This window comes from Plectropomus leopardus, chromosome 13 (genome assembly GCF_008729295.1).
Source record: "Plectropomus leopardus isolate mb chromosome 13, YSFRI_Pleo_2.0, whole genome shotgun sequence".
In the NCBI taxonomy this organism is placed as follows: Eukaryota; Metazoa; Chordata; class Actinopteri; order Perciformes; family Serranidae; genus Plectropomus; species Plectropomus leopardus.
This window is the reverse complement of record NC_056475.1, coordinates 15,835,704-15,979,882: the sequence shown is the minus strand read 5'-3', so window position 1 is coordinate 15,979,882 and position 144,179 is coordinate 15,835,704. Positions and strand designations below refer to the sequence as shown.

At 39.0% G+C, this 144,179-nt stretch overlaps 6 protein-coding genes and 1 pseudogene across 8 annotated transcripts in view; 5 read left to right on the top strand and 2 right to left on the bottom strand.

Moving 5' to 3' along the window:
* The window catches only part of rad50 (RAD50 homolog, double strand break repair protein), a 24,792-nt gene extending 6,126 nt beyond the window's left edge, over positions 1–18,666 (top strand). The window contains exons 8-28 of the mRNA XM_042499602.1: positions 1,328–1,493; positions 1,605–1,663; positions 2,077–2,211; positions 2,328–2,534; positions 2,788–2,970; positions 3,160–3,317; positions 3,423–3,598; positions 4,749–4,986; positions 7,099–7,288; positions 7,498–7,624; positions 8,640–8,833; positions 9,045–9,155; positions 9,637–9,729; positions 9,932–10,045; positions 10,258–10,385; positions 10,596–10,697; positions 11,144–11,266; positions 16,495–16,580; positions 16,691–16,833; positions 17,072–17,205; positions 17,735–18,666. Coding sequence (XP_042355536.1) covers positions 1,328–1,493; positions 1,605–1,663; positions 2,077–2,211; positions 2,328–2,534; positions 2,788–2,970; positions 3,160–3,317; positions 3,423–3,598; positions 4,749–4,986; positions 7,099–7,288; positions 7,498–7,624; positions 8,640–8,833; positions 9,045–9,155; positions 9,637–9,729; positions 9,932–10,045; positions 10,258–10,385; positions 10,596–10,697; positions 11,144–11,266; positions 16,495–16,580; positions 16,691–16,833; positions 17,072–17,205; positions 17,735–17,921 — 3,054 coding nt within the window. The 3' untranslated portion in view covers positions 17,922–18,666. The remainder of the gene's footprint in view (positions 1–1,327; positions 1,494–1,604; positions 1,664–2,076; positions 2,212–2,327; positions 2,535–2,787; positions 2,971–3,159; positions 3,318–3,422; positions 3,599–4,748; positions 4,987–7,098; positions 7,289–7,497; positions 7,625–8,639; positions 8,834–9,044; positions 9,156–9,636; positions 9,730–9,931; positions 10,046–10,257; positions 10,386–10,595; positions 10,698–11,143; positions 11,267–16,494; positions 16,581–16,690; positions 16,834–17,071; positions 17,206–17,734) is intronic.
* A 17,529-nt stretch (positions 18,667–36,195) lies between these two features.
* Positions 36,196–37,625, bottom strand: pou4f3 (POU class 4 homeobox 3). The gene is made up of 2 exons (XM_042499942.1): positions 37,506–37,625; positions 36,196–37,131 (listed from the first exon to the last, which is right to left on the bottom strand). Exons 1-2 carry the CDS (start codon positions 37,623–37,625, stop codon positions 36,196–36,198), a joined length of 1,056 nt encoding a protein of 351 aa, XP_042355876.1.
* A 4,461-nt stretch (positions 37,626–42,086) lies between these two features.
* rbm27 (RNA binding motif protein 27) lies at positions 42,087–58,515 on the bottom strand. 2 transcript variants are annotated; one of them, XM_042499224.1, is made up of 21 exons: positions 58,353–58,515; positions 56,930–57,048; positions 56,010–56,137; positions 55,703–55,773; positions 55,057–55,268; positions 54,286–54,594; positions 53,406–53,633; positions 52,808–52,990; positions 51,763–51,909; positions 51,361–51,514; positions 50,610–50,763; positions 50,005–50,238; positions 49,769–49,900; positions 49,032–49,157; positions 48,763–48,837; positions 48,417–48,593; positions 48,144–48,248; positions 45,817–46,044; positions 45,631–45,714; positions 45,367–45,486; positions 42,087–44,113 (listed from the first exon to the last, which is right to left on the bottom strand). In XM_042499224.1, exons 1-21 carry the CDS (start codon positions 58,409–58,411, stop codon positions 44,012–44,014), a joined length of 3,147 nt encoding a protein of 1,048 aa, XP_042355158.1. In that variant the 5' UTR covers positions 58,412–58,515; the 3' UTR covers positions 42,087–44,011. The 2 variants fall into 2 exon arrangements, with proteins under 2 accessions (XP_042355158.1, XP_042355159.1); XM_042499225.1 differs by having other exon boundaries at positions 42,087–44,110.
* A 287-nt stretch (positions 58,516–58,802) lies between these two features.
* LOC121952207 (leucine--tRNA ligase, cytoplasmic-like) lies at positions 58,803–86,781 on the top strand. The gene is made up of 32 exons (XM_042498742.1): positions 58,803–58,915; positions 59,305–59,426; positions 59,806–59,893; positions 60,041–60,121; positions 60,370–60,507; positions 60,690–60,851; positions 61,153–61,265; positions 62,010–62,073; positions 62,470–62,558; positions 62,882–63,107; positions 63,413–63,500; positions 64,438–64,514; positions 65,349–65,402; positions 65,556–65,696; positions 66,336–66,413; positions 66,600–66,685; positions 67,479–67,544; positions 67,745–67,827; positions 69,407–69,545; positions 70,059–70,271; positions 71,924–71,981; positions 72,371–72,434; positions 74,320–74,503; positions 75,657–75,747; positions 75,997–76,137; positions 77,575–77,715; positions 79,759–79,869; positions 81,272–81,382; positions 82,300–82,404; positions 83,790–83,885; positions 84,189–84,321; positions 86,348–86,781. Exons 1-32 carry the CDS (start codon positions 58,910–58,912, stop codon positions 86,551–86,553), a joined length of 3,555 nt encoding a protein of 1,184 aa, XP_042354676.1. The 5' UTR covers positions 58,803–58,909; the 3' UTR covers positions 86,554–86,781.
* A 9-nt stretch (positions 86,782–86,790) lies between these two features.
* Positions 86,791–94,658, top strand: plac8l1 (PLAC8 like 1). Of its 2 annotated transcripts, XM_042498744.1 has the most exons (5): positions 86,791–89,675; positions 90,129–90,332; positions 90,905–91,137; positions 91,336–91,472; positions 92,416–94,658. In XM_042498744.1, exons 2-5 carry the CDS (start codon positions 90,307–90,309, stop codon positions 92,545–92,547), a joined length of 528 nt encoding a protein of 175 aa, XP_042354678.1. In that variant the 5' UTR covers positions 86,791–89,675; positions 90,129–90,306; the 3' UTR covers positions 92,548–94,658. The 2 variants fall into 2 exon arrangements, with proteins under 2 accessions (XP_042354678.1, XP_042354677.1); XM_042498743.1 differs by lacking the exon at positions 86,791–89,675 and having other exon boundaries at positions 89,918–90,332.
* Positions 94,659–115,611: 20,953 nt separating this feature from the next.
* LOC121952098 lies at positions 115,612–116,841 on the top strand (annotated as a pseudogene).
* Positions 116,842–137,289: 20,448 nt separating this feature from the next.
* The window catches only part of LOC121953056 (glutaredoxin domain-containing cysteine-rich protein 2), an 8,628-nt gene continuing 1,738 nt past the window's right edge, over positions 137,290–144,179 (top strand). The window contains exons 1-4 of the mRNA XM_042499986.1: positions 137,290–137,767; positions 138,237–138,420; positions 140,274–140,383; positions 142,028–142,252. Coding sequence (XP_042355920.1) covers positions 137,711–137,767; positions 138,237–138,420; positions 140,274–140,383; positions 142,028–142,252 — 576 coding nt within the window. The 5' untranslated portion in view covers positions 137,290–137,710. The remainder of the gene's footprint in view (positions 137,768–138,236; positions 138,421–140,273; positions 140,384–142,027; positions 142,253–144,179) is intronic.

Here is a 144,179-nt window from a genome sequence, read left to right as displayed (position 1 = left end):
CTTAACAAATACTGCAGATGGTGAATTAGGTTGTTGTAATGCTGTAATGACAAGCTGGTTCATTACTGGCTTGAATTTGTATGAATTTCTTTTATGACTGTTGGTTGTTTCTGCTCTGCTGCCTTACAGGAGCCAGAAATCCATTTCTTCCATCTGTTTGGTGCCTCTTAGTAGTGTCTGTGTTTGAGGAGGATTTGTTTTTGTTTGAGAGCATGAAAGCGCCAGCAATTGGGTGCCCTTATGTGTCGGTTTGTGTATTTTGTGAGTGACAGAGATGAATAGGCAGTGTAATAGCATGAGTCCATTTTGTGTTTATCAGAATTATGACCACAGTTAGCATTTGCTCTCTGTTGCAGAGTGGTCATAGTAATTTGTTTCTTTCCCTGGAGATCAAATAGATTTCAGTCTTGTTTATTTTTTTCCCCCAAGGTTATATTTTATCATTTTTTGGCTTTATTGGATAGTTGTAATTGAAGAGAGGGGCAGAGAGGAAACAGAGAGAGAGAACATGTACATGTAATAAAGGTTGAATTGAACTGCTGTTTCGATTTTAGGGTTCCTGTGGATCCTTAGAAAGTCATAAAAAACATTGACTTCACTAATCTAAAAATAAGGCCTTAACTATTATTCTTATTAAGTGTCTTCAATTAATTTCTCAAAAGTCTTAAAAATGGTCAGACATTAGAAGTAGGATTTTTTGCTTCTTTTCTGACATTGCATTTTAAATCTCAAAATAATTGGCAGCATCTAATTTTTTATTTATAAAAATGATTTACCAAAAGCCTCCTGTCAAAGTCTTCATGATTGGTATTAAAGCAGTGGAATAATCCCGCATGCAGAGTGAGACGTACAAAATCCGTAATAAATATCACCAATAAATGCTAGGTATTTCCCAATTCTAACCAGATCTGACATTTTCACTGGACCAGAAATGAAATGTTTTCTGTTACAATAAAAGTTTGTGCAAAATTGTTTTTTTCCAGTTTTGGTAATTTGTAAAATTAGTCTTAAAAAAAGTCTTAAATGTATGATATTTAATTTGCCTAAAGCTGTTGGAACTCTGGATTTGGCTACCAAAGACTCCCAATACTGCTTAAGTACTGTAGATGCACCAATGTAATAAATTGAGGTAATAATGTAATGTATGATATTGTTGCACCTGAACTGGGTGTACGCTGTGTCCTTTATCCAGATCATTTATCAAAGATCCATTTATTGATCCAATCATGGAGGGCCCAGGGCTTAAACCTCTGATCCTGAGAATTTGCTAACTCGTACTCTTTGAGCTTTAGAGCTGCTCTGACCCAGAGAAGTGTGTGTGCTGCAGGTGTTCCAGGGTTCAGATGAGCAGCTGCAGGATATTTACCAAAACCACCAGAGGACAGTGAGGGAAAAGGAGCGGAGGCTGACCGATTGCCAGAAGGACCTGGAGAGAGCTGGTCGGGAGTGTCAGAGACTCAACAGAGTCAAGGCTGATCTCTTGGTAGAACAAGGTACACACATCTGCACACATGTACCGCTCTGTGTACCTGGGTAACTAATACTTCTAAATAAGCTTCCCGAAGACTAAATTAGCTGCCAAAATCCCCCTCTCTTTTCCCCAGGTCGTCTTCAGCTGGAGGCTGACCGCCACACTCAAAACATCAAGAACCGTGACACTCAGGTGAGAAAGAAAAATCAACCTCTAGCACTTATACTTCAGCAGTGAACACACTCTTAGTTGTTGGTTTGGAGGGGATGAGCTTTATTTTTGACAAGATCTAGCTCTTGTTCTTGTGCAGGTTTAATGCACTTATTGTGAAACACTTAAGGACAAAAGTTAACATTAAATTAATGTAATTTAAGAAGCAAGTGAAGTCAATGAAACACAGCCTGACTGTCAGCTCAGTTAATGGTCCTTTCATTTCTCTAACCATGTAAAATAACGACTTTATATTTTTCCATACACAATAACTGGTACTATAAATGTTGAAAATGACACTTAAAAATGAAAGAAAAAAAAATTGTTTTTATTCATCGCATTGACTCTACCTAAAGGATTTGTTTAATATAAGTGCTCAAATATCTCTGTCTTAGGTTCGTTCTTTATCATCCTATCTGGAGATGGAGGGTTACGACCGACCACCCTTCACCACTCTTCAGCTTGAGAGCTTTAATCGTCACGTCACACAGAGACTGGAGCAGGAAAAAGGGACAGTCACTCAGGTTCTGGTATGGAAAGCTATGTTTAATCTCTAAAATCAACAACAAAAACAGTCCCAACGCTTCTCTTCTCCACGCTGTATACAATATTTTATAACACAGACATTATTATTGTGTCCACTCAGGCGGACCTGCAGGAAAAGGAGCAGCAGAAGCAGCAGTCCATTGATGAAATGAGGGATAAGAAAACCGGCCTGGAGAGAACTGTAGAGCTGAAGAGAGACCTGCAGGGAAAGAAGCAGCAAGAACTGAGAAACGTCAAGACGGAGCTGCAGAGGCTGGAGGGTTCCTCTAGCCGACTGCAAGAACTGGAGAATGAGCTGGCTAAAGCGGTGAGTATACACACAATGGCTATGCTAAGGTGGTGTGGATTTCACTAGGCTGTAAGTGTGTATGAAAGCATGTTAGTCTGTTGTTTCGTTTGTTCGTTGTTTTATCGTTTTGTTGAAGTCACTCTCCTTCTCTGTGTTAATGAGTGTCACCTTGTAAGATGCTTTTCTTTCTGGCACAATGAAAGAAAGACCATTTCAATGAAGTTCTTTTGATGATGTGTGTGTGTGTGTGTGTGTGATTTTCTCTCCTCAGGAGCGTGAGCTGCAGAGTGCAGTTCAGAGCTCTAACGTGGAGGAGCTGAAGGCCGAGGTTGTGGAGCTCCAGAGAGAAAGAGCTGAGCTTGACCGCAAACAGAGACAGCTCGACCAAGAGATGGGGATGCTCAACACACACACCACTGCACGCACACAGATGGACATGTTGAATAAAGACAAGGTAATGTGTAACAACTGGAAGCAACATTCTCCCCTCTCTGGTCTCAGACTTCAGCCTTCACACCATGAAAATGTTACAAATTATTCCCCTCTTTATCGCCCCCCCCCCCCCCCCTTCTTTTTTTACTTGTTTCTGTCATCTTTCCTTTGTCTGTTGGCTGTCCTCATCTTTCCTTTTTCATTTCACCAGACGGAGAAGGAAGAGCAGGTGCGTAAGATCAAGTCTCGTCACAGTGAGGATCTGGTGTCATTACTGGGTCACTTTCCCAACAAGAGAGAGCTGGAGGACTGGATCTATTCCAAGTCTAAGGAAATCAACAGTACCAGGGACAGACTTGCCAAACTCAAGTCAGTAAGACTTATGTACATTTAAGCTCAGACGTATTAAAAAGAAAAATAGATTACTTTCTCTGGCACTGACTTTTATTATGTCATAAATGTAATAATTCTCAGTAAGGACCTGGCATCAAGTGAGCAGAATAAAAGCCACATTGCTGCTGAGATACGGAAGAAGGAGCAGCAGTTAGCCAGTGATGAAGAGAAGTTTTTCAATGTGTGTGGAAGTCAGGATCTGGAGCAGGACCTGAGCAAACTTGGAGAAGATCTGGAGAAGGTCTCAAAACAAAGAGGTAAGTGTGAAATAGAGCACTAAAACTGATAGTAGCCTATCATTCATTCCTACATTTACGTGAGATGACATTTTGAGTGTAACCTAAAAAGAAACAATGAGCCAGCCAGGTAAGGCCAGGCTCCCCTAGCTGCACGAGTAGATGTTCGGATGTCACTAGATGATGCGATGAGTCCCAGACATATCCAGAATTGGCATCTTGTTTTAGATTTTAGAGGGTTAGTGTAACCTCATCATGGATAATATAACAAAACCCTCACTGTATCACAGATTAAAGTTTTTATATAAGCCCCTATTAAGGTCTGGCTCCCTCCAAAATCACTCACTAAATGCAGCTTTGTGTGCTATTTTTTTACCACTATTTTATTTTGGTGTCTGGATTGTAAGTATGAGGTAGGAGGGATCAGTCTTTGTGTCATTCTGTGTCCCCTCTCTAAATTTTAGGGGTTTTTTTGTGGGGTGTGAGCGCATCGCAGGCAGAACTCTTCATGTGTTCCACTTTTCCTCAGCAGCAGTTTGTCTCATTTAAGTCGCAGGGTGGATAACTGATCACTCGATACAATCAGAGCTGATCAGATTAGATCGATGGATGAGAGGAGCAGCTGCTGCAGTATGTAAAAGCAAACTTTTAGACCCCGCACATTTAACATTTAAGTTTCACTTTCACTGCGTCTGATATCCTGCTGCTCTGTCTGTGCCTAGAGTACCCTCTGCACTCCAAGAGTTTGGTGCAATGAATAACCAAATGATATATGTATACTTCAGCAGTGCTCCTAATGAACAGTCCAGCTTCAGAAAAATAAAATCAATACATTGCAGCAGGTGCTGTTGCTGTGTCGGGCCGCCACAGATAAACTGATGTGTAGGAAACCCTGCAGTTATATTCATGTGACACTATAGCTTTCAGTGATGACAGTACAGATGTACAGGAATCTAATTTTAACCTTCTAATTTCCTAAGTATCGGTAGTGTTTATCTTTGTGCTTGGTGTAAAACAACCACGGAACAGATAACTGCACTGCGTAACAAAGTACAAGTGGCAGTTGCAGTCATGTATGTGTTCATTTAAACCCCAATGTCCTAGTGATAGAAGTAGCATAAAAGAATATATGATACATTTATTCTCTTTTCTTCCCCTTGTGTTTTTAAAGCCATGCTAGCCGGAGCCACAGCAGTGTACACCCAGTTCATCAGCCAGCTGACAGAGGAGAGAGAGCCCTGCTGCCCTGTGTGTCAGCGGACGTTCACCTCGGAGTCTGATCTGCAGGAAGTTATCAGCGACATGCAGTCCAAACTGCGCCTGGTGCCAGACAAGCTGAAAAACACAGAGCAGGACCTGAAGAGGAAGGAGAGGAAGAGAGATGATATGATGGCTCTCAAACCTGTCAGGTATGGAGAAAGCTGGCTGTTTAGTCGTTGTGTAATAGTGCAACAGGTGTTCTGGACTCTGAGGAAATATAAGAAATTAACAAGATTGCAACAAAAAGCATCCCATTTTTGAGTTTGGCTCTTCGCTCTAATTTTCTTGCAATCTAACTGTCACTTCTCACCATTAATTGATTCATTAGTTAGGGGTGAAATGTCAGAAAATACACAGTTTCGTGGATCCCAAGGTGATGGCTTGGAATTAATTGTTTCGAAGTATTCTGTTAACAGTAGTATGAATATATGAGCAGAGGAGAGAATCAAATCCTCACATCTGAGAAGCTGGAACAAGTGAATGTGGCAGTTTTGCTTCATAAATAAATGAAGTAATTGCAGCATTTTAAAAGCAGCCTTTTATTTAATTTGAAGCCTTTTATGTGCCAAAAAATGAAACACAGGTATCAGATTGGCACCACAACAAGGAATCAGTGGCCTCACATACAGTAGGAGATAAAACCTGCACTCTCTTGTAAAGGCTCAGGCATGTGGAGCGTGCTCACGGTTGCCTTCCTCCTGTTGTGTCTATAAACAAATCTTAAATCAGCTGGAGCATCATCTTCATTAGTGAATATGGTTTTCCATTTAAGAGTTCGCTTCAAGGTGCATGAATTACTCATGATCAAGACAATTTAAGGCAGTAAAGTAACATTGTTAAAAAAAATCCCTGATGGATTCATCCAGTCACCTGATGGTACACTCACAACAGACAGTAGACTCACTTGTCGCACTAAAAATAGATATTCATCTGTGCTCATTCAAGCAGTGTGGCATGTGGAGAAAGGAGGATGATTCTCAACAGCCCACTGGGGCTGTGTACCAAAAGATTGGTGTACAGAATTTAATTCATAATATAAATAAATTACACAAAAAAATGTACAAATATTGAATTTTAAAAGCTGGGTTTGGCATAGGAATAAGTCTGCTACTGCCATTTGGGGAATTCAGAATTTATTTTCATAGTTTTCCTTGTTTCATATCTTACTTACTTACTTAGTGGCGAATTGGGTATCTGTGTTTTCATTCAGTCATATTCCCTCTGATTTGGCTTTATATATTTACGCCATGAGGTATGAAAAATGAAGACTAGACTAATTAGATTGTGAGTTTTTTTTTTTTTAGATTAAGAGTGTTATTGAACTTTTTTGTTTTCCTTTGTCCTCTTCCCATTTGTTTAATTAAGAGTAAAGTGTGTTTTATGACATTTATGCCAGTAGATGGAGCCAGATTCTCATATGATTGAGATTTTATCTCTGGTTCACCTAGCTCTCTTTTCAGGACCTGAGTAGAACTCTACCTTCAAGAGTGAAGAGACCCAGCAGCTGCTCCCTATCTTCATATTTTGCTAGATAATAGAGGAAACCTTATTCTAAGCAAATTTACACAGCATAAATATGGTTTTAATTAATAGACCTTTTGTTAAGTTTAGGGGCTAGGGTTTGAGTATGGTGTATTCAGGTAATCAGTTAGCATGGAGTTCAGGAGTCTAGTAAGCTCAGGTTAAACATATAATTTAGTTTTTTGTTTTTTTTTTTTATTTTTGTTTACCAAAAAAATGTTATCACAAGATGAACTTGTCTTTTTCCTGAGCTTTATCTTGTAGCTGCCATTAGCAGATAAGGATTTCTCTTAGGGTTATCATAGAGATGGTTCAGTGACTAATATGCTGTTTATCTTAAAAAAAGTGAGACATTTGATAATCACCTAGTGATTTAGTGAAGACTTAACCAAAAAATCCCAAAGTTTTTGCACACAGTTTTTTGTTTTTTAAATCAAGGGTTTTACATTAACTGAAGTATTTTAGTCATTAGGTTATAAGTAACCCTTTTTAGCCTTTTTAGTAAGGCTCTGGACATACAATTCGTAAATTATCTTGTTGTGCATATACCTTTGGTGTAACTTATTGGCATATTTCATCCATCCACGGCTTCAGAGAAAAGTGTTGCCTTAGTAACAGCAAATTCAAATAAGAGGGAATGTTGGATAGCAGTATTGAAATAAATGTAACACACTCTTATTCTTTGCTCTATTTTTTTAAGTATATCAGATTGCATATCTTTTCTCTACCATTCCTTCCAGGCAGTCCATTGTTCAGTGTCAGGAAAAGGACTTACCTGAGTTGAGAAACCGCCTGCAGACTGTGAACAGAGAAATTGAGAGGCTGAAGGGCGATGTGGAGGAGCAGGAGACTCTGCTTGGTACCCTGATGTCAGAGGAGGAAACAGCCAAGGCCTGCCTGCAGGATATATCTCTCATGGACAGATACCTGGTACCATTCTCCTGTCCTCCCGCCTTAATTCATTTGCTCTTCCTATTCTTAGCAGGAAAAATGACAACATTGGCATTTGAGTGGTGACACTAAGCAATTTTGGTGATTAAGAAACATCACTATAAGACAAAGCATTCCTGGAAATTGATATACACCTCCCTTCCTCCCCATCTCCCTTCTCACCTTGCTGTATTACTTCTTTTCTTCAGATGGACCTTAAAGAGTTGGAGAGGAAAATAGCACAGCAGGCAGCCAAACTCCAGGGAGTAGACCTGACCAGAACCATCCAGCAAGTCAGCCAGGAGAAACAAGAAACTCAGCACAAGCTAGACACAAGTAAGATCAAATTATACCGCCATACACACTTAGAGGGAAATTCTGTTTGTCTACAGTCTGTCTCATGTTGTAGTTTTTCCACTGCTGTTTTTTGAATCTTCTTTGCTTTAATTGCTGAAATTAAGGGTATCTGGTATCAGAAAGGTAAAAATGTAGTACAGAGGGCAACCACATTAACAAATTAAACAGGTCATATTTAATTAACACACTTCCTAAATTTAAAGTGAGAATGAAGGCAAAAGCACATCCAGTATCCATTATAATCTCCCTTTTCATTTGCTCTCAGATCCTGAAAGACTTTTCCTTGCTGTATTTTTACTGCACAACTGGAACATCTAACAGGATTTAAAACTATTATTTACCTTAGCATATTTGGCAGACTCAGTCAACTGTGTTGCTACTCACTATGCTGAGGTTGGTCTGCAGAAAAAGAATATCATCCTTAGTCTCTGGTTTAAGCTGGATTCTCCCTTCCAGCAAAAGGCATCTCTCTTTACTGGCTGTGCTCAGCGCCATGTTATACCATATATAATAACACTGTACTATACTATAATAGTATATACTATAATACTGCTCATTTGATTAAGTTCAATACTGCACAATCATGGTCATTTTTGATCTCACCAGAAAAAGCATGTTTGTTCTCACCCGCTGTCCACATGCAATTAGTTCACGTTTACCCATGCACATACCCAGGAATTTATTCAGATTTTTTACCTGTTACACTACTTTTTGTGGGGGCGTGCCATGTTGGTATATGGAAAAAAATACTTTCATAGACTTAAAGATTGCTTAAAACAGGTAGATAATCAAAATAGTGGGAGTAAGTATGGCATTTAGGTGGTTTCATCATTAACGCCACAATAAGTTATCAACACTAACGATCACTCGTTGGTCCCCAGCTGTTTATGCATTGATTGTTGACTGGCTGAGTCTGTTGGAAGAGGGAATGGATTTGAAGCAAACAAAAGATTGTTTTGTCTTTGCCTGTTTGTAACTTTGTGTGTCCTTGCAGCCTCCAGCAAGATGGAGCTGAAACGTAAGCTGATCCAGGACCAGCAGGATCAGATTCAGATACTAAAAAGTTCAGTGAATGAGACGAGAGCAGAGAAACTCCAGCTAAGCAGCGATATGCAGAAACAGCAGCAGCTGGAGGAGCAATGTGTTGAGTTCACCACGGAAATACAGGCCTTAACCAGGGACATCAGGGTACATTTTATTGTTTTTGTGTATGTAAGCTACTTCTTGTAAGATGCTGATGTAGAGGCACCTGTGAATAACTGTAGATCACACAAAAATATGCAAGACACAATATTTTTGTACTGCTAACACCTTTCATGTTTTGACGTTTAAGGTCAGCCTGTTACTGAGAATGCAATGCACATTTTGCACATTTTCCTGTTACATTGTGTCCCAACAGGAAGCGAAGGAACAGCTGTCCCCTTTGTCTGCGGCTCTGGAGAAGCTGCAACAGGAGAAGAAGGAGCTGATGGAGCGCAAGAGGCAAAGGCAGGAAGAGGGGCAGGAGAAGGTGGATACATCCTCACTTTTGTCTCTCTGTTACGGTTGTTTTGCTCACATTGGACTGTACAGAGTAGATTATATCCTTCTCTCCTTGTTATGTCTTAATCTTTTGGATTTACTCTCCATTTTTGCTTGAACAGCTGATGATGGGTCTTTTCTGTGCTTTCTGTTATGTTCTGTTTCTATTCGTTTATTCACTGAGTGTATTTAATAGTGCAACATATATATTAAACATCGAGTAAGCCCTATTTTAGAAAGCCTAGAAAGTTCTGAAAGGATCTACTGTTGTGTCTCCATAGCCAAAAAAGATCATAACAACTACCAGAATGTAAACCAAGTCACATTTCCTAATAATCTTGAAATAAGGGGTTAAGAGTGAATTCTGAAATTGTCTCTACAGTAAATTTGGCAATGCAAAAAACAGTAAGGATGGACAGAAAGCAGTTTTGAACTGAATCTTAATCTTGTCACTATTTTCCCTCTGACAGATCAATGCCATCAAAGACAGAGTGAAGGCGATCACTACTTTGGAAAGAGACATCACCAAATACGTTGACGAAGGCAAAGATGACTACAAAGAGGTCAAATGTTTTTCCATATACAAAACATCTGTGTTCCTGATACTTCCATGGATTATTTTGTGATGGACTTTACAGACACATGGTTATCGCATGCCATCCTTATTCACGCTGAAACACCAGCTTTCCTTTTTCTTTGAATGACTTTGATCTAATTGTGTGGGATTATTCATTTCTTTGACTTTATTGACATTGTTTGTTGCAGCAAAAAGAGTCTGAGCTTCAAGAAACCAACACTCAGCTCCATGAGGCTGAGAAGCACAAAGACAAGATAACCAAGGAGATGGGAAACATCCGTCAGGACATAGACACTCAAAAGGTACAGCCTCCCGAATATTCTCTCCATTCTTATTTTTATGTCTCTTTTTTCTTCTTTATAAAAAAAAAGTTGTGGGTTCAATCCACCATCATAGTTAGTGGAAATGAGGCCTTTGTAGGGTCTTAAGTTTCTGGCACAACTACACCTACTCACAATATGCACAGGAAAGAGAAGCTGTCTGAAAGGGTATCTTTTTTTTATTTTTTTCCTAGGTCCAAGAACGCTGGTTGCAGGACAACCTGACCTTGAGGAAACGCGTTGAGGAGTTGAAGGAGCTTGTGTCAAAACGCGAGGCTATCATGAAGGAAATGGGCAACATGCAAGTCTTGCAGCTGCAGCAGTAAGAGCTCTCCACTGTTATCGATCATCTGTAATATCAGCAAATCTGATCAAAGGGAGCCAAGCTGCACAGGGGTTACCTGTTCAAGACATGTCCATTCTCTTTTCTTTGGCAAAGTCACACTTTCAAAGGTTACTCCTGGTCACTTTGGTAGTAAAATTAGAAGTTTGTGACAATGTTTTCACCTCTTTGCTTGATGTGGTTGCCCAGAGAACGACGTGAAGGTGAACGGAAGTTGGAAGAGTTGAAGAAGAACCGCAGTATTGCGCTGGGTCGTCAAAAAGGCTTTGAGGAGGCAATACTGGATTGCAGGTGAGATATGCAGTTCTTGGGTTTATGCAGTACAGAGCATAACCAAATTCAGCTGCCATGTTCTTTATTATACCATTCTAGTATTTAAGGCTGACATATGTTAGTGCACCTATTGTACTGAGAAGATCAGTGATTTCATATTTATTTGATATTTTCATCACTTAATGACTGAACATCTGAAACACAGGAAGTTGTTGGTTATCGAATTCTTTTGCTTCTTTTTTAAAATGATTATTAATAGCGTTATTTCTTTCTCATGGATTAAACTAATTGTTTTCCCACTGCCATTTAGTGTTATTATTGTATATGAATTTTAACTATTATTTGTGGGTAGTACACTTTAACTTGTACAGCACTGTGGTCAACTCTGGTTGTTTTTAAAGAATGCTATATAAATAAAGTTGGTATCATTTATTTGATCTCCTATTTGAATTGGTTGCTTGTAGAAAAGAGCTGCGAGAGGATCAGTATGACAAAGCTGATGAGCGCTACAAAAACAAGATGATCACCATGAGGACAACTGAGCTGGTCATTAAAGACCTGGATCTCTACTACAAAGCCCTTGATCAGTAAGTGTTGCCCAGAGATGTACAAACACACACACACACACACACACACTCGTAGGTACTAATCACAAATTGTGAGCTACTTTGGGATTGCCAGGGAGTATGAGGTGTTAGTTTCAGTAGTGTCATTTATTTATTTATTTACTTACTATTTTTGTATCATCTGAACTAATGAGCACAAATCAATTACTTGAGCAGATTTCTCCCTGAATTTTGATACCTGAGAATGCGAGCTGGAAATGACAGGTCCAGGTTATATACCTGATATTACGATCACAATAATATCTTCTGTTTATTGGGATATTTTCCCACAAATATCAAAAGGCGGTGCTTTTAGAATCAAATGTCAGAGACCTTTACTCAGCCTGGGAAAGTTTATGTCCACGTATACTATGACTCAAACTGAAACACATCTGAAAGATTAATGTCAGTGTGAAACCACAAAAATAAACGTAACCACATGCAAAAGGACAAGAAACAAGACAAGAGTGTAAGCATCATTAACAATACCAGCACAACTTAGTTTATTGTTACTGCGTTCAACCAGTCAGTCCTTGCAATTCACTTGTGTCATCACATACCGCTATCTAGTAACAAGTTAAGGTGTAATGTGTGCGAGCACTGCAATGAAATGCACCTAACATGACGGGCTCTTCAGCGACAGTGGGAAAGACTGCCTGAACTTGAGCCACGATGCGCTGTGTTCAACGCTTCACATTATCATTCTAAGCTTGAATTTAGACCTCCGTAAAGCTGCTCGTCTTGTCAGTGTGTGAAGCTAATGTTATCTCAAGCAGCTTTAGTGCAGAACTACTATGCAGCTGTTATCAGTAAATATAAGGCCACTTTTGAATCTCATGATACAAAATACAATCGCATAATGTCTAGTATACCACCAATGAATACTTAAATATATTGGAGACAAATTGGATTAATGGCAAGTCTTCTTCAATACAGCACGATGATCATATTGTTAATTATGGTCCCGTTTAGTGTGAAATAGATAATAATAAAGGGTATGATTTCGGGTGTTGCTACCTTGTGATTGACAAGTCGCTACTGCGACAGGTTTCCCGGGTTCTCAGTTAGATCCATACCTGGCTCCTCCACAGTTCAAGCCTTTCGTCCAAATATGGTCACTTCTGGCTCCAAAACACCAATATGGCAATGGCCAAAATGCTTAACTTGAGGCTTAAAAATGGTAACCCACAAACCAATGGGTGATGTCGTCGTGGCAACCTCCTCATCTTTTACACAGTGAGTACAGCAAAAGAATAAAATATGAGAACAGAATATGGTCTTAAACTTGAGAAAAGTTAATCTGTCTTTTTTTTATATTCTAAAGGCACTCGGGATTCAAATGTTATGTTGACCATGTTTCTGTTGAATCTAATTCAGAAAAGCTGTAAAATGCTTCCACTATTCCAAATCAATGCTTGACATCAGCATTATGCAAATAAGCACATTACGTCATCTTTTTTACTGACTTCTTAAGCTAGTGCTAGCTACTTTCATTGGAAAAGAGTTGGTGACACTGATCAAAATCACATTCATTTGCCACAAATTAAAGTGAAGCAAAGCTGTGACGACATTTGTGGCAAAGGGAGTACATGACGCAGCACTTTGTGTAGGTGGGCAGTAAGACAGTAAGTAAGTCTTTGCAGTAAGACACGTCAGTAGTCATGAATCTAAACTTTCTCTTATCTTTTCTCATCATAATGCACTGGAAACCGGTGTGGTTAACACCTGAAAAGTTTGCAAAGTGTGTCGCTATAGTATTATATTTTCTATGTGTGAAACAATAAGGTGATTAATCATAGTATTCAATCAGTGTAAAACTGAACATCTTTTTGTTTAGGACTATTGGTCAAATAAAACATCACATTTTAATTCACACTGGGAAATTATGACCATATAATTGAAGTTATATGTTTTCACTATTTTTTTTTTCACCATGTATTGACATTACTAAACACTGATACTGACTTACCGATAAAACAACCAGCTGCTTAATTGATAAAGAAAAGGTTATTGTAATTAAAGCCCTAATACATTTAGTTTTTTATTCTTGATATCAAAAGTAATGGATATTATTTGAACAGAGGAAATAATGATTAATGAGTATTTTTAATAATCACAGGGTATACAATAAATGGCAACCTTTAAAAGAGAATCAGAAAGTTGATCTTTTACTGAAATACAGTTCTTACAAGCTTAAGATGTTATCACACACTATCATGTTTGTTTTCTTGAAATATGACTGCATTACTATCATTGACATCATTGCAATATGGCATCAGGTTTGCATTTTCTTTCATGATATATGTGATAAAATGTGTGAAGAATTGGAAAATTATCAGCAGGGTAGCAAAGCACGACAGTGCACGTCTTAAAATGTGAAGAACTGTGTCATAGAGGTTTTAATTTGAGAACAAAATTGCAATTGGCTTTCTTGCCAAAAACATTTTTTCCCATTCCATCTAAAATCCAATCAAAATTAATATGTGAAGTCATGGCGGCAAACTACTTTTTTTTGTTCTAGGATATATGGATAAGTGTGACAGAGACACTGACTGTGGATGAAAGGCTTAAGTGAGCCCCAGTAAGGAAGTGTGAACTCACAGTCTCAGATACCATCTGAGAAGAGAGCAGAAGCATCATTTACCCATATGTGTGGGTTAAGGCATCACTTTCTGCAGTGATGCAGCGTCTGTTATCAAGATTGAAAGCGAGCCTTAGCATCCTCCAGCAGCAGACTGTACATCCAGGTCACAGTTTCTGTCTGAATACACAGAACATGGTTTCATGGTGAGATGTTTGATTTGGGAGTGAAAAAAAAAGCAACATGAAACTCCCACTCTCACTCACTTTGTGCCTGTCAACTACCTATAGTCTGTGTTTCTTTGTCGTAAAAATGACTTTGATTCAAAACTTATTATGTATTAGGTGTCTGTTTGTTTTATAAAGGAAATTGCACAGTAATCAACATTTGCATTTTAAAAAACACTGTAAATGCTCCAAGGGTTAACTCCACAACTGTTTTGTTACTGCATTTTCAAGTACTTTACTGATATGTATAATAAAGTGCAGTACCAGTTTCACTTGCTCTACAGTTATCTTCTCAACTGTGTGTAACAGCTACAGAATTATGTTCATAATCCAACCAAAATCTTTTCAGATGGACGTCCCTGAAGCGAAGTGTTATAAATGGGGGACCATGACCTAATGTGTATCAGTTAGGAGTCCTTGAGAACTAGTAGTCTAGTTAGTCTGTTTCGGCAGTTACCAAAACTGGTTTTGATCGGGGCGAAAAAAAAACTGTGTGCTGTTTCTGCAGTCTTTCTCCTGTTGCTGGCAGCCTTTTGCGGCACAGTGTACTACATGCAATTCATCGTCAATATAGCACGTCTGCATGGGTTTAATAAATACATATGCGTCTGTATTTTTCACAATATTAAAAAATCGAACCGTTGGGATTTCTTAATGCTTTGTAATACACCACCAAAGCCAACTAGCATCCATTCGGTTTATTTCATTTAAAACTAAAAGAAATGTTGAATGGACTCATTTTAGTGGGATAAGTTTAGTTTGGCACATCAAATGTAGAGCTCTTTGTACGCTCTTTGGTACTGAAACGAAATCAATTTTAAAACTGATGCTCAAGTACATCCAGGAGTATGTCAAAGTATGTCAAAGCTGCCAGGTTGTTGAGTCACAAACGAAGAACAGTCACTGTAGGTGTTTGAACCAAATATTGTGTCTGATGTCTGAATTTTTTGTACTACTTAACTACTGGTAACCCAGACATGACCGTCTTGTTTTCATCTCATATTTTGGGGTAAAAACTGAAATTTGAATCTTTATTCCTCCACCCTAGAGAAGTGCTTCCTTCTTCAGATCATAAATAGCAACGTGCATCTTGCACATACACATCTTGCTATAACCACAGTCTGATCTGCTGGTCACTGAGCGGCAACTAGATATCTTCTGTCGAAATAATGGCAAGGTAAACAGTTGACAAGCAGAAAGAAAACACAAGCCATGATTATGAAAGATATCCACTTAGATTAAGTCAGACCGCTGAAGCCTCATATTAACTTCTGGTAAATTTTGCAATGTATTTTTGCACAGATTTAGGGCTGTGGATTTTGTACATCATGTCTTACACTGGAAGCATCTCAGGAAGGATCTTTCAGAAGCCATTATGATGAGGAGGACCATGCTGTTTAACTCTAATTCAATAATCTAAACAATAGAACAATACAAGTCCAATACTTTTTGACCTGCTATATCTATGCTCTATCTTAAATATAAGATATCTTCTCATGAATAAGTCATGTTATATTTTTGTTTCCTCGAAGTTCAATTCCCTTGCAATAGGAAGTCATAAACCATGACTTCCGTCTGTTACATAAACAGGTTAAACACATGCAAGGTACACAGGGTCAGATAGATTGATAAGGACTGCTCTGCTCCCACTGTCTTTTCTTCCTTTCTTCATGCTTTGTTGATTTTTCTGCCATATACGGGCTTCAAGTCGAAGCGTTGCATTATCATTGTGGTGTTTTCAACCACAGAGTTTTTTGTCAATTTGCTAGATGATAGACAAATTGGTTCTTGGTATGCCGGAAAGCGACATCTAGGTGGCTGTCTTCATATCTTTTATATCTACATGTGTCTTTGGCATTTGTCAAAGTGAGATGGATTTAGTTAAAAAAAAAACAGTGCTGTCGCTGTCATTTTGTTTCTGTTTAGTCAGGCCATGTGTGTAACGGCACATTTGTTGAAGTTTCATAAAGCTTTATGGTGGTTATTTATTTGTTTGTATAGCCTCTCATTTCTTTGCACATTTTTGACTGTGCACCAAGACCTATTAAGCAGCTCACTGTGAATTGTGGGAAGATTAATGGCAGATAAACATTACATAAGCATGTGCAGACATAGGAAATGCTCAGCTGCCATTTTGAGCTCATGCGTTGTGACTATAAACATTTTTTATACTATTAAAACATTTTAACTGTTAGATGTGCAATTCTGTATTTATAAATTGTGATCTTGAGTCCGCTTCTGTCTTGAGTTTTTCACCTTATTGTCAAAACAGAAATGCCACTTGGGTAAAGTGAGATGACCAACAAAACGATGTGTAGTCGATGCCCGTCTTTTGGGAAGGTAAACATCGTATTGAGTCTACTGTTGAGTTAACACCCTTTTTGTCTTTCTGTTTTCCTCAGAACCATCATGAAATTTCACAGCATGAAGATGGATGAGATCAACAAGATTATCAGAGACCTATGGCGCAGCACCTACAGGGGTCAAGGTGCATCTCGCTTTTAAAAAAAGTTACATAAAGTCTTACGTTCATGTAGTATTTTACAGAGTTCTCCCCCTTCACTCCGTGTTTCATGATTCCCTCTTTTCTCCCTACAGACATTGAGTACGTGGAGATCAGGTCTGATGTGGATGAAAACTCATCTGCTGGAGTGAGGCGGAGAGTTTACAACTACAGAGTAGTTATGGTGAAAGGAGACACAGCTCTGGATATGAGAGGACGCTGCAGTGCAGGCCAGAAGGTACCAGAAAAGTTTTGTTTGGTTTGGGGTTCTTTTGTTGTTTTGTATTAGCACATACTGCATACTACATAAACCTTTTTGTGTGTGATAAACAAAAGAAATTCTGAAGTGAATCATTTTGTAAGCAAGTGAAGTACCAAAAAAAGGGGAGTAGAAATCTGAATTTCGTGTGTTTTTTTGCTTAATTATTTTTTGTGGGGTTTTTTTTTTTTTTTTTTTTTTGACTATGTGTGTCTAGGTGTTGGCGTCACTGATCATCCGTCTAGCTCTGGCAGAGACCTTCTGTCTGAACTGTGGGATACTGGCCCTCGATGAGCCCACCACCAACCTGGACCGAGACAACATAGAGTCACTGGCACATGCCCTTGTAGAGTCAGTACACACACACGCACACACACGCACACACACACACACACACACACACACACACACACACACACAATATTTTACCTCAACACTTGCAAGGACCCTCATTGAAATGATACATCGCTTAACCACTAATCTTGACCGACTGTCACGTGCACAAACCGTAACAACAATTCTTACCTGATACCTAAAACTGTCTCTAGCTTTCAGACCAAGTCTGAGTCTTCAGACAGACCTTCTGAGGAAGTGAAGATCAGTCTGAATGTTCTCACTCTCAAGGTGTCAAAAATAGATCTTCAACTCAGGTCAAGTCCTCACACAGATAGAAGTACAAAAAATATACATGCACTGAGTGTGCATCTGGGCTGCACTCATTTTTAAATCCTCTTCAACCACATTTCTAGGTGGTTATTATTGATAGACTGATAAAAGCTCTGCAACAACAAGATGCAAAAGTCTGCTATCATGTGGTTAGTGCATCGTGAACTACATGAAATCATGTACCTCTTTATCTCCTGTTGCTTGCTCTCCCCAGAATCATTAAGAGCCGCTCTCGTCAGCGTAACTTCCAGCTGCTGGTCATCACCCACGATGAGGACTTTGTGGAGCTGCTGGGGCGGTCTAGCTACATCGAGCACTTTTACCGCATTCGTAAGAACCAGGACCAGAACTCAGAGATCACAAAGTGCAGCATCACCTCCCTCTCATCCTATCTTCACTGAGCAGACAAAAGACTCTTTAAACCCTGTCATCTTCTTATGTTGGGCAAAATGAATGTTCAGTTGATTAAGTTTAATAACAGTAATGATACAATATTTCTGTGGTTTGAAGCAAAAATCCACTTTCAAGTCACTCCTTCTATTAACTTCTTGGATTGTTAACCGATGTGCACAACACTTGCACATAGACTCCCTTTATGTATCACCTCAACACAAAGGGCACTCTCTGTTCTGTGTTTTTCTCAGTGCAACTGGAATGAAATTTCTAGAAACTCTGCTCTGGTAGCATACAGTGTTGATATACCTGTTGATGTACCTTTGTTTAAAAGCCTAAACTTCATTTGTGCTCTGCACTTTGTGTCGTCCATTACAACCATTGTTGCCATTGTAACCATTGTGGCAGGCTAACTCCTGCACAACGGATTTGCAGCAAGTCGCAGACTCACTGAGTTGAGGTTTTACAGTAACACAAAACAAGCAATATTCAAATACGCACATAAGCTCTGTGTTAGTTATTCATTTTTACCGCAACTCTTATTTCCCTTTTTCTTTTGTTGCCATTAATTTCAAAATTGTAGAGAGTCGCTGATCAGTGGACAGCCGAGAGGCAAAAAGAAACTGCAAGGAAAAGAGCGTGTTGATCAACATTTCACATCTAACTTGGTGAATTAAGAGTTGATTTTGATCAAGAGAGAGCTGGTGACTGTTGGAACAGTGGACTAACCCATTAAATGAAAAACAAGATGAATAAGATGGTTTTGATGAGGTTTATCTTGTGTCTGTCAAGTTTGACTGAAGTGTGTTTAGGATCTAAACTATCATTTGTTTCAGTTGAAAGAAAGAGAAAAACATTGCTAAGTGTGCGGTTGTAATTTTCTGTTTAGTTAGGGAAAAAGGCCTGAGAGTGGGCCCAACTGAAATCTCAAACTAGTCATTGTGACACGCATTGGCCTCCCTGATGCGTGTTGTCACCATAGCAACAAACAACAGTCGTTACTTTCTTTTTTACTAGTCGAATGACTACGGTACACAGTTCAGTGTCCTTTATCGTCATTCTGTTTCTATGATTTAGACATTCTTGAAGGACAGCGGAAATCAAAATAACTTAAAACAAACAGATATTGACAGCTATAATCTCAGCTCATAGCTTGAACAGCTTCTATGTTATTGACCACAACTCTGATATAAAGTGGTCTTGCACTGGTGTTTGAAGTCTTTACAAAGTGTTCAGTAGCCATCTACTGGCCAGCAGTGGCAACAGAAAAAGATTTGTTCTACTTTTTCAATAATACTTTGCAGTTGTAATTCCATATATGCCACTTTGTGAACTTTATGTTCTCTCATTAAATCTCTTGTGAAGGACAGGGATTGTTATTTATGACTGTGCCTCTTTTCACTGATGTACGTGATTATTTTTTGACAACCAACCCTATAGATTCAGTCTGAAGAAGCAGCACTCAGTTGTGGTGATGTTGCTCATCCACCACATATTAATCAAGCCAATCTTATCTCACACACTGCCGACTCACTACTTTTTTTTTGTAATGAGTGGAAAAAACGTGTCAAAGGCGTGGGCAAAGTGAGTATAAATCTTGTGTCTTGTCTTAGCCAAGACTTCAGAACAAGCTGCAAGCTGACAGTTGAGCAATCAATTTAAAGATTGCTTGATATAGCTTCTTCCAGAGAGACTGTCTCGAGCTGCTATCATGAACATGATGATGCCTCTGTTGGTCTGCACTGTGGCACTGCTGGTTGGTCCAACTGTTACCAATCCCACTACTCACCAGCCTGAAGATAATCTAAACCGCATAATTGAACTGGGTGAAAAATACAATGAAACTCTCACCAGGGTAAGAGCTCGTCTGATAACTACAACGGTTTTACTGTTATTTTTGTAACAATTTACTGGTGCATTGTCTTGTTGAATCCTTGCATGTGTGTTGCCTAAAGTAAAAATTGATCTAATTTTTTCTGTTATGCGCTGCAGGAGTTTTTTGTGGAGGATCTGGAGCATCTGGTTGGGGGATGTGAGGTGAGGAGAGTGTCATCTTTAAATTATTGTTGCTTGTAATAAGTACTGTAGTGTCTGGAAAAACCAATGTAACGGTTGCAGTTAGATAGTAGCACCAGTATTTATTGACTTATGTTTTTATTAGTCTAGCATCTGTTTTCTGATTGGCACCAAGTATGGTGACTGAAGAAACTTACTGCAGTGGAAATAGTAATTGTCATTTTGCATAATCAAAATGAGTTTGTGTGCCTTATTTGTTTTTAAAGCTAGTATGTTCCTGCTTTTGCTCCATACAGGACAAGTTCTTCTGCAAAGCTTATGATATCCTGCACAAGCATGAGCACTTCGGGAAAAGGAATGAGGGGAAAGAGGAGAAGGAGCTTGTGAGAAACCTGAAGATATTTCTCGATCGTGAAAAAGTAAGAATTCCCTCTGACATCACATTTGCAAAATGAGAAAGTCAAATCTGTGTTACAAAGGTTAAGAATACCACAGACAGACAAAGCACTGCCGCGGCAGTGTAGGGTGACATTTGACAAAAAATGAATGATTGTTGTTGTTTCTTGTCTTTCAGTTTAACTGTGCAAAATTACTAAAGGAGGTGACATCTACAGGCGAGAGCAAACCAATACCCAAACTTGTGAATCACCTCATGGCCTATATCAAGCAAAGAAACCTTAGTGGGCCCAAAAAATGTAACACCTGAATGCCTTTCATACCTGCAAGCCTGCTGTCAGTGGACCACTTGAATACTGTGTGTGTTTTTTTTCCTCTAAGTACTTTACATTTTCAAAAGGTTGACATTGATAATGACAAAGAGCAAATTATTTGTGAACATGATTAGATATATTGAATGATTTATGTTATAGTTTATTTTATGGTTTGTTAACAGGCTTCTTTGTTAGCAGTTGTTTTTGTACAAGAGTGACTATACACTTTACAATTATACATTTTGATCTGGAATCATCTACAAACAAATTTATATATGCAGTCCCTCATCATGAGGCACAGGCAGCACTGTAGTGACTTGATAAAGATTCTGGTCTTACACAGCTCCAAGTAGAAAATAAAACATGAATCTTATCATGAGTCAAATCTGAGCACTCTAAAATACACCTGCCTATTTTTTTCTCATTGTATTTAAAATAAGTTAATAATCAAATCTCTTTTTATATATTTGAATGACATATTTATTGTAATAATATCATACAGTGTTGAAATAAGTGTTTACAGAAAAATAAATCTCATTTCCCATGATTGGAGTGTGTATGGAAATGCTTTGTGCTGCATGGCATGTTTATTAGCATTAACATTTATTTTTTTCAATAGCATTAATTTTAATGATGCCGTTCTCTTAACTAGTGATCCTTTTTCATCCAATCCTTCAAACATATACAAATGCCAAAAAAACGTTTTACAATGTGTTGAATTATTTTAAAACTGCCAATTATGAATGTAGCTAAACAATAGCTTAACGTATATCTGTAGTCCAAAGTTCTGTGTCATTTTTGTTGTGTGTACTGAAAATGATTAATTGTTGTATTTGTTTAGTTTTCATTTCTTTAAATACATATTGCATTGACCTCATATACTGTATGACAAATTTACCTAGATATCTGTTGATTTCCAGATGGATTTAACCAATGTGGTTTAATTTGTTTATAAAAACCACTGCAGCATTCAAAAATAGAATTAAATAAATATTTAAAAACGGGCCAAATGACTCTGGCTTTGTAGAGCACTATCTGCTAATGTATCAAAATATTTGATCAATGAAATATTTTCTTGATGTACACCTATTGTATGAACTGACTGAGAACTGCTTGCCTTGGACAGCAATACAAAATGAATACTTAACGGGTCAGAAATTGTGATTAAAGACATTTTTTCCTAGATCTTCTAAAGGGCTTGATGACGCTGGTCAGTTTAAGATATTAAGACCAATGACTTGTGTTTAAAATGGTCCCATTTCCTTTGTAGCTTGTCTTGCTATAACAATAAATAACTTCACTGCCAGTATTTGTAGGTTTGATGTTGTTTCATTCCTTCCCTTTTCCCTCGAGACCTACAGTAGGTTGTAAACTTGCATCTTAAAAATAATCTGCTCATACAATTTGTGATCATGATCCACTTATTTATGTATATCAGCACCTAATGCAAATATTTTTTGTTCCAAATAGACAATTTAAGTGTTTAATAGTTTGATTTCTCACATTTTTGTCCTTGAAGTTTAGGCTAATACCCTCTACCCCTATCCCTATCTGTGTATAAACCATTTATTATAAACCACCTATTATAAACCAGGGGTGTCCAAACCTTTTTGAAAGGGGGCCAGATTAGCTAATATGAAAATACCTGGGAGCCAGTTGCTTCTCACATCATACAGTTTTTTTTTAAATCACATACAGATGACACAAGCACAGCTATTTTATCTCAGACTGAAAAATTTCAAGTTTCCAATGCACCTGAAGGCGTCAGTCCTAGTTATTGACCTCACGCTTCTTTGCCATGAACACGTCTGCTACCTCACAGGAAATATCTGGTGCTAGGTGACAGTTAGTTTGCTTATTTACCATGTATTTATGAAAACATTAGGTTTGATACATAATTCCTACTTGGTGCATGTCTACAAACTGTATGATTGTCGTGCCATCATGAGGTGAATGAAAATAAATGCAAAAAAAATTATGTTTCTTGATTAAACAGTATTGTGTTTATCATATAGTATATTTTGATAGACAAGCTGAGGGCCGCTAAAAAATTGGTCTGAGGGCCACAATGGCCCACGGGGTCGGACTTTGGACGTGACTGTTATAAGCCATGAATTCATTCCATATAAAAATGCGTAAAAGAGATAAATGAGGTTTGATGGACTGATAAGTCTTGTTCTGTGTTCTCTGTCCTCTTGGCTTTCTATCTGATATCTGGGTCTTGGTAATTTTTCAAATTAAAAGCTCTGTTTGGTAACTTTGGTTCCAGGCAAAATAAAGTGAAGCTGCCATGTAGGGAGTTGAAAGTGACTGAGTACACACACAAAGCATGGGCTAGTCTGCTTATTCATGGTATAAAATGAAGTTTGTGTTTCCCTGTATGTCTGGGATAACCAGCAAGAAGTAAAGGTTACTTTGCTAAATCCTGCTCCTTATTGGTATTGTCAACCAAAAAAAAAAGTTTTGTTTTTTTTTTCCCAACCATATAAGCAGACTTATGCCAAATACTTTTAGTTATACTTTCTACCTCTAGTCCTCCTTTTAAACTTGAAACTTCTAGCTAGAAATATGAGGACCTTGAAAAGTTTTAGTGCCATGTAAAGTCATCATGAAGTGACTGTAAACTAACCATAGATATATTAAAATCTACTGTACCTTATTGGAAAACTGAACATCACTCTAAAATTGAATACAATGATATTTTGAATATTCTGTCTGATAAGTAAAAAGTTGAATCATCAGCATATAATGATATTTTAATGATGTGTCTATGTCTCAAAGAGGACAATTGTCAGCATATAATAGTGTTTTATAAGTTTGTCTTCTTGTTGTATTTCCTGTATTTTACTGACTAGTTTTATTTTTTAGCGTTCAGTAAGATTGCATACTAGCACCAATTTCTGAACAGCCATGCTTTCTGTCTCAGTTTTGATTGAATTACTTAGAAATAGAGCATGTTTACCCATTGTATAGGAACCAGTTTACAGCAGAATTATGACTTAAATTAAGTTGACCTGATAAAGTCATATAAAGATATTTAACATTTACTTATTACAATTAGTAATGTCCCCATTAATTGTAGCCTGCAGCAGAGTTGATGACTGTATGTTTATTGTTAAGGTTTAAAAATTAGATTAGTGCAAGGTAAAATCATCCGTCATTGGAAAACATGACATGATTGGACCTTAAATATCTTGACAAACTAACATTTGAATGCCATCGTATACCTTTTGCTGCATATTTATGGTCCACATAGTAATTTCTTGCCACGCTGTATAATTCAAGCATTATTATTTTGAAGAGGCTGTCTCCCTCTTTGTTGATTCATGTTTGTTTTGCTGATGATTTATTAGTCACACTTCCTATTCTTTACAGTCTGCTGTCTATCTCTTTTGTGCATTTTTGTGCACAAAATTAAACAAACATGTATAGTGCTTTGTACCAGTAATTGCATTTCTGTCATTTAAACAGAGCCTCAAAAAAGTTTGAATCCTTTTGTGTGTGTGTGTGTGTGTGTGTGTGTGCTTTGAGAGTTGCATTTTGTCACAAGCTTTCCTGTATGAGATAACTTTCTCATAAACCTTGCTGCTTGCGGCCAACAGTGGAAATAGGTGTTTCATGCTAAAAGAAAGAAAATATATGGGGTTCGTCTTTCAGTTGTTTTCATGTTGGTCAAATTTGCCGGTTTCTTTATAAGCTTATAACGTCATGTCATGAAATTACTGATGAGCACAGCATCTAATTTCGGACTAATTTTTTAGTATGGCAAACGTCTTATAGATCGAGGTCAAGATCTGTTGGTTTTGGTGCAGTTGCTCATCAATCACACCGTAATCAGACACATCTTATCTTCCTGTATAGACAGACATCATAGACGGACGTCATTGTCTTTGAAATGAGTGGTAAAGTGTGGTTAAGACGTGGGCAGAGCAGGTATAAATTCTGTGTTCTCAACTAAGACCTCAGAACAAGCTGAGTGATCAGTTTACAGGCCTTTTGTAATAGCTTCTTTTAGAGCCCAATAACTAACAAACTAGTATGATGAAGATGCTGCTGCTGGTATCTGCCATGGCTCTGCTAGTCAGTCCAGCTGTTACCAAATCTCTTGGTATTCAGGAGAACCTAATCGGGATATATAACCTGGCTAAAAGCTGCAGGGTGTCCCTCACCGAGGTAAGAATCGAGTTAATAAACAGTTTTTTTGCTATGGAATCTTCCCCTCTACACTTATGTAAAATTATGTCATTTAAGTCATTCTAATATGTATTGCAGGAAATCTTGGCAGACGATGTATCACATCTGGCGGAAGGCAGCGACAAATGTGGGGTGAGGAGAGTTCATTTATATGCTGATGAACCAGTTGGTTTTCGAGGCTTGTCCCGGTTGATCATATCGAGACGAGAGTGACAGAGAATTTTAAACACAACGCTGTGCATAGTGTAAAATCTGACAAGTTTATCTATTTAAAAAATAAAGAAATACACCAATTGCTTTGATAAAGGTAAGTTAAAATAACCATCAGTCTTTAAAGTTTAGACTACATTACCTTTTTTAAGACAATCAGTTTACTAGATTTATTTTTAAAGTAGGATTTACTTGTCAGATTTTACATTGCATATACTACGACATGACTACTTGCTAATTTCTTCTGCTTCAAACGCCAACAGCTGTCTGCACTGAGCCTATCCACCATCTCATCTAGTTTCTTTCAGAGTACCACAGGGAGCATATTCGGGTTTCTCATAAGCAATTTAGGTCTCCAATTTTCTGAAAACAGGATATGTTTTTACGCTGACACTCACAAAAGGGAAACTCAATTCAATCATAAACAGGTTATGCATGAGAACAAACTCACATTTGGTTGTATTTCATTTCCAGAGTATTTTTATAGAACCAATCAAAACAAATGAGACACAGATAATTCTTCATACAGTAATTAATGTAGTTTCTGGCCTCAACATGATCTAATTTTAAGAGATAGTCTAAAAACAGTTCCAGAAATATTACAGAGAGCAGATGGTGTCAATTGAAAAAAGCCCACAGAATGTATAGAAAAAAATCAAATCATTTTACACAATTATTCATTTGTGAAGCTGATTTATTTTGTGTATTTATTTTTATTTTAATCTATTAATTGTTTTATAACAGAAGATCTAGAATCTTTTTGGTCTCCTGCATAACATGGTCATAACAGTGATGTACCTCCCCAATACTCAGTTATGCACTATATTCTTTCTTATGTTCTGAACAGGCCAAGTTCTTCTGCAAAGTGCACCATGTCCTGCAAAACCATGGCCAGGACTTCTGTCATGGAAATGCCAAAAAGGAACTTGTGAGAAACCTAAAAATGTATAACAATGACACTAAGGTAAGATTTGGGAGCACTGTATTCTTCAGACAAAAGTGACAGTAAAAAAACATTTATGAAGCCCTAACCTGAATTTTTTTGTCTGTTTTTGTCGTTCAGGTAAATTGTGAAAATATGCTACAGAAGATGACAAGTACTGTTAACAAGGCTGGGTTGTCCAAACTGTTTGAACATCTCAAGCACTGTGTCCAGCATAAAAACACCAGTGAGACCAATTAATAGCCAGCTCTGACCAACACCCAGACTCAACAAAGAAGGGGTATTTGCAAACAAAACTGTTGGCCAAGAAGAAGAAGAATTACAACATGGAAGCTGGTATCTAATACACCTGTTTGTTGCACTTTTTTAAAAAAATTATATTTAATTTAAATTATAAAGCCACGACTGTTAAATGTACTTGAACGGCATATTTATTTTATTTATATCAAACAGTATTGACATACAATTGTAAGGTGTTAATTGAAAAATAAATCCTATTATTCTTGAATGCAGTGTGTGTGGAAATGTCATTTTAATTACAGTTTCCATGTTGCAGGAAAACAAACGCTTCACTTAGCTTAGTCTTGGCAAGGTGCTGGAAACATCAATAAGCGCAAACTGGTAGAAAGTATTTCTGCACACTTACATCTATGCAGTGGTTCAGTTTATTTTGAGCTTTCAGTCTATCAGACTATCAGAGCATACAGCTCTTGTGAAATCTAAGGTCTGATAGATTGAAAGCTCAGAATAGGGTGAACCACTGTATGAATGTCAGTGAGCAGAAATATTTTCTATCGATCACATTTTCCAGAAACACGCCAACTTAAAACTTGTATTCATGTTTAGTACTGTTTTTTAACAAGAATCAAATTTAGGCAGATCATTTCCCAGTATTGTTCTCACACAGGGCTTTAAAGCTACTGACTCACTTCATCGTTTAAAAAAACAACAACTAAAATAAAAATCGTATAAATACAACTAACATTTACCATGTAGATTTCACATTTAAACAATTAATTTGATACATTTTACCTCATTGTATTCTAAATTGCAAAAAAAGGTTCACACTGTCCCAATTTTTATTGAATTTAAAAATAATAGTGCCAAGATGACAATAAAGAGTAAATGCAGTATACAAAAATAAAAAACGTGGGATTTTTTGAGCACTTTCTCTGGGGTCATTCACTTTTAAATAGGACCAGGGGGAACCACTCAATAAAATAAGTATTTATGTGTGTGCAGAAATAGCGATGCAGAACCGTTTAGAAGTTCAAATGATTGCTCAAATATTAATGATTCTGTAAATCATTCAGCCCCCAAAGAACTTTTGAAGAACCCTGTTTTCGTGGAGTGCACTCAACCAATTGGTGCACCCCAGAAATACATTTGTGTAGATGGTCTCTGCCTGGCTGTGGCGAGCTGGTTGCCTGACTGACTGAGACGCTCTCTGAGAGAAACATTTTTCACCACTCTTTTCCCCCTTGCCTTGGACAATGTACCCGTCACTCAGTGACTTGATGCAATGTGAGAGCTGTGGGGAGGCTTGCTCTTGGTGGTAGTTGGGTCTCTGTGTGGCGCTCAGCTGTGTGTATGTGCGCTACTGAACCGTGGCTCCCTCATTACTAAATAAAGAGAATCACTCTCCTTTTCAACTGTGCTTTTTATAGAACTGTTGGAATATTCTTAATACTTTGTATAACCATCCCTCCCATGCTTTTCTTGAAGGACTTCAAAAGAGAAATGAACTCTAAGATCAGTTTAACATTGTGTTATGAAAAGATAATCCTTTATGTGCTGAGTGCCCACCACACTGCATGGTCATTTTCTTGTAGGCCCCAGACTGATGAACAGAGGTGGAAGTAACTCATTACATTTACTCAGGTTACTATAAAAAGTCATATTTTTATGTAATATTGGTGATTTTGCTTGAAGCCTACATATATATATATATATATATATATATATGATATATATATATATATATATATATAGGAAAAAAGTATTATAACAATAACCAATAATTTCCTTGTTTGTCATTTATTTATTTATTTTTTGCAATTTTCAGGTAATATTCTTGTACTTTCTTAAAAACGTATTTCTTGTTAATTTCAGATGGGGGTTTCAAACGTCGCTCGTTGTCCCTCTCTCCCTATGTTTTCCAAAGAAAATCAAACCAATTTGCTCAGGTTTCAAAGGGTTAATGTTGAACCCACCGAGCGCGCCGGTGACATAAATCAAAACACACCTACGAGTCCACGTGACGCAGGTGCTCACATTAGCTTGATTCCGGATAGCATGCTAAAATGCTCACCTAGCCATAGCTTTTGATTTTGCTGAGGAACTTTGAGGATTGAGTTTTTGGGGGCGGGTTTATTGCAGTTTTTCAGATTAAATTCTGATGTGAAAACTTACAGCTCAACATGTTGGAAAACGTAGTGGAGCAAAGAGGCCGAGTGGACTGGTTTTGCTGGGACAGAGACACTGAGTGGACAGGTTACAGTGCCGCTATGCTTCGAGAGTTAACGAGCAGATTGAGGAGGACTAAGTGGTGTACAAAGCTGACAGACTGACCTACAGACCGGTGAGTACAAAAACTCCACGACATCCTCAACAAACACAACAACAAGCGTTGCTACGCAACGTTTCGTGAGCGCTATGATGTAATCTTTGCAGTCTCTCCTTCGCTGTATGTAGCTTGTTTTTGTAGCCGCTGCGCGCTTTACTGTTTACACTTCCCTTGTTGTCTGCTTTGGTGATGATTTTATTCTGATGCTGATTCTATAAGAAGTGCCTGGTTATTTAATTTGTGTGGCTGAATGTTAGTTTGTGCACCCGCTGCTGGTGTTTTTTATGTGAGTTTTGTCTTTTTTCTGTTTTTTTTGTATCTCTATGCTAAAACTTGATGCAGGCTGCAAAGTGTGACAGAAATTCAATTTGCTGTTAGTATGGACATAAATGGTTTTGTTTTTGTAATAGTGTGTAGCCTGCATCCCACCCTCCTTTTTTATATTTTACATATTATTATATTAATTTATATATTTTATATTGTAAGTAACTTTTTACATAAGTACTTCTACTTGTACTTTTACTCTACTTTTACTTACTCTCTCCACTCTCTTCAAACACTTCACTGACATAAAAGTAGTAGTGCAATGATATAAAAATATATCATTACAAGTTATGTAATACATTTAGTCTTCTGTGAAGTATTTCAGGGTTTTTAGTTAGTTTGTTTTTGGATTTTACCTAGTTTGGCCATATTTTTGGGTCATTTCATAGTTACTGTTGTTACTTCTTGTAACCTTTAACTAATATCTTGCTGTTGTTTTTTGTTTTTTTTTTGTTTTTAAAAAGTTACCTAAAGCCTTTTTGCTCAGGTTTCAAAGGGTTAATGGTAACTCAGAATTTCATGAAAAAACATTTCTCTAAACCATTCCTCTATCTTTTGATTTGGTGGCAAACCTGGACCACTATAATTAGTCAGCTTCACTGCTTTTTAAAATTTGAATCATTCAACTTTGTTAATTGAAGTGAACCCACTCTGATCAGTCACTCTTGATTTTGTTGCTTGTTGAATCAGAAGTCATGTGCTCACATGTACTTAAGTCATTTATCTTGGCTGCCATATGTGGAAATGTTTGAAAGTGCAAATTAGCTTAAATCACCTCAAGGCAATATAGCCTGACCCATTATTCAACCATATCATACCAACTTTGTTCTCCTACCTGATCTGCTGTCAACTAAAGGATATTCACTGTGTTTAGTGTCTCACAACAAGAGCTGAACTAACCGGCATCATGCGGACGTGAATCTCTCTAGATGTGTAAGAGGCCGAGTGCATCAGGATCATTGTTTGTATGTAGAGTGGCTTGATAAATATCGTTATGATACATTCTTCCTCTTGATCTGTACATGCACATGAGACATACGCATTCAGCAGCGGCTGCCTCTGCTGCTTCCTTATTGTGTTCCTGGTCGATTAGCCTCGGGGCTGTCTTCAGGGCCTGGGGCCAGTGGGAGCAGGAGGGGGGAGGGCGGGTGGCTGCATCTGCTTGGGGACCTCCTTCAGGGGCCCCACTGTGGCCTGGCTCGGTTTTCATGTCTGTCTTCAAAAGCACAGCCCCGTGGAGAGAGAGGGAGAGAGAGAGGGGAAGACAGTTTGTCGACAGTGGCGCTGCCATTATTATTTTCCCATGTGCCCTCAGTCTGTATGCGGGTCTGAGGTGGAGGAGCATGTCAGCAGTGAGCTGCTTCTCACTTTCTTGTTTACATGTTTTTTCACCCTTAAGGCTATCCAAAATACACAATTCAATCAGTACAATCAAAACATACGCTTCAAGCATTCTTTTCAATCATTGCACTTTTTTTTCAAACTCTGACATAAACTTTATTAGCAGCAGGATTATTCATCAAGAGAATCTTGATCTATAATTAAAGAGAAAACACTTTAACCAAGGCATTAATTATAATATATGCTAATAATAATAATAATAATAATAATAATAATAAGTTATTAATATGCAACTTAAATCCCCCTCCCCTAATGATTCCACAGCCACGGCCTTGGATTTTGAATTTATTTGTGTCTGCAGAAATGTAATAAATTGTCATATTGGCAAATTAAAATACAAATACAATAAAATACAATGTTTCTCCAGCAATTAAAGGAGAGCCTAACAAGATTTTGTCATAAAAAGCAATTCTCAGCATGTTTATTTAAAAAGATGACCCTATCTCTAGTGATTGTGGCCTAATGTTATATTTATATTCAGTTTTTCTTGTGCACAAATTCATATGAACATGGAACCGGAGTGAAGAGCTAATTAAGAATCTGTGTAAATGGATATGACTTTGGATTGGATGATGCCCCTCCTGTGCAGGTGGGCGTAGCCTCCTTGTAACTCCTTTCCTCTCGGCTGTGGGTCCTCTGGGTGCTCCTGCTGTCACAGAAGTTTAGTGTCAGCCGGTCCGGGCCGGCAGGGACGCACTCACCTTGACATGATCAACTTGGAAATGAAGAGGACTAAATCCAAACCGTCAGCATGACAGGCATGTTGACCGTTTGGGATTTAGTCTTTTTCTTTCTTTTTCGTCTTATCTCTTTCTCTCTTCCCATTCACATGTCATTTCTCTCTGGCTTCCCATTCTTTGACCCATCCTCCTCCTCCCTTTTCTCTTTCCATCCATCTTTTCTGTCTTCCTTCCTTTGTTGTTTCTATTTCCTTCCTTCCCTCCCTCTCTGCCCTTTTTGTCTTTATCATTTTCTTCCATCTTCTGTTATCACTCTCCTTCCCTCCCCTGTTCTTAGACTCATGCCTCCCTCTAACAATTCTTTGCTTCCTCTTTCACTCCTCTCCTCTTCCCCATTTCCTCCGTCTCTCTGCACCAGGATTATTATGTTCAGCGGACTGTGTGGTGATTATATGTTCATATACTCTAATCTGACTTTGTGTGCAGACCTGCACCCGACCAGCTAAGTGCTTTGTAGAAAAAAAAAATCACGCCACAGTTAGTTATTTCTGGCTGGGTTAATCTTATTTCTCTGGGCACTTTGATAATGGAGAGGACTTGAATAATGAATAAGGTGTATAATACTGTTCTTCAGGCCCACGGAATGAATTAAGCAAGTGGCTATAAGTGAGTTTCTGTGAGTGTCTCTAATATAATGCCCCTCCTTTGTCCTTTCAATTCCACGCTCTTATTTTGTATTTTTGGAAAAAGAACAAAAATGTACACCTCAGCAGTGAAAAAAAAAACACAGTAAAATCACACCTACTAATGGATGCCAAAATGTAGATTGTACAATTGTGTCTCATTCTTTATTTTAGCTAGAAGATGACTCTCTCTCTGTGCACACATCTCTTCCTGTGTGTGTGTGTGCACATCTCAATAGTCTCTGCATAATGCATGGTGTGTTAGTTAGCAGACAGTTTGACCTCACACACAGACCATGAGACTCTTAATGATTCTGTCGCTTACGTTCAATGCTCTTTCTGCAGAGCTGATGCCCAGCGCAATTTTCAGTACATGATCTTCTGTGAAGAGAGTGTTAATAATCCATTTTTTAGTCTTTTTCATATTTTTTAAAAACTCATAAATCATTGATTTGGTTTATTTTATCAAATGTAAGTAGAGTCGACATGGGCCAACGTTTGGCTTCAAATTCACTTAGTTCAGAATGCAGTGAGGAAAAGTCACAACATTTTTTTTTACTATTTGTTGAAAAGACTCTGTAAGCAATTTCAATGTATTTGAGGCACCGTTTTCATTATATTATTTCTGTTACATTATATGTTGATTATATATTCAGTCAGTTGATTTATGCTGTGAAGTCAGTCCTACAGACTAACATATTGTCGTAAAATTGTCAGACCAACTGTCCAAAACAGCAAAATTTTCAGTTTACATACAGAGAAAAGCTGTAGACTGATGCTTGGAATTGAAAAATGACTCAAAAATGATCAAAATTGTCACTGTTTAACATTTTGTCAATAGACACTTTGTTTAATCAACTAATTGTCTCACCACTTTGTAACACTAATGTGCCAATCTGACCTGTTTGACCTGTAGGGTCATACTATATCTCTACTGCAGGGTGAAGAAGTATTCTGATCCATGTAATACCACTCTGTAAAAACACTCTATTACAAGTAAAAGTCCTGCTGTAAACCTGTACTAAAGTTGCAAAAACGGTTGTATTTATTAACACAATTTTACACCTCTTGTACAGAAGATCTGCAAAGTAAAAATTTTGTCAGCACAAATACACAATTAAGATACCTAGATGGAGTGAATGTAATTAGTTATATTCTACTATATACATCTATATTTACATAAAAAAATGCAATTAACTGATCTACCAAAATAATAAACAAATGAAGGAAACAGGAGCTACAAAATGGACAAGATCTCCTGCTATACCTTTTTAAAAGGTATCCATCACCTTGGACTCAAGTTTCCAGAGAGTAACACAATCTCACTCTGTGTGTGTGCGTGCGTGTGTGTGTGCGTGTGCAAGCAGGTATGCGTGTAGACTTCAGCAGGTTGGTCCCGAGCTGGTTTGGCCTCTGATGATAATAGAAGGTGACTAATAGAGAGCGCAGAGGTAGCTGTCTCCCTGCGCTCTGGTCACATTCTCATTTGTTGCTGCTGGCATTGGATGAATTATTGAGTTTGGGGTGTCTTGGCTCCCACCCCTCCCCTCTCCACATTCCCGCACTCTGCTCCCAAGGATGACAGCCACCCTGTGTGTATGTGTGTGTGAGTGTGTGCGTGTGTGTTAAAGTGAGTGTATATTTGTGTGCATGCATTCTTCAGCAATTAAACAGGGCTTTCATCCTCATTCTGTCAAAAAAGGTCTTCCCTGCATGAAAACATCTCAGGCAAGCACACTGTCTCTGTCTCTCTCACACCCTTCCTCTCTGTCTCTCCAGCTCACACGTATTGTTTTGTGTGTTTCTTTATCTCTCTTTGTAATTTCCACTAAGTCTAAATAGCTACTCTGATAATCTCAAATGCATTCATCCCCCCATTCATAGTCGTTTTGAATCAATTTGCATGAGGTCTGACTCCAAACGAGTTTTTATATTCATGCACAAATTGGCCCCAACACACCTCCATTATTGCATGAGAAAATGCAATATACCTTTCAGCTGCTGCTGAATAATTGAGGTGCCCTCAGTCGCCACATGCCGCCAACTCACAAGCCTTCAGCTCAACTTACCACGTAGAGACTACGTTATGATATCAATACGGGTATTACAAAGATCAATTATTCACACGCGCGAAGCTCCTCTTTATAACCTTTACATTTGCGTCACAAAACGCAAAGATGCGGTGCATTTGAGGGCCTCACCGTTATCATAGGGTTTGATCATATATTTTTTTTAATGACGAAACATCCGCTGAAACATGTGAAATACGTCCAAATAAATGTGACATAGTTTAGAAAGAGGGGGATTATTAACGACAATTAATATTTGCGTTTTATCCTGCCTTCCCTTAAAAAAAAATGCTATTTAACACCATAAATTGGACTGTAATTAATTAGGTCTCGGCATCAAAGAGAATTTTAATATTAGCAACAAACGTTTCTGCCTAATTGCGAAGTATTGATCCCCTGACTGAAAAAAAACCCGCCGACAGTCTCACTGGGAAAATCACACAACCGCAGGTCATGTTGGCTGTGGGAGGATTCCAGTGGGAGCTTTCTATTAGGCCTATTATATGTCGTTTTCTTTTATTTTACCTTTTTTATTAGATATTTGGTTAATATTAGGGGGGGACAATAGATCATTGATATTTCCGGAAAACACACAGAGAATTAATCAAGACTTACGAGCTAAATTTTTCAGTTATACATAAAGTCGGCCTAGAGTAGATTAATTGAAATAAAAAATGCATTAAATGAGCCGTACTTGTTTTCGTCGATAAAACTAGCAATTAGATATAATGATAATATCATTTGGCCTATTTTTTAAAGAATATTAAAACACATGTTAATTTAAGTGTGAGGCTCGCTGCTGAAATAAAATAAAAAATAAACTAAAAAAAAAACAATAAAGGGGAACATACTTACTTAATCAACGACAAAGCAAAAGAAAAAAAACATACTTTCTTTCCTCGGTTAACCTGTTGTGTATCCAGTTCGTCTCTCCCGAGAGTTCCCAGAGTTCCCAGTCAGCCTTCTCCTCCCAACTCCTCCACATTACTTCGTTTTATACCAATATATAATTAATATTGCATCGTCATTACTTAATCATTTCAAACCCCCATACACGACATAACCCGGTGACATGAGGGCATCCATAATTAAAAGCGCGCGCTAATCAGAGGAGGAAGAGTGGGCCATTATCAGCGTGTAGAGGTCGCACGTTCTGCGCTCCGCGGTGTGAAAATTACTGTGAAAATGGAGGCCCTTTATTTTGCTGTGGCGCTTATATCATGTACGACAATACATATTTAATCCCAGCAGAGGTTTGGGGAGTCATAAATAAAACAGTCAAGCGAGTTCCTATAAAACAAACAAAGATTTTATCGCCCATTGGTGCAGCTCAGGAAAGTTCTTACAGTTCATATCCGTTTTAAAAACACCGTTTTAAAAACACTATAATATAGGCTACCTCGTTTATAGGCCTCAAAAATAAAATAATACAACTTAATAAAGCACAAAAATAAAGTCGCTGCTTTGGATTTTTTTTTTTTTTTTTTTTTTTTTAGAAAATAACCAATAATTTATTAAGTTTAAACTTCACACATTTTTTTTCAAGTGAAATCAAGAGTGAGGAAAAAAAAATACTTAAATTAGGTGATACTCTATATACCTGGGCTACATAATAAATATGTAGTTCACCTGTAATGCAAAACATGTTCACAACAAAATACTAAAATATAGCAGCAGCCAAAGCCACACGGATGTGCCTCATATGACGGTGTCATTTTCTTTTCTAAATAATTCAATATAAACAGACTCAGTGTGTCATATCATGTGAAAGAAGTACTGTAATTATTTATATTTGTGCGTAAATGACCATCAAACAGTTCACCAAGAGAGCAGCAAAAAATAAAATAAAAATAAAATAAAATAAAATTAGATCGTGGTTTAAAAATGTGATTTTTTAACCCCTCAACACTGAATTCACATTAGTCTGAATTCATGGACTATAACAATAAGTGAGAATACAGTTATGATGGTGTACTTCTGTGATATGGAGGATAAACTCAACTAACATTTAAAAAAAAACCCCGTTATCCTTCACGAAATCCTCATTTCTTACTTTTTTTTTTTAAAAAACATCTTCAGTCTTCAGTTTAACACCGCTGACAAACACCCATAAATGCAGCCTCTGAACTCCATTTCATGGTTTAAAAAAGTGACTTAATATCCCTGAATGTGACAAACTGTCAGGGTGGATTTGAAAGTTCATATTTAGTGTGTGCAAGATACACGATCAACAACATCAAAAACACCCCCTCCTCCTCACAGATCTGTAACACAATCATTTATGAGTCCCATATTAATGACAAAATCGAAAAAAAGTGCAACAACGAAGAGTGAGTGACACGAAATGAAAAATTAAGTCTTTTGGAGATAATCCCAGACGAGACGTGAAGAGCTGTTGATAAATCCCTGTTAGTTAGGCTACTTAGGCTATTATTAATCACTCGATCAAAAATGTAGTAGGCTATTTTATTCATGATGTGTGAAACTCAGTGCACCGCAGAGTATTTCATTCGTTTCTGTTTTTGCCGCTGGTTGCAAAACCACACTCGAACCACATTCTTTTTCAGGTCCAGTTTTTCGGCGATGGCCGCAATTTTTTCCGAGGAGGGCCGAGGCTGGATGGCAAAGTAAGCCTCCAAAGAGCGCTTCTCCGGCGCGGCGATGGAAGTGCGCTTTCTTTTCCTCTCGTTCCCGTTGAAAAGGTCCGGCTTGCTGCTTTTCTCCCGGTACGCAGCCTCTGCTTCCTCCAGCCAGGCCTGGAGAACCGGCTTGAGCGCAATCATGTTGTTGTGGGACAAAGTGAGGGACTCGAACCTGCAGATTGTGCTCTGGCTCAAAGACCCCACTCCGGGGATCTTAAGGTTGGCCAGCGCCGACCCGACGTCCGCCTGGGTCACCCCAAGTTTGATCCTCCTCTGCTTGAACCGCTCGGCGAAGGCTTCCAGCTCCCTGGGATCAGACTCCACGTCGTTGACGCACGCCATGCCGCCGTGCACCGACAGCGAGTGAGGGTGGGCCATGTTGGCCATCGCCTGGTGCAGCTGCCCCATGGTCTGCAGGTGGTGGTGCGGGTGCTGGTGGTGGTGCGCCGATGTGGTCATCCCGGGAGGCTCCGGAGCACCCATCCCGGTCACGGCCAGGCTGGTGGAGAGGTGGTCCAGGAGGTCCCCGGCCTCCAGGGTCTGTCCCAGGTGGTGGTGATGGTGGTGGGAGGCGATGGTGGAGGGGACGTGGGAGATGGGCACGGTGGTGGAGGAAGAAGAGGAGGCTGAGGTGCAGGGGACACTGCTCATGGTATGGTAAGTCACGTCTGGTTTGAACGGGTGACTCTTGCCGTGAGAGACAATGCTGTCAGCAGCCGCCAGAGCCTCTGCCCGTGCCAGCAGGCTCTCATCAAAGCCTCCGAATATATTGCCCTGCAGCTGCAAGCAAGAGTGCGCATACTGGAGTCAGTGGGGAATTCTGTCAGGCAGCTCTCAGGATCTAAAAAACATTTTCCAAAGGCAAGCAGCGCCGAGGAGAGGAGAGAACCCTCCTCAAAGCGCAGGTCATAAAAATTAATATGAAAGCAAGAGCATTGCTTGAAAAGACATGTGGATGAGAAGGGGGAGGGGAGGGGGGGGGGGGGGGGTGGGGGGGGAGGGAGGGAGGGAGGGGAGGGGGGGCACAGACAGAGGAGAGAGAGAGATAGCGGATAGAACAAAGTCCTGTCAAATCAACTTTACAGACATTTCCAGTGTGATATTTCCCCCCTCCTCTCACTCAGTACAGCCATTCTCCCCCGACCTCAACGTACCTGCGGGGCGGGCAGACAGACTCTGCGCATGCCCTCCGAGCCTGAGTGCAGGCCGGGATACTTGGGCTCGTGCAGAGCCGGGTGCATGGAGAAATGCTGCTTGCCGTTCATGGTCATCATCCTCCTCCCTGCAAGCACCTCACAAGCAGTGTGGCCCCTGACATGAAAGCCCGGGCAGCGGACAGCCACAGAGCTCCTCTGCTCTCCTTCACCAGACTGAGCTGTTAACATCGGCCGCGCCTCCCGGCATCCCTCTCTCACCCCTCTCCCCCCCCCTCCTCTTCTTTCAGTCTCCCTCCTCCTCCTCCCCTCCCACCGGCTCCTCTGCTCAACTTACAAGTTTCAAAATGTTGGCCTCTGTGCGCAAGCGTAAAAAAACCCAAATAACTAATAATATTCAAATAAAACGCTGTTGATTTAGGGTTCCATAGTCATTGAAAACCTGGAATAGTAATTGAATTTCACAATGACATTTTCCAGGCCTGGAAAAGCCATGGAATTAGTCGAAATTCTCGGACGTTTTGGGCAAATCATGGATTTTTCTTGTGTTTAATGATATTGTAACAATAATCCTCCATTTACAACCTACCACGTAATGTAACATAACATTGTTTTTCTGTAGCTGTCGATAGCTCAAATTTGCGTCATCGCGTGACATTTTTGTTTACCATCACCTACATTTCTTCATTTTCTCCTCGTCTCCGCCTCTCCCTTTATGTATACCTGATAGCTGAAATTAGGTTCGAAAAGAATTTGAATCAATTTAAATCTGAATCGGGCTATGGGGTAAGAAAATATGGGTCCTAGAAAATCTATGAAGTCATAGTAACGATTTTAACAATTAACAAGGTCTCCACACATTTCCGTGGACCAAATTTCCAGACTTTTTTCAAAGGCATTTTTGGAAAGTTTTAGTGATAACGATTTTAAGCGCAATCCAAGTCAAACCATTTATCACAGGCGGCCTGTTGCTTCAGCACCACGGACAGCGAAACACGCTGAGGTTAGTTCAGGTGGCACCGGCGCTGTCCGTGGTGCTGACTTTCAGTAAATGTAAAACGCCAAAAAGCCAACAATAATTGATCAATTTTTTTGGTTCTTCATGCTTTGAATTGTATCTAAGACCTGCATGTTTCTGACCAGTTGACCCAAAGGCCTTGGCCTGCTCTCCTCCCATGTAAACGCCCGTCCTCTGGGCTGCTTTACAGCCTTCTCATGTGGCTGCCTGGTTTAAACTCACAGAGCCCGGGCCGAAAGAGGAGCCAGGCGGGCAAAGGCGGACTGATGACACAGCGGGTCCATCCGATCCTGTTAGCCGCCTCTCTGGTTCCCCAGACTCTGAATAATTTAGCTGCGCGGTGGCAGGCATCCATTACCACGTTGGCATGTTCTTATTCATTACACAGATTAAAACAGCCAAGGTCTTTTCTCACCATGCACACCTGTTGCAGGCGCAAGAGCCAAACTTTCAGAGCTGCATGTGGGCTGGTTAGTTGAATGAAGATAGGAGAGAGAAAGGACATGTAACTCGGATTTGTGCATTTTGCAGATGGATATATATATATATATATATTTAGATAGATAGATATATAAACATTCTTGATATTTCATCACAGAGATTATGTACCAGTGGAGAGAGTAATCATATAGCTTTAATAAAATGTATCTTTTATAAGACTATATAAAACATGTAACAAGAGAAAAAAAAAAAAAAAGCAAGTATCCTGTAGGAAAACAGGCAACATGTGAGAAAGCCGCGTGTGTGGAAACCCTTTGAATGTATAAAATGTTTGTCTGAGTAAAAGCCTGAAGTCCCTTTTCTCACCCTCACATCACCCTTTCCCTTTTCTTCCCTCTTAATAGCTGTCATACAGCTGGGGCCATTCATAATTTAGTGGCCATTGTTTACAACTCTGTCACCTCCATGCCTTTTTATATTCTGTAGATTGCTTCTGACATGTTTTATGAAGAGAGCGGTCATGTTGTGGCCAAATGTGACAGCAGCCTATTTTCTTCTCACTCCACATCTGGCCTGCATACAGTACACTCCCCCTAACTACTGTCACAGCATGCATTCATTTACCCGCTGCAGTGTTTAAGTCAAACTTCAGCTAGCTACAATTCAGCAGCTTATTTTAAGGTTTCTCAAATAATTATGATTGAAAATCTGAGTTTGTTTTACAAATTTTAATAACCTTAAAAAGCACTTTTTGTATTTCAAATATCTTGTGTTTGTCATAAATAGTAGCCATTATCGCTCGCTCGCGCTCTCTCTCTCTCCTTCTCTCTCTCGCTATATATATATAAATATACACACACAAGTATTTCAATATTAGAAAAAAATCCTACTATTTATTTGTCAAAATTATTATTATTTTTATTAAACTTTTGTTTTTATACGTATAGGCTTATAACAAATTGTATTGGCAGTAATAGGCCTCCACAGTCTCAGTTATATCAGTGCTGGATCTGTCCCCTCCTGGTCACCAGGCCACTGCGGGTCTGGGATCTGCCCCAAAAAGTGTACCATTCAGGCCCCTGCTTGAAAGCCCTTCCCGCGGGGAGAGCCGGAAGCTCTTGCATTAAACTAAACAGACTCGTAGTGTTCTCACTTGACCTCCTAAAGTAAGAAATGCTCGTGCATTATTCAGGGATATTTTAATATGTTGTAGATGTTGGCTGCTGTAATTAAACCGAGCATCAGAGGTCACAGTCTGTGCTGTGACGTGCTGGGATTTGTTTGGGGGCATATATATCAAAGGGAGCATCTGCGAGCAATAATTGGTTTATTCTTTTTAGTAAGATAGACAGCATGCAAAGTTTTAAACTATGTTGACTATCCTATTAGATTTGCCCTATGAAATGTGATTTTTTTTTTTGTTGTTGTTGCCATAATAGAATTATAATGCCTAAACCCGCAGCAGTAATTATGTTTTACTGGGAATATTTAAAAGCCCTGGATTGATTGTTGGCTACATTGTAATTAAATCATGGGCCAATGGGGCCCTGGAAAACTTTCCTGGGGTGGCCAGATTAGGTCTATGAAAGTCTTGGGGTGGCACACCAAAATAAAAAGCTATTGCTTATTTTAGATACCCCTTTGTTATTGGCCATGCCAGTTTTTCTCTCGCCAAAATTGAGCCTATATTTAGAGCTCCTTCCCAACAAGCTAGCATGACATGGTTTGAATCTATGGAAGGCCTGGGTTGTCCAGTTTTGCAAAAGTTTAAAAAATGAGCACGCCACAGCCTCTTAAGTAATGTTGGCCTCCAGTTTTCAATGATTTAATGGAGGGGGTAGGGCGGCAATTGTATCAGGGTGGCCACGCCCCCCCAACCACATCTTAGGGGCACCACTGACCATCACCACAATACATATTAGCTGGCAAAAGTCCCTTAAAATCATCAAGAATCATCAAAGTAACACTGTTCAGGTTTCCATTGATTGCCTTTTGAAATCAGATGTAGTACCTTTATCTCAGTTGGTACTTGTTAACTTGCCAGGGTTTTAACTTACACCCAAGTAACTTTTAAACTTTTTAATTTCACAATCTGAGCACAGCTTGTTTTTGTCTTTTTTGCTCACATTGTCCGCAACGTTGTTTTATTTTCACCTCGCTGCTCACGGCTAAGTGGCCATGGCAGAAGCTCAAAAATGCACTCTGTTGTTCTGTCATATGACAACAGTAAATTAGGTGGAAGGTATTATATAGGGACACCTCGTCTCAGACTCTGTGGCATCTGCCTAGTTAGTCATGTGATATAACATCAGAAAACGTGCAAAATGAAGGAGACCACACAAGAGTTTACGGTAATATTTTCTGGAATGCTTTTGCTTGCATTTTTTTTCCCCTGCCAATATTTACTTCTTCTTTTTTTTGGTCAATTTTCTTCTTTTGTCTCAAAAATGTTCTTTTCTTTTTCCAGATCCAATTCAAATAGTTTTTTTTTCTTTTCTTCTTTTTTTGATCATCTTTCAAGCACCCATTCCTCCATCTTTATTGGCAAAAGCAAACATGCTGGTAAATTAGAAATCCATTTTTTACAAACAAAATACATGAAGAAAATACATCCACATCCTGCAAATATAAACAGTAACAAATCCAAAACTATTATCCAATAAACATTTTACATTTTTTTTTACACCATTGTGATAGTAGCATACAGAAGATAGTACAAAAAGTGGGAGACCTTCTCTGAATCTTTGCTTACACAAGCAATAACCCTGCCAGTATAGGTGTGTCCTATAGAACTGCCAGTGACCCCATGATAAAAAATATCACATGACCAAAAATCATATTAAAGTATTAAGTGCTAAGAGAAGCGTCAGCTCTCTATCGCACACCTGGACCTAATTTGGATCACCACAGAGGTTTTAATGGGATAATGAGGTCACTGGCAGAAGGCCTCTGAATCATCAGTCAACAGTGAGATATGCAATCCAAACAAGAGCGCTACCGACATTGTAGGTGGGAGGAAATCATGTAGGGCAATGTCTTTCCCACAGTTCTGCACCCATTTCCATGTGGTGCTAGGTAATGTTAAGGAACAAAGGAGACAACTTCTGTTAAAAATTATTTTACCGCCTGTATTCTTATGCAGGGAGACATCTGCCTGTATTTACGTGCGCATCTCTCCCTGCACATTTGTGTGAAGTTGTGAGACTACTACAGTTAACTAATAAGTTAATATATCTCCTCATTTTTGGTGCTTTAATGTGACTGGTTGTGTTATTGGATATGATCAGTTTAGTTGAGTTATGATAAGCATACGTCAAACAACACATTAGTCTGCATGTAAACATAGTTATTCGTTTCAGGGAAGCAACAAAAGTAAAAACTTTCTAAACTGCCAAACATGTATTGTCTTTCATTGAGCACATTTCAATATGAACTTAATGAATTTTATTCCTCCCACCCTGAGGACTCTAAAGTACAGTATTTGCAAAGAAGGCAAAAATGCAAAATAAAACGTCGTTAAAGGTGCACATTGTGGTTGCAATTGTGGAGTGGGGTTAGAGCACTCTGACAATATTCTGATGCAGGCAAAGCTGCACAAATAATATTGTGAGATGCATGACTCCCACTGCCTTTTGACTAAGTATTTTTTTTCCACAGCTTAGAAAGTTTTTTTTTTTTTAAAGAAATGTGCTACTTAGATGACAAATTTAGTGAAATACCATCTGACTGGTTTAACACAAATGAAAAATTCGTGCGAATAAGCAGAGACGCTAAGCACTCTTGCTTGACCTTTTCTACCTGACTCAACCTTGTCATTTGTTTAAAATGACAGAAAAAGAAACAAAACAAAAAAGTACAACAGTAATTTCTCTTTCAAGCATTTACAAAATTTACAAAAGTAAATCACAAATCTTGTAAAAATTCAGCCATGTGCTGATTGTGTAAGGCAAAGAAATTATATATATATATATTAAAATCAACTGTTCAGTATTACATTCAAACACCTGTCTATGGATCTCACATTTTTTTTAAATGGGCGATCTGATCCGTGTCCTGGCAGGCCCTTTGGATGACCAGGACACAGAAAACAAGTGAAAAATGTTACACACTCTTTGAAAATGTAGAACACCATGTTGGGTGTTAATATTTACACAGAGTGGCACCAGACATTTAGTGAGCGACAAAACACAAGCGGGGAAAATTTAATATTTACTACAAGAGTGTATCTGACGTGCATGGACACGGCAATTTGTAAACATAGTTAAGATTTTTCTATTGCACCAGTATCCTTCTGTACCTGCACTGGCTCTAATATGGTTATGGTACACTATCAGCACCTTTGGGTGCTGGGCAGGGGCGGCTCTGTTTATATAGAATACAACGTGCAAACCAGCATGTATTTATGCCAGCACAGTGAGTCACCGTCAAAAATATTTGGATCCTCTAACATTTTTGGGCTTACCCATACCAAAACAAAGTGAGCAAAGTGAAATGGAAAACCATACCATACTATGCCAATATAGGTACGGCACAGTGCATTTATGCAGTGGAAAAATAAATAAATATCTCTCTGGTAGCAACAGAGAAAACGTTCTATAGGTGAAGGAATGGCTGTCTCTGAACTGAGGACAAGATTTTTCAAAAACTGGTGAGAAAAGAGCTTAAATACAGTATGTATAAAAATACCTATTCACAGTAGACACAAATGTTGTGCATTACTGATATTAATCATCTGGTATGCACACTGAAACTTACATAGGTTTTTCTATCTATAAGAACAACTTAACATTTATCTTTCTCAGCAAAAGTGAGATGTTTTAAATAATGTTCAGTCGAGGGATACAAAAACTGTCTGCCCTCTAAACTCCTTGCGATGTACAGTAAAGTAAATGCGTTTTTTTTTTTTTTTACTTTGATTAGAGTCTAAAATTACTTAGTTTGAAAATACTGGAAAGGAAAAAACGGAGTTGTGGTGATTTTATCTGCACATGGGAAAAAGTAACGACTGATTCTGCTGGAGAGCAGATCATGGCGAATCACAATGCCTTCATCGTCTCCAAGAACGGCTCTCATATTCATCATCTTCATCGTCATCTTCTTCCTCCTCCTCTTCTTCTTCCTCACCGGGCAAATAAGAGCTAGCTTCCTTCTGTTTGTATGGGAAAAAAACCCAAATATATTAAGCTTTGAACAAACAAAACCTGATGAAATAATGTGATGGTCCTTTACGTCACATATTTGTTTTACTACTCATCTGCATCATCGTGTCAATGCTACATCACACGGTGTTTACAAAATTTGAACAAAGATCAATTTCAACTTCCATGAATTGCGCAACAAGAGGAAGGTTTTGTTCCATCCGTCCTATATGAGGAGCATGTCTGCAGGTAGAGAATTTAAGTGAAAAATTCCCACATGAACTACATTTCTTGCTGGTTTTGCTAAACTGTCCAGGGCTACATTCAGACTGCAGGGAAATCAGATCCATTTCTCTAATTAGAAATTTAAGACAGGCTGTTCACATTGTTATTTGCAACTGACCAGACCACATTTGAGTGTCCAAACATCACCAAATTATCTGCGTGGGTTGTGTAGGTAACAACATGGGTGTGAGTAATTATGTAGCTACGCCTGTGATGCAGCTTTTCAACGTGGAAGCATGACGAATGCAGGTCCATAATGTCTCCCTCCAAATGACTGTGCCGTCAAGTCGCACGCATGAACTCCTCCGCTGCACCGGACAAACCAGACAGACATGTTGTCCTCCATAGTGATCTGCTAGTAGCATCATGGATTTTGCTTAGCGCTTTGATTTGAGACTCTTTGAAATCTGATTTGTGCGGCATTCTAAAATCAATGCCTGGATGCAATCTAGATATGCGAAAAAAATCGGATTGGGCTGATAGTCTGAACAATGCCTAAGTAATGCATCCGTATCTCTGTGATATCTAAGATACTGGCCTGGGAATGCTATTAATCAACGTGTTCTCCGGTGAACTATTTTGGTCTCTGTCAGAAAAAGTCGTCCCTTCAGGTCATATAACTTCCTCGCACACAAGGACGTCTGCGACCTCAAAAACCCAACCAAAAACATAAAAATATAGTATGAGGATTTCACCTGACAGTAATGCAGTTTTACTCAAAGGGCTAAGATGCTCTTAGTACTGAGAGGCTTGCCCTGATTTTCCATTGGGAGCAGCAGTGAAAAATTTAGAAGGACTGGGAAGAAATGTACAAGTAAAAATCTGTGAATATAACTAAAACTTCCAAAAGTTTCCTTGCTTGGGATTTTAGTTATACTGTCCATGGACTTGCTTTCCTAGTTCCTGGTTGGCTTTATGTTACTAATGATAACACATGAAGCCGTGTTGCAAACTAAGTGTCTGTGTTTGTGCGTCGTACCGTGCTGTCCTCATCTTTAGCCTCTTCCTCCTCTGGCTCTGTTGTAACGGAGGGCGTCTTGGGCTTGTACCAGGAAATCTGCAGCACTCGACCTTTAAACTTAGCTCCCTGGTTAGCTGCCTACAAAACAAAATAGTATAACAACAACAAAATAGTTGCATGTTACGATGATTTTTGTATTTAATTGTAGGTGATGAGAGGGAGGAAAGCAGAGAGAAAGAGAGCAAGAAAAAGGAACAGATGGATTAGTGTCATGTGACTTACATTCTCTGCTTCGCTTCGCGTCTTAAAGGTCATGACGACACTGTTGGCGTCTTGGTCACGGACATCCTCGATCTCACCAAATTTCTATGATTACAAAAGAGTATGAATTTCTGTGTAAATGTTCAACAATCAATTAATTCTCTCTAACAGTTGTCAGTTTTAAAAAAAGGGAAACACAGTCCTCACCACAAAGTGCGGCATTAGCTCTTCCTTTTCTTCCTGCGTGACCCCCAAAATAGCCAGGGCTCTGGGTCTGTGGTCGACCACCATGCGGTTCACCGTCCCGCCTCTAGCCATCATCTCCCGGCTTCGGCCTCTTCCGCGGCCAACATGCATCGCACCGGGCTCCAGCGCCATCTTCCCTCTGCCCCGACCTCGACCCGCTGGGGACCGGATCAGACCCAGTCGAGTTGCCTAAAACAGAAGAGTTCAGGAAGTTTATTGTAAGAAAACAAGCGACTGGCAGCTGCTTTTATAATACAACCAGACATGATGCTATTGTGCTTTTCAGCGTTAAAACAAACAGGCCAGGGAGCTACAGAGTTTAAATTTATCAAAAAAAAAAGAGCTCAGAGCTTGCACCTTCTCTACACTTGATTCTGACCTCCTCCTCTGTCACTCTTCGCCCTTTACCATTAGTTGTCACTCCTCCATTTTTAAAGTGACATCTCCCCGCTTCCTAACCACTCCACAACCTCACAACCACTCTCTCACTTCTTCCTCTAATTGTCATCCCGCGATTTTCTTACAAGGGCCATCGGCTCAAACTTTAATGAGACGCAGCTCCATCAGTGTAGGACCGGGGTCTGATGTGGCTTCGTTAGCAGCTGCTCCTCTGGGCTTGCTTAAGTGGCTTCAGTTTAATGTGCAGAAGGAGGGTTGGGTTTGGATGGATGGAGGAGGGGGGCTATGCATTTTTAAAAACCAGCTAATTTAGGACCCGCAGGGGTAGAGGAGAAAAAAATGCATGCGAGGCATGGTGTTGCTGACAAAAATCTATGTCCTTATTGTGCTGATCTTGTGGCACGGTTGACGTCTTGCCGCCTTGAATGCAGCTTAGAGCCATTATTTTCTTTTCATGGACAAAAAAATGTAATTTTTTGATGAACAGCCTCAGCAAACAGACTCTCAGATCAATGACATGAAATGTAAGAAACAATTATGACCTCGATTGTTGTGGCATCAATAAGAGTATATGCCGATTAACATCCATTTTTGAAGTAAGTCAAACCATATTTCCAAATACCAAAATCTTGACGTCTATCATTAATGTGAAAAACAAGATACCTGCAGATTTTTCCCACCTGCACTGAAACAAAACCTTAAACTTGAATTCAGACAAAGAGAAGCTACGTGATTGCGTATTGTCTTGCATGTTTCCTGTTATAATTTTCACTCTGCCCCTTTATGCCCATTTGTTACTCACATACCAATCATATGTTAATAGCTGCATAATTTAACTCTAAAATTGTCATATTTAATGAGATATCCCTGAAAGCATGATTTCTATCCCCTCTTACAGTTTTAATGCAGCTGTGAAATTTTCTCAGTTTTAGTATTACTTCAAATCACAGTTGCAGCCTATGACTGTTGCTATTGACACTTTATTTTGTAGTAATTTAGAAAAAGAAAAACAATCACAGACTTTTGTTTATCAGCAGTTCAAACCTCAAATGTAACAGCTGTCATGATGACACTGATCAGCTGTGAATAGTAGCAGCTCATAGTCTCATTATGATTACCATTATGACCACAGTTTATGCATTAAATACCATAACAGTCACACAGCAGTTTTAACCATTTACTTCCATCATCTCTTACATCAAATATCAAATCATCAAATATTACAATAACAAAACTGATGAAAACATAAGGATTTATTTGTTATTCCGGTCTGCAGATCAAAATGTGGCTTTTATCTTTTTTAATTGTTGCACTTTCACATTTTGTGCAAAATACTATTTGGATCCTCCCTGTGCATCGTCATCAACTATATAAATAATTGACAAATAATTTGATAATCAAATAATATGGTTTGGTATTTAATGAAAAACTGTCATTCTCTGATGCAATCTTCTTACATATGATTTTTTTTCTGGTTTGAGGATGCCCTCTTGAGCTTTGGGAAACACTGATAGACATGCATTTGCATTTTACAGACCTAACAACAGATTACAAATTAGACAAATTGATTAATCGACAATAAAATAATTGTCAGCTGCAGCAATATTTGGATGTGCATGTTGCTTTCTCTTTTCTGCTTATCTATCATCAAGCAGAGTAGAGAGATATATGAAACTATTATCTTGTTTGCACACTTCCTCTCAGGCATTTCTTGGTATTACATCCTCAAATTCAGCCCTCAAGAAAAGTGCTGATGATGAAAGATACTGTCACTCTCTATCTCTTTGTGTGTGTCATTGTAGATCCGTTTGTGGCAATGTTAGCTATTTTTCAGTTGGCCCATGGTTGCGTACTGTGCGTTTGTGTGTGTGTGTGTATGTATATATTACCTCCACCTGTAACTGTCCCAGTTTTCTCTTTAGGTCTGTTGTATCCTCTCCAGAGCTCATCTTCTTGTGAAAGTCCAGCTCAGCATCCAGCAATTCCTTCTGGGCCTGGTCACACATCATGTAAAATAAGAAAACTCTGTCAGTTTTTAATTTAATTTCTTTTCTGTTCTTAGTGAACAGTTTCAAAATAGATCTACAGTGCCAGGACAGAACTCCACCCGACTGTCCTTGTGTCAAAGATGATGTACACCGTCTGAAAGGACCTAAACTTACATCAGTCTTAGTCTTTGACTGGTTGTGGTTGGGCTTGGCACTAGAGACCAGTGAGGCTGGGTTCATTTCATTCTGCAGCTGTGCAATTTTGTCTGTAAGCTCCTTCAGGGTCTTCATGATGTTTGCCCTCTCCTCGGGTTTCATCCCTCGGTTCTTCTCCAGGCGGTTTATCAAGGCCTGGAAGAAGGAGGATGACAAGCATTGAGAGAGCAGAAGGTGTGGTGGAGGTTAAGTAGAAAGCAAGAGCTAGGCTTAAACAGAGCACAGGAAAAAAAAAGATGAGGAGAAGATCAGCAGTAGTTGCAGAGATGAACAGAAAGGAATGTTTTTTTTAGGCCAGTCTTACCTTTTGACACTCAATCTGTGTCTTCAACATTTCCTGCTTCTTCTTTCTCATGTCCTGCTGAAGTTTCAATGCTTCCTAAATTAAAAAAAAAAGGACATTTAAATTACATTCAGAGAGGTGGAAAACACACAATTCGCTGTTGGTGGACCTTTAATTTCTCAGTGGTGGCCTGCTTCTCACTGCTGACCCCTGAGAGAAACAAATGACTAATTCTAACTCTGCTATTTTTGTACCAGTCAAAATATGTATTAAAAAATAAAGCCCCATGCCTGTTTCTTCTTGAGGACTTCCTGTGCTTCTAGTGCTTTTCCCGTTTTCCCAAGGCTCTTTGAGGATGACTTGAGGGCTGTGGAAGCGTAGGGGCCCTTCTGGGTGTTTGTCAGTGCAGGCGCCACCTTAGTGCCAAAGAGAGAGAGCGAGAGACACATTTAGGTCATCGAAACGAGCCTGTGTACAGCTGCAGGAGACACGCGCAGCAATGCATTGTTAAGTGCCAACAAATGATTATTTATTCTTCTGCACTGCTGCTTTTCTTAAATCCTCTTAAGCTGTGTGAGGCTGGCTGGGCTGCAATCCTTTTGTCTCCCTGAGGTCTCTGAACTCATGGCGGTAACAGAGTTCTCCTGTTTGCAAGAGCACACACCGGCTGGGTGTGTTGATCCCGATATCAGCGTGTCATGAATACTCCACCTACACAGTTCTGCTTTGACAAGTGCAGCAGCTTCTGTCACAGACAGATCTCTCCATCATTTTGAGAGCCTTTAGACTGGATGCACTGACTGACAGTCCTGATAATATTAAACTGAGCACGATAATACATTAGACTAAGATGGTTAACACGGTTAACATTATATCTGCTAAAACATCAGCATGCCAGCAGTCGTTGTGAGCACTTTAGCATGCTGACATTAGAATCCTGCTTCAAGTACCACTGAGCTCAAGTAAAGCCTGACCCAGGGCTGGCATCTCCAGACAGACACACACATGCATAGAGACTAGAACGTACAGTGACAGCGTCTGTGTTTGGGTTCAGGCTGTCCGGCTTGGTTGTGGCTGCGACCCCAGGCGCTGTTGGCAGGCGATGCTTGGGTACAGTCTTGTTCAACACATAGGCTGCTGGATTGTGCTGCTTGATCGCCTGCAGATTTTTTTTAAAAGAAAAGAAAAAAGTCAATCTTATGAAAGGGCTGCATAAGGGTGGCAAAACTACGAGCTCTGTGTGTTGTAGCGCTTTATAGTGACCTTATGCATGTTGCTGTGCTGCGGCCCCTGGTTGGGCGCTACCCCAGCCACCTGGCTCCCTGAGCTCTGCTCCTGCTGCTGAAGCGCTGTGGTGTTGGTGCCGGGCTCGCGGTGCCAGTACACGCGGATGAAGCGGTTGTTGAGGACCGCCTCGATGCTGGATATGGCCCGTCTGGCCTCTTCATTCTTTGTGTACTGGATCAATGCCGCCTCTGGGTCTCCGCCAAACACCACCTGGATTGAGAGAAGAGCGTGCAGATTAGGGATGTGTAAAAAGATGAGACAAATTCTTCTGCAAAGCTGAACTTCATGAACTCGTAGGTGAAGATTGAGCTATTCACATTTGTCCCAAACTCAATATATTAATTTACAAACTTTTTAATAGTCATTTTCCAAGTTTTGTTGACAGTCTGAAGGTGTATGTGGGCCTTATTTAGTAAATGTGACGTCGTTGTTTCGTTGTATGCCTATAATGAAAAATGTATTTTTGCAGACCTTTGCTTCAATTATTTCCAACAATTCTACCATTACTAATCTAAACTTCAACAAAAACAACAGAACTTTGCAGGTTTGTTTCGTGCAAAGCAGTAAATAGTAAAATGTACCTGGATATTGACGATGGTTCCAAACTTGCTGAAGTGCTCGTTGAGCTTGGTGATGTTGTTGAGCTCACGTGGGATCTTGCGCACCTCCAGCTTGGTGTTCACGTAGTGATACCTCTTGGGAAAAGTGTTCTTATGTTGGTTGTTAAAGCCCGGCCTACAACGTAAAAAAGACTGATATTAACATCTGAAGTTTGTGCAAAGAATTTGTTTTACAGAGAAATTCATGGAAAAAGAAGAAAAGCTCATCAACATTTAAATTGGGCAAGATCACTAACAATGATAGGCAGTGAATTAAAACCCAGACTGACAACCTCAGGTTCGAGTTTCCGCTTTTAGACTTAAGTTCCTGAAAGCCACATGCTCAGTTATACTTGAAAAAGAGGAGCATGTGTCAACCTGGTTGACACTCAAGTTGGATTACAAGTAGAGCCTTTGCAATGGAAGCATCCTGGTCATGAGATGAGTCTGCACCTGCTTCCCACAATGGACACAAAAGATAGTCTCCTGACCTATGAGTCAGCTTGGCTTGAAACAAGGCTCCCATTGCAGTGTCCGGAAATGAGGAGGCAGCGATTTGTTTGATCAAATTACCACTGGCCAGTTTGTTTCTTCAAATTTCTTAATGAAACAAGAACTTCTTTTATTGCGATAGTACAGATTTAGTTTTATCTATGTGACAAGACTTCAAAATTGCCTTAAAAACATCTTATTTTGGAGTGAAACTTGTAAAATGTGTCTTTAAAATCCTTACTTCTCCATCCAGGTTTTTTTGGCCGCTGGTCCCTCAGCTGTACTGGGTCCCATGGTTCTCTTCCTGCTGTCCTGCTCCGTGTTGAAACGGGACACGTTACTTCCAGGAGTGCTTGCTGCAGTGGCAGGCTCTGTTTGGATCACTATGTTGGCAGCTAGAAGACAAACACAGACGAGAACAAAAAGAAACAATAATAAACAATAGAAGCGTCTGCATTTTGTCCCCGTCACACAGAATGTTTTCATGTTTGGATCCCGCTCCTAATTAATTTACCATTCAATTATCCTCATCTTTTCTTTTTAATTACAGAAGCAGTCACACTTTTCCAATAAAATCCCATCATTCCATCAGTGCCCAATGCCCAGGACTAGTTTGGGGAAGAAGAAAGTCAATGTTTGCTACCTCTGGAGCCTTGTCCTTCGCTGGAAGTGAGGCCGATAAGGTTGGGGCGCTGGGTCTGCACCCGGGGAATGAACTGACGGTAAGGGTTACGACCTGCTGCAGTCAGGCCTGGCGATTCTGGGTTATAGCCCTCTGGATCGTAGTTATCTAATGTATAGAAATGAACACACAGATAAAACACAAAAATACTAAGGCTTAGAATGAATATAAAACATTTTAAGTCATGAAATATGTGAATATGTGAAAAAAAATAGTACAATGACATCAAACAGTCCTGCATAAATAAATGCTTAAAGTGACTTATGTAGCACACAACAACAATGCAAAAAATGTGACGGGTTTCAATGTGTACTATGGAGTGACAGCAACCTGTGAGAGTCTATTATTATTAGAGGAGAAAATATATACAAATTCAGAAAATAAATTAAATAATACAAAGAAAAAAACTGTAAATTAATAAATAAGATTTAAACATCATAAGGTGATTATTATTATGGTTAGCCACAGCTTACTGTAAAATAAAGGCGACGTTTAACAAAATAGAATTTCCTATGTGATTGTGATTTTAGATGTCTGAGTTGAATTAAGGTCAAACCCTGAGTTTGTAATTAACTAAAAATAGACCCATTAAACTACGCCTTTTTTGTTTAACTTGAATTATTCATCAGCAGGATTAAGGGAAAAGCACTCAACACAATATGATGTAGCAGAGTTAATGTAAATTGTTCTCAGCTATTTTGTCTCTTTGGTTATTGAACAGTGCTACCCTCTGGTCAACAGCTGTTACTGCAGCCTGAATAAACGTGAGCGCATCCACTGTAATGTCACATACAACCAACTTATGATGAGAGAAAACAGAAACATAGGGTACTCAAAAAGTCAACAAAAAGCAACTTAACACTTACTACCTTAGTCATTTCAACATTTACTCTATTAAGTCATATCTACTATAGTTAAACACAAAAGAAAACAGCAGAGATGGAAATAGAGCAGGAAATAAATATAACATTTTCCCAATCTGAATAGGAAAAGCATCACTGCTTACATTCAGACTGGACGTATTGGGGACGAAGAGACACAGATGAGGACGAGGAGGGAGGAGGTGGAAGAGGAGGAGGAGGAAGAGTTGGTGGCAGCCCCACGCCAGGCGGTCCAATAGGAGGAGAAGACGTGATTGCCGTTTGGTGGTTGGGGGTATCAATCCCACTGGTTGCTATCAGTGGGGGTCCTGAGGGAGACAAAAGCCCAAGCTAATGTCTCAGGTGTATCACAGGTATGACTCTTTGGTTTGTGCGCCTAAAACATTTTTCATGCCGCAGAGGTTGCCTTGATGTGACAACGAAGGCAGTTCAATGCAATTATTCAACTTTACAAAAAACAAACAACAAAAAAATATATATTTCGCTGATATATAGCACATCAGAAAATAAACTTTACAGTAAGAACGTGGATAGAAAACATGGAGGAATTTTTTTTTTTTCTAGTGATGCGACCTAGCTGCCGTGATGTGTAGAAATCATAACTCACCAGTCACTTTCATATTTTTACTAGCCACTGGAAATGTTCCTGTACTCATCAAATGGCACAACATATGTGATTTCTAGAAATTGTCAGTTTGTCACCAGTGTGGCTGTGCTACTCACCAGTCATGGGGAAGACACCTGGTGGTGGTGGCTGGCCGTAGGGTGGCATCGCGGGCATCCTAAGGGGAGGAGGTGGCTCAGTGATTGGGGGCATAGGCAGGCCAGCGGGGGGCATAACAGGCGGAGGAGGGAACGGAATCATGTTGGGTAGATTGACATCATCAACGATGAGAGGGTCGTTGCCGTGATCGAAAGGACAAAGGTCACCACGGACACAAAATCCCTTTTCTGTATGTGGAAGGGAAACAGATGTCAAAAATTTGCAAACAAACACCCACGAGCAATCTTCAACGTACTTTTCCCTCAGATTCTCTAGAGTTTATAACCTTCTGTAATCCTTCTAAAGGGTTTGGGCTCTTGGAAGTCAAATTCATTCAGAAAAATACAACAGAAAGGAGAATAAGAACAAAAGAAACGGGCAAGGAGAATAAACAAACAAGATGAAAGCCTGCCCAAGTTCAAAAGCAGCTTAGAAATATAGCATTTACCCCACAGCCTCATTAAGAGATGGGGTCCCTGGTGTCTGTGTTTGAGCACTGTGATAGATAGCAGTGTGCTTCAGGGACAGTGGGTAAGTTTAAACCCTCTTGTGTCTCTGGGGAGAGGTGGGACTGAGCATGCTTGCTTTTCTGCCTTCCACTGGGGAGAAGAGAGGGAGTGCTAAACACTGGTCATTAGCGATGAGACTAAACAAGACAATCGATAACCCTCGTGGGAACATAATGATAGCGTTTAAGCATCAAACATCAATGACTACATCATGTAACAGGGAAAAAGACTCATCAATATGCTCTGGAAGGAACGTTTCAGCCAAGAAGAATAAGAATTGATAGAAAGCATGAACAAAAGGCAAGGAAGAGATGATTCGCCCTGTTCTTACCATCATAGTCCCTGCAGCGCTGTTTAAGCGAAGCGCTTTTGTTGCTGAATGGCTTGCCAACACCATCTTGCCTCTGGGTGCCGTAGTAGCCAGACCAGCTGTCTGTAGTGCTATCGGGCAGGTGAGCCGGTGTTGCTATGGGAACACCTCCAGCTCCTGAGACTCCAGCGGACGATGAGGAGGAAAAGGGGTGCAGAGGTGTGGGCAGGGGTAGGAGAGGCGGCTGGTGCTGCTGCTGTGAGCCGGATGTATTGGAGGAGTTGTAGCACTCTGTATCTTTCCTTTCTAACTCAAACTTTGACTTGAAGTCTGTGAAAGAGAAGCAGAAATAGAGGTTAACAAAGCACGAATAAGCAGTACAGCAGAATCATGGACCACAGCGGTAATATAAATTAAAAACCACTGCTTCTCTCATCATGCCAAACAGATGTAAATTACCGTAACCTCGATGGTGATTAGGCCAATTCCAGGCCGTGTTGTTGAATCCCCACTGATGTGATCGCAAAGCTGTCCACATCCTTAACGATAACAACTCCCAGCAACACTAAATCCACCAGAGAACAATACAAACGGCTACATCCAGGACTCTCTTCAGTCTGCTCTCAAAAAAACTAAGCACCTCCGTGCACCTCACACTCAGGATGTCTCCAGCAGCACATCTGCATCACTAATGCACAGTTCGACTGTGCTCACAGGAGCCTCAGGAACTTCTACACTCCTGGGTCTGCTCCCCTGTGCTGGTTGTCATTGGTTGTGTGGGAACCTTCTCACCTCTGCCGCCTCTGTGCTCCCTGTCCCAGCTCTTTCCTCGGCTGCCACTCCTGCTCCGGCTGCGACTGCGGCTCCGGCTGTAGCTCCTCCCGCGGGGGCTGCCTCTGCGGCGCTCGTGACGCTCTCGCTCGCGGTGGGAGTCGCTGCCGCTTTTCCCGTGCCGATCGAAGTCGCGGCGCTTGCGTTCATCTCGCCTCCTGTCATCGCGGCTCCTGTGTGGTTGAGGAATTAGAGGGAATGTATTTGAGTTATTATCTTTATACCCCTTTAAAATCCAACAAACATACTTAAGAGAGCTGGATTGAATCTTAAACCAGCTTACCCAAATGTGGATCTGAGGTGGGATTATATCAAAGCACACATCACAATTCAACTGTTACTTTAAATTATAACAGTTCTTGTAATGTCCCATCTGTTTTTGTAATAGGTGTGTTATAGACAGGAGACAGGCTACCTGACACCAGGGCCTTCATTAAGCTAAAAGCAGGACGCGTGGGATTTCAGGCTAACCATACAAAAATACCCACATGTTGTATAATTTTTTACTTTTATCAGCAGAAAGAAATTAAGACCCTAAGTATTGGAAATGTCATGAGTATTAAGGCCTTAACTGTGTTTAAACACATCTCAGAAGCCACAGCCATACCTAGACTCGTTGAAGTTCCTCAGAGGACTTCTTCGCCTCCTGTTGTCCCTCTCCTCCTCTGGAGTTTCAGCCTTGAGGAAAAAGAAAAAGTTACTTTACCTAAACTCTTATCTACTTTATGTTTTTAAAACAGAAGCAGATTTATATGTTGAGTCCTATAATAATGAGATATTTATCAAATCCTACTTATCTTCAAAAGTACTTTAATATGCTTTAATATGTGAAAATACTTTTTTTTTTCCACAGGAAAGCGATTCATCTTTAAAGTCTTTCTATAGCCAATACATTTCTCACCAACTCTTCTTACCTCCACAACATCAGATTTGACTGCAGGTGGTTTGACTTCTTCTTTAGGAACTTCTTTAGGAGCAGGATTTCCCAGGTAATTCTTGGTAGTCAGACATTCAAAAAGTTTATCGACGAATCCTGTTGTCTCTGCATAGACAGCATGAATCAAGTTAATAGATTTAATCTTTTGCATGAATTGCGTGCAGTTTAGCCCATCCCCCCCGAACGAGCAAATTCACCCTCAGGAATGAAATTTAAAAGCTGTCCTCCTGAATTACACACAATAAATATTTCTCTGATTCTGGCAGCGCTAAATATAGTCAAATTTTAATTAACGCCAAATAAATAACAACAGAAACAGTACACAGATTTAACAAGAAAAAGTGGCTTGATAAAAATTTCACACAGTAAGAGGAAATGCTATTAAAAAAAGACAGCACATTCAAAGTGAGAATTTGAACCAATTATTTGAATGCAATCTTTAAGTGTTATTGCAAAACTAAGGGCTACAATAGTTGAGCCCTGTGTTGTGATTTCGTACGGGAAGACTTTTAACTTCAATCGGTAGATGTTCTGGAACAAAACCTAAGATGTTGCTGCAAAGGCACAGAACTTAACTAAAGTTTTAAACCCTAATTCTCATTATCTGATAAAGTGATCGCTGAGACGTGTAACCATCACCAACCCAATCAAATTCCGTGACTGTGATTGTACAGACTATCAAAAGAAAAGTGAAACCATTAAATCCTTTCATCGAGTCAAGAAAAGAGAGCACAACACAACTCAAGCTAAGCATGTTGATGCTTCATGTCATACAAACTGTAGACATTAAGAGGGGGGAATAAAATTACTTTCAAATTATTTAACACCCTCTAGTGTCAATATAAAAACAGTGTGTTGCATTCACTCTCTTAAAGAAGCGTTGTGTGGCATTCATACCTTTTTGTAGGAAGACATCAAGCTGATCAGCACAAAGTGCCTTGAGCTCTTTCTCTGGTTTGTCCTTCTTCACAAGAGCCACCACATAGTTGGCTAATGCAGAGGGGTCAGCATCACATCTGTGGGTTAAAATATACGCATTTTCAATTTCAGCTATCCAGATTTTTACTTGACCAGTAATATGCAAAAGAGGAAAACAATGCAGCTTTTACCAAATTATGACACAGAAGTGACAAAAGGGGGAAGGCAGAAAACTGAATTCAAAGTCATAATAAGTCCAACTGCATTAAACTGTATGTCAGCAAGATGTGCGACGCCCAACTGTCCATGCATGCATTTCAAACCAAACCTAAAAACAACAATACAAGCAGGGCAAAGCACTGCTGCAAAACTTCAAAAAATAGCATCCAAACTTTCAAACCAAATGACCCGTCATAATTCTACTGTACAAAATCTTTACATGCAAACAGATCATGCTAAAAGTCGTGTTGGGGCAAACACACAAAGCTCCAGACAAGAAAGCAATCTTTACAGCTCCAAGCTAATATATAACTAACTGGATAACTAACTGGCTCATGTATTGGAAAAAAAAAACTCAAACTCTACTACCTTCACTTCTATTTGACCTTTAAGAACCAATAGGGTCGGAGATTAATGCGCCTGAAAGTAATGTCAGTGAGAATTATTTTTGTAAAGTTGACAAAGTGCAGCAGCTTTGAAAGCCTGGCTTAGTATGCGAGACAGTAGGCAACTGTTCCCACATCATGCATGCAACTGTGCACAACACCATCCAGCAGTAACTCCTCTTTGCATCGACTCCTCGTCAATCGCTCAGTTAAATGAATATAACATAAAACGTTTAATGAACATAAAATCCATCAGAGTGCTTTCTTTGGCAACAAGTGAGTCCTCTTATCAATACGATGTAATTTTACATTTGAAAGACAAGGAGAAAGAGTAAGAGTGCGTGTAACTATGGTAACTCGAAAAGTAAACACTTATTATTCATTAATAAACATATGTATTTCTCAGTAACGTAACGCTGGATGTAGTCAACACTTATTTGAATCTCAGGTAGCAGCATACAAGTTATCTGTTGCAGCTTGATAGCTTGCTACAGAGCTGTGATAAAGTCAGATTATCGCGGGCTAACTTAAGTGCTCAACTAATATAAAATACAAGTGCGACAAACGCTCTACATCGTGCACAGTATGTATTTATTTGGCTTTAGATAATGCGAAGTCCTGCAGTCTCTGTTTGCTGTGAAAATCCAGCTAGCGGCAACGGCGGTTTGCTAACTCGTGCAAGAATTTGCCATTAGATTCTAGCAAGCCCCCCATTGATGGCTGGCTAACCCTCTGGCTAGCAAGCTAACGTAGCTACGTAGCGTGCAAGCTAAATGTCATTTCAATTCAACACTCACATTGGCTCCAAGAGTTTTGCCAGCCACGACTTCAAGGCTTCAACATTCTCTATGATCATCGTGAGAAAGACTATAATACTGTCTATAAAATGAAAGTGCGTTTCGACAACCCTGCTTTCATCGTCTATAAATTTATAAGCTTTAAGGCCTTCTGTCTCTCTTCACTGGCAGGTCGGACAAAAGTGGTTTACGGCATGGCAACACAAATTAAGTTGTCGTAACGCAGGCCTGACGACGGACGTTATGATCATATCGTGTCATTATTTAACTGTTGTTTATTTAATTCACATCAGTGGCCGTGTCGATGCGTATTAAAATATGTAGTGTTTTGAAAAATATATAATAAAAAAAGACCTATTTCGCACACGTTCGCTAACGATACGACTCATAATAAGTTCTCCGGACTACATTTCCCAGATAACAACGCGAGGAGCTGGTTGTAGGTGTCATCAGCCAGACACCGGTGGCGTGGGTTTCCCTTGTCAAACTGGAAACTACTTCTACTGTTTCTCCTGTCTAAACAATAGAATAGCGAATCGCCCATATTTTGAGTCAAAATGACGGTAGGTCCATTGTTCAGTTTATCTTTAGTTTGGAGCGGTTAATGCTGGTTTGTAGGCAATAGTAGCGCTTTGTCTCATTAACTTACTGTAGCTGTTAGCCAAGTTAGCTAACATAAGCTAACGTGTAGTTGTCGAGCCAACTGCAAAGACAGATTTGTGAGAAATTTGACTCAGTAGGACCAGAGATTACAGTTGTGGTCTTGTTAAACATACATTGTTTTTTTCAATTACTTTATCTTGAAAGCGCTAATATTATAGAACACTTAACGATTCAATAAAAGTGGGTTATGTTTTGTTATAAAATAATCAGTATTGAGTTGACTGCAGCTGCTGGCTTTTTTTTTTTTTTTCTCGAGTAAACTCTCGTGTTGCTCGTCATTGTATTTCAGGAGCGGAAAGGAACAGCAAAGTTGGACTATTTGAGAAAGATTGAGACAGAGGTCCAGGAGAAATGGGAGAAGGAGAAGGCATTTGAGCATGATGCACCGACAACAGTTGGAGAAAGCACAAAGTGAGTACCTATCTTGACAAGGGACCATATGCTCTATTCCCGAAGAGTGTTACTCTTTTTCATACACCTGACCCAGGTATGGTTTAATATGCACGTACAAGACCTTTTTTTCTGATGCAACAATGAGCACTCAGTGTTCTTAAATGGTATTGTAGGTATGTTATTGCTGTTGAGGAAAAAAACAAAACAAGCCCTGCAAGTGTTGGTGAAGCTCTGAACTTGTTTGGTGCACTTAACATACTAAGACTGAGCTTTTGACACTGATGTTTGCCACATAATTCTCAGTTTATGCTGCTTTGCTTGGAAAAATGTGCACACACATATAAAATCCTTTTGATCCTAACTACATATTTTCAAATATCATTTTTTTTCCTTGCAGCAAAAACAAGTACTTTGTCACCTTTCCCTACCCTTACATGAATGGCCGACTGCACCTGGGCCACACCTTCAGCTTGTCAAAGTGTGAGGTAAGGTTGCTTACAAATCAGACATAGATGTACACTAAGACAATAACTTTTTCTTTGTGCACTATTAAAAGATGCTTGAGATATTAATATTCAACTTATCATAACTCGTATCTGACTCGCTGCTGATCACTTCTTTTTTTCTTTCAGTTTGCGGTTGGTTACCAGTCTCTGAAAGGAAAAAAATGCCTCTTCCCATTTGGACTGCACTGCACAGGAATGCCAATCAAGGCTAGTGTTTTTTCTTACAGTCCATCACATTAGTCCAAAGGAAAACGGAGGTGAAAGTACTTTTACGTATGATGAGCGTTAGCATTGCTGAACATCATCGTTCCACTTTTTGTTCAACAAACACAAAATGCAAGTTGCCACCAACGGCATTCTGTTGTTAACTTTACACACACACACACACACGCACAAACTGCCGTTTCCTTTTTTTCCTGTATTCATATTGTTTACATCCATATTATCTCCTCCAGGCCTGTGCAGACAAGCTGAAGAGAGAGATGGAGCTGTATGGAAACCCTCCACAGTTTCCAGATGAGGAGGAAGAGGAGAAGGAGAAGCCTAAGACATCTGATGAAATCATCATCAAGGACAAAGCAAAGGGCAAGAAGGTCAGGATCTGAGAGACCAGATTTATGGCATTTTTCACATGGGGATGGAAAAATACAGAATTTAGTGAAAGTTTTTTTCACATCTAAAAGTCATTATTCCGCGTTTTCCTTTGTTAGAGATTTCACAAAAGATGTGCCAATATACATCAATTTCATCCCTCCTCCTTTATATCCTCTGTTAGAGTAAAGCAGCAGCCAAATCCGGAACCGCCACTTTCCAGTGGGACATTATGAAGTCTTTGGGCCTCAGTGACCAGGAGATTGTCAAGTTTGCCAACGCTGAACACTGGCTGGAGTACTTCCCTCCTCTGGCTGTCAGAGATCTCAAAATGATGGGAGTCAAGGTGATAACTAATTGTAATCATGTAACAACTGTTTGTTCTATCTTTTATGATCCTCTATACCGTGATTTATGACAAACATAATTATTTTCAAGGGTAAAATAAAATTTACTTTTGAGGCTCCATGCAAAATATCATGGAGCTAAATGATCTATACATATGTGTTATAAAGTACACACCGGAGTGATATGCTTGTTTGATAACCAGAATTCACCAGAATATATCGTTCCTTTGGATAAATAAACCAGATTATTCATTTGAGTTGATTGAGTCCAGACTCAGATATCATGTCATCACTACACAGGTGGACTGGAGGCGTTCGTTCATCACCACCGATGTGAACCCCTTCTATGACTCCTTCGTCAGGTGGCAGTTCATCACACTGAAGGAGAGAAAAAAGATCAAGTTTGGCAAAAGGTGAGCTTCTTAAACAGGGTCCCTGTGGATCCTTAAAAAGTCTTGAAAGGCATTTAATTAAGCAATCTAAAAATAAGGTCTTAATTGGCATTAAAATGTCTTAAATAGGTCTTTCAAAAGTCTTGAAAATACAATGCCATTGGAAGTAGAATGTTATGAATTTCTTTTTTTTCCTGACATTGCATTGTAAATCACAAAATAATTGGTAACATTAATTTTTAAAAATAATTTACTTAATTCCTCTTCTTCGACTCCTTATGATGGGAATTAAAGCAGTAAAATAATCCCGCATACAGAGTAATAAATGTTAGGTATTTCCCAATTCTAACCATGATCTGACTTTTTCATGGCATTAAAAAAACTCTTAAAGTATTAAATTTAATTTGCCTTCAGCTGTTGGAATCCTTTTAAAGGTTTTTATGTAGCTGTTTTACTTGTTTGTAGCACTGGCTTTCTTTAATGTAGTGAAGTGTAAGGAAAGAAAGGGGTGCCCCTCATTATGCAATAAGATAATGTATTAAACTCTATCTCTGCTGCTGTCTGGATCGGTTGAACTGTCTTGCCTGAAGCACTGTGCTGTACCAGTGTCATTTTTTTCCCATGGAGTAAAGGCAAAGCGAATATATAAAATTAAGACATTATTGGATCATTGATATTAAAGTTTGCCCTCAAGTCTCAGGCAGTTTGAGTAGCATTCATCATTGTGTGTTCTAATACAATGTGACTGTCACGACTCCTCTGCAGGTATACCATCTACTCTCCCAAGGATGGGCAGCCATGCATGGATCATGACAGGCAGACAGGAGAGGTAAACCTAACTGACGCAATGAAATAATGCATCAGTTGTGGAAAACACAATTGCGATTTTATTTTATACGATCAGCTGGGAGTCCTACAGCAAATACTAAAAGGAACTGTGTTCTTTAACGAACTGCAAATTTACCACACTACCTCTCACACCCCAAAACACTTGACCGAGGCATCACCATTGATTTTATTTGACTTACCATTTTTGCCTGTTCCTGAAGTTTACTGGGGATGTAGAAAATTCAACATATTGAATTTTTCAAATGTTTTATTCAGTGTTGTTAGCACAAAAAGGAAAAACAACCCAAAAATCGTTAAAATGCTCTCTTACAGTGAAGTGATTTGAGAGCTGCATTTTGTTCTTTTTCTTTCAACTAACATTGTTCTTTATCTGCAGGGAGTTGGACCTCAGGAGTACACTCTCATCAAGATGAAAATAGTTGAACCGTACACAGCAAAATTCAAGTCCAAAGTCTTTTATAGCAGGTAACAAATGACAAGCACTCCTCTGCCATCATTTTTTTGAAGTAAGGATACTACTCCACAGACAAGTTTTACGTGCACTTAAGTATAAGGCCTAGTCCACATGTATGTTTACAAGTCTAGCTTTTTCTGTGTTTTTGTCTTTCATCCACACACATAATGCATTCTGTGTCACTGAAAATTGAACTTTTGTAAAACTGCTGCAAGGTTGAAGATGTTCAACCTGTACACACGTGGACAAGGTCTTCTTCTCACCTTGATAAACGCAGTACCATGAACTCTTAATTAGAGACAGGAGTAAATTGCTAATGCTGTCTTCTCCATAGCGCCATGAAAGGCAAAAACATCTTCCTGGTGGCTGCCACTCTGAGACCAGAGACCATGTTTGGACAGACCAACTGCTGGGTGAGGCCTGACATGAAGTACGTTGCCTTTGAGACAACCAGTGGAGACATCTTCATCTGCACCAGCAGGTCTGCCAGGAACATGTCTTACCAGGGCTTCACCAAAGAGAATGGAGTGGTGCCAGTGGCCATGGAAATACTGGGACAGGTACTTACTTTGTATATTTCTTGCTTTGAGCTGCAAATAAATTCTTATATACATCAGACATTGAGGACTTTAAATTTAAGAACCATTTTGGCAGTGTATGACAGTTTGAGGGAGAAGGTTTAATGGCGAAGGCAACAGCTTGCAAAATTGATTCATTTATTACCTCTGCTTAAACCTGTCCCTCAACCCAAAAATAAGGACCAGATAAGGGGCTTATGTATTTACAGTGTAATTTTTTAAGTCTTTTACTTTTTAAAAAATCTTTTTTTTAAAAAAGGCTCTGCATCATTTTTGTCCCTTTCCAGGATATCCTCGGCTGTGCCCTGAGTGCTCCTCTGACCTCCTATAAGATCATCTATGCTCTGCCTATGCTCACCATCAAGGAGGACAAAGGTATGATTGAAAACGTTAGGAAAAATTGCAGATGAATTTATTCTGAGTGGTAACTTGCAAAGATTGATTTTTTTTTTCCCAAGCCAGATATTTGTCACATGGGTAAAAGCTTTGCAGTTGTTAAAAGGCTTCTCTGCCAGTGTTGCACACAGCAGTCAGAATACCCTTGAGTCGGGGCACTTTACTCTATTTTATGTTCCAACTTGAACTCAGAGTTAAATGTTTCTGACAGTTAGCGAACAGTTCAACAGAAGCTGCTTGAAATTTGTCGATGTGTTTATACCTGTCTAGGTTTAAAAAAAGAAGATGACTTATTCCCGCTCTTATTGCTCCAGGTATTACTTTCTTCAGAAAAGTCAGAAAATCTGCACTGAGCTTTATCCCTTATTCCTCCTCATTGTAGATATTGTCGGAGGAGCTCAGGGAAAAGTACGAGGGAGTCTCAAAATAGCAGACCAAGGTCACTACAGAGTTTGCAAAGTGCTGCACTGTGATGTCAAAGGATGGAAATAATGGTTGCTTTTTTGACCTGAGGGAGAGCATTTGTAATCATATAAAATCGATCTAATTGCACCCAGAGTGCCCCCGTCCGCGTAGAATTCAGTACTATCTATTTCTTCTGGTCTTTGGTGCTTGAGGGCTGTAGTTTGTCTGTTTGCTTTTATGTGTCCTGTTGATGAATTTTTACAAATATCCTTAATTTCTGAATGACTAAGTTGAAATGTCAGAATTTCGAGAAGAGCGAATCTCTCTTTAGCCCTGGATGATCACATTTATTTGTTCTTCTCTTCACAGTTATTTAACTGCTCCAGTGTAGCTGCTCCACAGTTTATAGAAATGTGGCGGCAATGGGCAATAGCACTGAATATGTGTCAAATAAATTACAATTGTGGGCACAAATACATTTAACATGTTTCCTTGTCTATGTTTTTCTTAGGTACGGGGGTAGTTACCAGTGTGCCTTCTGATGCTCCTGATGACATCGCTGCTCTCAGAGACATCAAGAAAAAACAGGTAAGGTTACAGACCTTTACAAATTTCTACCATGCAGCCATTCAGGAAGTATTTATACCTGTCTGCTGCAGAGAAACATGGGAAAAAACAGCTCATATAATATGGTAATTTGGAAATGAGGATTTTGAAATGTATAAAGAGATTCGTGCTATTAAATGAGCCGGCTGTGCTCAGGTGGACTAAACCTCTAGTTCCTCAGTAAGAAATATGAGTATTTAAATACACAGCTCTTGTTCAGGCACACACTACCTTTTGCATGCTGCGGCCAGAGTCTTAACTAAAACAACAAAACCATTGCTTTTAGACACTGCACTGGCTACCTTTGACTTTTAGAATTGATTTTAAAGTAATTTTACATGTAAAAAGCTTCATATAGCATTGCTTCTCCATACAGCAGAGTTTTTTTTTCATTTTATGTTCCAACCAGATTACTAAGGTCCTCCACTGCTTTTCTTCTAAATGTTCCTTATGTGTCCCATAAAGGTGCCTGTGAGAGTGCCCTCTTGTTTTATGCCCCTAAACTGTGGTGCTCATTGCCTCTTAAGAATGGCAAGCTTTGTCTGTGATTTTAAAGAAGATTAAAGATTAAAGATCTTTTTGCTCTGGTTTTTGATTTGGAGTTAAGTTATAGCCTTAGTTTTTAAGTTTAAATCTTTTTTTAAACATCATTTTTTCCCTAGTGTTTATTTTATTTTATTGAATGTCATTTAGGTTTTTTTGGTTTTGTTTTTTTTTTAACATTTTGTTGTATTTTTTTGTCTTTAAAAATGTTACTTTTTGATGTTTATTTTTTGAGTGCTTAATGTGGCTCTTAATGCTTACATTTTCCAACAGGCTCTACGGGAGAAGTATGGAATTGAGGACAAGATGGTCTTGCCTTTTGAGCCGGTAAGCTGATCTGCTAGAGTCAATTTGATTTAGTCAGGCTGCATTGGACCCATCTATTCATGTAAAAAAAGACACATGACAACAAATTCAGCCTGAATTGCTCAACAGGTCCCTAATGTTTGTGTTTTTTATATTTTTGTGTGCACATGCTAGGTCCCCATCATAGAGATACCAGGCTACGGGAACCTCTCTGCTCCTCTGGTGTGTGATGAGCTGAAGATCCAGAGCCAGAATGACAAGGATAAGCTGGTCGAGGCCAAGGAGAAAGTCTACCTGAAGGGATTTTATGAAGGGGTGAGACAACGTAGTGGCTAATGAGTTAAAAACAGCTGCATAGGTCAGCAAAATCAAACCCTCTACAAAACTCCCCTGTGGATTTAATTTCAGGTTTGAAGCTTTTTATGATTTATCTCCAAGACAGAAACCAAGTGATTCACACCTTAAGGCTAGACTAAATAATTAATTAACTGGCTATTGGCCATGTGTTGCCCTCAGACAGCTTGCTTCTGACTACTATTGGAAAAACTGTGCGGAACAGCAGGCTGATTTGTACAACATGGCACTCTTACACACACAGACGGAGCTTAGAATTTAATTTTTTGCCTAGTCCATTTTCCTGTCACAACATTATGACATTAGTCATGTGACAGTGTACACATGCAACTGCCATCACTGTCAGCAGATTGTAAATATGAGCAAAATATGAATTCCAATGTAGGCACTGCAAGGGGCCAGTCGACAGCTCATTGAGCAGAGCGCATGTCATATGTGTACACTGAGAATGCGTCTTCCCACTGAGCAGTTTATGATAATTTGTGGTTTATAGAAGCACTGCAGAGACATGACCCACTTCTTGTTGACTGAACTGTCAGAATTGTGCAAGAATTGCATCAGAATGAATGAAATGTTTCTGTGAATGAATTCCTGTCACAGATCATGCTGGTTGATGGCTACAAGGGACAGAAGGTCCAGGATGTCAAAAAACCCATCCAGAAGATGATGGTTGACAGGGTAAGACAATCTTTGTTCCTAATGCAAAAAAGTCAAAGTAACATTCTGACTTTGGCTGAGATTGTGGTGTTTCTTTTGTCTGTGCTCTGTTACAAAGTATCTTAGAGTTCCTTATATGCCAACCATGATAGATGTTGGATCTGTAGTTACCTGTCATGGTGTTGGCTCTTTACCAATTTATCTCAGGGTGAGGCCATGATCTACATGGAGCCAGAAAAGCAGGTCATGTCCCGTTCAATGGATGAGTGTGTCGTTGCTCTCTGTGACCAGTGGTGAGTACCACTAGGATTCTTATCACAAAAATGTTCATACTATTGCTAGTTAAGACCTTAACTGTGTTCATTTGAAACAGGAAGGAATTATTTGTGGATCTGAAGCTGCATGGCAATGTTATAGCGGTCATGAAATTCATGGAAAAGTTATGAAATAAGCAAAACTGTTTTTTTACGGGGTTGCAAATGGTCTGGTATTAACAGAATGTTCAATTCTGTTCAATTAAAAGTTCTGAAAATCCAGAAACCTTATACAAATTTGTCAAAATTAGAATCCAAACATGTCAAATTGCACTGAAATCTTTGGTCTTCTATCCCTTAAAAAGGGGCGTGGCCTCAACATTTTGCAGAATACTTGTGTCTGCCGGTCTGATCTAGTGGCACATGCAGCTAGTTGGTGGCACGAAAGTCTGTTAAGCGAGAAAAGTTAGCAAACGCCAGCACTTTCTTTATCCACAAATGCCTGTTCAGTAATGTACAGCTGTTCAGTAATGTATAGCTGTACAGCCTGTCTACTTTAAACTGCTCAACTAAAGTCATGGAAATGGGACAGAATATTTTGGAAAACCTATGGAAAAGTCATTGGTAAAAATGTGTTGAAAGTTGTATAAGGGATTATCTTGTTTTAGGCTTTTTGACAAAAAAATCGAATGCTATGGAACTTTTCATAAATTATTACAAAATATGGGCAAGATGATTGGGGGTGGTCTGTTTTTTCAATTGTAGAATGTCTCATGCCATTTAAGCTTTCTTTAAATCTTTAAATTGTGATAATGTTACATGTGTCTTGTAGGTATTTGGACTACGGTGATGTGGAGTGGAAACAGCAGGCCAATGAAGCCCTCAAGTCTTTGGAGACGTAAGACACACACCTCTGACATACTATATGGTTGTCACATTGTACATTCTGTAGTTTTGTCCACGCTTGTGGAGGCTCCTTTGAATGTTTTGGCAATTTTGTGTGGAGTATAGAAAAAAAACAAACTATCATAGTGAAAACAAACTTTACCATGCTACCACTGTGATTTAATAATTGTTTTTTTACACAACACTACACAGATTTTGCGATGAGACCAAGAGAAACTTCGAGGCGACTCTGGCCTGGCTACAGGAGCACGCCTGCTCCCGTACCTACGGACTCGGTGAGTCTTTGTCTCTGGTTTATGTGTGTGAGAATGATTGTGTGAGGACTGCAGTAACTGTAACTGTAGGTAACATATTCAACTCTGTCGCTGCTATCAGTACTGCATCTTTCAAAAGTAACATTGTTTCTTGTATTAAGATTAAATATACCACCCTGCCAAGGATGAGCAGGGTTTAAAGATATTTTTAAAACGAGTGTATGATTAATATTTCTGGTCTGTAGGTGGAGACAGAGGACTGATGATTAGGCACCCTAGCAACAGTCTGCCTTTCTGTTCATGCAGGAATAGATGCAGACTGAGGGCCAGCTGGCACACAGTGCAGGCCAGTGCAGTGAAGTCTAGGCCTTTTGTAGACTCCTACTGTAGAAATCTCCCCACACAGTCTCAGAAAATAAAACACAAAGTTTCACCAAAAAACCAAATGGACAGTTTGTTATGCTACCTGATTTTACTGTAAGGTGCAGGCTGTGCAGATTTTTTTCATGTCCTCAACAAATATAAACCATACACTGAAAACTCCAAAGTAGAGATACAAATAAGGTTTTTTTTTTTAAGTGTTCACAAAGAAAAGATATGCAAATTTGGGCTGGGACATATATTGATATTGTAATATGGGATTTATATTTTTTAGATTTTTGATATCATAATAATGTTAGTGTTGTCTTTTCCTGGTTTTAAAGACTGTGTTACAGTAAAATTATGTAATTTTCTAAACTTATCAGACTCTTCTAGCTGTTCTATTATATACCTTTACCTACTTAGTCATTATATATGCAACACTGATGATTATTCATCAAAAATCTTATGAAAGCATCAACAGTCAACACAACTATACCGTTGCCTTATTGATATCAAGGTCATTGGTAAAAAAATGTATCATAATACCGATGTTTGATTTTTTAATATTATTATTATATGTCACTTAGCCCTAATTGATTTTATTTTTCATGCAAAAAAACCCAGTCACAATGTTAATACACGGTGTAAAACGTAATTATGTTAGCTACTGCTTTTGAAAATTAATTACTGCTCAAGCTTGCAGTAATCTTGTGTTTTTAACCATCAAAAACTGATGAAAGATCTCAAAGGAGCTCACTGGAAACACACAAAACATGTGCTTAGTGCATTTGAGGCTGATTGAGAGTATGAGTAGGAAATTATAGCACCAAAATTAAATTTGAGGAAAAGTGGCAAATCAGTGAGTAAAAACAGAACAAGAAAGAAGTTAATGGTGTCTGTCAGAGCAGCAAATTTGCCATTTGTGGCTTGGGCGAGTTTAGTTTTAGTTTAGTTTATTTGATAATAAAAGATTTACATCACAGCTTCTCTGCCAATGATTACACAAAGAAATCAGGGACTTATTCCATTGTGTTAGTGTTTGTCTTGGCACCAGAATATAACCAGCTTGACAAGATGGCAAATGCTACAAAAGATTTTGTCAGCTCAGAGCAGACAACAGTTTGTCTTTCTTCATAATTTTGTTTCTCTTTTGCTTTTTCTCCCATGGCTGTGTGTGCGTGTGCTTTCTCTGTCTCTGGATTTGTGTGTGTACTTGCACGCCTCCTGGTAACCATAGGAACCCGTCTGCCTTGGGACGAGCAATGGCTGATTGAGTCACTATCGGACTCCACCATCTACATGGCTTACTACACTGTAGCTCACCTCCTCCAGGGAGGTGTGCTCAACGGACAGGGGTCCTCACCACTGGGCATCAAGTATGGACACAACACACACACACACACACACACACACACACACACACGCGCCTGCACACTAGAATAAATAAGGATTAAGCCCGAGCTGATTCACTCTGTCTCCTCTCCTTCACCCGTCCTTCTCTTTCTGCCTTCAAACAACCACAGACGTGGTCCACCTGAGGGAGAAAAGACTCCAATTTAATCACTAAATGTAATCATTTCCAATGACAGGTGTTGCTTTTCAGACAAAGTCGATTTGTTGCTCAGTATTCATCCGTGAAATAAAAAAAATAAATAAAACATCCACTCAATGACAAATCCTGCATTTTAGGCACAGTTTGGAAAAATCAATTCAAGCTCATTGTTCATTTAAGTATCCTCAAATCTCTTCCCTAGGACTAACATAAAATGGCAAAAAGATGTGAAACGCACTGTTAAATGCTGCATTTAATTACTTTTCTTCAACCCAATGCATCCCTCATTCTACCCATGACCATTCTTGTGTCTTTTGTTTTTTTGCCTCCCCCACAGGCCCGAGCAGATGACCAGAGAAGTGTGGGACTTTATCTTCTTTAAGTCGTCGCCTTTCCCCAAGACAGACATCCCTAAAGAGTGTCTACAGAAGCTGAGGAGAGAGTTTGAGTACTGGTACCCCGTGGACGTCCGTGTGTCTGGCAAAGACCTGGTGCCCAATCACCTCTCTTACTACCTGTACAACCACGTGGCCATGTGGCCCAGAGACAAGTGAGTTTGCCAACTTGATGACCGGTACAGAATGTAGTAGCAAATGAATGAGGGGCAAGATTCATAGCATGGGTTATACTTGATAGCATTCTGGTGATTTTAGATCTAAGGAGAGATTCTGTTAACCCTATGAAACCTGGACTGATATTATCTCTTCTTTTGCTGCGTTCAGATGCCTTCCACAGTTATTTAAAGCTTTGAACCCTGAGCAAATTCGTTCAACTTCTTTCAGAAACATCAGAAAAGAGGCAATTAACAACTTTTGCAACAAATAGGTACATTTAAAAAATTATTTTTAAAAAGCTAGGGACATTTTTCTAGAAAACTGCATTTAGAATTATTTTAATTACATATTTATAATTATGTTACAGAATTATTACAAATTTTAAAGCACATTTTTTGTAATTTCTTGTTTGTTTTGATTTTCAGGTAATTTTTTTAATACATTCTACTAACTTCTTGCTAATATTGGGGGTAATTTTTTTAAGGGGGGGGGGTTCTTTTTAAGTTGCTCATTGCCATCTTCCAATGTTTTTGAAAGATATCAAGATATTTGTTCAGGTTTCAGAGGCTTAAGTATTAACTGTAAATTAACTTCTTCTAGCATGATTATTTAATGTATATTAGTGATAATATGCTCCGTGGAAGTTTTTAATTGGGTTACACTTTCTGATAAGTTTCATGGATTGCCATAGAAATAGTTTGACATTTTGGCAAATACTCATGTTCACTTTCTTATGCTCAGTTAGATGAGGGATTACACAGCATCTGCACCAATCCTATACTTAAGTAGAGCCGATATCGAGCATATTGACTCCAATTGCTGGATCAGGAATATGTTTATATATTATACATATATATATATATATATATATATATATATATATATATATTATATATATATATATATTATATATATATGTTATATAAATGTTTGCAGTTTCAACTATTATATTATTTTTATACTGGAATTTAAAATCTTGTTTTAGTTTGGCTGATTTGTTGCTGTATTTATCAGGGTTACACTTGAATTATAATACCTGTTAATTTGAAAAACAAAAAAATTCCAAGTTACTGGTGGGCATTTTTTATTTTAATGATAAATAACAAATGAGTAAAATTATTTCCATGGATTTATTTGTAACTATTTTTTTTTTTACCATGTTGAGGTGTAAGTCAAGCCTAGTCTTACTTTTAAACATAAAATAATGATCCCAGTCACTTCCCCACAGTGAGGCATACAGCTTATTGATTCAACACTGATGTTGGATTGGTACCCAGGGCCCAGCTGTCAGTATCAGGATCAAAAAGTCAGATTGGAGCATCCTTTATTTTATATACATTTTTGAAAATCATTGTAGATGGAAGTCTATGAAAGGAATGATTCTTTTACCATTTATTTGATTATAATTTGAATGAGATTTTGCATGTGTTTGAGATGCAAATCAATAACATAAAGGTATCCTTATTAATATCATGATACAATTTTAAACATCCTGACCAACTTTAAAATGCATTTGTTCTGCTGTGGAAATGGTATTGTGCTTACAGTATTATATTTTATTTTAAAAAGGGAACATTGGTTTGGGGCTAGCTTGATAAGAAAGATAAAGATGAAGATGACAGTAATGAGAACATTTTCTCTCTCACAGTGGAAAGTGGCCACAAGCCGTGCGAGCCAACGGACATCTGCTCCTCAACTCTGAAAAGGTGCATCAAATATTAATTTTTGGAAATATAATTCTGTATGAATTCATCTTGATGTTTTAATTTCATATTGAGGTTATAATCTCAGGAGAAAAGGTCTGGTTCTGTGTGATTGGTCTTTTGTCTAACAGTATTTACCTTGTTATATTTTGTAGGAAACCTTTGTATTGCAACACTTCTCCTGTGTGGCAGTAATTAACTTGTGTTTGATGCTGTTAAGAATTTTAATTACTATATTTGCTATTGATTTGCACTTACCTTTTTTTTTTTCTTTATTTAAACAGACAGTCTGTGACTCGATGGTTTTATTCCACTAAGCTTTATAATGAACTTGTGTGGGCGGGCATGCTTGAAAGACTCTGGCTGCTAACATCTGTTTTTCTGTTCACCAGATGTCCAAATCAACTGGAAACTTCCTCACTCTCTGCCAAGCCATTGAAAAGTTCTCAGCAGACGGTACTCTATCTTTCCTCTCAATTTATCTCCGTCCCGTGTTCTGTTTTTTGATCGTTTACTCTCTTATCTCTGTCATGTTTCAGTGAAACGTGGGAGACAAAACACATCAGGTGTAGGTTTAGAACCAATTACAAAGTGTTTTTATCGTGCAGGGGCCATTAAACTTGATTATACTATAAGCATCTTTTATCCGGTGCTGAAGATAATTCAAAAACGCCCCATCTTAATAAGATAACTGAGGTGTTGATATTGAGTGCTGTGAGCTATTTCATATATCAGATCCCTTTTACTGCACTGTAAGTAATGATTATATATAATGTATGCTTAAATCAAAATGTAACTAGTAAAGCAATGCAAATTCAATGTGATCGCCCCATCAGAAGCGACCAGTTATTAAGGCCCATCAGCATTATTATTGATTGCAATAGAAATGTTCCCCTCAATCATGATTTATTGTGTATTTGCATGATCGTCATCCCTATTGGTCTCTCCACCGGACCATGAGATACAGAGAGAAGAAGTACAGACTCTGAATCAAATATTTATAGGAATATGAAAGAAAGATTTTCTCTCAGGAGTTGAGACCAAGAAAGAGACTTAATGTACAGGGGCAGAATTTGTTCCTGAAAAAGTAATTTAAAAGTAAAACCTTATGTCTGTGAGGCATAATTAATAATGGTAATCCCTTTTGAGAATTTGAGTCTCTTGTTGTTCATGTCTTTATCTTTATTTGGTTTTCAGTATGTTTTCTAGCAATGATTGTCAGATCTTTTTCATCCATACTTGGTAGGGACGTAGATTAACCCTGCTTCCCTCACTACACCTCAGGATGAGTTGATCCATATTTTTCTTTTTCTCTTTTGTTATTTTCATCCTCCGTGTTTTTTATGTTCTGAACGAGCTGAATAATAGATAGACGTGTCTGTTGTGTCTCTGGAAGCTGTCCTGCTGTGGAAAACTTCATGGTCTGACAGCAGATAGACGTATTAAGTTGACTTCCTGTCTAAGAGCTTAGAGTGATGTCTGCTGGGTATTTGAAGTTTTCTCAGACTGAAATTTTTCACAAAGTCCCTGAAGCTCACCTGGTTGTCAAAGTATTTTGCAGAAGAGAAAATAAGTGCTATTTTCAGTGTTTGTTTGTGGACCATAAGGTTAATGGGACCCATATTAGTTGAATATTTCATTCAAACAAATTACAAAGGCAGTGGTGATTAATGTTTCCCTGCCAGGCCAAAAAAAGTCTTTTTAATAGCAAAAATAATGCCAAATTTCAATTTCCTCTATATTCATTCTGCAGCCACGCAACACTGAGTCCAAATCCAAGGCAGGTGTCTGTTGTCAGATGACATGTTAGTAATAACAGCAGGACGGTCAAGTGATATCTAAACTGCTAAAGTCAGTTGAACCAGTGACATGGAGATATTGTTGGGAGGCTCAGTAGTGAATGACATGCTAACATGCCAAAGAATTCTTTGTTTTCATGTTTTTAGCTCAGCTAAACTGAGAATATTCAGGTAAAAGACAACAGCTAATGCCATTTTTTCCTGGTGTTCTTCAACACTGATTGGAAGAAGGAAATAACGGGAGTAACAGGGGACCCATCCTTAAAAGTGACACATTTTCTTGCTGTGATGTGGATCTAATTTATGCTGATGTGCAGAATCGTTCATGTGGATTTTAAAAAAGTAAGTTAAAGTTAGGCTAATCCACCAGACTAAAGTAGTCAACCAAGGGAAATTATTGGTGAGAATGGAGTCAATAACCACACAAGGTCTCTGCTTTAAAGAGTTGTCTTTGAATTAACTTTACATGTTTTAAATTGAACATGCTCTGTTGGTCCCTGTCCGGCCTCCTCTCTTACTCACCTAATCACGTCCTATCATAGGCATGCGTCTGGCTCTAGCTGATGCTGGGGACACAGTGGAGGACGCCAACTTTGTAGAGACCATGGCTGACGCAGGCATCCTGCGCCTCTACACCTGGGTGGAGTGGGTGAAGGAGATGATTGCAAACCAGAACAACCTGAGGACAGGACCCACAGACACTTTCAACGATCGGGTCTTTGCCAGGTAGAAACAGGAATTCATTAAGATGAGGCAGTGTTGCAAGTACCGAGATATATAGCTCTCATAAATTATTTAGGAAATCACATAAAGCAAGGCCATACACATTATTTGAATTTTGAGATCGTGGTATTGAGGAATACAGAGCCAAGTTTCCTCTTTGATGGCTCGACTCAGCATCCTTGAGTAATAAGGTCTAGAAATGAGAAACAAGGATTTGTTGTTAAATTAAGAAAGAGAAATTTGAGCTTGAAATTATGATTTTTTAAAATTTATTAATGGATCATTTGTTACGTCTTTAAAGTGTCCAAAAAGAAGGGCAAATGCTCATCATAAGACCCAGCACCAAAGTGTTCAGGTCTTTCAGAATTATACCAGTCCAGTCAGATTCGACCGTTAAATATGATTATTCTTTTTTTTCCATATCAAGATCTAAAGTTTGAACGAGCTCAGTGGGATGTTTAGTGTGACCGCCTGGCCTCTTAATACATCCATGGTGACAAGACCAAAATGTCCCCAGATGTCCACTGCACAGCTCACTGACTAGCAAAAAAAAAACAAACACAAAAAACAACTGCTAGACTTGAAGCAAGGTCTCAGACTGATGATTTAAATCTCCGTCTTTCAAGGGGCAGCCCTAAAAGTGTCAGCTCTAAACAACAGTTTAAAAAAAATCCAAAGCTATTTATTTATTAAATGAGATAGGGGCACCCTGCAAATGTCCACAATGGTGAAACCGAACCTGTAAATGTTGGAACTGGAACTGTTAATTAAGAGAGTAATCTAAAATTTCCCATCAACTACTCAATGGGTTTGCACATCATTTCAGTTTTAGTTCATATTGAGCAGTTAAAGTGGCGAGAGAGATTAATTTGACTTAGGCTAATGTTGCATTGCAGTGTGATTTTTTTGACCTAAGGTGACTTATTTTTTGTTTTGTTTTGTTTTTATTTAATAGTAAAAATAAGATATACTGTGGCCAGTTAGCATTTAAAGGCAAGAAAAGAAACCAGGCACGTAGTAAACCAGTCTTTTTGTTTGGATCATTCCCTCAGAACTCTCTTGAACTCTTTGACTCTGTACTTTTCAGTGCTGAAAAATGAATGGTAAACTGGATTTATAGACTGATTGCAAGGATTTTTGTGTCCTCTCTGTCTAGCGAGATGAATGCAGGCATCTTGAAGACAGACCAGGACTATGAGAGGATGATGTACAAGGAGGCTCTGAAGAGTGGCTTCTTTGAGTTCCAGGTAAATAACATGTCCATGATAAAAAGCACTCTCCAGTGCACTCATATTTCATGTTTATCTCTTAAAAACAAGTGGACTTTTCATCCTTTGTGAGGATTTTATGATGATTTTGTGAATACTGCAGCAGATTACTGAGCATGATATGATTAAGGATTCGGATTTCATACTGAGCATGTGGATTGACGATAGTGTCTGGCATAGTTAAGTAATCACACAAGATGATGACCTTTACTCTGTGTATGTTCACAGGCAGCCAAAGATAAGTATCGTGAGCTTGCTATCGAGGGTATGCACAGAGACCTCGTCTTCCAGTTCATAGAGAGACAAACTCTGCTGCTGACCCCCATCTGCCCACACCTTTGTGAATACACTTGGGGTCTTCTTGGCAAGGTAAGAAAATGCGGATTTGGCATCAGAATGTATGTTTTATGTTCCGAGCGCCTGTGAGCTCTGACTGCGAGTTCAGGTGTGACTTTCATCCTCTAGTCGCCCTCAGTCTTTTGTGTTTATCTTTATACCCTTAACACTCGCAAGTAAAATACACAGTATGAAAGAAACATTTAATCTTCCTGTGTTCGTTTACATTCATGAAAACACCTGGGAACAACAAGCAAAGATAACATGCTTCATGTAGGTCTGCAGTAGCGCTTCTCCCACTGCTCATACACTTGTGTGAAATGGCGACTAACACACACACACACACACACACACACACACACACACAAAACACATTCCCGCTGTCGGTGTACACGTCCACCAGGAGCCTGTCTTCACACTGGGCTTCTTTCTCTCATCAGTATGAAAGGAATGCACACACTGTTGCATGCTCCCAACAGCACAGAGAGCCGAGAATATTTTTAACACTCGAATTTATGAATATGAAAGAGTGCTGCTGCTCCGGAGGTGTTTTTTTTTTTTTTTCTTCAGTTGTCGCTTAGCAACAACAAAAGCCCCGCACAACCAGTGTTTTCTCCAATCATGGGTTCGGCTCCGCTAGCTAAAGAGCTAAGAGCCACTCAGCAGACACACTGGTATACACATCACATTGCATTCTAACACATAGTTAAAATGGTTTCTGCCTAGTTTTGTTAAGAAGGCAGTGCGACCTCTGGCTCTGTAGTTAGTAGCTTTTTAAAACTCCGGTGGACCTCAAACTTTTTTTCTCCATTCTTTACACAAAATATTCTTGAGGCCAAAATGCATTAACTCACAGAGATCCACATAGACCCAGTTTTTCCTTTTTGGTGGGGAGTAGGGGATCTTAAGTGGTAGTTTGCAGGTCAGCAGTGGATGCTGACTGGATACCAAAAGTGGTATACATCATCTAAAAGCAGATAATCAATGAGTGCCATGTTTTTATAGTCTTTAATCTTAAATTAATGTATTTAGGTGCTTATTCAAAGTTTGACTTATAATATTATGATTGAAGTATAGAATGGCTATACCCATGCTTAATTATGTCTCATAAGTTGGTGCAGCACCTTTTTGGTTGATACCATTTGTCACACAGATTCAGTGCTAAATTTAAGCATGTTTTACCACTCGAGAATTAATCAAATTTGTCCAAAATAACTTCAAAAAAACACATTTAGACACAAAGAAATTGAGGAACAACACTGGATTTAGAGATTTCTGTAACAGTTGCGATATTTTGGCGATTTGATGGCGAGCACTTCAGTTGTGAAAACAGCTCAGCCCGCTACAGACTCTTAAAGACAGGAACGTCTGCTGGGATCACCAGCGGGTCTCAGAGGGTTAACAGAAGTCTTTCCCCTTCACTCATCCACCACCCCTTCTTTTCTCTCTTTATCTCTTGTTCAATTATAGACCAGTTCTCTGATGAACGCGTCGTGGCCTGTGGTGGGTCCAGTTGACGAGATTCTGATCCGTTCCTCTCAGTACCTGATGGAGACCGCACACGACCTCCGACTGAGACTCAAAGCTTACATGCAGCCCCCCAAAAACAAAGTAAGAAATGTGTGTATGTTGTGTTTCACATGCCTCACTGCCTCTGCACTTCACTCCTGTAATAGCTTTTATAAGTAATTCTAAAAATGAATATTGATTTCAGAAATGATTGCCCTCTTTTTTTAATAGTTTTTATCCAATTCAACACTCAAAATGCATTAAGTTTGGTAATTAAATCGGAGGCAGCATTGTGTCAGTCTTCTCTCCCTCAGGTGTTGTTTAACAGTTTCATGGTTGTTTGATCAGGAGCACAATGAGGCAAAAAATAATTAAAAAAAAAAAACATCACAAGAAGAAGCTCGAAAATATCAGGCAGCATGTTGAAAGTAGAGTTGTGGTTCTATAGCATTTTAGTTAATGAAAAATAGCAGCGTGCAGCTCCAAAAATCTTAAACAATATTTACAACAATTTTATCTGGTGTTCTGTTCATTTTTCAGAAGTATTTTATCATATCAGAAGCCATTATACAATCTGCCCGTTACTCTGAATCATTTAAAATCATTTTTTCGAATCTGTTAAGGTTTAGAAATAACTCAAACCTAGAACTTAAACTCAGGCTTAATGGGATAATATATTTGATGTTTAGATAAACAATAACCTGATGTTTTTGTTCTTTGCTAATTAAAAAGAGCAAAGGAGTATTATTTGGAGTTCAATAACTCTGTATCAAGTGTAAATAATTTACCTTGTTGCTGTCATAACTTTTTCCTTTGAAGATGATGCACAGAGATTATGTTTTTGAACAAAAAATTAGTTCTACTTGAATCGTGCTCTCAGTCTTTTTAGTCAATTTTTTTCCCCCATTCCCAGGCTAGTTTTACTGATCCTGTATTAACCATGGATACAAGATATGCACAAAACACCTTTTCAATAGTCTGCACCCCACAGTTTGACACACAACATTTGTAGATTATGGTTTTGCCACGGCATCCTGTGTATTAAGGGTCTTACGACAAAAGGATTTGTTTATTTGTGATATAGGGCTAAATGAATAACATTGACTTAAATACTCTTGAAGACTTAAGTTTGTGCTGCGTTCACAGCAGGAAAGTTGGTCTATTGTTTGTTAGCAGTTTGTCATTTCAATAAGTGGCTGTAGGCAGCTGGGAGAAAAGCAAAACAAGTATTGACAAGATTCGAGACAGCCGATATCTCAGGCTTCCAGACTGCTGTTATCGATTTTCTGTAAATGTTTTGTTGCCATGGAGGCAAGATAGAAGAATGATGGGAAAAAAGGAGACAGGGAAAGAAGAAAGAAGCTGTCTTTTTATTATAATTACAATAATGTTTTCGTACATGTATGTTCAGGGGGCAGATACATTTTAGTGGCAAATGGGTGTCTAACCTTGGCAGAGGACATGTTGCCATAATTTGGTTTTGTGATTTTGAAAAAGTCTGTATTTTAAGAATAACTTAATTAACAAATAAAAGTCAGAGAAATAATTCTCGATAGTAGATATTTCATTACTATGTGTTTCATGTGACCTGTGGAATTTAAAACATCCTTCACCAACACAAAGCAATTCACACAGTTATATGTGGTAACATGAATACCAAAAATAGAGTTATGATTTTTTTCTGCAACAGCATTGATGCAGTAAAAGTTGTATGACTTACTAATGTGAAGGTAAAATGTTTTTATTTGCAGACAGTGTCTATTAAGCGGTTTTATCTATTTATTTTTTTTTCATCATTTACTGTCACATCAAGACTCATTTGTGGAAACACATAAAGGCATGCATACGTACAGGACTAGAGCAGACTTGACAGCTGTCACATAAAATAAGTTCACAGATCGTCTTCATTGTAGAAGATCACACACACACACACACACACACACACACACACACACACACACACAAAAACAGCTTGCTTCTTGAATTATCCAAACGCATCGTTTGCTTCCCTTTGAGGCCACCCACCCCCGCCACATATGCTGTCACTGTACTGAATTAAACCAAAACCATCAAAGTCTTCCTGACTCTATGGATACACGAGTTTAGCCTAAAATGCTGCTTTTTAATGCTGTTTTCCTCCAACAGAAAGGTGACTCCAAGCCCCCAGCCAAACCCTCCCACTGTACCATCTATGTTGCCAAGAGCTACCCTCCGTGGCAGCACAGTGCCTTATCCCTGCTCGGCAAGCATTACAAGGTGAGAAACGAACACACGACATTCATTCGTAGCAGTAATCTTTTACATATGTTATGTGCAAAAGCCCATTTGACTGTGGTGCAGTGATGCACTGAAATACCAATACAAGTTATGCTGTGCAGTATGAGGACTGCATTGGGATTGGGATTCTGAGGAGCCCAACACAAATCCCATGGGAGCTGGTTTTAACTTAGCTTCAGGTGGGACCAGGTAGTCAAAAAATAAACTGCAGGTCCTCTGTGCTCTTTAACTGGTGACTCCTTCAGACTTTTTCATTTTATGTTGAAATGCAGGGGGACAGAATAAAAAAGAATAGAAAACCTTAATTGTCATTGTTAAAAATACAACAAAATTACAGCCTGTGTCCACAGAATACTTTTGTTTTTCAGCAGAGAAGCAGTGCCAGGGCGCTGATATCTGACAGTAACATTATCTAGTGAGCTAATGTGACTTTACATTAACAAAGGGTTGATTACACAGTTAACTATAAGCCGGGGTACAGTGATAAAAGCACAACACACACTAGCAACATCCATTGTCCGCTGGCCCATCTTCTCCCACAAATAGGCTTGTCTGTTTTTTTTCTGTCAGTAGCTAAAGAAGCTATAGTGACATAACCAGCACCTTTCAAAAATTCAGAGGTTTTTGAGCAGAAGCACTCGGTGCTGCTGCACAAAAATGGTGGAGCACTCTGAAAAAAGAGGCTGGGTGCAGCGCTTTTTCTTTAGGCAGCTGCATTCAGCCACATATGCCAGCTCCTCATAGGGAACAATTAAAAAGCAGATGCTGTCGCTGAGGAATAACACTATGTGGACACAGCCCTTAGGAGCTTCACTCCTGACATGTCTAGCAAAAGACTAAGGGAAGCAAAATAAAACAACATCCACTAAACAAACAACCACTGCCAACAACACATGGTCTAAAATAATAAGTAAAAAAAAAAAAACAATATAATTTTGCCCTACATTAGGGGTACTCACTGCACTACAATAACTGATTATTGCACTAGTATGAATATAATTATGCACTAGAATGAAATTTTGCTACTTATTACCAACAGGTACAGTTTGCTTATCTCTATTATTGCGACAGAGTACAATAACATGTTTTCCCTGCAGGACAGTAGAAGAGACAAAATAATTGGTCAATCTATTAACATTTTTTTATATATATTGTGCAGGCATGTATGCATGGTCAGAATGCGGGTGCGAGTGGGAGTAGAGCACACACACTGTGGGAGCCCGACAGTAATGGTCAGAAATCCAGCAGAAGTGGGAATAAGAAACAATCTCATGCAGGGTTCTACTGTGCAGTTACCCAGTTTATTTCTCTCTCTCTGCGCTTCTGTTTGTTTGAGTCTTACCTGTCTTTGTTATTTTTTTCTTTCTTGGTGTCTGTCCAGAACAACAACGGGGCTCTTCCAGACAACAAAGTGATTGCGAGCGAGTTGGGAGCCCTGCCTGAACTGAAGAAATACATGAAGAGAGTCATGCCTTTTGTTGCCATGATCAAGGTAAATCTGGTGGAAGTGGGGGTGACAGTTTAGTAGCGTTTGCACATCCTGTCCCCTATGGCATCTTTTTATACCTCTAATGAATCAGTGCATATTTGCCATTTTTAGGGGATTAAAACATATTCAACACATGTTTGGCCTCATAGGTCTTTTTTGTGTTTTTATTTATATTTTTCTCTGCATTGTTCAAGTTAAGATTGTTTACCACCTAAGAAGCCGGCTTATCTCTTGTTTATGTGCACAGCTCTGCTTCTGATTGGTCAAAAGTCTGCCCTGGTAATTCTGTTGAAAGATTGGAGTCTGTGTATTCAAAAGCCGTTTTATTTTTTCTTTTCTTTTTATTCTTCTTTGTGTTGAACAATGACAAACTGCAGCCAATACTGTTTGAACAACAATGTTACATTGAGATTTCAAAGAAATGTCTAGAATACGTGGTCTTCAGGGTTCCATGCTTTTATTGATTGAAAGAGTACAAAACACACTTTTGACAGGCCGTCTCAGGTTGTTCTTATGTTTGTTTGCTGCATTCATAAAAAATTGAAAATGTTTTTTTTTTCTTTCTATCGTCAGCTTGGCTCTGCATCTATATGTCTTTGTTCAAAATTGTTATTCCCACCTTTCACATTTTGGCAATAAAGAGCTTTTACCCCTTAATAGTGGCAGCTAAGCATAACAATGAACTCTCTCCATAATGCTTAATTGTAAATTAAAACATGTTTCTTCAATCGGTGGATAAAATAATGAATTCCCTTCCATTCTTCTGCTGCTGCTTCAACTGCTGGCTTTTTAAATTAATTTAAAACAAAAACTGAATATGTGAACTTTCTGTTCATTTCTTGAGAGAGTTCATGTCCATCATTAATGCTTGTACTGTGTGATTCATCTCAATTATTTGGGTTCTGCTCTGTGTTCTGTAGGAGAACCTGGAGAAGAACGGGCCCAGGGTCTTGGATCTTGAGCTGGAGTTTGATGAACGGGCAGTTCTGATGGAAAATCTGGTTTATTTAACCAATTCTCTAGAGGTATGTTTTTTGATCCAACACTCCTAAAATCAGACATGACATATAAGGATGACCTCGCTCAAAAAGCGTTGAAAAACATGCCTGAGGTGTCTGCTTTTCTTTGTGTCCTGAGTTAAAAATTGTTGATATGATCTAGTATATTATAATGCAGTATCCTCTCAAATGTGAGCAGTAGTGCTGCCAACTCTTTTCCAATAAAAGTAGCTATCACTAGCTTCAAAAGTTGCTATAAGTTGCCAGATGACGCTCATCTGTATTTGGTGATGTCTCACCGCATTACAACTGTTGTACCATGGCGAGCTGCGTCTCCTCTCCTCCTTCCCTGTCTGTCGTGCAGCTACTGCACAGTCAAAGAGGAGAGGGGAAGTGACCCCGCACTGATGGCTGAAGAGCCGTGGATTACGATTATTCTGAGCAGCATGCATGGGAATGAATAACAGTATAGTATATTTCTCTATTTTCCTCGGTGGTCTAAATAATACAAATTTGTCATCAGTTGTCTTTGAGAAATAAAGTTTCAAAGAGGGTCTGAAATGTTGCTAAATCTAGTGAGAACATCGCCAAATTTGCAATTAACCTAACACTTGATCATGCTCTTTTTGTCCTTACAAAGTTGAGCTGCAGCATGTACTTGCAGCATTTTGGTTTCCTAAAAAAAATACCTCAGCTTTAAAGCTGAGTTTCGCTACTTCTGCAGAACTCAGTTGAGACATTCCTGAGCTCAGCTGTCAGTCAGAAAAGCCCTTAATACTTTTGTCTGCGCAGAAGCTTAGCCGAGTCGAAAAGGAAAACCCAAGTCCCTGAGATACTTTTGTCAAACCGGCAAAGATTTAACCACAGAAAGAGAACTGTACATAATCTACGTCAAACTAATACCCTGAATCCAATTCCCTTGTTTCTGATAGATCATAGCTAAAGATAAGCTGCGGCACAAAAGACAAAATTATAGAAAAATATGCCGTATCATGTCGGAATGAAAAAGGTGATGTATTACTTACCTCACAAACTGACACGATGAATGGGGTTCAACTGAGTTTATAGTGATACTCCACCTTAAATCAGGTCTTTTGAGAAACCCTTGACTCGAAAGTTGGCTGCGTCTGAAGATGGTCAGCAAAGAAGTGGTTTGAAGCTGCAGATGTGGTTTGAGATATTTTTTCTCACTTGGTCTTGACTACTTTCCCAATCGGGGATGGTGTATCTGTTTGAGATCGCGGGATTGTAATGTGGGACAGATTAGTGTTAAGCCCAGTGTTTCATCTCTGATCTCTGCAGGAGCACCAGCGTTTGCCAGTGGGCATACCAAACACACCTGTATACACAATATCTGTTAGTGGGCTGATCAGCTGATAATTGTTCTTTTTCACATCGTTCCTCCTCTACAGTTGGAGCAGATCGACGTCTTGTTTGCATCTGAGGCTGACGACAAAGTGAAGGAGGACTGTTGCCCGGGGAAACCGTTCAGTGTTTTCAGATCAGAGGTAAATGCTTTCGGCTGTGTGTTGACTGCTCTCAAAGCAGGCTTTGCGTGAGAGTTTTTGTGTGTTTTAGAAGACAGGTGTAAGCTTGTTTTTCAGTTACTTATTTATCAGTTTTAAGATCTGCATTTTTTTTTTTTTTTGCATGCTCACAATGTTTTTGTTTGTTTGTCTCTGTAGGTGCTTGTTTGACTGTGTGCATCGCTTCTGCAGTTTGTCCTTCATAAACAAAATATTTGTTGTACACTCAAAATCGACAATAAAATTGCGTGTTTGTGCATTTGTGTCGTGCATCTCTTTCCATAGCCTGGAGTGTGTGTGTCCCTAGTCAACCCTCAGCCGTCCAACGGACAGTTTTCTACAAAGGTTGACATCCGACAGGGAGACAGCGGAGACAGCGTCATCCGCAGGCTAGCCAAGGTCAACAGACTCATTAAAGGTTAGTCAGATAAATGGACATACAGCAAAGATCATAAACTATGATTAGGATCCCTAAAAAGGTAAGTTAATATGAAAAAAATGAATGTTATAATCTAAGAATGAAAGTATTTATTCATTTTTGATGAAAATGTCTCTGAACTGGTGGGGCAAAGTTAAGTGTGTGTGCAGATTATTAAAATCTTTTTGGTGGGAAATGTTACATCACACGTTCTGGTGGTTCAGCTAACTAAGACGTATATTATGCAACGGCTGTCCTACAGCCGAATGTGGCCTGGGGCGATTGTCTCACTTTATCCCTCCCCTCCTTTTCTATTCTTTCCTATCTGCCATCATTGCGCATGAAGTCTGGGGAAAGGGTGACCAGTAAAACACCAACTAGCTTTTTTCTTTCATTTCAACAATTGAGCTTCCTTGTGCTGTTGCTGTACACTGCATAATGTATTAAAAGTGAAATTATTCATTTTTTTTTACTGAATAATCAGCTTTCAAAAAGCAGATGATGTCACATTAGAGCTGGACAGCAAGCCCTGCAGTCCTGCAGCTATTTCATGTAATTTGAATGTAAAACTGTTGGCTATTTAACTACCAAAAATCCAATGTTTCCACCACTGTCTTAAAGCCCCCTCTCTCGACAGGTTTGATAGGCCCCAGATCTGCAGATGATTATAGCTACAGCATGCAATATCTATCCACGTTTGACTTAAGCCATTATAATATCCCACACCCAGCTTTGTGCTTCATGTAATGACAATTTTTACACGTATTATAGTCATGAAAAGGCAGATGTCTCTATCAGTGTGCCACTAGCTCAACTAGCACCACCCGCTCTTCCTCGTAAGCTCAGCCTTCTCAGAGAGATTTTTTCTCTGCTGCTCCCTATCTTTCATTTTTTGTTTTAAGGATTGTATTTTTATGCTTCTGAGCGACACCTGTGACCAGAGGGATTATATTTTTTGGTTTTCCGTCCATATGTCTGTCCCATTCTCGAGAAAGCTATATCTCAATAACCCCTTGAGGGAATTTCTTCAAATTTAAGAAAAACATCCACTTGGACTCAAAGATGCATCCGTCTCATTCTCGTGAGTGTGATATCTCAATAATACTGTCAGAGAATTTCTTGAAATTTGACACAAATGTCCACTTGGACTCAGTAATGAACTTGAAGTTGAAGTTCAAGGTCACTGCGACCTTGCATCTGTCTGTCTCATGAATGTAATATTTAAAGAAGGCCTGAGGAAGTTTCCTTGAAAAAGCACAAACATCCAGTTTGACTCAAGAATGAATTGATTAGAATTTGGTGGTCAAAGGTCACTGTGACAAAATCTCAGCGACTTCAAATGTCTCATAGGATTAAATGATGAAGTGCTGACATTTTGTATTCCAAAGGTCATCTTCACTGTGATACCATAATGTTAAGCAAAAAGACTTTTATGGCCATTATTTCAGGAGCAGAAGGGTCAGATGCTATAATTGGTGACACTGATCTTGGGTGCCCACTTTGAAACTGTTGATTGTATAAATCCTCTGTGCTGCTGAGGGGAAGATGCATGTGAAGCCTCCGTGTTTTTTTTGCAGACATGGATTTAAACTTAAAGTGTGCCTTGAGGGGAGCGCAGAGGCATTGAACCTCGAGGCCTCAAAATCATGAACAAAAGCAATGTTGAAGTGCATTAGCATCTGTAGGAGCAGTCAAAGTGTCAGCCAATTTGCACTGCAGCCTGTTCACTCCTCTCCTTTTTGCCTCTAACTTCTTACCTTTCTCCATACTCCCCAGTCTCTTCTTCTCCTTCTTATCTTCCCTTTGCTTTCATGTGTCCTCCATGACATTCTGGCTTACCTTTAACCCTCTCTGCACTCTCTCCCTGCCATCATTTCATCTTCCCACTGTTTCATGTCCACCACTTGCTCTTTTAATACTGTATTTCCTCCGTCTCTTCCCCGTCTTCCCCCTGCTTTTGTTTCTGTCTTTGTCTCTGTAACCTCAACTCTGACTCCTCTGACTCTTCCTGCCTCCCTTCCAACAGATCTGTCCAGAGTCAAGTTGATGAGGTACGAGGACCCCGTGCGGGGGCCTCGCCGTGTGCCCGTCCTAGGACACGAGGAACAGGGCAAACTGCCTATCTCCAACAAATCTGTGTTTAACATCAATCTGGGGGAGAAAAGGGTCACTCTGGTAGACAACGGCCTCACTGTGGACATCGGGGACACTCTGGTTTACCTGGTTCATTAGAGTAACATTGACTCTTACACACACACTCACACACACGCAGGCAAGTGGGCACATTCAGCAGTGAATTATTTGTGTGTACAACAAAATCAAAGCCATAATACATTGACTCATACATATGTGTATGTTTTTTACTCTTCGTGTTTCAGTACTGCACCATTTGCTGTTGTACGTGGTGTAAAACATGACAGATACACAGTTTTCTCATTGCACCCTTTCACTGCTGAATGTGACCCAAACACAGTTACATTATATTCAGACCTGGGTTTGTCCTGCACTAACAGGTTCAGTGTCTCTATAATCCTTTTCCACGGATAAAATTCTGAGAGTACGGGTCCTTGGTACTTAAATTGGGTTCTTTTAATGGATGGGAAAAAACAAAAATTATGAAAATTCTCCAAAGCCTTCCATAAAAGATTTAGTGTTAGAGGATAACACCATAATTTGTATATCGTCCCGTCTTTTCGTCGCCTGTTGAAGTTGGATCTAATTTTTCTCTGTGAGTCATTCTCTTTCCTGTTACGCACAATAAATAAGCAACTGACGGTTTAATTAGGATTTTTAATAAAGGAATTTTTTTCTGGAAGAGGCAAACAAGCATCTACCATCATGTACTGTTTTCTCGCTGGCCAACCACTTATTTTGTTATTCCACTGTTAGGCTGCACCTGCATCCTCCTGAATGCCTGTTGTTTTCATATACATGGTAATGTGTCTGCTGTGTTGTTTTATACATTGAAGGTGAGGCATATCATTCGCTCCTGCTTTGTCAGCCTGTCAGACAGCTTTCCTATTTTCTAGCGGTGGATAGTGCTTGTCTGACTTGTGCTTTCCAGAGAAGTAATAAAACCTATGAAATATTCCGTTTCTTGTTTCCCGCTCTCCTCTCCGTGCTTTTTTATTATTTCTAAGGACATAAAAAAGATGAGTGTTGCCCACAAGAATAAGACGACAGGCGAAATGAAGAAAACACGTGTTGTGGTTTTGGTGAAGCCATTGAGGATCTTTGCCCTTATAGTGTAGATAGTAAGGGTAATCTTGCACTGTCAGCAGTCTGAGAACGGTGTGCACAAAGTGTAGCTGTGAGGGGTTAGAGGTGGTAAGAATTCATCAGAAAGACACGGGGGAGATGCATATGAAACAGCAGGATTGGGGGTCCGTCCCCAGGAACTTCTGAGCGGCACTTTTATTTCCTACATTCTGGTGAATTTTAATGCACCAGATTGAGCCTTATCTGCATCCTTTTATGGTGAAAATGTTTGATGTCAAAATCAAATAGCTACTTAAATGTTTTTATTAGGGAAGACAAATGCACAGGTTCTAAATATTGAGGGAGACATGTCCCCCTGCAAAATTTCCACTTATTGAGACACCTACAGACAACATTTATTGAAGACTCAGAATGAAAATTAGCAAAGAAGATGGAATAGCCAATAAACTCCCACAGCTGACGGAACAATTATAATATTAGTAGAACTAAATTGTTCCTCTTAACTATTTGACTTGATCCATCCTTCAAGTACAAGTTCAACATTTAGGGAATTTTAATTATTTGTTTTGTTGCAGAGTATTCTATGAGAAGATTGATATCTACATGTATGCTTAAAATGTGAATCTAACCACCAGCAGCTGACTAACTAAACTCAGCACAAAGACAAGATTACTACAAAATCTCATAACCAGCACCTCCAAAACGCAATAATCTACCTGTATGTAGTTTTGATCCATTAAAAAATCGATGTGTAAAAAAACCAAAAAAAAAAAGCCTGTTTTCGTGCAGTCATGTACCAGTACCGGACACCAGTAACTTTATGGAGCATGCTGGTTGCCTGGCAACTGATCCTGATAAAGAAATCTAGTGTTAGTTTGCGTCAGGAAAGCAAATATTATATCTCCAAATAGTATTGTATATCTCCAAAATATTGAGCTTTACCTTTAAATGACAGGGCTAAGAGCTGAAACTAAATACTCTAAAACTGACATGGTACATGAAAACAAGGAGGCCTGTTAAAGCTCAGCTCACAAGTAAGTCAACCTCATGTTTTAGTATGGTGTGATGTGGGCACAAATGGCACTCCCCGTGTGTTTAAAACTAATGCTTCATGAAAACAGTATAAAGGCAGAATGAGAAGGATTTTTCCTAGACTCTAAAAAAAAAAGCATCCTACTCTGTCATTACTTATGACCCACAGTAAGTGTGAGGTGGTATCTGTATCTACAGAAAACCCCCCATCGGCCTGTATTTTCTTTTTTTGCTGTATTTGGAAAGTTTCTGGGCCTCAACTCTTGAGCACTGATGTGTAGCCCCCAGCCAATAACAGGCGCAGACTGTGAGGGTAGGAGTCTATTAAAATCTAGCGACCAGGTGCCATATCATGAGAATCCATCCAAGTTGAGCAAGGGAGGATGGGCCAACTTTGAATGCTGTGTTCACAAAAACCCTACTCATTCAGTTACAAATATATCTACCAATCTTTTATAGTGTAGCACAAACTAGACTTTGCAATCATTTCAGAGCTGTTCCAGGGGTTTGTCTCTGCCAGTTGGTCTCTGTGGTCTCTGCTTCAAAGGTTTTTGGGAGAATGACTATCCATCAGGGATAACTGTTAGTCAAAAAACTGCCAATAATCGAATGCAAATCAGCTACGTTTTTAGGGAAGCATTCCTTTTCATTTCAAAGATCCCACACAACTTTAATCCTTTTGGATGCTAATTTCTGTGATGCATAGTAAGAATTAAAGTCACTATAATACATGATATAATACATGTTCATCCTCTTGAAAAGAAGCTAGATGACACTGAAAATGGATTGACTTCATGTACGTGTTTCACTCGACTTTAGGTTAAGACCCAGTGTGCGTGTGTTAACTATGAACCCACAAAAGTTTCACTACAAGTCCTTCCACCACGTAAAGCTCACCATGCTTCTCTGTTTCTGTTACCTTCTCACACACACACACACACAGACTATATATATATCAGTCTAAATTTAAAGGTCAATGTCACAGAACAGGAAATGCATGAATACAGATGGTCCCCTCTAAACATGAACAGGGTATTTATTTGTTTCTTTAATGCATCTCTCACTTTCCAGCTCATCAGTATGAGTCTTTTTCTGTCTTAAGGGTAAGTGTGCGTCTTTTTCATTACATAAGTTTGACGGAAGAAATAGATGTCTTTGAATGTCACGTCAGTGAATGTCAATGTCATTTGAATGTTCAAAAAAAGTTAAAAATTATTTAATATATTTGAGCTTATGTTTGACATCCATTACTTGAAACGAATTTGTTTAATTTTTCATATTTTTGCATATTTTATTTGTGCAGTGGATCTCTGTTACACTCTACAAGTAAACATGTAAATAAATAATGACTTATTACAAGATTCCCAGCCTTTTCTGACCTATTGGTGTGGTTGTGTTAAGCATATGCATGCATTCACATCTGATTCTTTTTATGCCAGACATTAGTGTGCATGCACCCTGATGTGTATCTGCCCTCTCTGCATTTGCTCTATTAGCAGGGGGCGCAGTAAAGTCTCTGACAGAAGACAACTACAAGACTTATCTCTGTCACACAGCTTCTGGCCGAGCCATCCGACTGCTGGTTTATCTGCTCCGACACACACCCTCTCACTGGGGAAGTGTCACTCCACACCCCCCCTTCCACCTCCTCATTCCTGCTGACTCCCTGCTCACCCTCTCCTCTCTCGCCTCCTCGTCGCCTCACTCCTCTCTGGATGCCAGTAGCTTCTAGTCATGGAGCAGACAACAGTCACACACCAGTAAGTGTTTATTTTGTCCCTACCAGCCCACAGTATTGTCACCAATGAGCACAACGGAATTGCAGCAAATGGCTCACTTATCTTATTCTGCTTTTTGATGCTGCCATGTTTTTGCTCAGTCTTTTTCTTCTTTTATGTCACTGTGACACACAATAACACAAAGTCAACAAGAACATTTCTTGAATGTATTATTGCTGCGTACAAAATGTATTTAGATTTTCCATCACTAAAAATTTGGAGTGATTTTAAGTGTTGCTGAAGGCCTTAATGACTTGGATGCAAGAATACATTCTGTAGCACATACAATGGTAGGATGATGGTAGTGTGATTGTGGTGGCATGCTGCTAAAATGTCATAGGTGGCCGGCTGAGGACAAAACATGCCTCTCTAGGAAAACTAAATAAACCAGATGAATGAAATCAGTCACATTTCTTATTAAACAAAGAGGGAATCTTTCATATTTGTGTCTCTTAATATCAGTTAAGTATCACTTAGAGGATGGCAGTTGACAAGCTGTAATGAATTTATCAACCATCTATATAAAGACAAATAAATGAAAAATCTATTTTCAGACCAAAGTTAACTGTCAACAAAGACTCAGCATCAGCAGTTCAAGAGGAGGAAGTAGAGGGCTTCACCACAGGAAGTGAAGATGACTCGAGGTCGAACGATGTCCCTGCAGTGACAGACCCGATACTCACACAGCCTGGCCTCGGCGTCACCACGACAACCATCACCACCATCACGCAGACGGGAGGAGACTGGAGCACCGGTCTGTTCGACATCTGCGGAGACAAGATTACATGTAACTTGAAAACACTATTCTGTCACACTCAGAACTTTACGGCACTAATTCTTCCCATCATGATTTAAACTTGATGTGTCTGAGCACAAATAAATTACTTCTTATTCTTTGATTAGTCTTGCATCTGACAAAAATATTTTAATTATTCTTTTTGTCCATCATAACGTCAACACACATTGTGCTGGTGTGTGTTTGCAGGTGTTCTCGGGGCACTGGTGCCGTGTTGTTTGGACCTGAGTTTGGCTCACCAGTATGGCGAGTGTCTGTGCATGCCACTACTACCAGGATCTACTTTTGCCATGCGAGTTGGGATCAGGGAGCGATACAAGATACGGGTGAGTGCATGTACTCAAGTGCAAAAACATATTTGTCAATAGCAAGTATAGATTTGTTGTAAGGGTGATGTTGAACCAAGTGGCAACCTCCAGGGATGAAAAATAAAGCCGTTGTCAAAGTTAATTTCCTCAAATGGCCAGTTGAGGCTGGCGTCAGAAGTGAGACAATCTAGATAAAACCCCACGTTAAGATGCCCGACTTTAAAGAAGACAGAAATATTTTTACAGCCTGGTACAAACAATGGTTTGGTCTTTTTTGCTAATTATAACGTCCATGACAAATGGTATGCAGGTGGGGGGATTTTTTTATAACTCACCCCTTTTCGTTTTGTAAAGGCTTAAAGTAGTGCATAATTAAGGGTATAGCAGCTTTAAATGACAGGCCGTCTGCTATGCATCAACTCTGCCCTCTTGTCCAAATAAGATTGTAAATTGAGGCTCCAAAACTCCAAAAGCAAAACTCTCAGATTCAAAAGTTTGCCCAGAGGGATGTTTCCCACAAAGATCCTACAGTTAGAAAATTAATAAAAAATAAATAAAAATTGGCAATGTTTTCCTGACCTTACCCAGAAGTCTATTTCTGATAAAAAGCCCTCTAGGCAAATTTCTTCCAACAACGCTTCAAAACAGAAGTCCACAAACCAATGGGTGATATCACGATGGCAATGTCCATGATTGTCATACAGTCTTTACCTTCAACATACCAACAGTTAGACTTATAAAGCTTGTTTTAAGGCTCCACAGTAAATGGAAACCAATGAATACCAGGGAAAATAGATAATCAGTTTGATAACATTATTTAGCACACTCATTGGTTCACTTTAAGTTGTACAATGTGTTTATGATTTTATGTCTTTTAATACACCTCATGGATCTGGATATATTCCTGCTGCATTGTTGTGTCTGCATGTCTGTGTGTGCCTGCCCGCATATTAATCCACAGGGAAGTGTGTGTGAGGACTGGACCACAGTGTGCTGCTGTTACCCTCTGGCCGTTTGTCAGATGATAAGAGAGATGAAGCGGAGGATGAAGACACAGACCTATCATGTGTCCACTGTCCTCGAATGCTCCTGATGAAACGCTAGACAGTCAGTGAGGCCTGTCCTTTACTATGCAACTGAGACTGGCGAGGACCAACAGAGATCATTGGTGCTATATAAATAGCACAAAGAATCAATACTATAACATTTTAAATGCCCCTGGGGATACCTTGGGCAATGGGTCAAGCCTATCATATCATTCATTGAAGACTGGAAAGGAATAACTTTGATTCATAGCATAACGGCAAAAAGAATACAAGCTGTAAAATCTGAATGAGGGCGTAGGATTACCATATTAGAGATTGATAGATTTTGACTGAAACCTACCTTAAAGTTGCTGTTGGACCTGTTTAGAAAGGGAATTATAAATGAACTGCATACATTATAAGGTGAAAAGCAGGTGGCAAGGCACACGCTTATTTGGTTTCAGTAGCTGTCACTGTCAGCAAACGGCGCTAAACATCTGGCACAACTCTGAGTCACACACCAGAAACTTTTAGAAAACAGACAGCATTTTAAAATTCGAAATACGTTTTTATGCACACAATCAATTCTTTCTTAACCCCCGAAGATGCAATACTCTAATATAACTTTTTTGATCATCTTAATCAGGATACAACCACAGTCAAAGCCATTCAACATAGTTTTATATGTATTGTTGAACATTTTGACTCCTTCAGGCGTGATGGCATCATTGACAGAGTAGTAGTCTAGTAGTCTAGACCTTTTCTGACTTCTTCTAAACAGTCTAAATGGGCCTCTGTGTATTTCCTGTTACAATGTTTCTTAAAGCAATAACTGACAGGAAACAAACATTGGCCAAATCTGTTTTCCCTGGCAACATAATAGCCACTGACAGGTCTATGGAGACATGCACTCAGTTTCATTTTGATGTGAAATATCTGTCTAAAAAATTTCTTTGGCCACATCCGTAAAGGTAAATATTTTTTTTTTTGTCAAAACAAGGAAAATTTAAAAGCTGTCTTTCCAAAAAACAATGTCTCCTGTGCTTTGGATATTCAGCAAAGCTTGCTGACAACAATTCATAACAGCAATTTCTTCAATAGACAAAAATAAAATGAAAGTCATTTGGGTGAACCAGCCCTTTAATTTTGATTCACATTCCAAAGGTCACCAGACGTCATGTTCAGTCCCCCTCAGATACAAAGCGAATATGAAGTGAGGAAACTTTCTAGACCTTGAGGCACAAATTGTGAAATGGGGACATGACTCGACAATTTCTGCAAATCAGACTAATAAATGTCATTTTCAGCGTTACATTTAAATCAAAGCAAAGCCAGAGAAGCACAGAAAAGCTCAGTCAGCTTTGTTTGATTTTAGTCATTTGATTTTCAAAGGCTGTAAGAGTTGTTTTATTTATTTGTGAGCCAATCCGTTCAGTATGCAGAACCACTTGTCTGATTACCCGGCATAGCTCAGATTACAGTCAACAGTTCAAGTACAGTCTGAAGATAATAAAGGCCATTTCCATATTTCTGATATTCCTTCATCCTTCTGTTCTTTAATTTACCTCAGGCATTCAATCTAATTAATAATCCAGCCCTGATTGCTGTGGTTCCCTGAACCCAAAATGCCAACCAGAGAGAACGCATGTGGAAAATGTTATTTCTACACAAAGCGGATTGGGTCCCCAAAGGGCAAATATGTAATTTGCTAACTCTTATGGATGTGGTCCCTAACCTGCAGCAGCTTCAAATGAAATGGGGAAAGAGAGAAAATTGGTTTGGTTTCAAGAGATGTGAACAAAAAAAAAGAATCATATGTTGCATACTGTACAGTATACGACACATTTTCAAGGAGTTAATCTGAGCATGGAAATAAATATGTTGAAATCATTGCAATTCTTCATAAGTGTATATCTTATCTGATTATTTTGTTGTTGGTTTTGAGTTTATCTAAAGTTCCCATCCTTAACGAACAGTGTCCCCCAAGTAAAGATGTATAAAGTGTCAAAATAACAGAACAATGCCTCTTATGAAAAGTTATTTCACATTCAGTGAGGACAAATTATTCCAAATTATAGTCCTTGCAGCATACAATTGAACACTGTGTAGGTGCTATTTTAGGCTGTTAATGCTTCTACCTTTAGTAAGAAAATACCTCTTTGCTTTGCATTATGGGGGATTTCACCCACCAGTCAGCATCCCACTGTGGCCATTTTGAATTCAATTTCTAAACAGAGGACAAAAAAACGGTCCTGGCTGTGTACCCATGTGCATCAAAGAAACAATACCAAGCAAGAAAACATTCTGCAAATCACAAATTCCCACCTGAAAAGGTACTAAAACATAGCATGGTTACACAGATCAGTTAAACTACCCAGCATAAACTACAATAGCTGCCCTCTGATGTTAATGCTTCTGGGTCCTCACTAAGAAAAAAAGCAATGATTTTTTTTCTTCTCCCTTTTTATACTCTTAGGGATATAATAACAACAACTTTTTTCTTTTCTTTTTTTTAATAACAGACCCCATAGTCTTTCCCCATAGTCATAGACTTCTATCAAACAATTGAGCCGGTACTGCATGTTTTTTTTTTTAAATGGAGAGAAAAATATCAGTGCAAACCTTGTCCCAAAATAATGCTTGTAATATAGTAAACCAACATATATAACTGTTAGCATGGAATAGTGTTACCAGCAGTACTATTGTATATGAACCAAACCATAATATATGCATGAGAAGTCATATTTATATATGTATGTGTGTGTGTGTATGACTCTTATTTCGTTTATATTTTTGTATTAAGTTATATAAATCTGTTCTGTAAGACCCCTGAAACTACATGCCAAAACAAATATGCCCATCTTTGAAATTTTTACCACACAGAGCCCTCATGTCCACAGCGATTTTTCACTCTAATTTCCTGTAGGAGGTGAACTAAAAGGCATCCTTTTTAAAGACACAGTGACATCTAGTGGATTTATTGAGCAGAACATCCCTAAACCGAATTGTAGAGATAGTTCAACCTGGCTGAGTTAAGTTTAACAAATTTTCCAGTGCGATATAGTGACTCAAATGTGCTCTACCAAAGAGTTTAGGAGAACACTGACGAGTAACAATTGTTGAAAAGTTCTGTTGCTCTCAGTTCTCACTTCAGCGCTTATGTAAAAATACATTCATGTAAGTTTCATGACAGCTTTGACATACTGTAAGTTCTGGTTCGCTGCAGCGGTTATAAGGTTTGGGATATCTTACTTGTGTCTGCGTTTGGCTCCAGTGTTTCCTGAGCAGCCCTGGGTGGATAAATCTTCCTGTAGCTTCGCTGCTGTCTGCCTACTGGGGGTTGTTAGTGAGCGGGATCTGCCTCGAGCAGAGCTGCCTTCAGGCTCTGTGGTAACATCTTTCCCTCCATGTGCAATGACCAAATGTGATTGCTTCAGCATCAATAGCTTTAAATTGGGTCCGTAAATTGGAAATCTATTTGCTTTGCAAATCAAACACACCCTTAAAATGTCTTATATGCTCTTTTAAACTTTATATTTATACAGACTTATTTTTTACTGTTTCTTCCAAAGTAACTGCTACTACAGGAGACATATAACCTCTCCCAAGTCCCCATAAAAGTCTTTTTTTTTCCTGCCTAAGCAATGCATAATACATGAGTTATAATACAGAGTGAGCTTTAAATTTCTACTTTTCAGTAGTCTGTTTATACCATTTTTCTAATATAGGCCAAACTGACTCTTTAAATATGTCACATGCTTGGTTTACTGGCATTTCATGGAACAAAACTAAAAATAATAAATGAATCAACCTTCACATGTGCTCATAGTTGAACCCCAAACCCATTCACACCCCACACACTCACATAGCCTGGCCTTACGTCATCTGCACCAGATACACCTCCACGTCTCAACCATTAGGGGGCAGTGTTGTCCTGGATCCAGACCCCTGTTGTCTGCTTTCTATTCCCACAGCTGCTCAGTCTTAAGTGCTGATCTGGGGTCAGAATTGGGATTTCCACAGCAGTAGTAGAGGTCAAGATTTGGAACAGTGAAGCCCATCCTAAGTCAGCAGTCAGACAGGGACCATAAAACATCGCTGCTGATTTTCTTTCCTGCTGTTTCAGCATGAAGACGACTCTCCCCACAGATGCATCAGGTGTAGAGTACATCTACAACAGCCCCTCAGGGAGCTGTGTTTGTGTGGGTGTGAAAATGTGTGTGATATATGCAGATGTATCCGGAAAGGCTCTTCCCTGTGATTGTGCTCGGTGCAAACTGTTACCGGTATAGAGAAACCACCAGTACACAGATAAAAAAACAAAACACAGCACAGGAGGGGTATAGATCATACCCTCCTGAGCTGTGCACGTGACTGAATCAGAACCAGCTGAAGGTGGAGTGTTTGTGATTTCCCAAACTACACACTGACATTTCTGAAATGGCTTTTTAATGCATTTCACTTCTCTCTTCCTGCATGTATTTCCTCTCTATCGTCTTTTTCATTCTTCCTTCCCTCCATCCCCCATTTCCTCTCAGTAATCTCACGTCTCCTCCCTTCACCTTTCCCTTGCTGCCCTCTTTTTATTCATTTCTCTTCTCCCTGCTTTTGTGCGTGTGTGTTTGTGTGTTTGTGGGGGAAATAAGAGCAGAGGGAAGGAAAGAGAGAGGTGTGCGGAGAGACCTGCTAAGCTGGAGCAGCCGTCCCCCTGGTGATACTTCTATCCAGGACAACAAGCACCACCTGGGGTTTACATAACACACACGTCCTCACACTCTCTCTTTATATCACTTTCTCTCTGATACTCTTTTGTTTTATCCTTGCCCTTCCCATGTCTCCCTCTGTTCTTCGTTCTGTCTTTCTCTCAAAAACATCATCATCATGGAGGGGTTTGGGGGGGGGGGCAGCTGCTGGTTAGCCTGCAGCTAGAAGCCTTGGCAGTTTGTACAGGAGTCTGTGTGCTGTGCTACTGAGCCGAGTCGTATTGTTTTAGGTCGTGTGTTTGTGTGTGATGATGGAAGCTCGGAATTCGTTGGCACCGCTCCGTTCCTCAGACTAAGCAGGCGGTTTTATAGATTTTTCTTCCCCAAGACAGACAGGAGCAGGATTTCATTGTATGAAATGATTTGACTTCAAAAACCACTGTCATACATGGGGATTATAATGCTGGAGATTTGGCTGCTTTTGTAGTTTTTGTTCCTCAGCAGGACTTTATTCGCTCCCTGCTAAAGAATTTATCCTTAAATTCCTTGGATGACAAGAAAAAGGAGGTTCATTTTTCTTTCACGGTATATATGCTGCGTCCTTTGAGGTCATTACAATGTGGCAGTTGCCAGAACTAGAAGAAATGGCAGATGGCTTTATTTTCCTCTAGCATTAAATACAATCAACAAATACGGGCTATGTTTACAATTAAGTCATGAATCATACTAAATTATATGGTTGTATTTTAGATTTTTTTTTTTTTTAACATTAAACCACTTGATGATTAATTCAGTTATAGCAGTAAATTACTTATCAATGTTTTCATTTAAGTATCGGTTACTTGTTCGATTTGGACACCCTCCCCAGAGGTGAAGAATGAATTTGCGCATCATAACTAAATGTTGAAACAGTTTATATATAAAACTGAGCAGGAACACCAAATTTAACTTCAAAGACAAATTTCAATTGGAGGTACAACTTCAAAGGAGATCTGTGAGCTGAAGCAATGTGGGGAAAGAAACACAGGTCAAAGGAGGTCAAATAATTTATTGGGTGTTTTGTAGAATTTTTTTTAACTGCACTGTCTCAAAAACTGGAATATGTGCCAAAGTCAGAGAAAAAGACTGTGAGGACCATAGGTTGTATAAAATAATGGTCATAGATATGGTGACGTCACCCATTGGTGTGGGGACCTCTTTTTTGAAGCCTCAGGTTTGGCTTTTTGACCATTGCCGTCTTGGTTTTTTCAGAGCCAGATGTGGCCAAGTTTGGTGTGGAGATAAAGAGGAGCAAGGGGGGGATCTGACTCTCAAGCCATAAGACAATTTTTTCTCACCTTTAAGCTTGCAGTAGAGGTAGTAACAGTGACAAATTGATGTCTTTTTAAATGGGACAGCCAGCAAGATGGGACGAGAACATGTGTGCAACCCACCCCCAGGAGATTTAAAAACAGCTGATAGCAGTTTGCAGCTAACTCTAAGGAGGAGAACAGCAGCTGAAAATATCCACACATGTTGGAGACAATGAGGTTTAGGAGCTCTGTACCCTCCAAGCAGAGGACAAGGTCAGCTGCCATGTAACAGGGATGATGGCTATTGCCATGCTATGCCATTGTTAAAAAGGCTGTTAACACATATGTTATATGTCAGATTGGATGCAGATGCTGTTGTTTTACACGTCGTGCCTGTAACACCTCCTTTGCTTCAGGTACACCAGCATGCTGTCTAAAATCACACAACAGCAGCATGATGCTGCAGTTGTTTGGCTCATGTAAATCTGCAAAGGCATCATAAAGAAGTGACTTTATAGCAGCGCTTGCGATCTCTGTGTGTTAAAAGGGCTATAGTTTGAGTTAAAGCTTCACAGACAGCCTGTCACCCAAAGTGGCCCCACCCTTAGTTATGCATAAGTTTAAGCCTTGATGATGAAAGTGTAAACGTTGAGTTATTTAAAAAACTCACCCCCATACAGTTTCTTTGAATGGGGAAATCAGCTATTGAGACAAAAAAAAAAAACCATTTATTTTGTATGTACTTATTTCTGCTGCAAAGACAGGCATTTTCACCTGGGGATCAACGGGAATCCTCCTTCTGGAACCAGCCTAAAGTGGCTTTTTACACAATTGCAGTTTTTGGCACTTCTGCATTGGCTTTATCTTTTTTAGATTGCCACTAGATCAGGATATGCAAGTTGAAAATGACCCTCTATGTTTAAAAAGATATTCATCAGGATAATTTGTAAAGCCTATGAAAAAAACCCAACTTGCATTTTTGAAGGTGCTCAAACAGAAATGCCTCTCTGCTGAATGTCAAGAGTGTCACTCAATCTTGTTTGAACACCTCCAAGATGATATATCGGGGTTTTTTTTTTTTTTTGATTTAGTCCTGCCCTCCTGCATAGATTCTATCAATACTCACAGTTGTATCAGGATGCTGCTTTATACACTTCTTGCTTTTCTTGCAGACATGTAATTTTCCACCATTTCTTTGAGCCCCTGTGGAGTTCCAATACAGAACCCCAAATGCTCAGACTACCACAGGCTTTCTGAATCTTGCTTTTGCAAAAAAAAAAAAAAAACTTGCATATTTTGATGTGGGCATGGATTATGAATGGATGGGTCCTTGATTTCTCCCTGCAGGCTTTGGGCACAAATATTGCATGATGTCAGTACGAAGCACTAGTCCTAAACAGCCAACAGAAAACCTGAGGGGACGAACACTCCCTTTGAAGGTGTCATGATGACTTCTTTTTTGTGACAACTTCAAAGTGAATGTTTAGGCCAGAGGGATTTTTTGGCATGTCACTGTGCAATGAGAAATCTTAATAGCAGGCACTTCACACAGAAACTCTTGCTTATAGAGGGCCTCTTGACCCCCGGGCCTCTGCTCTGTGCCTGGTAGAAAGGCACCTCAGAAATCCATCTATGGATGTGAGGGGTGCAAACTTGAATCCATGAGCAATGAAAAACATTAACACGGTCCGATGAGTCATCTGTTTCCCTCTTGACACATTTACATCTTCAGCACACTGTCTGCCAGCAGTGATGTATCTGATTGTTCTGCATAATGGCTAAAGAGCTTCAAACCATTTTAGAAAGCCAGCACTTTTTTACTCTGAGCTGATAATACCCATCTCCCTCCACACACTTACACACAGACACTGCTAAACAATTCAAATATGGTTTTATAAACACCCAAGTGATGCCGTCTGTCCTTCATGCCTCCCCACTCACCAGATTCAAACATAATTCCTATTTCAAATCTAAGAACTAGATTTCTTCCTCCATCATCCCTCAAAGACCATATAAAGACTTATTTGCTCGATGAAGATAGTCAAATATTCCACACACACCAGAATTTTACATAAATCCAAGTGGATTGAAACTGTCCTCAAGTAAAACACAGACACTGTCCTTTATGCATCATATATTTGGGGTTTTCTTACAAATCATTTTGTCTCATGAATGTAATTTCTTCCCCTAAATAACTATTACTTAAGAATTAGTCATGAGCTTTAAATAACTAGTGTGTGTGAGATTTAGTGACATCTAGTGGTGAGGTTGCAGATTGCAACCAAATGAAACTTCTGTGTGCCAAGTGTGTGGGAGAATTACGTGGGCTGGCCTGAAAAGAAGAATGGCCCTATCTAGTGTTTGGTTTGTTTGTTCTCAGTTACTAGAAATAACATGGTAGACTACGTGGACAAGGACTTGCTACGTATATAGATATGAATGTCTCATTCTAAGATAACAAAAACACAGTTATACACTACTGACAAAATACTTCTGATTATTATATTACATTTCTGCCAATAGATGCTGTATATCTTACATACTGGACCTTTAAACTTAACATAATTTAAATTTTGTATAATTGGGTGGTAATTTTTTTTTTAGCATTTGTTTGCCACTCATTAATGCTGTCATTAAACAATCAAAGTAAACTGGTGTCAAATAACAAAACACTATTCTCAAAGAACCTTTTCATGCCATCGAAGGTTAATGTAAAAGAGTGCTGCAGTGTTCTGAAATTGTTACATTTTCATGGCATCATTTTTATTATCCCTTTAAAACCTGAGTAAATTGATGTGATTTCTTTCAAAAACATAGAAGAAAGCAATGAGCAACTTAAGAAGACATGGCCCAAAAAATTGCAAAAAAACCAAGTAAAAAGTTACAAGCATATCACCTGAAAAAAAAATAAAAATAAAAAAGTGAAAACATAAAGGAAATGACCCAAAGTAACATCATTTAAAAATATAATTATAAATGTAAATATAGTTTTCTGGACATTTTTATTTCCCCACTATGCCCCACTTTCGGCATTTTCTTGTCACCTTTTACCAATATCTTGCAATTTGTGGGACATATCTTAGAAGATTGCTAATTGCCTTTCCCCCTGTGTTTTTTAAAAATTAATATGTTCAGGTTTTAAAGGTCTAAATATTTGTGAAAGTCATCTGAAACCAGCACAATAAAAGTGATGTCGATCCAGGCTAGGGTATAATTATAGTCATATTTGATTTATTTTCATTTGCATCAGAAATAGAACCCAGAACACCACCCACCTCAAAAAAAAAAAAAAGAGAAAATTATTCAATATGACTCAACAAATATTTTGTTGCTCCACATAACACAGCACAGAGTGGTGGAAACTGTCATTGCAGACAAGACCTAACAATGTCCCAGGAGATTTACTTCTCATTATCCACTCTATTTACTGCTGGCTGATGTGACATAGGAGGGTAGATGGCATGCAGCTCTGACAGAATGATGCTTCACTTTAAGCTGTCGGGCTTGTATCCTGTAATATCTCTGTACAGTCAGTAAAGTCAGTCTGACAGTCAGACTGTTCGCTGGGAAAGGTCAAATGTGCTGCATTGACTTGGATAAATAAAGGTTTAAAAACAGCTCTGTCGGTCGCCATCTGCTAGATAACACCCGCAGACTGCTTAATGTCATGGAGCATCGTAGCAATTACCCAGATCCCTGCGTGGCATTAGTGGTTGATGTGGGAAAAAAGCATGTGATTGCATATCCTGGCCCTTTCTATATAAAACCTAAGATAAATCAAGATTTGGTCGAAACTTTTTCAGATGGATACAGCTACTGTTCACTGCATCTTAAAGCATGATCACAGTTAATGAACATATATGCCTCAATCTTTTGGTCTAGATAGAAATCAGCAAAAAAAAAAACAAACATAAAATCCCCCTATTTGCGGATGACGATTTAGTTTATATGTCAGAACATCTAAGCTCAGTCCTGTTAGATTGCTTAGCCAAATTAACACTATAACACAAGACTAAGATAAGTTATACAAGTCAAATTATAATACATAAATGAATTGATAAATATCTGCAGATCGTAACAGATGTGCAACCTTGTTCTCTCTCAGATAGAATAAAGAGTAATTGGATGAATATTCTGCCTGTTCTTTCACTAATGCAAACTTATGGAAAGAGTTCCATTGAAAAATACTTGTATGCAGACCATACACATAAAGTGTCCTCTCTATCTTTTGGAGTGAGAAATTTGAATTATCTGATAAAACATTTGGCTGTCAACTACCCAGGGACCCATCACTGGCCATTCTTGAGGCCATCCAGAAGTAGTGATGAGCAAGAAAAAGAGATACTTACTGCTTCTTGCAGCAGCCAAGAAAGCAGTGACACTGAGCTGGCTTTAAAAAGATCCTCCAACCTATGACACGTGGCGGTCAGTAGTTCAAAGACTTGGCACAATGCTGAGGCTGGAAAAATGCACAATTCACAGACCGATGGTCACCTTGGCTAAAAGTGATAGGGGAGGGACTGAGTTGGGCATGCTTGGGAAACTTTCCTGTTCATCAATTTATATTGTAAGTAGCTCTCTGGAGGTGGGTAATAAATGGGCTGAAAAATGGGCCCTATGCAGTATTGTCCATGGGTTCCATAATGGCCCCTTGCCAATTGTTCATATGCATGAATTGCATATGTGTAATGCAAGGGCTATCAAATGGGTATGGGCCCAAATTGAGCATCTTATCAGGGGCCCAGTTGTGTAAACAAGTGGGCAGTTGGCCTAAGGCCATTATGAAACATGTGGACAATCCCATATAGGGCCCATTTTTCAGCCCATATACTTCCCACATGGGCCACACATACAAGTGCTGGCTGGGAAAATGTTGTGTTATGGTTGTTAAAGCATGTTATTTTTGGTGTGTATGTTACTTAATTTTTGTTTGTTATGCCTGTTTGTTGTCGTTGTTTATATTGAATAACTAAGGGTTTTACGAACACACTGTCTCTAGATGGTACAGCCCCATAGATAAAAGTGATGAGTTGATCATTGTAGAGATGAAGATGCGCATGATTTGGGTCTGTGTGCGTGCGTGCGTGTGTGTGTGAATATCGGTGTGGATTAAAGTAGAGGTGAAGGTGGCATGCCAACAGGGAGGAGAGGAACAGGAGGTAAAGGAAATCCTCACAGACTACAAGTTTGGGATTTCATGAATAAAATGAATGTGCTTTTTCAGCTTTGCCTGATGAACATAAAATTCAGGGGAAAAAAGCGGTAAAAATGTAGGCCAGAACACATTCTGTGGTAAGTGGCATGTAACAAATTCGGCGAGCATGTCAGCATAACATCATAAATTTTGCATGTGATTGATTTCCCCGATAAAACAGTAAAAATCTACATTATGAATTCTTATTCTCTTCTGGCTTCATGCCTGCTTACCTACCAGTCTCACAGTGCTTATTTATAATATGTTGTATAGATGTATCTTTGGTTTTTCCATGGGAAACAAACATTTTGATATATAGTCTATATTATATGAGTAACATCAGGATGTAGCCTTAATAAATAATGTTTCTGCCAATCATCTGGGGAAACTCCTACAGGCCATTTTTCAATCTGTCAGTCTTGTCACATTTGTTTTCATGTGCTGCATGTCTTCTATATGTCTTTTCATATATTCCTAATATTATGTGACCTATAAGAGTGTAAACAGTATATGTGTGTGTTTGTAGGGTACCTCATAGCTGACATGACATGGAGGCTTGTTACAGGCTGGCATGTGTTGCATAATGCTTTTATCTCTACGACACATGCGCTTCCACAGTCCATTGATGTAGGTGTTCTTTCATCTGGCACCTCAAACGTGTGTGTGTGTGTGTGTGTGTGTGTGTGTGTGTGTGTGTGTGTGTGTGTGTGTCTGTGTGTGTGTGTCTGTGTGTGCGTGTGTGATTACGACATGTCAAAAGTCTGCAGTGCCTTAGCAAGTGTGGAAAAATGTGTAGGTGTACACTGTGAAGGCAGTTGCAATGGTGCGGAGAGGAAAAGAGAGGAAGTGTGAGAACGAATGATGCAAAGTCTTTGGGATTCATCTTCTCCATCCTCCATCCTTCTCAACACTCCCTCCCTACCCGACTCAATCCTTCCTCCCCTCCCTCACCATGCCAGACTTGTGTGGCAGCTTCAGATGTGGTCCAGCAGACATTTCTCATCGTAACTACAAACATATATGCCACAGAACACTGATGATTAAACTATAAAAGCATCTGACTCTTGCATGCCTGCAGCTGCTGGCATTATAATTATGTCAGGGTAATTTAGAATTCACACTATAATAGCCACCAACACATATGTTAAATCAATTAGTTGCATGTGTGGAAAATGCGTTGAAAATATGAGCGAGTTGTTTTGGTGATGTGTAGTGTTTCTGCAGCACATAACTGGCCAAAATCATTGTCATCCTGTCATTCACATTAAATGTCACTCAGGATTAAAACACCAGTAAACTGCCTACTGTGTAAGGGTATATATATCTAACAGTGAAAGCCTAGTCATAGTCTAAATATTTTGGGGCATCCTTTTTATATTCAAATATTTAGTGATCTGATGGTTTTCCACACTGTCAGTGTTAGAAGTCAGTAAAGAATATTTCTGCATTATATTCCTTTTATAGACTTTCTGGTATGATATTTTTTAAGTAGGTTATATTAGCATCTGTCTTGGTTTTCACATAATTTGTTATTATTATGATTTGTTTTTTAGTGTTGTATTATAAGTGTTTCCTGTTTTACTTTGTTATTTCTCCTCACAGGTTTTATCTCACATAACTTCCTGTCTTTGTGTGTTTTCCACCACACCTGTTCAATGACTAATGCGTTGACAGGAGGAAATTAGGAAGTGTTCCTGAGCCGTCCTCTCAGGAGGAAGGTTGGAGCAGTGAATGGGTCACAAAACACAGGTTTCCCCCACCCCCCAGGACGCTTTCCCAAGTGACTGGTGTTTTGAACTATGTGAGCTTCTTTTTGGAGTCATTTTAGGGTAAGTTCTCACTTTGTTTCTTTTCTTAACCTAACCACAGTAACCATACTTACCTGAACCTAACCTCTGTAACTTTATATTATTTACCTCATTTTCTGTCCTCATTTCAATTTGAATTCAGGGATTTTTTTTGGGGGGGGGGGGGGGGGGGGGGGGTTAAAAAGTCAACATCTGGTAGCCTTAATAGGAACTCTTAAAGCATTTATACATTAACCTTGACATTCAGCTGTGGTGGTTTCTATGTGGCTCACGCCTGTCTGTGTATTTGTGGCGTGATTGTTAGCTGGTGCATGACTTCATTTCAAGCCAATTGTAAAGATCTAATTACATACGACATGCACTTTAAAATGAATGAGGGGAAGTGGAACTAGACATTGGCTATGTTTACATGAACATCATAATCAGATCATGGCCAATAATCAGAGCAAAGCATCATTTCAATGAGGATGTTTACATGGATTGACTGTTCCATTAGTAGTCCTGTATGTTTCCATGCTACCGACTGTGATTAATGGCTGAAGACGCGTCCTGCACGTATTGTTAAAATGTCACAGTCTCTCTACACTAATCAACCGCAAGCCTAGTGTTTCTCCCATGATGCCGCAGTGGTATAACCTTGTGGCTACACTCATGAATATTGAGCTGCTCTTTTCACATTGACATCATAGAACATATACAAAGAGGTGTTTTCAGTTTAAGATAATCACTTGTTAAATGGCAAAGCCCCAGTGGAAGGACATGATGTCAGTTTGTAGCCTTGAGCTTGTTCATAAATAAACAAAATAAGGGACAGACAGAACTACATCTGATATTCCCTTTAATTATTAAGTCGTTTAACAGTCTGAGCATGCTTGTCAATATTTAAGCGGCCCTTTCAACCATTTCTATATATCAACTGCCACTGATTTTTTTCCAAGCAAGTATACACACAAAGGGATGCAACCAGATTCAATGCTGATTTCCGAAGAATTAACCACAAGAACCTCATTTACCTCAAGCTGCATGCTGCCTGTTTTGTGTTTTTCAGATAAAGGTCATATTTGCTTCTTCCATGCAGGCAAATATTGCATGATGTCAGCACGCAGCACTTTTCCTAAATGTCCAACAGGAAACCTGAGGCAGTAAATGGTCCTTTTTAAGGTGTCATGATGGCTTCTTTCTTGTGACATCTTCAAAGTGGATGTTTAGGCCAGAAGGACTTTTTGGCATTTCACTGTGCAATGAGAAATCTTAATATCAGGCACTTCACACTCAGACTCATGCTTATGGGGTACCCTTGACCCTTAGGGCCTCTCCTCTGGGCCTGGTGGGGCCCCTCTGAAATCCATACAGGAATGTGAGAGTTGAAAACATGAGCGATAAAAAACATTTTGGTGGTCTGATGAGTCATCTGTTTGACACATTTACATCTTTGTCAAACTGTGACAGCTGTGATTTATCTGATAGACTAAAGAACGTCAAACCAGTGTGGTTAAAATACCCTTTTTTTATTCTGTGTATCTTCATCTCTGTTCTGTTTGCCTTCAGTGTTGACAGTTAACATTTAAATGGCCCATGCAACCATTGCCTTATATATGCTGAAGTGGGTTTTTCCAATCACATATACACACAGAGTGATGAACTACATCCACTGCTTCTTCAAGGATTTTCCAAGAATTACCATGAGATCAAGCTGTATGCTGCCTCTTCTGTGTTTTTCAGAATAAGGTCCTTGTTTGTTGATTTGAATTTCCTCTGAGACTATAACTGGAACATTAGTCAATCGGCTTCCATGTCCAAAACATTAAAAAAAATTAATTAGCAACAAATAAAGTGCCTATGCATGTTTATGCTTACAGAGAGATGCAGATAGTACATACACACACACACACGCACACACACACACACACACACACACACACACAGAGCACCAAAAAAAATAAGATGGAATGTGCATGGTGCCAAATGCACTAGATTTCAATTGAATAAACAATAGAATAAAACATCAAAACAAGTAGCTCTGTGGAGCTCATTAAGACACACACAGACACACACACACACACACAGGCGTGCGTGCACACACAACGACAGATGGACCACAGCTTAATTCAAAGACTGCCAACAATAAACTGAAAGTCAGAAGCCCCTCTTCTATGACAGGTGTAAGTGTGTGTGTCCGTAAATGTTCCTGACTCTTTTGTCTTTCCAAATCTGAATAGTTTCTGAAGTATCCCGTCTGTCCTCACATTATTATTCTGCTTTATTTTAAAAATATCCTTTCATAATCTTCAGCCTCTAAAGAATCATGTACAGAATTGAACCAGAACAGGATCTTTCAAAGCCAAGGAACTATTTGAGAATGTGTGATTGAAATACATTACACCTGCCTACTGGCTCAAGCTGAAACTGCTTATCTTTGTGAGTTTTCTTCTCACCACCTACATATACTCATAAGCTGATTAATCCTTTAAAATGATAAAATGTGTGTGTGTGTGTGTGTGTGTGTGTGTATGAGAGAGAGAGGGAGAGAGAGAATTATATGCAGAGGGAGAGACCTGAAAGATGAAAGCTAGTTTCCATCATTCAGCATGATAGCAGGATACTGGCCCACACCAGTAAATGGATTACCTTATCACAGACCTTTAGATGAGTGTGTGCGTGCTTGTCACAGTTGTCACTTAGAGATATGACCAGGGAGTTTTCCTTACAGGTTGGTGGCTTACTGCTCTTATTCACCTGTCCGCATCCCTCACTCTTCTCTCTTGCCCTTTCAACCCACATAATTCAACCCACATAACTCAAAATGATCAGAAGTAAGATTCTGAGTGCTTTAAGAAGTAATATGTCTTTCAAAAGTCTAGTTCACTCATTCCTTCAGAAGAAAATAGTTCCAATGGCAAAGACATATTCACATTGCAGAAATTTGCATAGCCCTTCCGGGATGTTGCTACCACAATTAACCCAAATTCAAGCAATTCCTGCAACCTTTTCCAACCGCTGCAACGTTTTCGCCTGCGAGTTCCACAAGTCATAGCATTACCCCACAGAACATCTTCAAAATCACCTCCTTGTTTCTTGTTGTAAAGATGCAAACATCTCACATTTACCAACCAAAATTACTGTTGAAGGCAAGGCAATTACCTGATGTTCTGCTTGAATGCAGGGGTTAACAAACAAAAGTCGTCGATTGACAGTATTTTTCTACCACAAAACACACCTGGAGAAGGGTCGGAGTGTGTGGACAACAGACAGGACAAATTACCAAAGCATTAGCTGCAACATTAGTGTTGTATAAATCACCAACTCAGGACAGCGCAATTTCACTCTCACTCAAAGAAGTTCTACAATTAGTAGAACTTCTTAGATACAAATCAAATAAAGCAACAAATCAAAATACAGCCAGCAAAATCCTGAAACGACTGATTGTAACAGTATCTGTCAATTGGCTCTAAACATAAAGTACATCTAATGTAGATGGGAATGTCATTAGTTTTGCACGTTTAATCAAAAATACAAGTGTTGGACGAATAAAAGTGTTGACCAGAACTTAAGTTCTGAACAAGGCGGTAATAGTTAATCCTTGAGAGAACATGAATGTATGTACCAAATTTTACTGCAGTCCATCCAGTTTTATTGAGACATTTCAGTCAAAACCACAGAAGTGAAGCTCATATGATCAATAGACGATAAGTCAGGATTTCACCATAGTTATTAGGATTGACTCTGTGGGGATCATAAATGTTTGTACAAAATTTTATGCCAATCTGCCCAATAATTTCTCCAAAAGCTCTGGAGAGTCCAGAAGGAGGCAGATAGAGTGGTTAGAAGCCTAATAAAATACTAAGATGGAATTAAGTCCCTGGGAATATAGTTCTACTTTAGTCAACATTCAATCCTTTAATAAAGCTCAGTAGTGCCTATCAGCATCCAGGGACTTGGATTATCTTACATTTTAAAGTGAAGTGACTGATGCTGATGAACATAATTTCTTATCCAGCCCATCAATGTTAAGTTTAAAGTGACCTATTTGTAAATTCTGAGCTGCTTTCTGTTTAATTTTAATGTGCATACTGTATATACACCAGTGAAATGTGGAAACACACTGACAACAAACATCAACACTCCAGCAAGTTTTATGTCTCTCTTTGATGAGAAACTTTCCAGAAATGATTGACTTGTCCTGATTTGACTCACCTCACCAATCTGAAAACATTAAAACAAATACTATGAATACTACAGATAACGTGTAACTACTGAGGCCCTGATCTCCCCTTGTGCGACGTCTAATCAAAACATAGTCTCCAGAGTGTGAACAAGTGTGGGAGACTATAAATAAACCAGAACCAAACTGCCTGTCTTTCTTCAAACACAGCCCAGGCTGGGATCGCGCAAGCGTGTCCAATCTAGAGTGCCTAGGCGATGCAAACATCTTTTGAGGATGACATGTCAGTCAGACGAACAGGAAAACAATGAAGAGCGATGAGGCATGGAGGAGACCGACTGGTTTAGGTGTCATTCAGCGTGCAAAGGACACACACGCTTGTCCACGACACAAATGCACACATGAGTGTATTTGCACTCACTAATGTATTTGCACAAGTGGTATGCATGACCACACACAGAGAAACGGACACAAAGATTCAAACAATTTTTACCTAGTTGGGATACCAGTCTCGTAAATTTGTTGCATACCATTCAGACATGCAAACAGTGCCTGATCTAAAACATTCAGCACCATAGGAAAGCTTTACCTGGTGCCTCCCACTCCCAGTTATTATTATTATTATTGTTCTCATTATTTAGTTTATTTATATATTTTTGTATATTCTCTGTGTCACTCCATAGTTACACCTCCAAAATGCTAGTTGACAGTAGGGTTTCTGTGAAGAGCAGTAAAGTTTGATCGATTCAAAACCGGCTGTCTGTCTGTCTGTTTTGCCTATAGGAAGATCCACCAATGCATGCAAATAGTGAAAGGAATGCTGCCAAAAGTCAACTCTAGAAGGAAAAGACACAGGACCAGGTAAAGAGACAAATGGAAGACAGAAAGACAAGCAAAGAGGCAAACGCCCTTCAAGAGAGAGACTGACTGTGAGAGATTGTTGCTACAATAAGAGAGAGGGAGTGAGGTACACACTGACAACAGGGATTCAATTACAGGGTATTGTTTTGACTCCCACTTCCTGGGACACCAGCAAACATTTGTCTGTAAGTGGAAACAGTCAGCTGGGGGCAGTAAATGCGTAGTCTGTTCATGCATATGTATGGATATAATATGTTTTACTGTACTCCTGTGTGCTAATTTAGCATGGACTAAAAGCTCATACAGCTACTTACAGTATGTGGTCGAGGTGAGTTTGGCCCTAGGCAAGCCCCGCAGAAAACAGGAAAACAAATGACAGGTTCCATCTCTCAGCCAGCACCTACATCAGTCATCCTTTCATTAGTACAGCTGAGAGCAGTACACGGATAGAGAGAGAAAGAAAGAGAGACAAAGTAAAGGACAGGAGAGCGACAGGGTAAACCAAAAGAGTAGACAGGAAGAAAGACTGTGATAAAAATAGCAAGACAGAAACAGACAGAGATGAAGACAGGCGGACAAATATTTATGCAAAAGAGAGATGAGAGGGGAGAGGAAAACGAAGCCACCAACGTGCTCTACACCTGCGTCTCAGAGTTTCATTGACAATCTGAAAGGGGGTAAAAGTTGATGTTTCAAAGTAGACATCTGGTGGAACAATGTGTAAGAGAGAGTGTGCAGGCGGGGATCAGAAAGACAAGGATGAGAGGCACAGAAAAACAGAGACACTCAGTATGAAATCAAGTGCAGGGAAAACAAATGACAGCCATGGTCTGTGAAGCTCCTCAGATCTTACACATGACAGACTGGAAGGTAGGAACGCAAGGATATTATGGTATTTAAAGCACTGATATGTGCATTTCCTCTGCCTCCCAGTGATAACAACAGTAAATGGTGTGATTTTCTTTTGAATACCTCACCCACATTTCAAAGGGTTTGTTTCATTATTGCAACTAGTTTTTCATTGTTCACTGGTTAATAAAACTGTGCAACTATCTGACCAATATGCAGTGGTAGACAAAGTATTCAGATCCTTTACTTAAGTAAAAGTACTAATACCACCTTGTGAAAAAACTCTGCTGCAAGTAAAATGGCTGCACTGACAATGTTACTTAAGTAAAAGGAAGTATGTATAGTCAGGAAAATGTACTTTAAGTATTAAAAGTAAAAGTACCCATTGCAGAAAAATCTTTAAAAATAACTATTAGAAAAAGAAGGAAATAAAAAACATCCCAAAAATTCAGAATTATTTTAATGAAGAAAAATTCCCAAAAGACAAATTATAGAATAAAAAAAAGACTAAACTTCAAAATAAAATAAAAAATAGAATACAACGCACAAAACCTCAATATTATTAAAAAGAAATGAAAAATGAAAATAAAATGTTTATCAAAGTTGTAGGCAATTGATTTTCTGTGAGTTGACTGATTGATTAATCAACAATTGTTGCAGCTGTACTTGAATAGACTCTGTGGTCATTTAATTTATGACAAAACATCATATTTTATGAACTCCTCTTGTGTTTTTCATGCAAAAATAATAATTTGTGCAGTAACTAAAGCTGTCATAAAACCTATTTGCTTTGGTTTCAAAGGATTGACTACTAGAGTCATATGAAAAAAAACAAATATTAGAAGATACCCACTTGATCCGTATAACTCAGAAAGTCAAAGTTTCAAGTTATGTGTACATTAGGAATAAACGTTGACTTCTGATTTTCCCACTCATATCTTAGTGAAATCCCATCATAGTTGACTCTAGAAATACATATGTAAACATACACACTGATATGTCTGGCCTTGAGAAACCACATTACCTGCTGTACCGTGTGTGACAAATGCGGCTGAATAGAGAGAATTTGGCACCAAAGGGTTTGCGGTCCATTTTCCGCTGGAGACAACTATGCCAGAAATATGGATTTTGCCCTGGTACTGCAAGGCATTTTAGACTAATGCTCCCATGAAATTCCCTATGCTGTAATTTATTACGAAGACACCACCTTTTCTCCTCACTATGGCATAGTGATGGCGAGCTGAAAGAGATATCCACAGACGGTGGGTGAAGAATAAGAAATGGAGGTGAAGAAAGGTCAAGGAATTAGATAAAGTCAGGACAATAAAAGGAAGGCAGACAGGAAAAATTTAATAAAAAAATAGATAAAGGGATAGAGCAAAATCTTTTTCTTGCCACAATTAAACGTCTAATGTTAAGTAATTAAAATACATGGGATCATCTGCACACTGATGATGGTTACGCCGCGGTACGCTGCTTGGATGTTGATATTACCAGCACAACAAGGTCATTCAAATGAGCACTAACACATGCAAAGGAGGGGGAAAAAAATCAATAACTTCAAAAAGTGCCTTTCAAAACAAGTGTCCTTGAGCATTCTTATCTGCTCTCTTTCTGCCTGAACATGATCACACCCCTGCAACAATTCAATCCTGAGTAGCCCTTCAAAAAGGGGAATAGATGTAGTTATAGCGGCCCTGGCTAAAATTAGGCTGCTGTGCAAAAGGCCAATAGCTTAGTCTTTCTTTTCTGCGATGTGGGATGAATGTAAAGCATTATCATAATGCACTTCTATATTGTTTTTTACTTTATTACAGCTGCTTATATATTCTGCTTTTTGTTTGTTTGTTGTCTTTTGCAAAATACTAATGTGAGTGCATAAAGGCTTTAATATCTAGGAAAGATATTAGTATAAACAAATTTTGTTCCTTAGAAACTGATTCAAAACATGAGTCATTTAATGGTTTGGAAGAGTGATTTTCTGCATGCCAATTTTCTTTTGTTCAATAACAACTCCATTATCTTAATCCCACTGAGTGTCATTGCAATATTCTGTACCACGTCCAGTGCTAAGCACATCCTGATTTACTCAACTGAAACTCTGATCTGAGTTATTTTCTTTTTTTAACAGGGCAGTGGGATAATAGAGCAGAAGTTGTGGGGGGTAAAAAAAGTTTTGGTGACAGGGCAAGTGGAGTGTACTATTCATTTCAGCAGCCAAGGTCAGGAATATGACAAATTTTGGTGCAGAAACCTGTTTGCGGATAATGGCACAATCCATCACCTTTGCTCTCTCTCTGTTTGATATACAGGACCATATTTTGAAAATAGTTTGGATGAAATAAGCATCTAGGTGCGATGTGAAGCTTTTCACAAAACACTGAGCCAGTTTTCTCACAGTGCTTGAGACAAGTGCTTGAAAACGAACAAACACGAATACGTGTTTGTTTGTTGTTGTTTGGGTTTTTTTTGTTTGTTTTTTAAGGACAGTGGCTGCTTTGTACTAGAGGTGGGAATCTCTAAATTTGATTTCAGACTGGATTTTCGATTCAAAATTGATTTCTTTATTTAATAAATAGAAAAGAGGACACTCTATTCAAGATCTTTGTGCACTTAAGGTCCCCTGGTGTTCAGTATGACACATAACAGGTAGGTAAGCTAAATGGTCTTGTCTGACAAACTGAAAAGTATGCTTTGTACATTTTGAAACATCTTATGGCCCTCTGCCTGATTGAGAAAATTTAATGAAAGTATAATTTACTGACCTCTACCACCAGAACTGAATTGTTTTATAATTTTTTTTTGTTGTTGTTTTATTAATTTGCTCTTATTTTCCTATCTGTTTATTTATTTATTTATTTAAAAAAAAACATTTTTTCAATCTTCATTTTCATTTTTATTTCTCATGTGCATTAGTCTCAATTTGTTTTATTTCTTTGTGCTGTCTTAGTATCAGCCTGAGTAATCTGTGAAGCAATTTGAATTGCACTAACCTCTAGGTGCTACACAAATAAGTTTGATTTTATTTGATTAGCATTCAGCTTAAATCATCACACTGCCTTTCTTATAGAGCTTCTACCTTTAGTTTTGTTCATTGTTGCTCTTCCTGCAAGTCAATAACACTTCCATGTGTCAGAGGGGCAATCTGTCTTGCAAAGAACAGTCAATAGAGGGGAACATTAAGTTCAACGTTAAATAAAATGGAATGCATACAATAGACGCACAAAAACCCACTGACCCAAATACAAAAACTGAATAAAAATATATGCTTTATTGAGTAATTTATGCATATTTACTTCACACAACAACAACAAAAAAGAAAAAAATACATTTACATTTACATATGTCTGCATAGTGACATATTTCTGGATTATGTTAATACTTTTGTGGGTTATAACTATTTGAAACCATGAAAAAACTTCCATACTGGCCTATCTGTGTTAATGTATAAATAACCTAATGTGAAAGATCTTTTCTGCCAGGGAAATACAGAAATCTACACTATACAAATAACTGAACTGTTTTTAAGTAATTAAGCCAAATTGCAATACAAAAATCTAATACACATTTATGAAACAACCTTTAAAATAACCTTCTTTAATATCTTCTTTTAAAAAATATGCAAAACCCCTTTTGTGTTATATATCATAATTTCCTCTGTAACAGCATTTTATATTTCTGTGAAAACATTGACAAACTTCTCCTTCATGCTGCTGTATTTACTCAAGTTTCTCACCTTAACCATCATTTTCCAAGATTATACTGAACACACCATGAGAACGTTACAGCCTAATTTACCTTCCCCAGTATTCATTTTTACTGAGTAGAGCATGAACACTTAACAGTGTAAATCAATGCAGCTTACGTGATCATCATTAGGTGTTAACTAGCTTCCCTCCTGTCGATTTTAACACATATTTGTTGTTTTCATATTCTTTCTCTCTCCATATGCTCCTCTCAGTGGTGTAGTCGTAGGTGATGAGGTGAATGTACTACCAGGTAGATGGGTGCATTACAGAGGAGAAAGTAGGTATACTCTTATATAAATTCCAATGGCTTTTTGGCTGATAGCTGGGTAATGTTATGCAGTTAACGGCCAGAAAGATGTCCTCTGATGTCCACTTGACTCAAGCCTCAGGCATTGATCAGACTATGATGACTCACTTGAACTTTTTTCCTGGGCACAAATTGTATGAGGGACTCACCCCCTGACTGGGTCAGGTCTTAGAGTTCCGCAAGGACACATTTAAATTCTTAGACAAGATGAAGCAAAGGCTTGGTGATATAGTCATGGTGCAGTCTGGAGGCATTTATACCACACTCATTATGGACTCTTTATCATCCGGGGCCTTTGTTAAGGAGAGTCGAGAAAAACTGGACATCAGCATGTTTATCAGGCAGCTGATTCAATGAGTCTTTGGCTGCAAATCTTAAGGAAATGAGCACCAAATTCTCACGATGACCAGCCACAAACACTTGAGGGTGCCTGGACTAGAGGTGTTGACACAGTCCATGATGTGTGATATGCAAAGCGTTATGTAGCAGAATATTGGCTCACCAGCAGTTTAAAAGATCTGGACAGAAGACTATTTAAGTACAGCTAAAATATTATTTTTGGGGCTGGTTCTTTATCCCTTTTTGGCAATGTGTCACATGAGTCTGAAGGACACGTTGAGAAAGCCAAAGCTGAATCCGATGCCTTATTTTCCAAGTTCTATAAATTTGTCGACTGCCTTCTTAATCTGACTTTTGGAGTCATGCCCCCTGAAGGGAAAGATGGAAGCAGAAAGGGGGGAAGTCATTCTTCTGGAACACTCTGTCAATGCAGAAGATGAAGAACAAGGACAAAATCAGTTGCTTGGTGTGGGACATGTGGCAGGCCAGACAGGAGTTGGGTATAAAGGAGTCGGTGATAGACAGGTACATGCTTGTGCTTCTTTTTCTTTCCCAAGGAAACACAGGGCCTTCTGCATTCTCGCCACTCCTCTTCCTCATGAAGCACCCTGAAGCTATAACGGTTATGAGAGGGGAGGTACAGAAGGTTCTGAAGGAATCTGGCCAGGAAGTGCTACGTGGTGGCTCTTTGATCAGTACGACATGCTGATGAATATGCCAGTCTTGGATAGCACTGTAGAGGAGACCACTTGACTCACTGCTACACCCCTCCTCACCAGAGCATCATGCCAGGGTATGACTTTCAGCATGGATGATGGTTGCAAGTACAATATTCGTAAGGTAACCCTTCCTTGCAATATTGTCCAGATTGACCAGAAGATCCACCCTAAACAACATTCATTTGAATATGACCACTTTCTGAATCCAGATGGGAGCAGGGAAGCTGATTTCCTTTAATTCTTCCCTACAAAGCAGGAAAGAAGGTGAAGCATTACGACATGTCCTTTGGTGCCAGGGAGTCTTTGTGGCTTGGAAGGTATTTGCCATCAACGAGCTGAAACAGCTGTTTTCCTTGTGTTGGTCTACTTTGAGTTTTAGCTGTAGAATCTTCATGAAAAAATACTTAATACTGACATCAGTTAAGCAGGCTTTGGGGCACTTCATCCCATAAAAGACATCTGGTTTTGTCACAGACTCAGATTCTGACCCACATTTACAATATGTTTCCCTTTTAGGGGAAACATTTTATGATTTTAACTGTTACACAAGCTTAAACTGAGTGTTATACATCACATTAATCCTCACCTTGTTGCATAAATAGGCAGCTATGTCATTTTTTCTTTTATTGGAGCCACAAACTTATTTAAATAACAGTCTACCATTTTGTAAGCATCACCCAAACAATTTCTGATGCATCATGTTAATCTGTTAGTTGAATGCACAGAGGTCTTACAATAGTCTTGTGCTGGTTGCATAGCAAATACATCTGCCGTGAGTAACTGTGGCGTGATAGTGACATCATCACTTTAATTACAGACTGCAGATGGAACAGATACCTGCAGCTTTCAGACGGCTGTAAAGAGAGCCATCAAGTTAAATGAAAGGCTGTCAGTATAGACTGCTAGCTGTTGTGGATGACAGGTGCTCGAGTCACTCATTAATCTTTATAGTGTCTCACTGGCATTAATGCCATAATGAGAATAAAGGTGGATTTTCTGCCTGTGTGATCAGCAGTGGCATGTCCACACTTTTTTTACCGTGGTTGCCCAAGTTTTGCAGGCCACTCTCTGGACGTGCCCCTTGTGATCCCTTGAAACACTGACTGGAAGCCGATCAGATGAGCAAAAACAGAGACATTTTTTGAGTGTATCACGGAGATGCTGATTCAGCCCTGTTGTTTTCTTCCCATGCTGTTATTGTTTTGCGTGTTTTAGTTGTTATTCATCTTTATGCGGTCTTGTGTCTTTGTGGTAATTTTGAAAGTGGTAAATATGCCTCTCTTTGTAGTTGTTCTGTGTCTCTTTTAGATAATTTTGTGTCTAATTTGGTAATTTTTTGTCTCTTTTGAATCGTTGTGTCATGTGGTTGTTTACTTTGCATCTCTTTGTGGCCCTCAGGTGAAGGCCAGGGAGGGCCCCTGAGCCAGTGCCAGATAGTAATAAATCAATCCATGCTCAGTCCTGTATTTGCTAATTACTTTGTCCCAGTGGTGGAATGTAACTAAGTGAATTTACTCAAGTACTATACTTCAGTACAAGTCAAGGTCCTTATACTTGAGTAGAATGTTTTCTTTTCATGCTTTTTATACTTTTACCACACAACATGTCAGAGTAGAAATGTTGTTCTTTTTATTTCACTATATTTATCTGAACAGAATAATTTGAAAATTAAGATTTTTGCATTAATAAACATAACAAATTATGTATACATTATGATGGTTTGTACAGCTGCAACAATTAGTTGAATAATCAATCAGTAGACTGGCAGATAATTATTTGCCAACTGTTATGATAAATATAAAAAGAAAAGTTTTCATTAAAAAAATTAAAAATAAATAATTTTGAGCATTTGGGGCGTTTTTGGGGTGTCTCATGTTTTGATAATTCAAAGTTTAAGTTGTGATTTTTTTCTTTTTTCTATTAAATTCATATTTAATTTAATTTTAATTTTTATTTTAATGATTTGTTTGTTATTTTCCCCTTCTTTATAAGTTTGACATTTTGGTGTGTTTTCATTTTTTTTTTTTTTTATAAAGATTTGTCTGCATTTAACACTTTTACTTTTGATACTTAAACTTTTGATATATTTTCTTGATTATACTTTTTTTACTTTTACTTAATCAACATTTACAACTTTGACCTGTAACAGAGTATTTTTACAGTGTGGTATTAGTACTTTTACCTCAGAGAAGGATCTGCATATGTCTTCCACCACTGCTTTGCTGCCACCATTGCTATTCTCCTCCCATCCACTAGATGACCTCAGACTTTTCACCTCACCCAGTTACCTGACTCTCACACCCAACCACTTCCTCCTGCAGCCACCTGACCTAATCTTGCACCTCTTTCTACTCTTTCTCATCAGCCTTGCAGTACATATACCGGACCCTTATGCTTCGTGCCTTGCTTTCAGGGTACGCATACCTACAACCCTGAAACTTTTTGCATGGACCATTTTCATGCCCATGTTCCTGTTTATCCATGGACTGCATGCCAGTAAGTTATTTAGCACATTTTTCATTGTCTGCTGTATTTCTCTGGCATCATTTATGTTAGAATGTTTTACCCACTAGCAAATGAAAGATTAAGGTCTAAGCTCCAAAATAAATGTGTTATAATGTACACAAATGTTTTCTGAACTGAGGTAATTTGTGATTAAACTTGTGTTGTGTATTTGTGCAAACCAGCCTCATCAAGGGATTTGTTGGCACAGTGTTAAAATGCTTGTTTAGTTTCAATAGAAACAATTTTAAAAAAAAAAAGATTTAATTCAAACAAGACCCAGAAAATATTAACATTCATTGAATATCTGCCTATTATAAAAACAAAACAACCCCCCCCACCAAGATTTTTAAGCAATTCATCAGAAGGAATGTCTAATTATTTTTGCCATACACCATTCATAATAACAACAATATAATCATTATTCATTATTATTTTTTTAATCTTTCAAAATAGTTGCATCTCTCAAAATGCAGTCACTATCACAGACTGGCATATGTGTCAACCAATTTCAAAATATGTTTGTCAATCCCTGGTCACATTTGACCCAACTGTGGTAAATCAGCTGATGTACAATCACTCATCACAGGCTTTTAAGTCTCATATCAAAATGCAGCTGATTCATATGTCTATTAACAGTAACACAATAGTAATATCTCCACAGTTTTATAATTCGTTTTTGTCCACAGACCACATTTTTAGTCTCAATACTCTAGAACTGAAACGTTACCCTTACCAAAAAGTTAGCCCTTTATATGTGTAACTTAGTAGATAAATCCAGGTTAAGAAAGCAAACATCTTGATATTGCATTTTTGTTTCTGTGACCTTCAAAGAACCAGAAAATAGCTGTGTACAAGCCAGCTCTTGTTGCCAACCAACCCCGGTCTCTTTGTCAGTAAATCCCTGAACTATTATTGTCTGTATTTGAGTCCTTCGCCTGTTGCCTCACACCCACTTGACAATATTTGCTTAATACAACAAATGCAATTGGGCTCCTGCCTTTTGAAAACAAAGGCAATAATATCCATTTGTACACAAAAGCCATTTTAAAATCAACAAATACTGCATGCTTTCCTCATCTAATGATATAACGTTCCCTGGCAGAACAGAGCTTCAAACAGTATTGAAGTGAAGTTTTTAAGTCTTGTCCAAATTAATTATAGCAGTTCATCTAGCTTTTTTTTCATGTAAGTCATAAGTTGTACATAAAACTGTTACTATACTTTGTCTGTATTACTTCATCATAAAACTGTAGAGGAATGTATGAAGTGCTTCACTTATTGCAGGTCAAGGTATTGGAGCGTATCATTTATTGTGGAGCAAATGGGCCAAATGAAACAGCCACTATAAATGATAGTGAAAATAAAGTATGACTTCTGCTGCTTTATTCTACCTTTACAACCTGAAGCAAAGGTTGTCCAACACAGTTGACACACCCTGCCGGGCCTCTGTTGTTGCTAGAACTCAGTGGCCTGTAATTGATAGAAACAAGATTAAGACATTAATGCAAATAAAATAATTTGGTTATGGTAATATTTGAAGGGCGCAATAATCAGAATATTGCTTCAGTCTGATCAGAGTGCATGAAATCTCATCAGTGGGAAAAGGTAACTGTCAGATCCTGTTGATTATGATCATTTGTTTTGTGAGAACAGAGCTTATTTGAAATTTTAAGGACCTCAGGACAAATATTTCTCTCTTGGTCCATCTTCCATCTCTGTCTACCACATTTTCTCACCACCCCTACCTTCATTTCTCCCTCGCTTGCCACTTCTCCCCCCTCACTACATGTTCTGTCACTACTGCTCTGTGTCATACTCGATCTGTTCTCGGTAATCATGCAGACAGCCATGTGTAATTGAAGCTTCTTGTGTGGGAGCGGGGTTGGTGCAATACTCAGCCTGAGCTCATGAATCCCCAGCTTTGTAAGGAAAGACCCAGAGTATCAAATAATTCAGATATCTGAGTCAAAAGAAGGCAGCAGGGTTACGTGTTACTGAGAGTGCAAAAAAGAGATGGAACAGGGCTGAGTGGGAGAGAGAGGAGAAAGAGGAGACCTGGGGAATGTGACGTTTGACAGGAAAATCGGGTTTAGAGGGAGAATAGAGAAGGATTGGTGACTGAAGGGAGAAGAGCAGAAATGGAGGTCAGGGTGGGGGAGGAGGTGTGGAGAGGAAAGCCGAGAGACAACATCATCCGACATGGTGTTACATGAGTGTGTTTAGCTCTGTTCTGTCAAAATTTATCAGTGGACTGGAGAGATGATAAACGGTAGCCAGTGTGTACTTTGTATTTAAGAAAGTGTTTACAAAGGAGCAGTGTCAGTTTTACTTACATCCTTAGCAGCTCAGTCACCAAAAACAAAAAAAACAACAAGTAAATTCATATTTGAGTAATATAATGACTATCCAACCCCTTCTCAGTCCTAGTTTGTCTAACACTTTGTTACGCCTCGTGGTGTCTAAGAGTGACACACAGGGCATACTTTCACTTTTGACATTTGAGTGTTAATAAATCTGCATATTGTAATGTAAATATGCATATTGACTGCTTTCTAAAGGTTAAACCTGGCTAATGCAGTTAAATTTTGCCAGCCATAAGCTGACCCTGGCATCAGGAGCCTGCTTTCATCACACCCCGAGCCCCTTATTGTCACTCCGTTGCCGCCCTCCCACCAACTCTGTGGACAGGGAGGTGCTGTGGATCAAGAGGCTTTTTCATGTTCCAGGGAGGAGGCAGTCAAGCTAAAAGTGGAAGGTTTAGTTACTCTTTAACATGCGTTTGTGATCTGAACACAAGTGGGCAGCCAAGACATTGCTGTTCATATTTGTGCCCATCATGCATCTTGAGCTGACCACTTGTGTTCAGATTTCGTTGCTGCCTCGTACACAGTTGCGACGTACACACTTTTGCTAGCTGCTCTGTAGCATGCTGTTCAACACGTCTCCTTCCATAGGGCAAAATGATAGATGGCCATGAAACACTTTGTTTTACTCGACATAAAATAAGTAAATTATAGAGCGTTAATGTGGTGTCGCAACAACAACCACATTCTGGACTAATGTCAGACTAAGATATGTGGTGAAATTCATCCCAGACCCCTTCAGCAAGTGGTTGTAGTGATTGTATAACAGTAACTGATGGAATACATTTACACTTGTATTTATCGCTGCACTCTTGTGATCAGATCACCTAAGAGACATTTTCGTACCAGGTCTATACAGGCTCTTGATTTCACATGGGACACAAACTTTGGTCTCCTGGATGAAAGTTCAGTATTGTTCGACCCATCCACCTCTCGTCACCCCACCCTGTGTGGACTTTCTTGCTCTTTATACTACATCACATGCTCCCAGCCTTTAGTATTGCAGTGGATGGACTTGTATTATATACTTGAAAGCCTAGTGTGTCTCATAAAGACCTTAAAGGGTTTTGTTTTATTATAATTACACAGAATCTGTGTAAAGATTTATAAGCTGATATGGTGGGCCTCCAAAGTCAATATGTGGAACATTTGTTTCTGTACCTCGACGTTCATTTCAGTGGGTTCCCCGGTATATTATGTGTCTCATGTTAGCTTCTGTTCTTTTTGCTATTGTGCTTCAAGAGAGAGGGAAGCTGCATCATTGTCTGACATTTCCGTGTTTTAGACACGCTATTAAAAGTTTGTTTGCTAGCTTAAACTCATCATGAATATGCAGAAATATTTCTATATTATTTAATTTGCATAGGAGCTGAAGTTTGAGGGCATACTCTATTCACTTGATGATTTGTATTATTCACCTGTTGTCAGGTATGTTTTACGAGCGTGTTTTTTTCATATATTATGTAAAATATTGCCCTTTTTGCTGTTGTGCTTCATGTGAGAGGAGCTGAAGTTTGACAGCATATTGTATTGACCAGAGGATTTGTATTATTCACCTGTTGTCAGATTAAATGGAGCCTGCCTCCAAAGATATCCTCGTCTGGGTCTCTTAATCCAAACACAACACAGACATCACAAGCCACGACCGGTTACATGAGGAGCATGACAAAACAGCTGTATTGACACCCTGGGAAAAAGAACGGGCTGGGTTATCATTAGTAGTTGGAAGAAGCGAGTGCTTGTTAAAATCAAGGATAAATCAAGACTGATAGATTTCTTAGCAGTTGTACACCCAGAAAACTGCTTTGCTTATTTTTTGTAAGGCTTCTGTTGTAGCATAATCTATATTTCAAAGCAGTGCTTTTTTTGTTATGTTGTGAATTCAAGTCTGATGTTTTATGCCAAAATATCTACCAAAATTGCAGATTCTGCTGGCAAGTCTCCCTCTTCTGTTTTTTGTCTTGTTTTTTCCCTTTTCTCATCAATGAGGCCTGATGGAAAAGCAGAATTTAAAGTTTATATTTTGAAGCACATAACCTTCCTACATGTATGGTAGCATTGTAAGAATGTACTAGTGAGCTATTTTTGTGAAATGAATGTTGTGTTGTTTTATTTTTCAATTGCACAGTATGTTTCAGCAGGCAAGCAGGATCTTTTTAATTGTCCTTACACATATTTCTTTTTGGCACACCAAAACTTGCTCGGCTTTAGCTGCTGGTTCCATTGTTGCAGGTCTCGCTGAATAATTTTATTCAGATGCTCTTTTGTGTGTGTGTATTTGTGCATGTGTGGTGACATCTCTTGTTTTGGGCTTATGTTCAGGATACAGGAGGAGATGGACAGGCTAAGTAGACAGAATGTGCAAGCAGACAACAGAGCCAACCAAGAGATGGTAAGCTGCTTTTTGTTTTGCAGAAAGAAAAAAACCCCAAACATTAGCTACAAGAACAAGGAAAAAGGGACACACACACACACACACACACACACACACACACACACACACACACACACACACACACACACACACACACACACACACACACACGGGCGCACATGCGCACGCACACACTCCCACACTGAAAGACTTAGTTAGACAGGGAGTATAAAAAATAGCAAACTGTTTGCCTCACTGCTTTGTCGCTCTTCTTAGCAGTCAAGCATCGTGGCTCAGAGGCTTACCAGCTCAAGCAGTTCTTCTCTCTCTCTGTTGCTTCTTTTCCAATGTGTCAAAAGTGAAAAATGGGTCTCATGCATACAGCCTTTAATTGCTGACATATCATAAAACAGCTGATCTAATAATAATATATAACTAATATGATATCCATGGTGTTGCATCCTGCACTTTTTGATCACTCTGTGCAGACATGTGTTTTTGTATTCTGTATTTTTGGTTGAAAATGATGAAGGTGAGGTATGATTTCCCAAGGAGGTTGAAACCAAAAAACAAAAACCTGCAGCGAGGAGCCTCTGCTGTAATAAATATGAGCTGATGCTTGCTATTTTGTCATTTTTCTGGCATAATCCCATTGTGCATGCTCATGTTATTATAAATGTACAATGATATCCCTCTAAAGGTCATAACTGGATTTGTTTGGATCCTGTAATAACCATTGGGATGCAAACACAGCTGAGAGGAAGAGGAATATCCAGGCAGTATTTTATTGTCATGCAGTGAACTTGTTTTAAACAAGTTAGAAAAATACATAAAAGATATACTTCCCATTCACACCGTGTATTTTATGCACCTATAATGTTTGCCTGAAAATTAAAATAATGAAACAGAGTATAGTGGTCTTGTGGCAGTGAATAAACAGAGAGAAAAGTGATCTCTAAAGAGGGATGTTTTCAGAGAGAGCACTATCAGTTCTACCCACAATGAATAATGGAAATTTATGACAGGTTGGAGCACTGCATTAGACTGAATACACTGAGAATAGAGCCCCAGCCACAAGCTGTCATCTACACCATTATTAGACCAATTATAATGCTGGATGGGAAAGGGGAAAAGAGAGATTGGGAAAGACAGTGAGGGTGAGAAACAAATGGTACACCTTAGGGAATTCATTTGTGAAAATTGCATAATCACAAAGTACATTTCCAGAACTTTGCAGACTTGTTATAGTAGGCAATGTATGGCAATAGAGAGAAGGTTCTTCAAAAGGTGTGAAGCGTTAAGTATCTAAGTCAATTAGTTTCTGATATATATTGTGTAGTTCTTCTTCTCATATGGATCTCTTCACTAGGAGCCAGATGCAGCTGTTTGTCGAGACTTGAACTTCATCTTTTGTGCAAAACTTACTCTTTCTGTTTCCCTGAATTTTGACTAACATTGACTAAAACGGAAGGACTCTGTTCTCATTGCAGAGTCATCAAATATCAACGCCTCTGCGGTGATTTCAGTGTAAGATCTCAAGGCCAAAAGCCACCTTTCCAACAAACCCCAGACTTGCATGCAGGATTCCAGTGTTTGCTCCCCATCTGAATGTGATGGGGTTTTTTCTGTACCTAACCATGTGTCTTTTTTGCCTTAACCTAACCATCCATGAATTTGATGCCTTATACTAAGCATGTGCTTTTGTTGAAGCTCTGGCTATTTTGCCATGTGCTTTTGTTGCCTAACCATAACCAAGTGCTTTTGCAGTGTAATCCCATCATGTGCATTTGTCAACATCCCAGCACTTGTAGCGGCATCCCAGAATGTCAACAGCAGATAAAGAGGGTTACCTAGAGTGTAATATAAAGACGCTGAGGTCCACTGACGAAGCAGCAATATGTGATGACTTGGAATGAGAACATGTTGGTATGTCTGTCGTTTGATTTTCTGAACAACCATTCATGCGATGGACTTCATAGTGCTGAGTACGATCTCTTTGATCTACGGGACATATTATTAAGGTTATTTTGCTCATGCTGTGTAGTGTGCTGAGAGTTCTTGTGCCGAATGTCATACATGGGTACAGCTTGTACAGCTGTCGCTCACTTCAGTACATTCAAGAACAGATGAAGAAAAAGACACTAGATGTGTTATATTGTTGCTAACTCAAACATTTTAAGCATCAGTGATGTACTTTTTGGTGTCAATGTTTTTGTTGAATTCTTGAACTTTGTGCTTTTTGCACAGCTGTTAAAATCACATTAGGAAGGGATCTCTGTGGTCAATGTAGATGAGAGTAATGATTGTGGTGCCCAGGAAGACTTTTACTGCACATTTGGGCATGCATTATTTTAAGACAGTCTTGAAGAACTAATTCTGGGGGTGCCCACTAGCTTATCTGGTAGAATCGGTGCCCCATGTACAAAGGCTGAATCCAGCAGCCACAGGTTTGATTCCACCCTTGGCCCTTTTGCTGCATGTCATTCCCTCCCTGTCTCTCCCCCTTTCACGTTTAGCTGTTCTGTCCAATAAAGGCCAAAAAATAATCTTTAAAAAAAAGTTTCAAATGTGCAACCTGATTTCATACATCTTCAGTTTAACTTTAATTAATTAGAAGTTTCAGTAACCTATGTGTGACACCAACTCAAATTTAGTAAAGGATTTACAAATAGATGTGAAACACTATGAAACAGATTGACTCATCTCAAAGATCAAATAATAATCTCCTATGATGTTTATGAAGCAAGCTAAGTCAAATACTGCTGTAGTTTAGTAAAAGAGCAAAGAATGGGGGCTCTTTCCAAGCCACTTCAACACATAGCTTTGGGTTTACTCACTAGCTGCCATGATGAAAAGTATCTATAGTCAGAGACATACAAGATTAAATGTCATCCACAATGAGAAAATTAAAAAATGATATTTCTTCAGCAAGTATTTATTTATGATGTTATAATATCAATATGTACAGGTGCAGATATCTCCTCTGGTATTACAATCTATGCATGCTGGACATCTGTTCTAATCTCTCTCTCTTTCTCTCTCTCTCTCTCTGTTAGCCATCACTGTGTTTATATTGGATTAAGGATTGGCTGTTTATTTGATTTCACTCTAGAGTAAACTCCCTCTTCTCGAGTGACATCTGCCACAGTGATTTCTCTCTTTGCCATGCAATAGGACCCTCTTGAAATAAGGGCCTCCTCTTAAAGCCAAAAACAAGTTAATTTTTTGGGGAAACAAATAGCAAAACTCTGGTTTCTCAAACAGCATAAAACAAGAACGCATTCAACTGAGGAGGATCAAATTAACTTGACCTTGCAAGTCCATCATTTCCTCTCCTCTTGCAAATGTTGGTCTTGTGTGCAACTCAGTCAGCTCAGGTTGCTGTATGAATCAATATTGTTAGTTAGTCCGTAGTTATCAGCCAAAGAATTATCAGTCCTCTCTGATTTTTTCCCAAATGTACTATTGGATTTTTTTCCCCTGTATAAGGCTAATCTGAGTCATTTTCTCATTAGAGGGTGGGCAAGTAATCTGATGGGTCAGAAACACGTTCAAGGCATGCTGTTTATTTCCTATGATGCTTAAATTTTATGGTAGGCAAAGACATAAAACATTATTTTTAATTACTGGTACATTAATCAACTTGTAACTGATATTGCTGCAGCCTTAGATACAGTATCAACTGCCGGGGTTCAACGTTATCTCATTCATACTCATATTTTGCCGCCTAGGCAAAAGCGTCTGGCATTACATCCCGCTCTCATTCTGAAGTCATCAAATAGTGTTGTTTTTGCAGTGCTTTCGGCATAAGATCCCGATGCCAAAAGCCACCTGTCATGTCGCATGATATATTACCGGATGTCATCAACTGAGAACACAGCTGGACCGACCTATAAGCATTGTTATTATACACTGGAAGTCACCTGCTGCAGCAGCATGATACATGGACAGAGGGCATTGAGAACCTGGCCAGGTGGAACCTGTCATGTTGGCATGATAAACCCCTGGACAGCATCAGGTTGAAACACTCCTGGCAATGATGTATTATATGGAGCGTGAAGTTGCCTATAGGGCGGGCAGAAGGGGCGGTGGATGAGTCAAACAAACCCCAGACTTTCATGTGTGAGTCTGGTGTATGCTTCCTGTCTCAATATGTTTTATTTCTACACCTTACCATGTGCCTTTTTCTCTAAAGCTAATCATCCATGCCCTAGTTGTCTAAACCTTATCATCTGTGCCAGCATGTGCGTTTGCTGACGTCCCAGCATTGGTTGACATGTGCTTTTGTTGCACGTGGCAACCAAATGAAGCGTAATCCCACCACCCCTTACATCACAGTAGGGGCATCCCCGAACGTCAAGAATAGACAGAAGAAAACCTAGAGCGTAATATGTAGATGTGGAAGTGACTTGGGATGAAAATGTGTTTGGTGTGACTAATGTTATGCCGGGAGTAGAATTTTGCATTGTATGTTCATGCAGAATGGGTCAGCAGTTAGGTTTAGACATTAAAAAGACTTGGTTGTGGTTAGGAAAAGATTTTGGATGTCACTAAAAAACACTGGGTTTTTAATGCCACGAGCACGACCAGAATGGCAGGTGATGGGGAAAAAAAACACCCAGCTTCGAGTGCCAAACCAAATTTATCGGTTTTGGTCTTGAATACCGCTCTCCTGGGACATTGTTCAGTGTTTTTTGGACCCATCCACGTTCCACCTATCCTAAGAGGACTGTCATGCTCTTTAAGTTATGTCTGTTGCTTTGTATGCTCTGACAGTGTAATACCATTGCAGATGGATTTACACTGGACTTGGTGGAAAGCCCAGTGTATCTCAAACAGACACTAAATGGTGCCCAAGTGCCCTATTTTGACACTGTGTGATTGAGACCAGGCTGCCAGGATAACCTCCATGCAGAGGGTTTTATTTTTTTAAACAAAAAGTTGTTGTTGGTTTAGGCAAAATATTCAAAAAGGCCACCAGATCTTGCAAGGAGTGGCCTCTTCACTGATCCTTTTATCAAATAGTATTTCAAATATTTAAATAGATTTTTGGCTCTGCCTAAATGTACTGTCTGATTAAATTCTAACTACCCTAGCAGTTTAAGGTTTATGCCAATTGAGATATTTGCATTGCCTCCAAAAATGATCTAAATTGGCCTACAGAAATAATGTGAAATTTTAAGACCCAGGTTCAACAGTGATGGATTATGCTTCGGTCTCTGAATTCCTTTATTATGCTAATGAGACTCAAGTTTGCCTGATACGTTGTGACATGATAACAGCGCGGTGGTTTGGAACAGAATGATAAAAATAATCCTTGTCACTACTGAATAAATACACATCTATCATTTGGATAGAACAATTTCCCTCTTTATTTTTAGAAACTGTTTTCTTTGTCGAAGTTGCACATAGAGTTTGCTTAGTTGTCATAGAGATGGTTCAGTCGTCGTCACATGACCTCAGTCAGTTCATTTGGTCTGTTGCTGTTTCACTGATGTGGCGCTCCCCACAGCTGTCACATGTGATAACATACCCAACTGCAGTTCTCCTCTCTGAGGGAGTCCTGTCAGTTGTCTGTAAAATGATACAGCAGTGATCTCGTTGATTCCTTGTGACTTACGAATTTGGGCTGGACGTTCCAACAGTCTAGCCGTGTAAAAGTCTCACTAGAAGGCCTTTGGTGAAGAGTGGGATTCTCAATCTCCATTCTTGGTGCTTTCTCTGTCCTCCTCTTCACTTCTACGACCTTCACTGAGCTTTCATGATGTGATTTTGTGATTAGAGTCACAATTAAGATCTGGTCTATGAGAGTAGGTTTTCTGCATCTGTATCCCCCTGTCAGCCCTCACATGAATGATCATGGATGGAAGCTTTCTATTTTCTTTCTTCCCTTCCACTTGAGCTTTTTTGTTGGGTTTGTGCGGGAGAAGTGCAGTGAAGTAGTAGCAATTATTGGGGCAATCTTCAAAATGTTCAATGCACAAATTAGCAACTATGACCCTACTGCTCCTTCAGTTTGTTTTTAAAAAGTACCCAAAGAGCATTTCATGTTTTTCAGCCCTGCTAGGGGCAAATGACTGCTATTTGAACTGCACTGCAGGTTTCACAACAGCAGAGGTCTTTGGTAAAATCTTCATCTTAGCTTCTGTTCTGTATGGAAGCCCCAAATGAGGGGGAAAAAAACTGGTGATCAATTTTCTAAGCCTGATCTAAATTGTTTTCTTTTTGTTAAACTGTGAAACAAGTGGGGAAAAACACTTGAAACCTGTTTTCTTTTGAAAACAGGTTTCAAAAGATTTTTTTTTTTTTTTGGGATAATTTTTTTAGGAGTTTGTTTTTACTACATTTATGTCCGCTGTATGAGGCTGAAGTGCACCACTGCCTCATGTTTGAGGTAGGACTAAAAGCAATTATGTTCTCTTTCAGGTGAGTTCTAATTTCACCATGCACTAGAAACACAAGATGCATATATTGTGTGAAAGTTTTTTCAAGGTTGAAAGAAAGAGAGAAAACGATTTAGATTTACGATTTAAATGGATCACCGGATTTATTATTTTTTTCCTGCTTTTCTCTCAGGGCTTCAATAGTTCTGTTGGTGTTCTTTAAAAACAATCTCAATAGCAAAAAACAACTTTATTAAGGATACAGAAAAAGGTTAATGGCGTAATACATTAAAACAGACAATACTCTGTACAAAAATGCAATAGATACGATAAATACAATAGCCACAACTCTTGGCCAACTTGGATTTATTTTCACACAATCTAACTACAGTCTCAAATCAAACAACATTTGAAGATGTCCTAATCATTGCAACAAAATCCTACTTCTGCACATAGTTTGAATAACTGCTGATTCCTTCCACTTCCCTGCCAAGATTCCCCCTCTGCTGTCCTCATTTCTGGGCTTGCAGTTATTGGAGACAGTCACGCATGAAGACACTTTTTTTCTGAAGTTGAAATTAGAGTGGGGTTTAGAAGTCAAAGGTGAAAGTCTGTGTAACATCCCAGCCGCAAGTTTCTGCGTGCACTTGAGGTTTCATGTGAGCCGAACACCATCACCACCACCATACAGCTAATTAAAATGAGATAGAAAATCAGTCCCAGTGAAATATTAAATATTAACTTGACTGTGACTTGCAACATCTATCATTTGATAGACACTGTAATTAAGATAATGAAGTTTAAATGCATTAGTAGTTCTATTTAAAACATTGCTGCTGTGGAACAGATTTTTTTAAATGACAGTCTAATCTAATTCAGTGTTGAAGGTCTCTGCTTTGTCATCATTTAAGTGCCTTTTTAAACTTGGACAACTTGTGTTTTATCAGAGTTTTATTTAACTGTATTAGAGTTACTTGAGATGCTTTTTGTAGTGAGGTGATATTTTACGCAATTTAGTCCTGGGCAGGTTTAACTTAGCATTTCCAGGTCAGATCACTTTAAAATTGTAGCAACATCTCCTCATGGTCTTTTTTTGTTAAAAAAAAAAAAACTGTCACTTTTGATTTCCAAAACATTTTTGGCTTTAAGTGTAGTATCAAAAAAGTGTAGGTAGTGGCAGTTTTTAAGTTAGACTTGTTGGACCTTTTTAGAAATCAATGCTCTTTTGTTTCCCTTTATGACATAATGTAGAATCTCTACTTAAGCTTTTCAGACAGTAAACACTGTATAAAGTTGTACAGTACTTAGTGCCATGCATTTTTTACTGCAAACTCCTCAGACTCTCATAGCTTAAAAAACCCTGGAGCCTAAGCAAATAGAAACACACTGACAGGTTACTGTGAAACACCCAGGTTTGAATCCTAAAAAGCTGTGGAAAATGTCGACAGGTCGCTGTAAAACACCCATGTTTGGACCCTTAAAAGCTCCTGAAAGAACATGGATGGATCCCAAGTTTAGAGCCTAAAAAGTTGCAGGAGAAACACTGACAGGTCACTATCAAACATCCACGATTGTAGCCTGAGAAGGTGATGAAAAAAGCATTGACTTGTTAAAACATAACCGGTTTTGCTGTTGTTGATCTCGTACAATGGTCAGTCTCTCCATCTCTTTCTAAATTTTAATATAATATGTATGAAATGTGTAAATGTTCCATATTCATGGTTTGCAGACACTCACAATACCAACTTTTTCTTCAGATAACTGGGCAGGGACAAACTATGCATTTTGTTATTTGTGAGTACTTGTTGAATGTCCCTTATCGCATTATTATGAAGTTAATTGAGAAAAAAGAGAAAACAAAAAACTGTCTGCACAATGGCTTGATTTCAGTTATGCTAAAAATATCTTATATCTTCATCTTCGAACAGCTGAAAAACTTGGGCGCGCTCCATGAAGAACATGTGGATAATTATATTCCATTTGGTTATAGCTGTAACACTGGTAATAAAACTCTGGTGAGAAAGACTCTTGACAATTAGATGAACCACTGCCCTAATACATTGCCTGAGCTAGTGGTCGTTTCTCTTTTTTTGTCTTTAACCTTTAGAGAGGATGTGACATTAGTGTCTTCAGATATGATTTAAGACAAATATGGTCTTTCACATTCATTTGTAGCTTCATCGCTCCTCCCTTATCTCCCCTTGGTTCCCTCTCATAGTGCCATCCATCTTTAATTCCAGCTTTTTACTTTCTCCCTTCTTCTATCTCTGTCTCCCTACCTCCCTCTTCCTCTCATATTCCTCTTCACTCCTGCCTTTGAGCCACCCGAGGGCACAGCAAGAGAGTCAAAAAGTATAATCTGAGTTTGGTCCTGAAATGGGCAGAGGAAGAGAGAGAGGGTGTAGAATAGCAGTGGTTTCCATTTAAAATGGCAAAACTCCAGGTGATCATTACCACCCCGCCGTTGACCTGAGGGGACAGTTCATCATTAGAAACTCCTTGTATGACACTCAGAATAATTCTGCCTTTTCCCAAAAATCTGCCTCCCACAGGCCTTTAAGCTGATGACCGCTATGGAGAGTTTTAAACAGTGTGACTGATCTCTGTTCCATTGTTGCCTGAAAATAGGTGTTACTGATATGAGAGCCAGTCAATACTATTTCCCTTAGGAGGGTGTCAGAAATAGCACAGACAAAATAATGAGTAGGTGTCTTTTTAAAGTGAGTTTCGCTTACTTTTTTTTTTTTTTTTACTTACACAGGGCAAACGTTCAGAGAAAAGAGGTTGACATAGACAGAAAAGGGAGAGTACAACAGAGAGTACATTACAAAAATGGGTGGCACAGATGTATGCTGCCCCCACGAAGAGACTTGGGGGAAATAATCAACACACAAACATGCTCCTTTATACGCAAATTGACTCCAATAATGAACATCTACTGGTGCCAGGGTAAGGTAAGATGTGTTAGCTGCGGAGGGTTTGAGGCGTAAACAACCAGAAGTAGATTAAAAAGATTTAGAGCTGAGCAGCCAGCCTGCACTCATCATACCTGGTTCATGGATACAGCATAAGATAGAGTTTCGATTTTAATTTACTCATCCGCAACAGTTGGCACATCGAGGTTGCATCAGGCCACCTGCGGGAATAAACTTCCATTTGGGTTTAAATTTGCAGCTCAATGAGGCTTGTCTCTGCGCACTCGGGTCCAAATGCATTATCAACTAGCACAGTGAAAACCAAAACTATTATTTCTCAGTTTCGATCTGTACCGTCAGAGCACTGAAAATTGATTAGATGGAGATCTATAGCTAGAGAGCATGTACTGTACCTGAGCAATGAAGCTAATATTGCATATTGTGTTTAGGGAAGATAATGGGGATGATAGAATATACATGAACTGTTAATGTGGAGACACAGAGACAGATTTACACTGGCAATCATTTAAAGCGAAAGCAGTGAGAATCCTGGCACATTAAACGATTCCTTCACTGCGATGCACCCAAAACAATTTCTCGCTTGAGTGGCCATACTTGCTTGTTCTGCAATCTGATTAAGCCGACTCTCGGTCAGGGAAGAGACAAGAGACGGGTCTCTCTCTCCTCCTTCTCTCTTTTTAAACCATCCGTTCCCTCTCAGCTTAATAACAGTCATCTGTAAGGATAATTGTATGATTGATATTGACATGCATGGGGCTAATGGCATCCATTTGTTAGATTAGTGTTTGTTCTATAAAATGGCCTCTTGAAGATGCAGAAAAAAAGTTGCCACTGCCATCAGCAGTTTCAGAATATAGATAATACTTTCCAAACCCTGTAAATTGAATAATTCAAGTGCTGTATATGCATTATGGATTGGACCATGCATACAAACAAAATTCAGATGCGCATGCACACACACAAACACACAAACATACACACACACACACACACACACACACGTGCACTGATCCAACACATGGTGCCAGGATGTGACCTTACACTGACTTGGGAGAAAGTGATGTAGACTTCAAAACTGGCACTCCCAGATGTGATTGAAATCTTAAATTAGTCGCCAAACTAGTGATAAAATGAGGCTTAAAAGGATGCTGACAGCATGAATCACACCCTATTAGGCTTAATAAGAATCAGACAGGCCAATTCTGGAAATGACAAAGAACAAAATTAGAGATGTGAGTGATACTTTTATATGATGAGAACATCAAATAAGACAAATCAAAGGCCTATGATTAGTCTGTTATTGCTTTATTTGGAATATAGATAACTAATCTCACACACTATTTGACACTTGTGAGCCATTTTGTAGAATTCGGGGGGTTGCTGAGGAGCTTTATCGACATCGTACTGCTTCACACATTGTATATACAATTTCAAATCAGGGAGCTGTACAGTAAAACATAAGTTGATACAGTAAGGTGTGACTAACACAGGGTTAGGGGGTTAGTTATTAATGCAGTCTTCATTTTCATATAACTGTAATATGTGAGTTTTGAGTCGAAGTTATTTAAATGTAATGTACAGCTCACTGCAACAACTTTAATCATGAACAGTTTGATAAACAGATGTCTAGTCATGCTGATAAACTACTGATATTTAGTGGTTAATAATGAGTGATTTTGGTGCTGGTGCTTTGGTGCTACCCCTCCACTTTTTGAAGTCAGAAAACTAATATCTTATCCTATTGGGTGAGTCAAAAATTGATCAATTTCATAACCTTTTTGCTGTAAAAACATTTTTTCCTATAACTATCCATTTCATGAAGAGGACAAACCAAAATTATGAAAAGAACATGGCAGAGTTGTTCTATCTTTTGTCAGGGAAACTGGAGCCCTTTTGTGTGCCTAACTTTGTCCCCAGCACCTTTAAAATAAAAAATGACCCCCTGGTACCAATAAATAAATAAAAGAAAGAAAGAAAGAAGTTGATGGTGATTACTACATAATTTGTCTTCACAGAGGACATTTGTTATTTCCGTCAGTTTGATAGTATGTTTGCAGGTAAATTATGCTAATAAAACACAAATTTCACAATTTTGAATGTGATGATAATTTACTATCACTTGAATTGGCTCTAACTTTCTCTCAAGTGGCTATCAGTTTGGGTCTGTTCATAATTGTACGGTGACTTATAGGCTCACATTTTTCATGTCTGAAGATTATTATTACTGTACCAAACCATAGGTCTTTACACTGTGTCAAATGCATGACAACCCTTACTATTAGTCACACTAAGCAGTGGTTAATTTAAAGTTAAATACAGAATAATTATACATTACCAAATAATTAAAGCAATTACAGGCTACTAGGCAAGAAAACACTTAGCACATGGTGATTATGTTAAAACACTAATTATAATCACCAGTTCAAGTAATTACACTGTAGGATTAGGAGAAGAAAAAAGTTTTATTGTAAACTTTCAAGGATTTTCTTAATTTGAAATATTTTGTAAATTCAATCATAGTTTTACTGAGTTTGAAAAAAAAAACAAACCCAAGTTTTAAATATATTTTCTTACACCTTTAAATATTTCATGTTAATTCTTATTAAGCTATTCTCGCCTAATACTTTGGCTGTCAAAGAGCATCTTGTAAATATCATGACATGTTGAATTTGACTTTAAAAGGGAACTTATATGCTTTTCGGTATTTAAGTATAAGTTTAAAATAATAAGCTAAATGTTTGTAATTGCTCTGAACAAAAAGCTCAGGCATCAAACCATTCTGATTATTGCATTTTTTTTTTCTACTCTGGCCACAGTGTGATGCCATTGTTTGCCAGATTTCTATGCATGGTCATCTTCTCCTGGCACATTAGCAAATGTTTACATTATGTAGCCTACACTGCTACATGAAGTTACATGCTAACATCAGGGGAAAATGCTTAGTTGGGAATGTCATCAATTTCTCCCACATTTTTGGATCTTATTCCTCCTAGAACATGTGTTAAGAAGCTTTTATTGGTGATTTTTCGCAAGAGAAAGTGCCGCTATTCCTGTCATTCTTCATTCCAAGTGCATTTCTAGTGTCTGTGTAGCTACATGCTCACATCAGGAAAACATCTTGGTCGCTGATATTGTTTTTTTTTCTCCGTTTTGGACCATATTATTGCTGCAACATGTCTAGTTGTGTCGGAGGATCTTAATGGAAGACTCCAGAGATTCATAAAATGCTGACCAAACACAGCACACTGGGCTTCTTTGGGACAGGGGACGTAAAGTGACAGCCTCTAAACAGAGCCATCTCAGACAGAGGGTGACTACAGGAGTTACAGCACAGACGCTATGAGCTGTATAGTATTGCCTAAACGTGAATATAAACCTTAAACAAAAGTATGATCCACAAAATCAGCATATCCAGTCTCTTTTCTAAATAATTTGATAGCATCTTTCCAATAACGGGCAGAACCACAAAATATTGTGAGTTACAGTTTTGGTTTCGAGTTTTGGTGTGGTTCTCCTCAGTTTAATATTTGGACTGAAGAAACTTTCTCATGTTGTCTGCGTCATCCAAAGGACTTGCATTTGTGATATGAGTCTGTTTGATATGTTTTTGAATCTTCTTAGCTTCTAGAGGAGCTCCCTGAGCGTTGCCTGCTGGAGGATTTTTTTTTTCATATTTTATCTGAGACCGACTGTAACAGATACTTCTTTAAGTTAGACTTTCAAAGAGTCTGACTCAGACTCCACTGAGTAATGAAATAAGACTGAAATTTTGGTGCTCAACTTTGACACATCCATTACAGTAGCACATGTAAAAACTACAAAGAAATTTAGAAAGCGAAGACCTTCCCTAAGGCCAAATGCCCTATCTCCTAATATTAACAAAATTAAGAAGTAACTCCTGTATCTGTCCCGTGATTCGGATCTGATCCAAAATTGAATGGGTTATAGGCAATTTGTACACCCTTCCATCAAGTTTCATAATCATCGAGCCAGCTGTTTTTCTGTTATCTTTCTGACAAACAGACAAAGAGAGAGGACACTAAAAACAAGGTGTTATATCATTGTGATAATACTCAAAACTGCTATGATAAAGGTAAACGTTTTTAGTGACAGCAACATACATCAAATGTCATGTTTACTTTTCGGGATTCTGGATGCACTCGGCTCCAGTCCAAAGACAGGCTGTCCTACAACTATTTAACAACTCCCACACACACATAGCTTCACTCTCTCTTTCTTTCCCTTACACACACAAACACACAGTGCTCCACACAGGCTCCAACTACCTTCTATTCTGGTGATCATAATTATTTGATGACGGAGCTTCTGGTTTCTCCACCACCCCTTTTGTACACACGATCTCGCTTTGAATAATTTAGCACGGGGAGCCAGAAAGGTGGTCCCTTAAAACAGCAGGTACAGACAAACTCAGAAGGCAGGACAGGCAGCGCAGAGCGCTTTATCTTATCTAGTCATCCACCCACCCCTCACTCGCAGCTCTTCGGTCGGGCTCTTGTACCCTGTGCTTCAATCAAGCCGTGTATCAATCCATTCTTTTATCCATTTGTTGGTATATTCTTTTATCGCACCAGGCACCACAGTGTCCAGCTGATGTCAGTTCGCCCCAGGTAAGAAGCTCCTTGGATGGACTGACGCTCCCTCGGCGTCCCCTCCTCAATCGGCCACCATGGAGGAACTCCAGAGAAAACTGAATCAGCGCTATGAAGGCACCAAGCCCAGAAAGGTGAGTTATTAACAGATCGCTTTTTGTCAGATTCATGTGTTTTAAAGTACTTTAATAAAAGCACTGTTTTGAGTGAAAGTCTATTGAGGTTATTACTAAGCTTTCTGTTCCAAATGGTTTTTTTTTTATTTTTTTTATCTTGTTTCTTTAATATCAGTGGCATATTGCTCTAAGTATAGCACACAACTAGCTGAAGCTGGTGTGCTTGAAGGTTCAGCTTCTATCTGCATCTGTTGTCAAACTGCAAGCTGAGAAGGGAAAATGATTAGCTTGTATGTTGACACAGAAATGTTTGTATGCGCTCCTCTTGTTTGATCAAACAGCAGCTTTTCTCTACTCATAAATCTTCTTTCTGTGCAAACAAGCTATGCAAATTAGTCTCTAAGCAGCAGTTAACATGCATCTTTTTGACATATAAAACCTTGAGGGAAGTAAAGTGAAAACATGTCATCTCAACTAAAAACCACAGGTGAGGTTCAAGCTGGCGTCATCCTACAGTGGCCGGGTGCTGAAGCACGTGTACGAGGATGGTCAGGAGCTGGACAGTCCAGAGGAGAAATACCCGCACAGCTTTGTTCACCGCAAGATCCCCCCCAGCCACCTGGAGGTGGAGCAGCTCTGTGGGTTTGAGGATACTCATGGGGACCAACCGGGTGGGTATTTATCACTGTGTAACACACTACCATTGTGTTTTACTTCATGTAAGCGCACTTTGAGTGGGCTGTAAGCCAGTAACCAGGGAGACCAACAAGATGTGTATATTACAGTTATTTATGGTACTCCAGCCTTTGCGTTGGGGTGGTTTCCATGAAATTGTTTGGGAATGTTTTCCTGAGCATGTGCCACACTTTCTTAGTAGTATAACAGCTGTACATGACTGATACTGTGTGTTTGTATTTGTGTGTGTAAAACTGCATGTGTGCTCACAAACATCTCAAATGCTGACGTTATGGCAATCTTTGTGATGATGATGGGGAACATCTCGAGGCTACACAAATACTGGTTCTATAACCCACCTATGTGCTCTGATCACATTGTGATCTGCAATTGTTGTGGCTTGTTATAGGATTACGTTGTGTTTTTCAGTCATTTTTAACTGATAGAGAACACACTGAGATGAAACATGTATTTCCTATCCAGTTGTGTAAGACTACATTTTCTCTGAAGTGATGATAGGAATCAGCTCAATTTTATCTTAGTCGGACTGCCAGCTCCAAGTGCAAATGTTATTACAGTCCACTGTGTTGGCAGTAAATATACAGGAAATGATAGCAGCATGCACCAGGGGAGGTCAGGCAAAGTTTGAACTTGGAAAGCTACCAATTTCAAAGATGAAATGAAATGCTCAAACACTGAGCTATCTTTCTATGCTTGAGATATAATTCATTTTCTAAACTGTAGTGAGAATGAATTTCCTTCTCAAATGATTGTTTGAATTAATCAGTGGTGTTTATTTAATGGAATAGTTTGACACTTTGAGGAAATACACTTATTCACTTTGCATGATGATTGGATGATTGGGGGAGGTCTAGCCTGTCTCTGCCCACTAATTAACATGTTATATATCATTTGTTTTATCTGTACAAAAACTTAAGCGTAAGAATTACCATTAGCTGTTTGACAGGGGATTATGTGTCAAAACTATTTCTTGGCTTGGACCAGTTACTTCCTGGTGCCTCAGCTGTTTGCCTGGCGACTGGTCCTGTATGCCCATTTATTTGTATGTCTATATTTATTTATTTGTTTTTTGCTTGTTTTTTTTGTTTCTAGTGAGAATTCACAACCCAATTGTCAGAATAAATGTTGGCATTGTACATGTATGCAAAAGGAAGTTTCTTTCCAACATTTAGCCACTGATCCCATATGTTTTTACTTACGCTTTACAGTATTTCTCAGCAGTGCATGAGCCATAGATCCTTGGTGTTATTCACAGACCCACTCCTGCTTTTTCAGCGACTTTTGTGCTAACAAACATGTTTTCAGCCAAAATATGATACTTTCTCTACCAAGTAGTTCTTATGCCTAAACCTAACCACACATTGACAACAGTGTTGTTGACAAATGTAACATGTCCATGTCCATGTTTATAGAATAAAAAATGTGCAGTGCCAGCATGTTTTTTTCTGGTGATTGGAATGTCTAACTGCAAGGAGTGGGTATTTTTGGAGAAACGGGACTTCAAGTGATTGGCGTTTTTTTGGTATTACAGGCTGTCAGAGCAATGGATTTTTAGTCCAATGGGGAATTTTTCAGACTAACTGGTCTTTGGAAATTTGAGGTATTGGAACAATGGGCAGTCCCCAGGCAATCTCAGTTCGTCATGTAGAAAACCTATGTCATATGTCATTGTAGGCTGTCATCTCAGAACCTATCACAACTTTCAGACAAAATTCAGGCAAGCACATGCAAAATATGTGCTGCTAATGTATGAAACGTGAACATGAGTCCCAAATCTCTGGTACAAGGTCTTGATCTATCCTGACAACATGTTTCGTACTGTACGCAGGTGTCTATCCTCCAACAGGACTCATTGCCCAGAGAATAAATGTGTACAGAGGAATGGGGAGCTACAAGCCTGCTACAGGCCAGGCTGAGGAAGCAGAGGGAGATGCCAATGTAAGCAATGCTGCTTGTTTTCTATTTTGCTAAATTTTGATATTAATCAAGATCATCTTAGATTAAATTTCCCACTTGCAGTGTCAGTATTGTCTGTCTGAATGTCAAGTACTGAGTCCTATCTTAATTGTCTTGATTTATTCTCCAGTGCAGTGTAAACTAACTGGAATCAAAAATAATCAGATTTTGCTGAATGTTAATTAAAATGTCAGTCATAGAAAAAGTTTACTTTAAAATGCCATAAACAACAGTTTGGTATAAAAGAAAGAAAAAATGGTTATGCAGCACCAGAAATATTGTTAGTTCAGCATATACTTGAATATGGATGTGAAGTTTAGAATTATTGTCTCTTATTTCAAAGAGAAAAAGTCAGCACGTTAAAATTATGATATTCAGTGTTTCTGACACCTTTTGAATAGTAAGCTACTAATTTTGGAGCACGATCACTTTGAAATATCTCTTTGGATATACTTACATAAAGGGAATTATAATAAGAAAGTTTCGCAGCTCCTTGGAAGAGTTAGTATTTATTTTTCAAACCCCACAGAGCATTGCAACACTACATATGCTGAAAAGCAAACAGACACGCCAAAATAAACACATACACAATTACCAGCCAACGCAGAGCAATTTAATAATTAATTCATACATCTTAGAACAGAACAAGCAATTGAGACTTAAAATAGACAATCCTTGGGTAATTAAAGCACCAACTGCATGCTGTTCTGTGAAAATTGTACAACAATTAAAGTTGAACAACGGCTACAAAATTGTTCTTCTGAAAGGAATAAGCCACCGTTACTGTGGCAGTGGCTTCATTAGTGCAGCAGGCGGAGAGGGAGGTCAGCTACATCGCCTGCTGGCTTAGTGTCAGTTTCATTCTTTTATCTTATTAACAAAGGCACGCTTGGCCCTAGTGACCAAGGCCTGTATTTATCGCATTTATCAGCTGAAAACAGCAATCTGGATTTAGTTTATATTTTGGGACATTTATTGAAAGTATTGCACAGTGGTCAGGAGCAACCCTAATGTAGAAGAACTAATGAGTTCCTCTCTCTATGGGTTCTTTGCTTTCTCTGTCTGTTTTCATAATAAGGGAGATTCACTGATCTGATTTTCATTGATGAATCTTTGAAAAATGCAACCTATCAGATAGTTTTAAAAAGTTTCCAAGATAGGCCAGAAACTTAGTTTGAAAAGTCAGAAATGTCAGGGATTAGCAAAGTGAGTCACTGGCAATGAAAAATTCAGCCTTGCCGATATGGATCTGTTTAATTTTTCCCCCCAAAATATTCATTTTTCGGATTCACTTTCCTCATAGACAATGCTGAATGACTCACACTTGAAACACTTATACAGCTTGGATCGGCACGAAATTCTCACTGTTAAATCATCAGTGCAAAAAGGCCCAGCTCAGTAATTCATGAACTATGGTGCCATGTTTTTTTCTCAGCTGCACCAACAAAACCTTCTGAATTAGCTACAGTTATAACCCTGACCTAAGACTGGCTTCTTCTCCATGACAACAACACAAACAACAGGTTAAGCTCATGGCTGTTGCAGTATTTCAAGCTTAAAATACTCAATCAGCTGTTGTTGATATTACCTGATATAGGGTTATTTGACATTTTTGGTCTCCTTCAGTCCTCAGTGTTGGACTTTGGCAAGATAATCATCTACACCAGCAATCTGCGCATCATCAGGGCACCACCGAGGAAGCCTGAGGCGTTACGGCACCACACAGTGCCTCCTCTGGACTTGGAGGGGTACCCAAAGGCCAGGGAGAGGGGGAGCAGGAGGAGGGTTAAAGCTCTCGCTACACCAGATGGGGAGGAGGAGGAGAAACAGATCAGCGACTCAGAGTCCAAGGTAATGATCCATGGCCAAATTATTCTCAGTGGTGTGGTTGGGATTTTTATCATCCTGTTTCTTGGTATTCTGTCTCACCATGTCCCTCCCTTCTCTCTGTATCTCTGCATATGTCTTCTTTCTTCACTTTATCTGCGCTTTCAAGAGCATAACTGCAGGATCGTCTGTTCAGCCATATTGTTGTAATTTGAAACTGTTCACAGAGGGGTGTTTATTCTCATCCCACAATCCCCTCTGTGTTTCCTTGTAACTGCCACCTTATTTGTGCCCCTTCTCTTATTTTTTCTTGTAGCCCCCTCCTTCTGCTGCAACAGCCACCACCCCATTGTCCCGGTGTTATCTGTCAACTGTGAACACATACTGATGAGTCCACAGTTTTACTCTGCCCTTGCAGCATTTGCCTGCCACTTGCCAGCCCGCAAGGATACCCAGCTCGCTATTATCCCCTCCCTATCACCTCCTTGGCTGATTACTGTTCTCTTCCCTTCACCCCCTCCATTCTTTTCTCACCTCTCTCGTTATTTTCTCATTTTCTCTGCCTCTAGTAAAAAAAAAAAAAAGTTCATTCTCAGCTTTTTTCTTTTTTCATTATTTGGCAATCTCACTCCTCTTTGTTAGTTTCTTTTCTTCATCATCTTTGCTTTTGTTGCCCAAACTCCAAGGTATTTAATTTTTCACTGGCTTTGTTTCTTTATTTCTAACACAGGCTTAGGTTTAAACATTGTACATATAATTTTGCAACCGTTTTCCCAATCTGGACCTATATTTAGAGCTGTCACCAGAAATAATGTTGGCATTATACATTCCTTCAAATCACAGACATGTTTGCATGTGTCACATCAAGGTTTGTAAAGTGACATAATATATAAGTTGACGTTGTCTTCTGAGGGTGGAGGCAATAGTTGATGACATGTTATCACATCAGGATGACTGCCAAACTTAAGACCACTGTTCAAGATTTCCAAAAAAAGGAAAGAATAAAAAACTCTTGTAATTTAGGCAAGGCAAGGGAAGGCAGCTCTATTTACAGCAGGACAATTCAAAGTGCTTTATAGAGAAATAAAATGCAAAACATAATAAAGACTATGCATTTATAATGACAGAGTGAAGTGATAAGGTATACAAGACAAATTAATTACTAAATGATTTACATTAAAAAAGTCATTAAAAATAGCAGACAAGAGGTTGAAAGATAAAAAGATTATTCAAAATGGTTTAAAGTCAAGTTTAAGAATAAGTCATAACCAAGGGGGAGTAAGCAGTGATAAAAAATGAACGTTTTTAGCTTCAACTTAAAAGTGGTTGGAGTTGGGGCTTGTGTAACATCATCTGGGATTTTTCCAGGTCTGTGCTGAATGATAACATAACGCTGCGTCACCATGTTTTGCTCTAACTCTTGGGCCGGTCAGTAGGTCAGCCCCAGATGTCCTAAGAGTCCTAAAAGGTTCATATGCAAGCATTTCATCGATATATTTGGGCGCTGAGCCACAGAGTAATTTATAGACAGGCAGCATGATTTTGAAATCTATTCTCTGAGTGATATACCATGTGTAAGGATTTTAGAACTGGAGTAATGTGGTCTGATTTCCTAGTTTTTGTCAGGACCGTAGCAAAGGCATTCAATTTAGCCAGACATTGCTGTGATTCCAGTGGCTTTTTAAACACCATAGGTGGGTGTTTTGAAGTAACTCATTTTTGTTTTGCCAGTGTATGTTAAGGAATGAAAATTGGGATTTTTTTGTTTTTTAACTGAGACATTGCTGTTTTCCCAGAATTGCGACGCAAAAAGCAGTTGTTTTTTCATCGCTGCTTTTCTTCATATAGTGGCAAGAAAATCATTTGCTTTTTACCCAGATATTACTGCTTTTCCAGGCTGTTCTCATTTTCATTTTCAAGTCATCAAATACTGCTGCTTGGGCAGTGATTT

Bases quoted from the DNA above. Each gene is read 5' to 3' on its own strand.
- pou4f3 (XM_042499942.1), bottom strand. From the start codon at position 37,625: ATGATGACCATGAACGGCAAGCAGCATTTCTCCATGCACCCGGCTCTG. The intron at 37,132-37,505 runs GTACGTTGAGGT...TCTTGCTTGCAG, and splicing joins TCTGTCTGCCCGCCCCGCAG to CTGCAGGGCAATATATTCGG.
- plac8l1 (XM_042498744.1), top strand. From the start codon at position 90,307: ATGGAGCAGACAACAGTCACACACCA. The intron at 91,138-91,335 runs GTAACTTGAAAA...GTGTGTTTGCAG, and splicing joins CTGCGGAGACAAGATTACAT to GTGTTCTCGGGGCACTGGTG. The intron at 91,473-92,415 runs GTGAGTGCATGT...ATTAATCCACAG, and splicing joins GGGAGCGATACAAGATACGG to GGAAGTGTGTGTGAGGACTG.
- rbm27 (XM_042499224.1), bottom strand. From the start codon at position 58,411: ATGATCATAGAGAATGTTGAAGCCTTGAAGTCGTGGCTGGCAAAACTC. The intron at 51,910-52,807 runs GTAAGCAGTGAT...TCTATACATTAG, and splicing joins CCAATACGTCCAGTCTGAAT to ATAACTACGATCCAGAGGGC. The intron at 46,045-48,143 runs GTAATATATACA...CTTCTGTTTTAG, and splicing joins TGGGACAGTTACAGGTGGAG to GCAACTCGACTGGGTCTGAT.
- LOC121952207 (XM_042498742.1), top strand. The intron at 67,828-69,406 runs GTGAGTCTTTGT...TGGTAACCATAG, and splicing joins CTCCCGTACCTACGGACTCG to GAACCCGTCTGCCTTGGGAC. The intron at 70,272-71,923 runs GTGAGTTTGCCA...TCTCTCTCACAG, and splicing joins GCCATGTGGCCCAGAGACAA to TGGAAAGTGGCCACAAGCCG.